General features: G+C 31.2%; 7 protein-coding genes across 10 annotated transcripts; 3 read left to right on the top strand and 4 right to left on the bottom strand.

Moving 5' to 3' along the window:
- The first annotated feature begins 32,472 nt into the window (after window positions 1-32,472).
- On the top strand, window positions 32,473-35,749 carry LOC134686151 (uncharacterized). Its single transcript, XM_063545823.1, has 4 exons — window positions 32,473-32,562; window positions 33,957-34,025; window positions 34,623-34,724; window positions 35,570-35,749. Exons 1-4 carry the CDS (start codon window positions 32,524-32,526, stop codon window positions 35,714-35,716), a joined length of 357 nt encoding a protein of 118 aa, XP_063401893.1. The 5' UTR covers window positions 32,473-32,523; the 3' UTR covers window positions 35,717-35,749.
- A 2,917-nt stretch (window positions 35,750-38,666) lies between these two features.
- On the bottom strand, window positions 38,667-43,473 carry LOC134686150 (uncharacterized). Its single transcript, XM_063545822.1, has 4 exons — window positions 43,302-43,473; window positions 41,430-41,528; window positions 40,554-40,655; window positions 38,667-38,829 (listed from the first exon to the last, which is right to left on the bottom strand). Exons 1-4 carry the CDS (start codon window positions 43,338-43,340, stop codon window positions 38,686-38,688), a joined length of 384 nt encoding a protein of 127 aa, XP_063401892.1. The 5' UTR covers window positions 43,341-43,473; the 3' UTR covers window positions 38,667-38,685.
- A 14,334-nt stretch (window positions 43,474-57,807) lies between these two features.
- LOC134687798 (uncharacterized) lies at window positions 57,808-60,676 on the top strand. Its single transcript, XM_063548254.1, has 2 exons — window positions 57,808-58,553; window positions 60,306-60,676. Exons 1-2 carry the CDS (start codon window positions 57,908-57,910, stop codon window positions 60,674-60,676), a joined length of 1,017 nt encoding a protein of 338 aa, XP_063404324.1. The 5' UTR covers window positions 57,808-57,907.
- A 5,424-nt stretch (window positions 60,677-66,100) lies between these two features.
- Window positions 66,101-72,636, bottom strand: LOC134686149 (para-nitrobenzyl esterase-like). The gene is made up of 4 exons (XM_063545821.1): window positions 71,910-72,636; window positions 70,635-70,953; window positions 67,949-68,020; window positions 66,101-66,755 (listed from the first exon to the last, which is right to left on the bottom strand). The coding sequence occupies exons 1-4, from the start codon at window positions 72,531-72,533 to the stop codon at window positions 66,157-66,159; spliced, it is 1,614 nt and encodes a 537-aa protein (XP_063401891.1). The 5' UTR covers window positions 72,534-72,636; the 3' UTR covers window positions 66,101-66,156.
- A 13,507-nt stretch (window positions 72,637-86,143) lies between these two features.
- Window positions 86,144-109,894, bottom strand: LOC134687184 (protein O-mannosyl-transferase TMTC3-like). Its single transcript, XM_063547273.1, has 21 exons — window positions 109,801-109,894; window positions 106,665-106,850; window positions 105,552-105,688; window positions 105,014-105,095; window positions 104,715-104,814; window positions 103,459-103,574; window positions 102,764-102,936; window positions 98,386-98,638; window positions 97,669-97,820; window positions 97,121-97,204; window positions 94,854-94,991; window positions 93,808-93,932; window positions 93,318-93,421; window positions 92,045-92,127; window positions 91,550-91,622; window positions 91,101-91,187; window positions 89,911-89,984; window positions 88,893-89,013; window positions 88,029-88,133; window positions 87,433-87,516; window positions 86,144-87,077 (listed from the first exon to the last, which is right to left on the bottom strand). The coding sequence occupies exons 2-21, from the start codon at window positions 106,848-106,850 to the stop codon at window positions 86,811-86,813; spliced, it is 2,544 nt and encodes an 847-aa protein (XP_063403343.1). The 5' UTR covers window positions 109,801-109,894; the 3' UTR covers window positions 86,144-86,810.
- A 33-nt stretch (window positions 109,895-109,927) lies between these two features.
- On the top strand, window positions 109,928-120,285 carry LOC134687183 (uncharacterized). 4 transcript variants are annotated; one of them, XM_063547269.1, is made up of 6 exons: window positions 109,928-110,120; window positions 111,338-111,463; window positions 111,960-112,038; window positions 113,037-113,276; window positions 114,917-115,024; window positions 116,660-120,285. In XM_063547269.1, exons 3-6 carry the CDS (start codon window positions 111,975-111,977, stop codon window positions 119,038-119,040), a joined length of 2,793 nt encoding a protein of 930 aa, XP_063403339.1. In that variant the 5' UTR covers window positions 109,928-110,120; window positions 111,338-111,463; window positions 111,960-111,974; the 3' UTR covers window positions 119,041-120,285. The 4 variants fall into 4 exon arrangements, with proteins under 4 accessions (XP_063403339.1, XP_063403342.1, XP_063403338.1 ...); XM_063547270.1 differs by lacking the exon at window positions 109,928-110,120 and adding an exon at window positions 110,159-110,210; XM_063547272.1 differs by lacking the exon at window positions 111,338-111,463.
- Window positions 120,286-132,471: 12,186 nt separating this feature from the next.
- On the bottom strand, window positions 132,472-140,657 carry LOC134686148 (uncharacterized). Its single transcript, XM_063545820.1, has 5 exons — window positions 140,586-140,657; window positions 138,410-138,470; window positions 136,423-136,656; window positions 136,044-136,157; window positions 132,472-135,628 (listed from the first exon to the last, which is right to left on the bottom strand). The coding sequence occupies exons 2-5, from the start codon at window positions 138,468-138,470 to the stop codon at window positions 133,218-133,220; spliced, it is 2,820 nt and encodes a 939-aa protein (XP_063401890.1). The 5' UTR covers window positions 140,586-140,657; the 3' UTR covers window positions 132,472-133,217.
- Between the last annotated feature and the right edge of the window lie 3,522 nt (window positions 140,658-144,179).

The raw sequence follows: 144,179 nt of genomic DNA, 5'->3' as shown, positions 1-144,179 counted from the left end.
TCCAGTGTTTAAAAGTGGCCAAAATCATTAGTAAAATGAACCTGAAATTTGAAGCCAAAATCGGTCCTTACCGGACCTACTCCTTTGGTCGCAAATGTTAGTCGCCAGATTTCTTAAACATTACATATTAGGACTATTTTACTTTCAAAACTGAAAAAAATCAAAAACAATGGCAATTTTTAGGCAGATTTTTTAAATGCATATTTCGTGAAATTATATGGTATACAACGTGTAAGCAAAGTAGAGATAGGTGTGTATTTTTTTTTATTACACTAGCTGGATAACACTAGATAACACCGAATATCTGACAAAAATAATAAACATTTTTACTTAAAAAGTAAAATGTTATTGATTTTACAAAACCTGGACTTACCAATCGTCCACGAAAAAGGATAATCTGGCTCTTTAAAAAATACACATAAATCCGTAAATGCTGTTGTTTGGTTAACTGCAGTAAATTCATCTAAAAAATACAAAGTTTTCTTATTAAGTTTTGAAAAAAAATGTCATGATTGAGGTTATTTTGTTTTCTTCGATATTAACCCAAAAATACAAAACAACAATACCAAATATACTCTTTTCAGAAATATTTTATCGTGAAAAATCGGTCAAATTACAAAAATACTGATCTCCGAGGATTTTTTTTGCGGTGTTCTGCCAATTGACATGTTTTCAAGTTCAATGACATATTATCGGCACGTTTGATAGAATCGGAAATGTTTGAGGGGATGGACCAGTTTCTGAGTAAATATTTATGCATGTAGGTGCTAGATATTCATAAAATGATTTAAACGTATTCTTGTTGATCAGACAAAAACATAATTTTGATAGTTGGCATACGTGCCACTCATAAAAGTTCAATCAGTAAAACAATTTTCACTTTTACGATGATTAATTACTTCGGGAAATGCTATTTTCCATAGTTCTAAGAACTATTAATAAAAATACAAAGGAAACAAACTATGCACGTCTATTTATTTTTAGATCATGTAGCATACATTAATGTTTGAGATGTTTCATTACTTCAAAAAATGCTTTTTTCATACTTCGAGGAACTATTAAGAGAAAAAAAATACAAAGGAAACTAATCATACTTTTTTTTATCTACTGATCATGTAGCATACATAAACTTTTGAGATGATTTATTACTTCGAGAAAGGTATTTTGTTACGTCTAGAGGAACTATTAAGTAAACATATAAAGAAATCAAATTTTACATGTTTTTTTTATCTAATGATCATGACACATACACGAAGTAAGGATATACCAACTGATGAGCTTTGAGATATATTATACAATTTTGTATGTTTAATAATGTGATATATAGCATATTAACTTACTCCAACCTTCCATTACAATCTCTAGAGGTGTTTCCGGATTATAATTGATCGACAAGCATCTAAAGTTGTCAGTGCCTTCTTCTCTGAAAAAAGATGTAGATATCTTAAGTTAATCATGTTCATAGAAGAAACTGCCTTCTTTGCCTATACATTGTTTTCCACTTTCATCTAATGATACATGTTTTATACATTTATTTCTTGTGCCTGAGAGAGATATGATGATTTTGTCACCCAAGAAAAAAAGTTACACAAGAGCTTCGCTTGCGATAAATATCACTTTTCGAGGTTGAATCAAATGCTATATCTCCCATATATAAAGTAACGTAATTACATGTTTTATTCCATACCTTGTTCTTGTTCTGGACATAAGATATTCATTTACATAAGATTGAGAATTGAAATGGGAAATGTGCCAAAGAGACAACAACCCAACCATAGAAAAGACAACCGCAGAAGATCACAAAAATGTTTTCAATGTAGCGATAAATTCCCGCACCCGAAGGCGTCCTCCAGCGAGCCCCTAAACAGAAATATACTATAGTTCAGTGATTATGAACGCCTTACTAAACTCCAAATTGTACACACGAAACTAAACAACGGCCAACGGCTCCTGGTTTAGGACAGGCGCAAAATGCGGACGGGTTAAACATGAAAATGAGATCTCAACCCCCCCCCCTATACCTTAAGCATTTAGCCAATGTAAAAAAGGAAATGCATAAAAATGTGAACATTAAAATTCATTTCAAGAGAAGTCCGAGTCTGATTTCGAAAGATATAACCAAAAACATAAACAAAATGTAAATAATGCATAAACAGACTACTAGCAAATAATTGATATGCCAGATCCTGACTTCAATTAAACTGATTGAAAGATTATGATTACATCATATGAATAGCAGGCACAATCCTTCCCGATAGGGGTTTTGTATCATACCATCATAACCGTTATGAGAAGCCAACAACTGGTTTTTGAATAAATGTGTTTTGTTCCGATGCAAAGACCCTATAACTGAATCAATATTAACGCTAAAATATGCAACTTTATTACCCGATTACAGTATTGTTACTATATCCCTTCTTAATAAGTTTATTCACAGGTTTTGTTAGTGTCTTGAAGTGAATACTGACATTTTTGTGCTTAATAAAGAATATTTTCATAAACAAAATGGATGAGAGATAACAGAACGTATAAGAAGCCTGCATGTTGAGCTATATTTACGAATGATGTCCTTATGCCGATTATAAAATTAAGTAAATGTTTTGACTAGTCTGTGATATCGAAAACCTAGGTGTAATCATTTTTTCAGTAATACATAAATTTCTCTCGTTAAAATCTGAAATATTGTTACATACACGAGCGAATCATTCAAGTTGAGATATATAAACACCGTTAGATGGTGACAAGGGAACGAAAAATCTTCTCTTTCATCATCAATTTTAATATTAAGCTTCCCGTTAAAGGTATATATATATATATATAGAGAGAGAGAGAGAGAGAGACCAGGTTGTTGTGTGGTCTAGCGGGACGGCTGCAGTGCAGGCGATTTGATATCACGATATCACAGAAGCATGGGTTCGAATCCCGGCGAGGGAAGAACTAAATTTAAACAAAACGCATTTGACTAACAGGTCAAACAACTGATGTTCTTTAACCCTGCTGTCTGCCATTGGCGAATGCCAAATAAAATTTATCACAAGATAAGATGTAATAAAATTGATCTTAATATAAATTTAATGCTAAACAGAAAAAAACAAATTTAACTTGTGGCTACGATGTTATGCCACAAACATTCTGTGTCAATATTTTTTAGTACACCAGATCCGGATTTCGACAATAAATGTCTCTTCAGTGATGTTCGGGATCAAAACGGTATTTGGAAGGCCATTTAAAAAGTACCCTCATTTTAGATAAAATCTTGAATTTGAAGAGTCAATACAGGATGAACGGATCATATTAACCCGATGGAAAATATGATACAAGCCAAAACAAAATAATATAAACGAGTCTTAATTGAAGACTACGTTCAAACCTATGATTGCGTTGGATAAAAACCGCAATTTTTATACGTGTGCATGTTAAACAAATTTCGTTGTAGAAGGGTCTCAAAACAGCAAAAACAACATTTTCAAAAAGACCGAAAAGTGAAAAAGTATATTTAAACAAAACGCATTTGACTTACAAATTGAACAACTGATGTTCTTTAACCCTGCTGACTGCCATTGGCGATTGCCAAATAAAATTGATCACAAGATGTAACAAAATGGATCTTAATATAAATTTAATACTAAACAGAAAAACAAATGTAACTTGTGGCTACGATGTTATGCAACATACAAACGGTGTCAATATTTTTAAGTACACCAGATCCAGATTTCTAAAAACAGCACAAACAACATTTTCAAAAAGACCAAAAAAGTAAAAAAGAATATTAAAACATAATATATATTTTGTTTAAATGTTGTAATTTATTCCAATGAAGAAGGCCGTAATAGCCGAAACGTATTGGAATTTGTGTTAAAATTATTTATCATACAATCATTCAGAGACTTTACGTGTATATAATAGATATTAAGATCGAGGAAAAGGCAGTGGTCATTGTTAGTATAAGCTTTATTTGAAGTAAGTTCAACAGGATAAATAATTGTTTTTTAATCCTTTGTTTTTGTTAGTACTAAACATATTGTCGAGATACATCATTAGTGATTCAAAGTTAATTAGTTAGGATTACTATCTTATTCTATTGATTTTAAATCTTAAAAATTAAAAAAAAAAGGAATTACTATGCTATCTTAATGGATTGTACGATTGTTGGTTGTAGATGATCGGTTTTTTGCTACACTTTTATAGTGCAATAGGCTTTTTTGTGACTATAATTAGGACCTCAGTTAATTCATTTATAATCACCTTAAAGTCTCATCTTGGAAAGTCAGAAGAACATTTAAGTCATTAACTAGGTATAGGAAGATGTGGTATGAGTGACAATGAGACAACTCTTCTTCCAAAAAAACAATTTATTAAAGTAAATTGCAGCGGGAATACTGATAGATGCGCATTTCGACAATACAATCTCTTCCGTGATGCTCATGGCCCAAATATTTGAATTCCAAAGCTTTTATAACAGACGAAGAGCTACCTTTAAATCTAAAAGTCCAAAAAATATAGCCAAAACCGTGAAAGGAACAAGACCTTGCATGAGGGAGATACATGTACATTCCTTAATTCAAAAGTTTCTAACTTTTTGTGACAGCGAATTTTAATAACATAACACATCTGTATTTTCATGCCAGTACAGAAGACAACAATGTTGGTTTTTTGGAAAATGTTGTTTGTGCTGTTTTTAGACCTTTCTACAACGAAATTCGTTTAACATGCACACGTATAAAAATGCGATTTTTATCCATCGCAATCATAGATTTGAACGTAGTTTTCAAGACTACGTAACTACAATCCCCTTCCCTTTCATGAATGTGACCTACCGAATAAGACTATTTACCGGATTTGTAATCACATAAGCAACACGATGGGTGCCACATGTGAAGCAGGATCTGCTTACCCTTCCAGATCACCTGAGATCACCTCTAGTTTTTGTGGGGTTCGTGTTGTTTATTCTTTAGTTTTCTATGTTATGTCGTGTGTACTTTTGTTTTTCTGTTTGTCTTTTTAATTTTAAGCCTTGGCATTGTCAGTTTGTTTAAGATTTATGATTTTGACTGTCCCTTTGGTATCTTTCGTCCCTCTTTTGAACGTTTTAATGGTACCAAACCTTCCCCTTTCTTCTGAAACAATAGTATAACATCACAACATAGTAAGACTCGCAGGGTCATTTCAACTCTTCTGGCGTATCAACGTATATGCATGATAACTATTTTCACCACTGGTTCTACACAACTAATAGTAGACTTTCATACCAGAGGGTATCACCATCCTAGTAGTCTTCTTAATTGTTGACATGTTGGCATGTGTACAAAAGTATGAGCTTTTCGAAATATTAACGATTGTTCTTATCCCAGGCATAACTGGCCTTGGTCGTATTTAACACAACTGTTATGTCTAGCTTAGTGATCAGACAGTTGAAGGTCCAGATCTAGTTTAATTATTGTTGAGAATATAATGCAAATGTTAACGTTATTGTTTCCCGTATTTCCGTCTTATGTTTATGACGTCTCTTTGTACCTTTGTATGGGCGCCTTTGATATAGATTTTGTGCATTATAGTAACACAACGTTAAGAAAGTATCGAGCTTTATTCGTTTATTAAAATACAATTATAACTACATAATAACGTGCACGTAAATAAAAAAAAAACTGTTATTAAGTTTAGATAGAATACTGATTTGGCACATGTAACATGTCCCCTTATCCGAAAATGAACGTAGCATATCTAACTAAAGAGAAATATGTAAACGAGAAATCAATATAATTTCAATTGGTTGAATATAAGAATTAGAATGGAATTAATTTCTTCTGAAATGTGTCCATAGTTGGCGTTTTTAGGTCATTTGTTTCATTCGGCACGAAAGGGTCTACTCGAGCTTTCACGTATTATGTCTAAAATAATTATGTTATCTGAGATTTTGTATCATCATTAAGAGATGGTTTGTTTTACACAAGAGTGTGTTCATTGAACTATTTACATATTTATATGAGGACATTATTTTATGGATTCCGTACATGAAATATATTATCAAATGGTAATTATACAAGCCATCTCTGTCTAATGGTATTGCACTTTACTATTTCTTGTCCTAATCATAATGAGAATAATACGAGTTTTTGAAATTTGATCATAAACGGAAGAAGAAACGATAAAAATCAATTTAGATACATAATTAAAATATATCAAAGAGTTTCATAAGAAAAATTTGCTTTTTATTCGGTCTGCTGATGTTGAGAATTAACTGTCGTAAACATTCCAGAAAAGAAATCAATGCGACTGCAAACTTCTGTCCATCTGAATACGTAGCACTTATGAATTTAACTGTTCATCAAATTTTTCCATTTAGTCCTATCCTAATCATTATATCCTAACTATGCTTAACCAAAGTCAAATAATCATGCAATTCTCTATATACATCCCGTCTCAATAATGTCTTTTTATATTCGATATACAATTGATATATTTCATCACGTCTAACTATCTTGATCTTATATTAATCAAGGTTTCACACTATTCGAATAATAAACACTTTTATTACTATATAATGGCGTGCACATATATGAAATAAAGGCTGTAAAAGAGGGACGAAAGATACCAGTCAAACTCATAATTCGAAAATAAACAGATAACGCCATTGCTAAGCTAAAAATGAAAAAGACAAACAGACAAACAAAAGCACACATGGCACAACATAGAAAACTACAGAAAAAGCGACATGAACCCAAACCAAAAACTAGGGGTGAACTGAGGTGCTCCGAGTTTAAATAGAATACAGCTCACGTGAAAACGACTTTTGGGAATTTGTGGTCCCCAATGCTTTTCATATTTGACTATCAATTCAGAAATTATTACGATGTTTTATTATAATTGCGAAAAATGCAACTTCCGTGTATTCGCAATAGTTGAAGTTAGCATTTTGCCATTATGAATGTGAATTAAACAAAATTCTCGTCAATATCGATTAAATCAAATCGTATTTTAGTCTAACACTACAAACCGCATTAATAAATGTATACACTTATTTCTAGATTTACAGTACTTGTTTGGCGTTTTACCAATTTGATTTGAGCTGCACTGATGAGTCCTATATTTACAAATTGCTGGTGTATCAAATTAAAAACTTGTTCGTTTGATAAATATTTACAAACCATATTTTATAATGAACCTGTTTAATTTATTGAGAGTTAATTGACAAACTAGATAACTGAAATAAACGTTGACATCAAGGGTTTAATGTATATTGATTTACCTCACAATAAGGAATCGTTCTGTAATTTGATGACAACTAATGTTATACATATCACCTATGTCTGAGTAAAGAGTACTCGTTCTACCATCAGCATTAAACGTCCATTCATAAAAACGAGTTTTATATTCACGAAATGTTTGATTGTGCCATGGACAAGGAAAAGAACATGGAAATTCAGTCATACCTGGAATCAAAGCAGAAACATTAATCCTTATATTGGTCAGATGAGGATTCGAAAACAAACATAGGGGAGACAATTTCTTGAATAAAAGATATATAGTATGCATTTGTTATTAATATAAATTTGTTTAACCAGTGCTTAAGAGCAGATAGAATGAGGAGATGTGCTTGTTTCGAGCGTAATACATTTAAAATTTATTTTTCGATTTCATTTCAAATGGAAATTATGTGTTATAAACAAATATTTTGAATCAGTATTATTCATAAAATCTTTAGAAACACTTTGACAGTGTCATTAACAAAAGAAATAAACATTGATGTTTGTGCGTGAAGTATGTCTTGTGTAGTGTATGTTTGATGGGTGTGAGATTTGATATTAGCATTTGATTATGGACTTTCCGTTTTAAAAATTTTCTCGGCGTCGACTACTTTTGTGGTTTAACTTTTTTTCAAGATATTTTAGATTTGACATATTATTTAAAAAAAAAACCATCTTATATATTTAAATACTCTAACTAATGTATTTAATAAGATATAATTATCTGATGTATAAAATAAGATATCTAATACAAAAAAATAAATATCTTATTTATCAAATTATATATCTAATATATTAAATAAGATATCTCATGTATTAACAGAAAAAAATCCATTTTAGAGAGAAGCTGAGAATAATTGTTTGCCAATAAAATTTAAAACTTGTTAACAAAAATGGAAAAACAAGTACTTAATGTAACTATATAATTTGATAAGATATATTTAAAGAAAATAAATGAAAAAAAACGTCTTGCGATACTTTACGAAACTCAGCAAAATACATTTCAAAATGTTGCAATACTAAAGTCAAATCATAGTATTTGTCCTGTCAATATTACAGTACAGTAAACAAAACGTATTTCATTTTACATTATAACATGCAAATAATCGATTTATATGTGAAGCCTTTAAGTCCTAACAGTTTGTGTGTAAACAAAGGAACACCTTAATAAAGAAGCATGGTTTGAAGCTGTTATCAACCCATCACATAATTTGAAGTCATTAGTGTTAAAAGTAAGAAATTATGTTTACAGCGTGGTGTTATACTAATTTGCTTGTTTGGTTTGATAATTGTTAAAAGTCATAGATTCCATAGCTGGTGTATGCAATATCCTATGAAGAAAGTCAACTAATATGACGTTTAGGGTTGTGTGACTTCTTTTCCACATGTTTAGTTATTCAAACTTGCCATCATTATTTACTTCTTGCTTATAAAATTGTTTATATTCGTGTAAGTGTCTGAACATACTATGTTGCGTTATGCCTACAACTTAATATCGTTTAAAATAAAAATCGTCATAATTAGCAATACAAAATCTTTAATTTCTGAACACAAATGACCGAATAGATATTTTTAACGGGTAAACGTGAAACTTAAATTACAAAATAACCAAACTTTGAGGATAATTAAAAAAGAATGTCCTTAATCAAATGTTAAAATCAATCCCTCAAACACAAGTCAAACAAATTGATACCAACTGTCATGTTCCTGATCCGGTACAGACATTTTCCCGTGTATCATGTTTTATAGCAACTTAAACCTCTCATTTGTATGACAGAATTTGGCCAAAACGTGTTAGTAGGACAAACAGACATAATTATCAAAAGGACTATATGCCTTTCTTTATTAAGCTGAAAAAATTGTGTCAAGCACACAGAATTTTAAATTGTTAAAAAATGTTCGTGTTTTCTGATTACAATTCATAACTGGAAAACAAAGAAGAAAAGCGATCTTCTTACCTGCAGAAAATTTAAACAGTGAACATATTAAATAAATCACAATACTCTTGAGTTTGTGCATGTTGTCAGCTAAACTTCTGTCTAATCTAATTTAGATATACGATATAAATGAAGAAGTGATGCTCTGTATTAATCATATGGTTTATATATATATATATCTCTCAATTTTCAACAGCTGTGTCAAGTTAAAACTTCTTTGATTAAAAGGTAGAAAATATATGTTGTACAGTCAGTATACAAAAGGGAGTTCTCACTCACAATATGTTCTCTCATTTCAACTAAAATAAATGTTTTTTAAAGGGGATAACTACATGACTTATTTATATCAAATAAATACAAGACGATGTAGAAACGTTTAAAGTTTTATTGTTTATTAGGCCATGTTGTTATTCATGCTCATTTTATATTTCTGATGAGGTGAACAAAAAGAGAATAATCTTGAAAAGTTTGTTATGTTGTCTTACCTAATCAAAATCGTTAAAATTTGAATAAGTGTTAGACCTATCAAATAATGAAAAAGAACATCACAAGACGTGTGGCCAAATAAACAATAAAACTTCAGAAATTTCTAAAATTTATGGTATGTATTATTAAGTAATTTTGTAAATTTTAAAAAAAAAGGTTTTATTTGAAATGATAGGATATTTTTTGAGTGGTTACTTACGTTTGTCCTATTGCTGTATATGCGTAATTATCTCATTACATTGTTTATACAATCATTCAAGTCTGTTTCATAAATACGTTGGTTCTTTGGTGTAACAGGCACTTGTCTCAAAAAAACATTTCGTATGCCTTGATAAAACACAAGGTACTTAACTTGCATTTTCGAAAAATGTCAGACGGTGACGAAATTCCGTTATATGCCGCTTTGTAGGCTGTCAACCCAACTAAAACTTGTCATATCGTATATCTAAATTGATTTTTTTCTTTACAATGGTGTATAACACGCATATATATGTTGTCGAAATCATCCGTAGCAATCCTTCCAAAGTATGTCAATCGTAATATTTTTTCCAACCGCTGAACATTTGGAAATAAATGTCTCGCAGAAATTGATTAATTATAAAAACAGTTTCGGAAAAAAAAAAAAATTTTTTGTCTAAAGAGAACACCCAGTTAGTTAAATTATATAAGATACCGTGAAAAAAAACCTAACAAGTCTTATTAGTGGTATGTCTTATAAGTTACGAGTTTCCCTTTTAGATTCAAATTTTTCCATGACGTCAATGGCATTCAGACTCTCTCTCTTGACTTTACGTATGAAAATGAAACAAAGATCAGATAACTCCGAAAATCATTTTAATAGAATTTCGCATAAAATTTACTAATCGGCAACCGATATATATATAAGTAGACGTGACGCATTTTTTAATTGTCAAATCATCAGCGGTTGGCAAAAGTATTACGATTGACATACTTGGGTAGGATTGCAACGGACGAATCCGACAACAAGTGTTATACATCATTGTAAAGATAAATTAATTTAGATTTACGCCACAACAAGTTTTAGTGGGGCTGACAGCCTGGAAAGCGGCATACAACAACCGCCTGATATTTTTTGAAAATTCAAGTTGAGTACCTTGTGTTATATTAAGGTATATAGGAAAACAAATTCTGAGACAAGTGCCTGTGCTTGTGGCCAGTAATAAAATACAATGTAACAACAGTATCTTGCCAATTTATTCTTTTGTGCAGATTTTATTTCAAATCTTATAATTTACATTGAAAACTTGACGGATCATTTTATTTTTTGCGAAAAAAAGATTGATAACGAAAATACTTCTAAGGCATTTGTGATTAAATTTTATTGGAGAAAGAAATTGATTTCATAAAGTATTACAAGATGGAAGTACAATATATACTTCACTGATCACAGTCAACCTGTTGCATATTTTATCCTCCTTGTTCTGAAAACAGCTTTCGTTTGTTCTTTCTAAAACATAAAAAGCCTGGTGCATTAAAAAAAATCTAAATTAGAATTGTAAGATGCGAATTTGAATTAGAATTGAAGAAGCGATTTGCACTTGGCAATACAACAAATAGTTAAATACAACTAGAACTTATTTTACACAAGTCTAAAGGTAAAAAAATATTTTATTTGGTAAAAATTAAAACATTTCAGCTCTTGAGGTTATATGAAATATTTAAAGAAAATTTTAGAACTTGTTTAGAAAATTTTGAAGTTAAAAAGGAAACAAACATTACTCAAAATAAAATCTTTATGAATTGTTCGTAGAAATACAGGCCGTGCAAACATATAGAAGATATATACTATGACTGGTTAAAACAAAATTGAATAATACAAATTTCGGACGCAAAATGAAACAGATATTTTGCTTTCCCTAAAAATTAAAATTTCCACATTTGTATTCGAAACGTAAAGTGAGATTTTGATTGTTTTTGCAAATCTCACAATCAATCATTTTTCGAATCCGTACCTCTGTTAGTTTCACTGATTACATTTTCTTGCTAATTTTTTGATGTTCTTTTTTAAATTTAAATTATAATTGTGAAGAATATTAGTTCAGGAACAAATAAACAAAACAAATCATTTGTAATGTGGCTTCTTTTAGATATAGTTGATATTTTTGGAAATGACGGGAAAAGGCTGACTCAGACGTTATATTTGCATTGGTATTATTTGGGTCTCATATCGAAAGTAAAAAAAAATGTTATATTTTAAGATTTTTATAAATGACCTTTGTGAGCTTTTGTAGTTATATGCATATGAAAGAGGGAAATAGGTGTTATTGGGCAAAATATTTTATACTGTATCGTAGGGAAAAAGAAGGTGTTTGAACATCTGACACCAAATTCGAAACCTGATTAAAGTACATTTTTAAATAATTTCCAGATAAAAGACAAAACCAAAAAAATAGAACATGGTTATCAAAATAATGATTTAATGCGTACATGCCTATAACTTTTATATATGTTTATACATTTTGAAAGGTTTTTTGCAAATATCCGAATCAATCAGCTGTAAAAACTTTATATTGTAATACTGATTAGTACGAATGTTTTCATTGTGTAACTTATTTTTTGAGTACTTAAATGCAATTAGAAAACAAGATTATTACGTAATATTCAAAATGAGTTTTGTAAGGCACTAGATAATTGGGAATCGATAATGGTTAATTGATTATTTATTTTTCGATTTAAAAAAAAACACACGTGCAATTTTCAAAATATTTCAGATTCAGAAGAACATTAGTTAATGAAAAAAAGCTTAAATTATGGTAGGTGATTGAGCTCTTTTACGAGATATTTGATACTTTTTTATTTGCGGGAACAGGCTGACTTTTACATTCACGTCGCAGCCCCATATGGGGGTTATAAACCAGAAATATGATTCCATTGATTAAGTTCATTTCCTGGGTTCGGGGGAAACAGGTTACGTAAGACCAATACTAAGAGTGAATCCAGGAGCCCATATCTTAGTCAATATATATTTACTCGTAATTAACAAACGTGTATACATTTGTATGTGTAGCCATAAGTCTAACATCTCTGTCAAATTATAGTGGTGCACAGGGGTTTTAGGGTAGAAAACGACAATGAAACGGCAAATGTTTGGAAAACCTGTTGATATATTTAGGCGTAAGGTTTATACGCGGAATGTAAAACCAACTAATCTAACGTGATCACAATAAGTGACATATCATATATACTAGCAGTAACCCACTTCATCAGCTGCCAGAGACAAACAATTGCTTTGTTCGAAAGCGCAAATGTTGATTTTGCTTACCCTTTCCCATCTATGATTATTTTATGGAATTGAGTAGCTTATTTTTGTGACCTATGTAGTGTTGTGTAGGCTGCTGTTAATCGTTTTTATAAATATATAAGCACAGTGTGCCCCAAATCAAATTTGACAATTAAGTATACCGATATTTAATTACGGTCATATGATTTCTTATGTTTGTACTTTACTTATTAAACTATAGTGTTGTTATGATAGCCTTTAATACCATTCCATCGATATGTTTGTTGTTGAGGAGATAACTATTTCTAATCGATTAAAAAATATTTCACTAAAAGAACGATGAAACCAAACTTACAATCAGTCAACTCACAAGTGATGTGCTTACAGATCCAATCAACGAACTTTTGTATCGATGAATAACAAAAGAATTCATATATCATAAATAGATATTCACCCATAAGTCAACAAAAAAGGGAAAATTAAGAAATGACATTAACAGTGCACAGAACATATCATAGAAAACTAATTATGGAGGGATACGAGTCCCTCATAAAACCAGAAAAAAACGTGCTTCCAAAGGGTAACCATATCCTGCTCCACATGTAGTAACCGCCCTATTGTTTATGTAAATAAAAGGCAAAGGAAATAAAAGATGACATAATTTTTGTTACAACAATTCGAATCCATGGTATGTGTATATATATATATATGAGTGTCACTGATGAGTCTTTTGTAGACGAAACGCACGTATGGCGTAACTACAAAATTTAATCCTGGTATCCAGGATGTGATTATTCACTCATTGTTGGAGACCGTTAGATGACCTTTGTTTGTTAACTATGTCAGTTGGTAAGTGATGTTGAGCGGTCACATTAGCAATCATATCATACATTCTAATTTGTTTTATATACAGCGAAAAATAAACATCATATGCAGCAGCAGTAAGGTAGCAATACACAGTTTGGAAAACATGTAAAAATTACTTCATAAATGTTACCATCCACTTTTTTCTTGCCTTCTTGCAAATTAAGTTTACTGTCTGTATCATATATATTCATATGTTTGTAATCAGTTTATTCTATAGATTTGGTATCAAGTAGTTCAAATGAAAAATAAATAATTTCGTGTGTATCCATGGCAACAATCTGCATTTATTTGTTATAGAAAATAATGCAAAAAGGGGTATAAAGATATCATATTTTTACCCAAAAATGGGTCAGAATTACAATCCATTGGAAAGATACCTTTTCTGAAACTGTTTTCATATAACCTTCAAGAACTCAAATGTTGTTTTTTTGTAAAATGGCAACAAAACCGTATTAGAAAAAGTGTCTTAAAACATTTGTGGGGCTAAGGCCAGTCTAGCTATGCAATTATGGACAATATAACTGAAAATAGTATCAAAAACATGTAACAAAAGTACTGTTAGTGGTTTTGTAAACCAACTTTGAATACTAGATTAGTTCTAAGCTGTCTAGAAATGAATGTTCTTGCAAAATAACTTTCATATTTCAAACCCATGTAAGGGCTAAAATGCAAACCACATTTGAAGAATGTATATAAAAAGAAGATGTGGTATAATTGTCAATGAGACAACTCTCCACAAGAAACAAATTAAGACACAGATATTAACAACTATAGGTCACCATACGGCCTTCAACAATGATAAAATATTATTCTGCATAGTCAGCTATAAATGGCTCCAAATGACAATGTGATTCAAACTAACGGCCTTACTTAATTACATAAAATAATACAGAAAAACAAGATGTAACACATAAACAAACGACAACCATTTAATTTCATGGCTCCTGACTTAGGACATGCACATACATACAGAATGTTGCGGGGTTAAATGTGAAATTTGGATCCAAACCCTCCCCCTAACCAAAAGGCCGTCACAGTATATATATAAAAAAAAGTAAGATTCAAGAGATAAAGAATACTTGAAGTTTTTTTTGTCCTAGTTAATTATGGATAACAGAATTATGCTTCATGAATTAATATTTATTCATTTTTAAACTGTAAGTTGAAACAGTTTTATTTAGTGTTTGTCTAAATTAATGAACGATGATCATGCTTCTTTCTACAGTGGCTCTTTTTAGTTTTTGGATCTGCTGGTGTCGTTGTTGGTTCAGTTGTTGGTGCAGTTATTGGTGCCGTTGTTGAAGCAGTTGTTGGATCAGTTGCTGTTTCACTTGTTGTTTCAATTGTTGGTGCAGTGGGTGGAGCAGTTGTTGTTTCAGTTTTGGGTGCAGTTGTTGGTTCAGTTGTTATTGGGCATGGATTTGAGATGGTATCACTCGAATTACAAACTACACCAGGCGGGGAACATGTTGATGGTCTAGTGCAGTTAAGCGACAGTGTTGGACTAGCTGAAAGTATTCGAAAGATGTTTTCTATGTTTATTTTACTACGCAAGATTTGACAACTAAATTAAGGATAATAATTATTTTAATGATGGTCAGAATATTCATAATTATTTAACTTTTTTTCCTATGATAAATTTATCATTTTGCTTTTAACAAAATTAATGTAATTTTGATAATAAAAATAATGATAGAAATAAACATTTATAAAACAGAACGATCTTTGATAGTATGTAACAGATATGAACAACTCTTTTTTTCATGATATTTATGATTTGAAACAGTCAAACAGTTATGTTTGTAACATACTTACGCGGTGATCCCGTTGCTGCAAAGACATTTTTTTAAAGTAAGTCATTAAACAGCATTTGATTTTCCCTTCGTGTGGTTCAGTACAAAATTTAAACTGAATAATTATAATTACTTTACAATTGTCGAAATTATCGAATCTAGTTCCTGTTCAGCAAATAGTTGAGTACTTTGACGCGGCATTTTGTATTTTTTCTACTTGAACCATCAGTCTTTCTGGTAGATTTTTTCTTTGAAATAATATTGGAACACGTTACGAAAATAAATCTAACAATCTTATCTTACAAACTTAACAAAAACCAGAGGCTCACCTTGCGATATGGGCATATCAAATATGGTACAGTATCTAAGAGGGGTCTGATGGGTTAATTTGGTTCTTCGTGATCGGCGCATTTTCGCAATCGTGATTCGTTTTATATTTTCGTGATCCGTGATCATGGAAGTTTATTTTCTGTGAATCGTGATTAACAAATGAATCAACTCGTGGATCGTGATAAGGAAATCCCCCATCAGGCCTCTCATATAACACTGTAGAAGAGAATAGACTTCATGAACAAAATCCATTTTTGTTGATCTTGTAGAACTGATCTTTTAGTTTGTATTGTTTTCTTTACTTATCAATACATATTGTCTTGCTCATCCTTTTTGTGATAACGAGTTGTATTTATCTATCATAATAAGAATCATTTCAGGAATAACAAAACAAAAAACTTTTCTCTAAAAATTTCATAGATTTCATAATAATAGGCAAAAATGGAGAAAAATATCATACACTATTTCACTTATTTGCTATAACTTAAATAATAATTTGTTTAACACATTTGTTTGACGTATAAATGTATAATTGGAAGAGTTAAATTATCTTGACATATTTTTCCTTTCAGATTTTCTTTTTTTTATGGTTGTTAAAAAAACTTGCTTTTCCCCCCTATATATATGTCCATTTTCAACCATGTCAGTCTTGTTGGTTAGTACATGGAGGCATCTGACTCATTTTGTTTTTAAACTATGTACCTTAATGATGAGTGTAATCGAATTTGGTAAAATTTATCAGAGAAAATTTTTTTTGTAAAAGATAACAAAAAATTTCAAAAAATTTCCCAAAAATGACTTTGAAGGACAATTACTCCTAAAGGGATTAGTTGACAATTTTGATCATGTTGTATTATTTGTAGATCTATCGTTGCTGAACAATATTGCTGTATACAGGTTTTTTTTTATGTATTGTTATATTCAGGAAAATAACCAAAAAACTGAAAAACCTCTTTAAATTACTAGTTATAAGGCATCAACCCCTCAATTGGTTGTCTGATGCGTCTGAAAAATATCTTCATCTGAATCTAATAAATATTTGTATCCCATGTCAAATTTACTGAAAATGCGTTAGTTTCATAGATTTAAGCCAAAAACAGGGGCCGGTTTTTAATCTTATGATTAGGGCGTGTCCTAAGACCAACTTAGGACATATCTTAGTTCTAAGTCGGTTTATCAAACATGTCCCAACTTTGGAAAATCTTAGGAATTGTCCTAACTTTAGGATACCAATTCAGTTGTCTTAAAAGTGGAACGAAAGATACCAAATGGACAGTCAAACACATAAATCTAAAACAAACTGACAACGCCATGGCTAAAAATGAAAAAGACAAACAGAAAAGCAATAGTACACATGACACAACATTGAAAACTAAAGAATAAAGAACACGAACCCCACCAAAAACTAGGGGTGATCTCAGGTGCTCCGGAAGAGTAAGCAGATCCTGCTCCACATTTAGATTGTCTTAGGATGTTCCTAACTTAAGAAAGATTTAGGATGATTGTTTTATTAACAAGTATGGCATTTTAGGTTCAATTTCATTTTTTGGCGTGGTGGGTGGGGTTGGTGGGAAGGGGTAGAGGCTAGGATAAAAATATATTGCCATGCTATCTTTGGCCTGTAATCTTTGGCCTTCCTTATAATTTTTCACCTTATTTGGTCTTGTCATTTTTTTATTAGTTTTTCCTGACTGTTGTTACAAAAATTGCCATTCGCCTTTTTTTTGCAAAGTTGCTCATCCTGGTTCACTTTTAATTAACTCCTGTCCCACCTTTTTTTTTAATTTCATGCTATTTTTGTTTGCTTTATATTTAGTTTTTAACTGTTACAAATAGTTTGTTCAATTCTTATATAAAACGTTATTATATTTTTTGTCATACGTTTTGTTTCATAAAGTGAAATGTATGTAATTATAATATAAAAACTATTTATTACTTTTAATTTCAAACTAATAATTATTTTATACTCATCAATCTTTTCTTTTAAATTGCAGTAATTGGTTAAATTTGATACAATATTGCATTTTTATTTATTTTTAATTTGCCATTTTCTTTAACGTCAAAAATTAAAAAAGCGGTTAGGACATCCTAGTTAATATAATCCTAAGATAGCTTCGATGTGCATGCTGAGACGTGTCGTAAACGACGGACAATGGACACTAAGTGATGATAAAAGTGCACTTGGCCCCTTTTGGGCAAGGTGAACTAAATTAGCTGAATTATAAAGTAAAATGTATAATTTAGAAATGGCACACACAATGTTTAACAGTTCAGAAACACTAAAGTATCAAATCAAAGAAAGAATATAAATTAACAATTTACAAATATAAAAAAGAAGATGTGATATGATTACCAATGAGACATCTGTCCACAAGACACCAAAATGACACAGACATTACCAACTATAGGTCACCATACGGCCTTCAACAATGAGCAAAGCCCATACCGCATAGTCAGCTACATTGTATAAAAAGCCCCGATATGACAATGTAAAACACGGCATAGCAAACATAATCCCACCAACATCCTCAAATGTAACCATCAGTAATCATCTACACGAACTACATAGACAATATACGAATGGACTTTCTGTCGTATAACTTTTGCAATATTCAAAACTAATATTAAAATCATAACCAATAGATCGATGAGATATTCATTACTAATCCATCATAAACGACAGTGTCTTGTTTGATGTGTAATTTATTCTGCTTTAAAAAAAAAAAAGCGTTTTGATTTTTTTAAATTTACATCGAAGAACAGAATCAAACATATCAAATATGCAGAAAAAGCTAGGTCCACATCCTTTTTCAGTATTTTGTAAAAATATAAGCAATAAAATCTTTGGACCAGAACTATTTTTGCTAGATTGTTTATAATGTTGATTTGTTTTTGACAATTCATGCCTTTTTGAATAATATGTAATGAAATTTGGAAAATTGCAGTTAATTGGTATTTTTTCAAGTTTAAAGTACCACATAGACCAAAATTATCTGATAAAATTTTAAAGAAAACATGTTTAAAAAAAAGAATATGAACATAAATGTACTATTTTCTTACCAGAAAATGCATATACAGTATTCGATGACGGTGTACAAAATCTACATAAATCTGTGAATTCTCCCGTCTTGTTAACAACATATATTCTATCTAAAAAAAAATGGTTTGTTATCAAGAACATGTATCCCGTTTTTAAATAACTTAAATGGTAAAAATGAGAATGGAAATGGGGAATGTGTCAAAGAGACAACAAACCAACCTAGAGAAGACATCAGCCTTATTTATTTATTGGTTTGATTATTGTGTACATGTATCGTTACTCATAGTAATGCAGCGGCCTCCGAAAATAGGATTGTTTACTGATATCTATACGTTGTATATAGATTGTGTTTGTTATGAAATTTATAATTCAGATCCATATTTTTACATCTGGTGCTTCGGTTATTTGGCAATAGTCAAATTCAGTCAGCAAGGTTAGCATGCGCTAGTAAAATGCGTTTTGTTGAAACATAATTTTACTAAAATACACGTTTTCTATCTTGGTCAATTGAAAATTGTTGTTTGTGCTGTAGACACCTCTACGTAGATACTTGTTTTGCATGCAAAATTATTAGGATTGCGGTTTTTATTCAACGCAATTATAGATCTGAATGTTGTTTTCATTTTGATTTGCATACATACAGTAAATATGTTATACATTCTACGGAATAACGCTTCTCGTTCAAAGATTTTGTTTAGAATATCTTAAATGATCTAATTTTTTTTTTAGATATTTTTGAAAGGTGCTACTCATGATAGTTTGGAAAGAATAAATTTGGATACTTAATCAATTCGATAAATGATTAAGATTAAATGCTTCATATTTAGAGAAATCTTGCCAGACAAATGTTAGTTTGGATTAGCTATTGATTCTAAAAAAGGACCATACGAAAATGGTAAAAATATGTTAAGAACTAATATTTATGTATATGAAATATGATATGATAATAAATAGATCAACACCATGTAAACTTACTCGTGTTACCAAAACCTCCAATTATAATCTCCAGTGGATTTTCAGGATTATAAGAAACCGTGAAGCATACAAAGATTTCGGGAGTACCACCTTCTCTGAAATAATGAAGATAACATTAGTTGATGCTGTTCAAATTGTGTACTACCTTATTTGCCTTTAATTCATGTAAATTATTTTATATTATATTTGATGATTTTTAACTTTTAACCGACATCACATGCTGTATACAATCTACATCAAACAAATTTGTATATGCGAAAACCAAAATTCAACTCATGATTATGAAGAACAGATAGCAGAAGGTTAAATTTTGCATAATGTGCGATCGATTTGATAAAAAAAAATGACATCAGCCTAGGTTTTCAATTTTCTGCTGAATTAATTTGATTTTTCTTCTTGTTCTAAATTTCAAAATGTTTTTGTTGTGCATTATATATATTTTTTTGTCTATCTGTTCAATCTTTGTTATTAAAGTAAATCACATTTTATGATGTTTGCTTGTCATCTTTTGGAATTTTTGTCAAATTTTAGAAATCCTCTGGTTTTATCCATTTTAATGTCTTAAAAACAATTGCCCATGAACCCCTATTTTTCTTTTCATAAATCTTTCACATGCATAATTATAATCCATGAGTGAAAGTCTTATAAAATCTTATTTATTTTTTAATAGATTTTTTGAGAATTTCAACTGGTTAATGATAAAGCTATGAAAAATAAAGAGAGATATCTTCCCCGCCAAAATTTCCAATGGCTAAAATCTCGAAAACAAGCGCATTGTCCCCTATATGTTTTTTTGTTGCTTTTTTTTTTGGTTCCTCAATTAAACCTCTATAAATCTATACTAGTTTTAAGAAAATCTATTTATTTTGAAACTGAGCAGCGAACTTCCTTTACACTTTGAAAATACGATCACCCATCGGATAAACCTGCATCAACCGGGTGATGCATGGGACCTAGAACGCTTCCAGAATTGACTCAAGTACGATTGATTTTGGTTTTCACTGCAGTGTTTTGTTCAGTTGGTATACTCTCAAAGATGATGCGTTTCCCTCGGATTTAGTGTTTTACCCATATTTGTTTTTGCCTGATCAAATTATGACTTTAAAACTGAATAATTTATTTTATTTTTTTAAGTTTTAGCTTGTCGTTTCTTCTATTATCCGTTTTTAAAGTTTTTTATGTCTACTTCAATAACATGATTTCTGTCTATTTTCAGTATTCTATTTATCCATACTTTATTAATGGTTTTTCCCTATTTGTATACCTTATCCTTACCGAACGCTATTAAGATGTTACACGAAGAATTAGCCGTGCCTATTTTTATAAATATCTAACTATCTTCTTTTATATCGGGGCATCGGCGACCGAGTGTTCTAAGTAGTCCAATGTCTGTATCACTAGCCAGTCAACATAGAGGTTGTTAGTTCGAATCCCGAACTGGGCAGATTCACTCGATTCCAATCTTAATTGATAAGGATTTTTAGATATCTTTCTAAAGGTAGATGTTTCTGTATGGGCACTCCGGCTCATTCAAACAATAAAAACAAACCACCATGAAAAAGCTCCGCAGTGCTGATAATGTTGTTAAACACCAATCAATCAATCAGATTATGTCACTGATAGGTAATCACTCTTAATATATAAAGAAATGATAATTGAAAACATATGTGAATCAACCAAATTAATTTTAATATCAAAGTACTTTGTAAATTACATTTTAACAATAACTTACCTAACAATAAGAAATTGTTCTGTTATTTGATAACATTTGAAGGCACCAAAAGAGCCCCTACTGTGTTGACCATCAGCATCAAACGTCCATGTCTCTGCAACCTGACCATTTTTGTAATTACTAAATGTTTTATTCTGCCATTGACAGGGATACTGACATGGAAATTCAGACATTCCTGGAAAGACAAGTTTATAAATTAATTCCAAATAGTTAAAGATAAGATTTTAGAAAACGAAAGGTCTGTCGTCCCATTTACTACATAAAATATCTATATATATATATATATATATATATACCGTGGTTGTAAGTTCGAATCCCCGTTATACATATAAACATTATGCCAAATATTTAACCAAGGCTAAGAAACATAAAGACTATGACGCGTTACATGCCGACCATAAACCAAGTTTAAGCCAGGAAGAAATACATAATTTTGTCCAACCAATGCGTGTTGTCCCTATAAATTCTACACCAGTAACAATGGTTCACCACACTCAAGAATTACCAGTCGGAAAAATATTATTCAAATAGAGGGGAGATATTCTAACAGAGAGACATTAATGATAAATATCAAACAGGCCTAATAAAAATGCAAAGAAACAAACCAAATCAATTATTTGGAACAGTATTGAGAAATAAATTATTGAACAAAGTTATAATATGTGGTTTTATCGTAATTTAATATTTAGCATTGTCAATGTTTTTGTATTTATCTTACCTACAGTTACCTTCCTAAACAAAACAACATTAATTTCAAAATATTGACACACTAAAACAAAATTTGTCCTATCGGTATAACAGTAGTGAAAACACAATGTATTTTCATTAACATTATAACATTCAAAAAATCGATTGATATGAGAAGCTTTAAAATTGCACCGTTTTGTGTGAAAAACAAAGAAACACGTTATTAAATACCCTTGGTTTGAAGCCGCTATCAACTCATCCAATAAATTGAAGTCATTAGTGTTAAAAACGGGAAATCATGATTACAGCGCGATGTTATACTTAATACTAGTTTGTTTTGGTAAATTTCAAAGGTCAAGACTTACAGAATTGGTATATCCGATCACCTATGACGAAATTCAACTTATATTACGTTTAGGACTGCGTGACACCTTATCAACATGTCTAGTTATTTAAACTAGCTTTCCGTTATTACTTAATGCATAAACAATTGTTAATAGCCATATCAGATATTGCAAAAAGCTAAACAGTTGAAACTGAAAATCGCCAAATTCAAATAATTCAAAGACTTTAACTCTCTGAAAAAAATTACTGATTAAATGTTTTTAAGGATAAACATGAAACTTAGATAACAAAATTACCGAATTTCGAAAAAAATTCAAAACAGAATATCCTTAATCAAATGATTAAATCAAATCCTCAAACACAGGTCAAACTAACTGATAACAGCTGTCATATTCCTGAACCGGTACAGACATTTTCTTATGACGAAAATGATGGATTAAATCTGGTCTTATATCAATCCAAACCTCTCACTTGTATGACAGTCGTGTATATTATATTGACAACAATATGGATGACGTTAGACAGACATGATAAGTAAACATGTTCAAATTAGGGGTACAGCAGTCAAAAATATTTTATAATCTTAATCACAATGAACGTTTTTAAATATATCACAGTCAAAGGATCACATGCCTTTCTATGTTGAGCTGAAGTTTCAAGCCAACACATGTGACTATCATACAGCTTTTTGAATAGTTTACTAATTTTCGTGTTTCCCGACATACAGTTCCTAAATGTTGAATAAGTGAAGAAAGCAATCTTCTTACCTGCAGAAAATTCCAAAATTGAAAACATTAAATAAATCAAAATTTTCTTCAGATTGTGCATGATGTCTGCTAAACGTCTGTCTACGCTAAATAAGATATACAATATCAATGAAGAAGTAATGTTTTTTATTACTCGTTTATTGTCTTATATACATATCTCGCATGTCTCTTCCAGCTGTGGCAAAATACAACTTCCTTGATTAAAAAATCAAGGAAATGTATCGTACATAATTATCTGATTAAAGTGTCTACTGTGGAATCATTTATTATACTGGGTACCTACATGTATTTTCGCTGTTTAGGAAAATTTGAATATTCGTGAATATTTATTTACGTGGTTTTAAGTATAGACTGCATACTTTTCTTTAGAAATTTTGTAATCCGTTGAACATCTGAATTGTAGGTTTTACTGTACCCACGAAATCCACGAAAATTAGTATCCAATTAATATTCACCAGTTTATAGTATATGATTATTCAAAGCTGCTATGTGTGCTGTTTTCTCATGTGGTCAGGAAAAAATTACCACAGTTTCTTGCCTATTTCTTCTATTGTACATCTATTTGATTACGAATGTATTAGTTTACAGTATTGCTTATTCTCTATGTTTCTATGATGTGTCATGTGTTCTATTGTTTGTCTTTTTCATTTTTAGACAGGCGTTGTCAGTTTGATTTCGATTTACAAGTTTGGCTGTCCCTCTGTTATCTTTCGTTCCTCATTTATAGAGTGTTTTGAAAGATTGACTAATTAAATCATTGAATGACAGTAGCAACATATTGAGAGTCTTTTCTCTACCTATATAACACACTTTTGTTTTGTTAGAACACAAGAAACAATGTATGTTTTGTTTTATTGTTTGTTTGTTTTTTGGAAAGATTCAATGTATTTTTAAAAGGTGTACATTGAAAACTAATCCATTCATTGCTTTCTTACAAAATATAATATAATTGATTCGGTATCAAACATAAGATAGAGTCAGAAATAAAGACAAATCAAAGTGAAGAAAAAACACTCTTGTTAATAAAAAAGACCATGTTAGAATAAAAAACTAGTAAAATGGCTGTCTAAGATTGATTCTTAGTGCCTTCATACTTGGCTTTGATATTAAACTATAAACAGGAACGATTCCATAATGATATCAGATATGTTCCTTGTGTCATAACCACGTTCCCAGATCCCTTTTCATGAATGTGAACTTTTGAATTAGACTATTTACCAGATTTGTAATAATATAAGCAACACGACTGGTGCCTTATATGGAGAAGGATCTACTTATTCTTTCTTGGAACCTGAGATCCTCGAAAGCTTTTGTAGGGTTCGTGTTGCTTATTCTTTAGTTTTCTTTGTTGTGTCTTGTGTACTATCACATGTCTACAATGTATTTGTCTTTTAATGCCCCACCTACGATAGTAAAGGGGCATTATGTTTTTTGGTCTGTGCGTCCGCTCGTCTGTTCGTTCGTTCGTCTGTTCGTTCGTTCGTCTGTCTGTCCCGTTTCAGTTCAAAGTTTTTGACCAAAGTAGTTTTTGATGAAGCTGAGATTCCAATCAACTTGAAACTTAATACACATGTTGCTTATGATATGATCTTTCTCTTTTAAATGCCAAATGAGATATTTTTTACCAAATTTCACGGTCCATTGAACATGGATATTGATAGTGCGAGTTGGACATCCGTGTACATATTCTTGTTTTGTTTTAGCAATGGCGTTGTCAGTTTATTTTCGATCCATTAGTTTTACTGTCTCTTTAGTATCATTTTTTCCTGTTTGAAAGACATTTTAAAAATGAATTTTCATCCAAAGACTTTATAATTTCATTTTAGATCTGATTTAGCATTGTATCAGTACAAATATCTAATCTTTTACGTTTGCTGTTTGTTTAACATATAATGATGTTCATACCTTTGTATTAACATTATTTTTAAACAATAGGAAATGTGTTGATTACATGTATTGGGGAAGATGTTATACATTCCTCAAACCACAAACCTCACCACAAACGGCTATGTTCAAAAGCTTGTTTAAACCAAAAAGAAAATTCAATTTCACTAAACAGGCATGTTGTGTTTGCGCTAAACTGTTGACTCCTGGAATTTAAGGCGCATTAGGGTTATAATATTGACCCAATTGAATGCAACAGTAGAACACATAGAGTAATCTTTTATTTTAATGAAGTTTCGAGTTACATATAAATGTATGCAAACTTTTGTCAAAACTACAAAATCAAATATCCACAAAAATAATAATATATGCAGGCCATGAAAATTGGTCCGCATAAAATCAAATGAATCCACAGTATTCATTTTTGAAACATTTGTTTAACATTTAAGTCCGTGTATTTGGGGTTTTTTTTGTTGTTTTTTTTTTTTTTTTAACTTTATAATTTGTAGTTTAAATTTATTTATTATTCTGTTTTTATTGAAGTAAGAGACTGAGTGAAACAAATTTTGAATACAATGTAAATAATGTATAATCCGTTTTAATGAACTTAATAATAATCATAATGTGAAATATTATATCCAAGTCACACACTTTGTAAAAGTAAACCTTATCAATCAAAGTACGGATCCTGGACTCACACCAAACAGCAAGCTACATGTATAAAGGGCTACAAAATACTATAATTGCAAATTATTGTAACAAGAAAACCAACGGCCTTATCAATAAAAAAAAGACGAAAAACACTTCAACATGAACATCAGATTTTTAACTAAATACAGGTACAAAAGCCTGCAGCTGGTTTTGGCGCTTTAATAAATGCTTACCTTTGCCATTATCTGACACACCAGTGTACTATCACACCATAGAAATAAAAGAGGGGCTAGAATTACAATACACCATTTAAAATGTCACTTGAAATGGCTTCTCTCGATCGAAAGAAATATTAATACAGGTGAATACACAAAATGTTCCAAATCTAAAACTATTTTGAATTTTTACTTTTTCTGTCTTAATTGTTGACGTATCTTGTCACTTTTAGGATGTTTGTGTGTAACAATACCATTATATTGTATAAATTATAGTTCGTATCTATTGACTTTCTCATCAACGATAAAAAAAAAAATGAAAATATATTAACATAATGTTTACGTTATTATAAACAGTTGTTACAAATGTACTACTACATTGTCTAAAGATTGACTCGTAAAATCATTAAAAGTGCAAAGTAGCAACAACCTTTTGATAAGTTATTGCACTTTTATGTATAGATTTATCCATTGTCACGTACACACTTCAGACAACGGATAAAATAGTTCTAATCTTTTCATTTTCTAATCCAGAATGAAAATAAAAAAAAATAATTTAACAAAAGTATAAAGTTCTTTTTAACAAACAACTGTAATAGTGTGTTTCGGATATTAAAAGAATAAAATCAAAGAAAGCCAGTAGTGAAAATTTGAAAAAAAAGGATTTTTTTCTACCTATATAACATATTTGTGTTCTGTTAGGACACAAGAAACAATGTATTTGTTGTCTTACTGGTTTTTATTAGAAGGATTTAGTGTATTCTGACGAAATATACATTAAAAACGTATTCATTGATTACTTCATTACAGAGGCATTAAAACAAATTATGAAAGAATGCTCAAAAATAAGACAGAGTCAGAAATAAAGACAAAGCAAAGTGTAGAAAGAAAATAACACTTTTGTGAATAAAAATACCATGTAGAAATAAAGAAATAGGACATGTTAATCAGAGAAATGTTATAGAGTGTCTGGGATGTTTTAAGATTGATGAAATAAATCATTAAATGGCTGTGTTTTTTTAAATCAGGCAATTTATTAAATATTTAAAACATGGCCAAATAAATCCCACTAAGTATACTTTCCTATTTTTATGTTATCCTCCTCCTGAAATGATAAGTTATTTATTTCTGATTGTCTGGTAATTCTAGGATTTTCTACATCACATTTGGGTACCATTATAGTATATTATGGAGTTATCTTTCCTCGATTGGCCCTTTCTAGTACGTTTCAAGCAGATTTTGAATCAGATCCCGGAAAAGGCACAAGAAACAATCGTTAAAAGACGGAGGTATGTGGTTATTTTCGTGCAACGTGTTTTGCTATTTTTATTTTACGTGCAGCCGTGATAAAAAAAAAAAAGGGTAGTTATTCACCCTGTTTAGTGGAATTAGTATAGAGATCAACGTGAAGGAATTAATTTTTCGTTCATCATGAAATGGCATTTTATTTCACAATCTTCCATTCAAATACCCCTCTCTTTTACGCGTCTCATTCAAACATTAAAATTGTTTTTGTTTGTTATATTTCCATCAAAAATATTTGAACGCTATGTCATTCATTTTTATGTCTTGAATTGATCTAAGAGTAGAATTTATCGATATTCTTACCAAACAAACTGAATAGTATTCATTATTTTTTTTATTTTATTTCAAATTTTATATGCATTTGTGTGTCAAGTACAGTCTAAAATCCATGATATAGTAGGCATGTATAAAGACCTGTGTAGTCAAAAAAAAGAAAGGTATGATGGTATGATCTTTCTTGTGTTCAGATAGTTGTATTGTAGCAAATGCTTCAATATGCAAAAGTTTTTTGTAGTTTTTCAATTTTGACTTAAACAAGAGGCCAACTTTGGTAGATTTCATTAAAAAAGGGGGAGGGGTAAACTATTGAATATGCTTTACTCAAACAGAAGGAAAACATAGAAATGATAGATAAGAATACTCTTCTGGCTTCACAGTATCGAAATAATAATAACAAATTCATAAAGATAGAGTAGAATGAGATAAACAGATCAGTTGATACACATTTGCCACATGTGGAGCAGGATCTGCTTACCCTTCCGGAGCACCTGAGATCACCCCTAGTTTATGTTGGGGTTCGTGTTGTTTATTCTTTAGTTTTATATGTTGTGTCATATGTACTATTGTTTTTCTGTTTGTCTTTTTCATTTTTAGCCATGGCGTTGTCAGTTTGTTTTAGATTTATGAGTTTGACTGTCCCTTTGGTATCTTTCGTCCCTCTTTTGATAGACATGACTGTTATCCAAATTTTGCCTGTTTTCAGAAAGGGGTACTAGTACTGCTTTAATAGTAGGTTAATTTTTATTAATACAGCTAAACAGTTCTTTTAGTAGCATTTTTTATGTTCAAATATGGCTACTTAATTAAACTAAGTAAATGATTATTTGTTTAAGACATTTCATTATTGTTATAGGTACCAGTCTTGTATTACAACTCCAGTTTCCGATGTATGTCAAAACATGGAGGGAAACAAATTGATGCATTTTTTCTGAATTTTTTTCTAAACTTATGCTGAATTGAAACATATATATAGACTTTAAAAATATCTTGCATCTTTTGGGGGAAATCAATCCAAAAAAGTGGAAGAATATCATGTTCACTGGAAGTGGTGCGGCCTAGTATATACAGCAAACAGAAAGTAGAAAAACAATGTTTTGACTTCAGGTTTATGTAACTTTTTTTTCTTCGTGGCTTCCCACTTTTTGTTCTCGGTTAAATCACATGTTCACATTAGTACATACATGATACGAACATGATTGTTTTTTATATGTAGCCTATTTTTTTTTTATTTTCAAAGACCAGCTGTTTTGCATGTAAGCCTATGGTCACTAGTATTAAAGAGATAACCGTTACTGCAATTACGATTATCCCAATATGGCGATGGCAGATATAGGTGAAATCTTCATAGTCATTTTTCTCAAATACAGAATGTTTTTGTCACTAGTTACTCAGCTGCAAGGTTTTTCTATACCATTACATCATATTTGAATCGTAACGGTGCACTGGAATTGTCTAAGCGCTTTGAAAATTGCCGTTGAAAAATTCGGGATGATAATCGTAACTCGGGAAAAAGATAATCGTAATTATGGTATTAAAAAAATGAGAGGATAATCGTAACTGGATAGTGTTTTATTGATATTGACACTAAATACGTATATCTGATAGCACATGATGAAATTATGGTGATGAATAAATCACGTTTCAACATCTTCTGACATACCTTTTTGTGCATATATCATTATTAATGGTTCTAATGAAAACAGCTACATACTATTATATCATAAAATTGAAAGGGTGAACAAGCTTCAAGAAATTTGGATATGGAAAAAAACACGAACTATGTTAAAATACAGAAACCTCCAAAGAACTAGGAATGTCACAAAATATTGGAATGAGCGAAGAGGCAATTTTAAAGGGAGTTATGATATATGGCAAATACTTGTCAGGGAAACGCATGTGTCACCTTACATCAGATTTGTGATTAATAAAATTGAGAATGGGAATGGGGAATGTATCAAAGAGACAACAACCCGACCATAGAAAAAACAACAGCAGAAGGTCACCAACAGGTCTTCAATGTCGCGAGAAATTCCCGCACCCGGAGGCGTCCTTTAGCTGGCCCTGAGACTGTTAAAGAACATTGATTTATCCTGAATAAAAACATAGTAAATATTATTTTAAATCCTTTAATACAGTTGGCTAAATGTGCTATTTCTTCCCCCGGGAGGCGACTGCTGGTTCAATTTTAGCCCATATCCGTTATGTCATAATGGAGTAGGAAAGACGTTTAGTATTCGCCAGAGACAGTTTGATGAGAAATTAAAAACAACAGTTTTGCACTTTTGGGATATGGGATATTGCTAATCCCCCTCCATTTTCTCCAAAAAAAAACACCTTAAACGCGCACATAACATTGAAACTTCGAAATTAATTAGAATAATCTACTTACCACAATACCTGAACCAACAGCTGCTTCGATCATTGTCAATATCTTGAACAGGTATATATTGAAAGGTTATGCATATTGTTGTCCGTTATAAGGTCATTTTTCAATAAAAGTGTGAATTTCAGACCTAAAAAAATCAACTTGTCGAAACTTTTATTTCTAGAGTTATTTTGAATACCTCTATTGTAGACATGTTTGTAAATAAAACTAACTACATGAAACTAACCCTTGTTATTTGTTTTGCACGAATTAAATTGAAAAATAAAAATCTCCAATACTTGTTTCGTAGGTGACCGTTAAACTTTTGTAGTAGACATATTTACATGTGTTTTTTTTCTCCACAATCTCTATAATGCAATAGTAACATGAAAGATTATATTCCTAAAATCACGTACTAAGCTGTACACTGATTTTGTTTTATAATTTTAAAACCAGATACTGAAGGAGATTTGAATCGTTTCGAAGTGGACATTAACGAAAATACGGTATCACTCTGGTCCATTTGATGTGCTCTTTTTTGTCAACAATTGAACTGCCGTTATTAAAACATCATCTTTTTTTAAGACCCGTATGTTTATATCTCTTGCAAACATTGAGCATGAATGTTGAATAGGGCTTCTAGGGAAAGGCCATTTTGGTTATTATGAATCATTCAGGAATCAATAGATTATTAGTCCCTCTAAAAATAGTATGTTTCTTTGTTTAAAAAATGTTAAATCTAATTCCATGTACTGACTGCACAAAAATTTACTTGTAAAGATCAAACACATTTTTTTTTAATAGTGGGTGGGACAAGAAATCACGCTTTTGTAGAAAAACACCAATAAATCGAGAGATTATTAGTAAATTTGTCTTAGATATTTACCTGGAAGTGTCTTCATTTATTTTTATTTTCCGTTTATGTCATCAATCAACTGTACATTTCCATTTTAATACACACAATTCCATTGAAATGCTTAAAGTAACATTTAATATTTTTCAGTTACTATTATCGGATAAAGAAATTACGATTATCAAACAAGAATAATTCCCTAGAGTTACGATTATCATCCCAAATTTTTCAACGGCAATTTTCAAAAGCGCTTAGACAATTCCAGTGAACCGTTACGATTCAAAAATGATGTAATGGTATAGAACAACCTTGCAGCTGAGTAACTAGTGACAAAAACATTCTACATTTGAGAAAAATAACTGTAAAGATTTTACCTATATCTGCCGTCGCCATATTGGGATAATCGTAATTGCAGTAACTGTTACGATTATCTCTTAAATACCAGTGATGGTGCAGTCAATTACAAGACTGCAACTTTTAATACTTTTTTTCACTTGAGCATCACTGATAGATATAGGAAGATGTGCTGCGAGTGCCAATGAGACAACTCTCCCTCCAAATAACAATTTAAAAATTAAACCATTATAGGTAAAAGTACGGTCTTCAACACGGAGCCTTGGCTCACACCGAACAACAAGCTATAAAGGGCCCCAAAATTACTAGTGTAAAACCATTCAAACGGGAAAACCAACGGTCTAATCTATATAAACAAAACGAGAAACGAGAAACACGTATATATTACATAAACAAACGACAACTACTGTACATCAGATAGGTCTTGTTTAGACGAAATTCGTGTTTCACGTATCAAATTACCTGTTACCTTTGATAACTATTAACCCGTTTCATATCAATACTTTTAAAGTTGTGAATACAGATAAAGACATTATTCTAAAGAAAATATTAAATACTCAGGTATGGATTAGTATCAAGTAAATCCATTAGTGAATCATCTTTTTTTGCTTTTTTTATGTTACATATGCATCTATTCTTATTTTCCTTTTATTTTCTATTTTGTTTTGTTCAAACATTGTTTTCAATATAAAAGACTTTTCTGCCACTATTATACATGTGTTCGATTAAGCTAGCTATAAAACCAGCCCTTATCCAAATTTTCAACGGAAATGCCCGCATAGAGATAAACAGGTAATCATTGGTCATCTCACCTCGATTGCTTTCCTCACTCTCGCCGTTGAGATGACCGACGATAATCTATATGAAAATGAAAAAAATAATCGTGATCTTCAGGTTTAAAAACAACAACAAAAAGTAAAGTATGCTTTTGTATTTTTATATGTGGCAAACAACTTATACTGATCTGCATGAAAAAATCTAAATTTACATCAAATATGCAGCTAAAATCATATTATACCACTGAACATATGAGAAACATTGCAGAAAATCTAGATAGATATGTCAGATTTCAAATTCCGTGACATATAATGAAATTTCTTATCTTTAAAATGAAAATAAATAGACCTGCAATGTGTTCATTATCTTGTCTTCTAGTTATACAAGTGCAAAGCAATGAAGGTTCAAGCTCTGATAATTCTTTTCGTAGTGCAGGTAAATCTAATTCTTTTTTTCGTGATTTTTATACTGAATAGTGTCTTATACAAAAATCGAAATGCTTTACTTTTGTCTCTGTATTCAAAATGCGATCATATTGAAGGTCGATAGTAATTTATTATTGCTCGTTTGCACTCATACCTCATCTTGGTATAGGAAATCATATCACATTATTTGTTTTCTATATAAGATCATAAATAAGGTAATGTTTACTTACTGCTATCAATCGGATATCTCGACACATTTTGAATTTCGTCAAAGAAGCATTTATTAAATGTTTGCCAAAATTTTGTTATATTACCAGAACACCACTTCTGCGACATTGTAAGTTCGTGGCTGAATTGAAATACCTACGTCCAAAAATGCTCACATTCAATCTGTACCGATAAAAAAAGTATAAAATGTAATCCTTAACCATGTTTACACCACAACCCATATTAGTGCTCATATTAAGGAGGAAGATATACGAAACACAAACACTACAACTGGAAGCTATATGCGATATATATTATTGCAAACTCCGAAAGAATGGTGACGTTGCTTAGTTAAACTATCAAAGTCAACGTAGCGTAGTAAAGAGGACGTACCCGCTGTTTCGGAGTTCGATATAATTGGTATCGGATTTGACCGGAACTTGCTAATTATTAATAATATTAATTTTATAGATAACATACGGGTTTGGAATGGTGTTATTTTTAATCTACGACTTGGCATATATATAAGTAACTAATACTAGTTTATATACAAATTTCTGTTCTTAAATTCGTTGCTTTATGTCATGCCGGTCAACAAATTGGACCTCGTTATTTTAGTAGTATAGATGTCTGCCAATAACAGTGTAATGAAATACGCATTACCACCAACGTTGTGTAGTTGAGTCAACGTTACAGTAATCATTTAAAGTTTGCATTCTGTATAATGAACGAGTATTGCATAAGAATATTAAAAACAGTATTGTTTTTGATGAATTGTCAGTGTGAACTAAGGTCCAACCCCCCCCCCCCCCCCCGAAAGTCAAATGGTTCATGAATATGATATGAGAGAATTTTGTTATGTTCATGTCATGTATCTATTTGCTGCGATTACAAAGAAATTCCAACATTAACAATGCAAGACTTATAACTTAGGTCACCAGAAGTGTTTCTCGAATAAAATTCGACTCAACAGTACAACTCGTGAAAAAAAGGCCAAATTAATCATGAAGTTGAACAGCATTGAAAAACAAACATGGCGTCAAATACTGAATAGTGTGAGCACAACACATTGATGACGAAAAGAAATGTTTAAATTTGCCTTAGAATTCGGTATCTTTGTCATAAAGCGCAAAAAAATATAAAACTGAAAATTCATAATAGTTAAAACTGTTATATGTTTCCTTTACAATGTTTCAGGTTTCTTCTATGACAACAAAAGAACCAATTGAAAATGAGAGGTTCAGATTCAGATATGATCCACAATCGGTACGTACTTTTTATTTTGTCATTAGAGATTTTTTGTGTCAATTAACGATTTTTATAGTTCTGAAAGATGGACACATTATTAAGCGTTTAGAAATCAGAAATCAGAATTTGCATTGGAAAAGAAAGTATATCTATTTGAATATGTATATAAACCAGCAGTAGATAACTTATAATCAATTTATTGTAAATTTATTTTAAAATAAGCAATCAGGATAAAACAAAACACACAAAAAAACAGGAATTTTTGGGTTGAGAGATACCTCAATTATTGATAATAATTGATAATCCCACAGTGACTTCAGATGAAGAAAAAAGTAAAGTCACAAAAAATGCTGAACTCCGAGCCTTAAAAGCGCTGTTCCTTTGCCTAATGTGAGTTTATTTGTTAGTAGTTTTTCGGTTTTGCTGTGCATGTTCTGATCTTGTATCATGGATGGATATTATTGGTGTGTTTGATTTTTTAAATCGGAAGGGGGCACTGTCAAAGAATTTGCTGCTTTAAGTAGGGCACTATTAAAGAATTTCATGCTAAAAATAGGGAACTTTTAAAAAGGATTGAATAATCATATCCAGCAAATCTTTTCTGTATTTCTATAGATGATACTGATGGCAGTTAACCATCACAAATGTTATCTTTACGCAACATCCGGTTCCGAGTCTACAGATGTTCATACCACTACTGGACTTCATCTTTTGGAGGTAAAGTCATATATTTATGTATTTATATGTGTGTGTATGTTGGAGAGACGAATTGCCATGTCTGTATAGCAATGCAGATTGTCACATTGATAAAAAGAGTTGAAAAACTTGAATGAATTGAATATTCATAAGGTTATGTCGTTTTCTTCCATTCAGTAATCGCTGAAATTCTTAAACTTCATAAAACAATTATTATTTTCTTATCTGCTCTGGTTGTTGGTGCTGTGTTTATACAAATGGGTATATGTACTAATCGAAGTTAGACATGCTGGTTTGAAATCTCGAAAGAAAGGTAAACGCTGACTGTTTCAACTAAGAAACATTTTGATAGGTAGTTGTATCTTTTTTAATTATTTGAAGGTTTTTTTTATCTCTGTAAGTTTAATACCAAATACATTTGGCTGGTGGAACTTAAATCTGATATATAGTATTGATTGTTATATAAATATTGCTTCTTATGTGCTGTTGTCTCATGAAAAGCACACAACATTTTTATTTTATCAAAGCTTGATCCATTTGTAAATTGACTTTTAGTGTTCAATACCACTTTCAACAAGAACTATCAGATATAAAGTGTCAGTTGTTATTGGTTGAGAGCTTATCGGGAATCTTCTATCTGCAGCAGGATAACTTGCAATATGATCAACCAAGATTATAATCAAAATCACCTGCCAGGTGCATTTATTATAAATTTCTTTAACTTGGAATAAACTATTTCATTTTGGAATTCGTTTATATTTTAGATGATTTTCTTTCCCTTTGTTCGGTATCTTCTTTTTATTCGTACGGACGTTTCAGTAACATTTTATTTCACATATGATAATTGTTTATGGTTTTTTTTTCAGTTGAAGATAATTACTCTAATTGACGACGATACAGCGATGTATACTTCTATTACTCACGATGCTTTAAAAGCGGAGAGCACACTACTTGGTCATGTCTGTCGTAATCCCAATAACACAATATACCAACTGAATGTATCTGGGTCATAAGCATATTTGTTTGCATTAAATTATGTCACATCTTAGGTTTTTTTGTACATGTATATATTTAAGTAGACTTAGGTTATAGGGAGGGTTTGGATACTCTAACAGGATCTAATCCCGTCCCATTATGTTTGTTAGTGTCAAAAGTAAGGAACATGTGAATCAGCCGTTGTCGTTTGTTGCTGTGTTACATATTTGTTTTTCGATAATTTTTTTAACGTAAATGTGGCCATTTCTTGTTTGAATTGTTTTACATTTGTCATGTCGGTTCATTTTATGAGTGCATATACTGTATACGCTTTGTTCATTGTTGAAGACTACACTGCTATCTATAGTTTTTAATTTCTGTGTCATTTACATGGTCTTCGGTAACACTTGTGGAGAGTTGTATCATAAAAAAACTCACCACATTTTTTTTTTATACAAGAGTTAATAATGCTTTCAATTTACGTATGTAATATGAAGTTGTGGAAGACTTGTGCCAGCCGAGCGTATTAGCATATAAGCCTATAAGCCTATCATCGTATTTTACTTTTTTAAATCACTTCGTCAATTCCTTTGATACCCTGTAAGATTTTCCCAAGGTCAAGGTAGTAGGCAAACATTGCATTTACACCCATTCAAAGCCATGTAGTCCAGGTTTTAATTCATTTACCATTAAATATCTCCAAACACCATAGTACATGAACCGATACGGTCGTTGTTTTATTTGTTGGTATCCGCCCTGTTTTTTTTTTTTGTTACCTTTCTTTTGCATCTAATACTTTTAATTCAAAATCACATAATGAAACAATGGTGTTGTCAATTTATTTTCGATTTATTAGTTTAATTGTTCCTCTGGTATATTTCGCCCCTCTTGCATTAGACCCGAAAGTTTATATTGTACTTCAAATGTCCGCAATCTGTATTCTGAATTTAGTTGAAACTATTGACCTATATTCCTATTGTTCTTATCTAATCACGAAATATAAATTCATACAATTGACACAATTGACACAGAATAGTCAATCAAATTGTGGTTCATAATGTACGATTGACTAAAATTTCAGGACTTTATACATTACACATTTTATAATATTTTTCAGTCACTACGCTTTAAACTAAATACTACGCATCTCATTTCGGTTCATTCAAATTCAAATTAGCGTGTTTATGTTAGTAAGCTTGTCTGTGTGTGCAGGAACTACTTAAAACTTAGAACATACTTTTGGTAATATCATTTATTAAATTTACAAACGAGTTTCGTTAATAGATGATTAATTTTGGAATAATTGATAATAATAAGCACGAACAATTGGCATCTCAATGAACTTAATATGCCTTTGCAATGACAAATTTGAAATAATTAGGGATTAGGATGCACAAAAGATTGATGTAAAATGAACAATCAGAATATATATGTAGCAAATAGATCTTTCTTGCTCTGACATAGTTCAAAGTGTTATTACAAACACGACGTATTTCCTAATTGTATGTACCAATTTGACTGCATCAAATAACAATTTCGACGCAATGGTGTCAACGGTGTTAGCATTTGGTGCAAAACCTTCACCTTCCTTCACACAATTGCATAGCGAAAAGTAAAATCACAAAAAATTCTAAACTCTGAGGAAAATTTTGAAAAAGAAAGTCCCTAATCAAATGGCCAAATTAAAGTTCAAATACATCAAACGAATGGATAACAACTGTAATATATGTGTGACTTGATAAAGGCAATTTCTTATGTAGAAAATGGGAATTGAACTTGTTTTTTTTTAACTAGCTAAACCTCTAACTTGTATGATAGTCGCATCAAATTCCATTATATTGACAACGATGCGTGAACAAAACACTAAAACTATTACGTAATGATAAAGATTATATTTAATAATACATATCATAAGTGTTACCTTGATGTTACTTCCAGTTCAGAGACTACCGACGTTCATAACATGCAAGAACTACATCTTTTGTAGGTAAACACAACTTTTAAAATTATGTCGTAAAGAGTAAACATTCTTGTTTTAGAAAAGCAGTACTGCATACTACATGTTCTAGTTTAAATGCAAATATTTTGTAGACTATAATGGATGTAAACTTTAAAAAAATTAAGTACCTTTAAAAATCCCTTCTCTAATTCTTAATGTACCGATCATTATACTTAGTTAAATAATAACACAGTATAGTCTTCTAAATATTTCCGCATGCACAGTGCAAAAACATCATGGCTATTGATATCGTTGAATTGTTTTTTTTTTTTTTTTTTTTATTGCTTTCTATCAGTTAAAGATAATTACACTTTTAGTCGTGTAAACATATTCTTCCGTGACTCATGATGCGTGATAGAGCAACTTGTCGGAATACTCAGGTGTCGGTTTAGTCAGATTACACTGTGCTTCCGTGACTCATGGTGCTTTGGAGGCAAATAGCAAACTCATTGACCATACCTGCCATTAACGAAAACTATTTATCAACTGATATAAATATGCAACATATGGATACTTGTTTTGTTACCACCTGTTTATATCTAACAAAATGTTTGTTTAGCTTCTCGAACTGTTGTTTGTAGTGTTCTCTACGTTTTTAATTTACTAGGCCACTTAACTGTTTATTTGAAATTATATGTGAGTTTGTTTTACTTGCATACAAAATATTGAGAAGTAAGCACAACATAAGGATTATATGTGTTTCTTCATGAGTGAATTTAACTGTTTTGATTTGATAGTTCCTTGTGATTATTATGATTAAGAAGCAAATATCTTTAACTGAATTATAAGACTTGCTGCCGCAATGCTGAGTTCAATCCGAAATTTCCCATAAAACTTTGCGACTATAGAAGAGACGTACAGAAAACAAAACCTAAAGATAAAGATAATGCAACCCGAACCAACAAAGGTAAAACAATGAACCTACTATATTATTCAATAGTGTGGTGTTGACAGGCAACATTATACATCTTCATACTAAAATACTAATCATGTTTGATGAAATTTTATTTAAAAGTTGAGTTTGAAAATTGTTGGGTGGGCGTTATGAGCTGTACACAAATGAGACTGTGTTTTGCTTAGAGTTGTCATATCATGTGTGGTCATTGTTGTATAAGTTGCTGTTTTGTCGTCAATCATCTTTATAACAGCCATCTGAAATTCAAAATTAGGTTATACATGTTACAGCATACATCTATCTGTGCCCGTGTAATATATATATCAATATCAAGAGTACAATGCTACGTAAATGACAAAGTTGTCATTTTCTCCTAAATGATATATGACGTGTGCTTACTTATTGTTTTTGGGGAAGCGGGGGGGGGGGGGATTAAAACAAAAACAGCTACTCTCCGTTTTTGATATGCAAGTATATACGTACCATATCATAAATTTTATTTTAAAATGTGTTGATTAGTGCATATCTTTATTGTTTATGTGAAATAAAGTCACTGCTACGTGCCAGTTTTGAGGTTGTAAAATTGTGTAGATATCTGTATATTATCGAAACCTTTATGTTGCTTTCTAGAATAACTGTTTGTTGTTCGGTAGTTTTGACGCAAAACTCGTATATTATATGAATATAAGTTTTTGCATTTTGTACTGCTATTTCATACGTATAGCTACGACTCTTGAAATCTACATAAGCAGTCACAATCTTATATTTTGTACCATACCTCATTTCTTTACTCTGAAATTGTACTATCATGATAATTGTAAGTTGTAAGGTCCTACAAAGAATTACCTCATCATCTTCGATTAAATATCTTTTACTGTAATAACGGGAAAGATGACTAACTTAGCTTTATTTAACAATGACTTTCTTGGTTTCACTTAATACAAAAAAGATACAACCCACCTTCATCCGAAAGATACAAAGCCTATGCTCCTTTTTAAACGGCAAATGAATTTTGGTTCGTCATGTTCAAGGGATTTGATTGTTGATAAACTGATTGTTCACAAATGGGTTGTTTATATCTTTTTATGTAATTTTTTTTTGTTTGTCATTGGCTTAAATTATTTTTTTGTTATCGATCGGAACTACATGTAGATTTCCTCATGGCAGTATTATCTTGACAACCAATACAATACTTCCATGATTTCACAATAACAAATAATTTACGACTGTGTGAAATAATTTACGAATATTTCAAAGTATTTGCTGTAATTATTCTTGTATATTTATTTATCGTTTCAATGGTTACGACATTGCAACATTTTGGGAACATTGCTAATTTGCATAGCGGCCATTTTGCCGTACCATGAAATAACAGAATACATGCCCCTTAAATATAATGCAAATATGCCAAAACTTATATCGAATCAACAATTTGTCCGCATCTATTTAAAATGTACATGTTTTTTAGTTTCTGTCCGTGGACATATGAACTTTGTCTATTTTGAACACTTTCGGCCCTTTTAGTTTAAAAATCAGAAGCATAATTGTACATGTTTTAGTATATTTTCTATATAAAATAAGGTATTGTTCATGAATTGTCTGCATTTAGGGAAACACCTTGTTGGTCAAATTCTGTAAAAAACATGATGATTTCATCCTGCTCATTTCGTAAAAGTTCGAATTTTAAGCATTCTCCTTTAATACAATTAATACACAACATTTTTGAAAAGTGCACTTTTGTAAATATCCGACAAAGGAAGTTTTCAAAGTCATATTAGTTTTAGATCCAAGACGGAAAGGAACTGGATTATCCACAAATTTTATATAAAATTTTTTTTAAATGTACAACAAAGGGAAGTAATTTTATCAAAAGGGCCTCAGTCACGTGGTGCAAATCATATGAATAAAGTACCCATGATTTTTCCATATGATGTTAATTATAAAATCATTTAATATACATTCATGGAATAGATGGAAATACCTCTATAGTATGTAATCCATGTGTAGTATGTACTTCTGTTAGCTCAGATCCAGTTGCTTTGTATAAATAACATTTATGGCCAACTTTTGCCAATACAGTACTCTGTAAGTAAAACATCGTATTGTAATAATAAATAAAGCCACTGTAAAAAAAAAGAAATCCGCTATAAAAACTCCCAGCACAAAGATACCAACAAATTTGTGGCTGTAAATCCCTTGGAACAAAAACTATTCACGTGACTATCTTGGGTAAAAGATTACTAGAATATACAACGTCTCAAATATAAGATTCATTACTAGTATGACTGTCAAAGATAATCTATCGATTAATTGGCCATTTTAGAATCTAAATGACTATGAGTAATTGGATTGTTCGTACACCAAAATGAAAATATAGTTACGTCATTGGTCGTATTTCCATTGTATTGTTTTTAAACAAATTACAGCGTGTTGATGTATGCTTTTAAAAATATCACCAATAGTGCATTAGATTCTAAAACGACTAATTGAGTAAATGTCAATCACCAGAAAATAGACTTGAAGCTGCTAAACAAAACACAAATGCAAATCCCTTTACCTTTAACCAAATGGCACTTACTGTGAGAGTACTTTAATTCGTGGTTATCAATTTTCGTGGTTTGAGCAAAAATTACATGTTCGTGGGTTTTTTTAAATTCGTGGATTTTAGTTTTCTGAAGAAAAAACAAATTGTTTGAAGAATTGTAGCCATCAGAAAGGAAGACAATTTATAGTAACAATATGATGGATAGAGTCATACACGAAAACCCCGCAAATTGGTTCCCAATGAAAAAAAGTACTTTAACAGTATTTTCCCATTGGTTAGTTACACTGTAGTATTTGTAAACATAATCATTACCGAAACCGGGTCATATCTGAAGGCAAATGTTTCGTGCACTGCAGGTGGATGCGTTGGTCCAGTATGGTGTCCATGATGTTTTGTTGTCATGGCAAAAACCTATAAATCAATAAAAATACAGCCATCAATGATTCTGCGCACAGGAGTAGTTGTAGTCTTTGTCAGTATATCACCAACCCAAGAATCTAGAGTTTTTCTGTTGTTTTTCTGTTGTTTTTCGTCTTATTTTAGTCTTATTATAGTATTTTTTTACCCTTTAGCATCTTCACCTTCTAACTGAATAGATCATTCGTTAATATTTTTTTTATAATTAAATTGTTAATGGCAGTCAATCATGTTTGTATATAGTAAATTAAAAAATAACCAAGATGGTTCTTTTAAATGTTTCAAATAACTTAAAACGGGTTAAGAAAACCGATTTTTTTTTTATGTTTTTATAAAAAAAGTAAAATTTCTACCGTACAGTTATTACTTGATTTATTTCAATTGACTGGTAGGGGTTTAACAGGTTCGCTTATTTAAGAACAGTCCATCTATAAGCCAGGGGCGTTGGGATAAACTCATCAATGAAGTTTACAGTTATTAGTAAAATTTCATACACTCAGTTCATTAGTATGTCCCTTTGGTGATACTGTTAAGGTGTATAATTATAACGGCCATCATCCTTATTACACACATCTTCATATAGAATTTCATTAGGCAAATTAAAACGTAAGCTCCGACCGATCAGTTGAAATAACATTGATAAAAACGATGGTAAGCTTAAAAGCATGTGAATGAAGATATCTGTAATCAAATGTACTTTAAGTGAATCCTTGTTAATTACCTTATGGGAAAACAAACATTAAGTTGGCTTGAATTCATGATTCCAATAATGGTCAACAGATCATTATCGGAAAACACTATTTGAAATTTATTACTTAGCATGCTTAGTTTACAATCCTAATAAGTTTGAGATTGTATTTGATCGTCTAATTGTTTTGATTCGAGCGCCAATGGCGAGTCTTATGGAAACAAAACGTGCGTTTGGCGTAATAAGTTATAAGTCTTGTAACTTTGATGAGCAGTGTTAACTTAATTCAATTAAATGTTCTAAAATCCTACTTTAAAATGTATCACAGGAGCACAATATTGAGGTGTAATAACACGAAATGATAGTACGTCACACCCGGTCAGATCCGCACAAGGGTAGAACAAACTATCCCCTTGAACTTGATGTTGTTGGAAATTAATCATGCATTTCAATGCAGTAAAACATTTCAGAGTCATGCAGTGTGTGTATTTTTTTTATTTTTTTTGTGTTTCTATAGAATATTTTGGAAACTTGAGGCTGCATGATTACTTTACTTGTACTCCGGAATAAAATGGATGAACATTTGATAGGTTAACTTCCAGTGTAGGTTATTTTCTTATATGTAATGCAATGTTATGTAAAATCTTGACATAGTACTGGACAGGATAACATTTTATTCGTCCCATGTACATGTATTTCTTCATTTAAAAAAAAAAAGATAAATTCTGCACATTTTTTTTTTTTTTTAAGTGCAAATTTAACAAAGACTTAAAGGGGGAATCAATGGTGGTACAATGCAGTATACATTATGGAGACAAAACGCGTTCTGACGTTATAAATCATACGCCTTGTATCTTTAATGAGTGTTCCGATACTTCAGAACATAAATTGTTCTCAAAGCTTACTTCGAGAATTTATTAAAAATACACCAGATTCGTGAGTTCGAGGGGCAAATAATTACTATCAGTGATTTTGACATGAAAGACATTTGTTTTTTGTCTTCTTTCACGATAAATATCAGGTTAAAATAAATCAACAATAAGAAAAAGATGAAGTTTGTTTAAAAAAATAATGCTTACCTGAACTAGGAATAATGACAAGACTACTGCTACCTTCATTCTGTAAATGATCTGCTGCTCTTATGACAAATATGACTAGGACATATGTAAAGTCTTGATCTTATGTGCAGCCAATTTATACTTTTCGAATAAGGTTAGACAAGTAACATTCTAAATATAGGCATATGCATGTAGTATTAAATTCGATTATTTATCGGTAGATCTGGTTCTAACTTGAGAGTTCTGACCCATACCAAATATTGCACTTCTTATCAAGTGAAATTTATGAAAATCAAGGACAAATAGTCTTTAAAGGTTACTATCTATTTTTATTATACTTCACGTTAAAATGCCATATTTTGATGTGCTAATACGCGGGTGTTAATTTACTCTATCACATGGCTGAGCGAGTGACATTTTTTTTAATGTCACCCTCTTGTCTTGACCAATCAAAAATCGACATTTCAAAGGAAAATGAATTGAATTTACATAGTAATTAAAGACAATGCTTAAGTTCTACGTTTTGGCTAAGTTTTTATTATTGGACTGTCAAAATAAATATGAAACATTTTGCTTCACTTCTGTTGATTTTTCTAATACGTGACGTCATAAAAAATACTTTAAAATACAGTTCATCTGTTAAAGACAATAATGATACTTCGCCGCGGTTGACACTGTTTTCTCGGGGTAACAATCTGCTCTATCACCTTCTCAGCTATGTGTTACTTATATAATAATTCATATAAGAACTGAATGGTTCTTTTTGTAAATGTATTTTGGTGTAAAATCTATGATTTGTACATTGTGTATGAAGCGCAGGAGCATTCAATTCTTCTTATAAAAAGTTTTGCTAGGATCTTGAAAACACTATTTCTATAAAGTTTTCTTTTTTTACCTTTGAACTTTATGGTGAGAGCTTGTATTATCATGAATGTTACATTTCATTGTTAACCAATCAAAAGAACAAATTATTATGAATAAAGGCAACAGTAGTATACCGCTGATCGACATTCATAAAATGATTGAGAAAAAAAACAAATCCGTGTTACAAACTAAAACTGAGGGAAAGAGAACTACGATGCAACAGAAACACAACATGAAAGTGTAACACGCAGAAACGGACTATAATATAACAATGGCAATTTTCCTGATTTGGTATAGAACATTTTAATAAATAAAAAAATAATGGTTGGTTGAACCTGGTTATGTGGCATGCAAAACCTCCCGCTTTTATGGCAATGTTAAATATAACATCAAAATGACAAAATTACATGATAGGACTACAATACAAATAAATGGGAGAAAATAAAGGACAGAAAAACACAAGAATAATAGCTTACAAAAGTTGTCAGCTTTACAATTTAATACGCCAGACGTCATACGTGTGATGCTATTATTATCAATTGTTACTTATTGCTGCAACACGTTTTGTAACGGATTTAACTAGTGAAATAAAATGGAATAAGTAACCATCCAGCAACATGTAGCTGCATCCATATTTTTCATTTTTATATCTTGAGAATTTTTTTTTTTTTTTTTATCTTTTAATTATTGGTCCTGTTGTCATTGTAACGTAAAGCCTTTTTCAAATTTTGTTTTTTTACTTTTCTATCTGTATCTTTTGTAATATTGTTTTCACTTCGACTACAAAATAAACGCGTTAAATGAAACCTGCAAATCTGTCTCTGTTTATTCCATATATAATTTAAAAACTGATAGCCATATGCATTATTATGCACATAATTTCTCAATAATATATGCTAGGTAAACTACTTAAAAAGCATGTAAATTTACTAAAATGTGTGTCCTCTATGTACGCCGTTTGAAATAGTTACGAATACATAACATATGATCGACACGAAATATTTCATCCAGGGAAAACTTTAAAATAGAGAAAGGAAATGGAGAATGTGTCAAAGAGACAAGAACCCGATCAAAGATCAGAAAACAGTCGAAGGCCATCATTGGGTCTTAAACTAAGCGAGAAAATCCCACATACGGAGGCCACCTACAGCTTTCCCCTTAACAAAAGTGTGTACAAGTTCAGTCAAAAATGCAGCGGGGTTAAACATATTTATTGAGAGCTCAACCCCCCTCTATACGTCTACCTTATGTTGAATAAATAAACACATAGCAATACGCAATATTTGCTTTTGTATAACTATCATGTTTTCTTACCGAAGTTTACATGACGTGACCTACAAAAACAAAAACACAGAACCCTTGAACACGTGTAAAAATTGTAAGATAATAGAGCGATGTTAAATTTTTTCCCCATATTTTCAATGCCCTAGCTTATGTTAGTTAAGAAAACTGTGTCGCAACGATTGTTGACAGGTTTGGTGTAATAAGTGTGTCTTTCAGAAACAATAAAAGTTATATAGAAAAAGAAAAGATATAAGGTATCAATCCATGACATAGAATGTGTATAGCTTAAAGCACAAACAGCAAAGAAACAGGGCTTTTATTGCTGTTCTTTATCTTGGTGATAATGAGGGTTTCAGCAGGGAGAAACAAATATTGTCATTTAATTTCCATATTTTTTTACAGGCAAATAGCTCATTCGTTTATTCAGTTATTCATTTATTTATTTATTCATTCATTTTGATTTGTGTCAAATTAGGCAATTGGTTTAGAAATACGAAGATGAAGAGGTATGATTGCAAATGAGACACCTGTCGAACAGAAACAATATTTCATAGATAATACAGTTAGTAAAGGTCATCGTGAGACAAAACAACTAATAGCAGGCTCCAAGTTTGTGACATATATACACAAATTTAAAGATGTCACACCCTCTCTTACCTAGTTAGTGAAACACCTTAACATATAAACAAACTGTATAAATTGTCAATTGAAATTGGCTTCGATTGTTCAAAGAACTCTAAAAAACATCAACATCACAGAGTCCCGATTTGAGAGTACTCGCGGTTACAAAAAGCAAGTCTTGTGTCAATAACAACTTCAACTAAATTATGAACCGTAATCAAGACGTATTATCAATCAGACTTAGCACACAAAGTGCAAAGACGTCATAGTGAGAGAAAACCGTGATCTTGTACATGTGCAAAGCCAAAATACAAGTATTACAGGATGGGCTACCGTTAGTGGCATTAACAGTATAACCATGCTTATTTGGTTACTGCGGATTTATTGATATTCGTTGGATACTAACTTTCGTTGATTTCGTGGATACTGGTGAACCACGAATTTAAATGTTCAAAGAATAACATTTTTTTCTAAAGCTTTGAATGTACACTTTAGCAAAACCACGAAATTAAATTTCCGCGAACTCTCCAGTTTTCTCTTATCCACGAAATTGTTTACCTACGAAAATAAATGAGTCCAAAGTATGTTCTAATTTATTGACAATTTAATTTTAATACCGATAAAAACAATATGCAAAGGTCTTATTACAGCGGTAAATTGTAAGGCTTTTATAACTGTTTTCCCGTTTAATAAGTTTATAAATCCACATTTTATGCAATCAATCACTCAACATGGAATTAATCATCAACCAGAAGGCAACAAAGGTTGTGGAAAGAGAACCATATACCATAGTCAAAAGATAGGAGTTTTTCGCTCCGACAACACGACAAATTATGAGTAAAATTATGATAATTTATCTATATTGGCACTTATTTTGGTTTTGTATACGTATATTTTGTTCGAGTAGGGCCCCGTGGTTATTTGTATTGATTTATATATAATTAGCTAATACATTATCTTGTGTATCATATGTTTTGTTGTGTAATTTATTTATTTTGTCTTGCCAAAGTGCTATATTCTATTGTTTTGGTTTTTTTTTTTTAAATTTCGTTCAAGTTTTCGGTGAGGAATTTTGTTGCTGTTGTTGAACTTTGAGAAGGGAGGCATTTGATGTTAAAAATCAAATTAAAATACTTGATACATTGTATGTCTTTATATAACCAAAGTAAATTTTAAAACAAGTAGTAAGATTTATAATTAAACATTGTAAAATGAATAGACATCACTATATTAGTTGATAAAAGGCAGACTGCCGCAGACATGTGAATATTTTCACGTTAATCTATCAGAAACCAGAGAATCACATTGAAAATCCTATTTAGTGAACAAGTAAGTGCAAAAGATAATATTTCCTTATCAAATGACGTCAATTTAGATATTTGGGTCAGCATTTTCAAAGTATCACTTGTTGTTTAAATGAATTGTTGAAAGTTTTATCATTGTTTGTTTAACGTCTAGTTGCAAATATTTCATACATGTTTAGGACGACCGGTTTGTTGTCTAAATATCAATATACCAATTACTGTACATATCAAATTGATATAACATCTAACATATACAATCACATGTACAATTAATGTATACCTAAACTTTTAAGGAGGTTACGTTTCAATAAAATAATATTATGATGCTGATTACTATAGGAATAGCTATATAATTGACGGATGTTTTTTTATAGTTCTTTACATCTTGTCAATCTGAAAGTCAATTGCAATCTTTTGTAGATGTTCGGTTAGATTAAGTAGAGTCGAGGTCTAGGAGTGCAATAAGACCGACACGATTGATCAGATAGCAAGTCATTATTTGAAGTGGGTTGTCCTAACAATGAGGGCTCGTGAATTGTTTTATATGCAGAACGGGCATGAAAAAAAAACAGATACGTACCATCTCATATAAAAATAGGGAGTCTATTATAACATGTATGTTTTTGATATTTCCTAAAAATTTCGGAAATTTTGCTTCCAGTTAAAATGTTCTTTTTTTTCCTTGATTATGATTGTTACTCTACTAGTGTTCAGACTCATCCCACCCTCGACTTAATAATGCATTACATCTCCGTTTAATATAATGAAAACGTATTGAATAGATCTGAAAAATTTCTGCTAGAAAAAGTCGGATGAGAAGCTTTTGTAGATAACATCTCTCTCGATCCAAATTAAATAATGATATATATCTCTGTTATATACAGATGTATTCCGTGCTATTTACAATGGGTTTTGGCCCATAGGCGGATCCAGGGATAACATTTAAAAAAATGGTTGATTATATAGAGAATCACTGAATCGACTGTAGCGTGTCCGCTATTAGGCCGTGAAGTGCATCCCTTTCCTCTTATAAAAGGTTCTGAATCCATCACTATTCTTATAGAGTTAAAATAAAAAAAGTGATTGTAATCTGTGAATCTTATTTTTACATATATGCCATAGTCACTGTGCTTAAACGGCCGTGGGTAACTTAAGTTACCCTCAGCCCAAGATGGCGGACTCTAAACTCGTTGAGATCATAGTTGATACGAAATCTACTTTTTGCAACGTTTTTCATGATAGTATCGTCTGTTTGTACTAGGAAACATGTAGTAAGGACGGGAGAATGTTTACAAAGTACAATATTCTACCAAGAGAACAGAGAAATTTGCCATAAAAATAAAGAAGAGAGAAGAGATAACTGCTTAAATATAAAGAGTAATAGCCTGGCAAAAGTTAAGGAAAAGAGAATCATGATCAAAATCGATAAGGAAAATAGAAAAAAAACATCCAAACTATTAACATGATCAAAGAATGCAATAAGAAAGTAGCTTGGATTATTTCTAAAAAAAAAATGGCCTTATTTGTGAAACAAAAATTGTTTCAAAGAAAACATTAGTAGTGTAGATGTAGGTAGCATAAATTTACGTCAGCCTACGTGAAATGTCTGATCCTCATATGAATAGGTGTAAATAGCATGTTGGTTAAAAGATCGTGTATGATATCAAATGCTTGTCCGTTAATAAAATTACATGTTAATCAGTTTAGCTAACATACAATGTACATACATGCATATTTTATTCACAACTTCACAAATGTACATTATTGTTAATTGGAGATAATCCAATTCAAAACTATTCCTATCGCCCAATAACAAAGACATCGTAAGTGTGTTACATACTCTTTGTATTCTTTATCAGCCTAGCTGTGGATCAGTTCAAATTTTCACATATGTCTAAATTTGTTGTCAAACCTTCGATCTCCCTTTCCCACCACGTTCGATCCCTTTTCAGACCCCTCTTATAGACATATACATAGAAAACGTGATTTTGATCCGGTATAGCATAAAACACTGTAGTTGAGCTTTTCAGCGAATATAAAACTGGATGTGCAGTAGTGATTTCATCTAAACTCCCAGTTGTTTCCAAAACAAAGTCATTCACCATTATGACTAGAATTTGCAATGTACAATTGAGCTTCCTGTTCCTTACTTACATTTTATGTTTATGCATACCTTCACACATGTGGTAAACTTTTTTGCTGATATAACAGAAGATGTGGTTTGATTGCCGATGAGACGATTCTCCACAGTTGTCCAATTTTATTTTGCATGACACAGCAATTTACAGCTTTATGTTACTGAGCCAAGCCCATGCAAAAGCAGAACAGTTTTTAAAGGCTCCAAAATGACAAATGGAAAGAGTTCATAAGAAAAAAAAATAACGGCCTAATGTATGTACAAAATAATGAAGGAAAAACACAACATTTATTAACAACCACTGAAATACAAGTTGATGGCTTGGGACTTGCACATACAGCACTTGCCAGGGTTAAACTAGTTTGGAGGCGCAAATTAAACACCTTTACAGTCACAATATGATTAGAAAAGCACGGTTACTATATAGCATAAACAAATGCAATGAATATTTTCAAAATTCTATGTTTGAAATACGTTTTCTTCCTTTAAAAGTACTAACATTCCAGGCATATTGACAGAAAGGAATTCTCCATTAACAGTAAGTACTCCCTTTATTAGAAGGTATGCAATTTAGTTTTATTCATGCATTCTTATTTTTACTATGTGAACCATTTCCCGTTATCCATGCTCTGAGATGAAACGTAGAAGATTACTTACTGACCTTATGTGATTCTAAATAAATGTTCCTTATCAAATAACTCGTTTTAGATTTTTTTATCTAGGATTCCCATGTTGAAACTATATGCACGTTAGGTCATTTTCGTACTTATCCACGTTGGTATTAAAACTTGTTTCGTGTCAACATTTAGTATAATTATTTTCATTTACAGTAATAATAGTCACAATAATAAATCAGGGCCCATTATTACGGGAACTTCTCTTTTCTTGAAAAAGCGTAACATTAGAAATTATGTCTTCCTTTGTAAACTGAAGACTATTTGCACCCATTCCGGTCATGTTACCTGAAAGACGTTTGCCTGGCCTATATAAAATAAGTCAGTAATTCGCGAATTCCAACAGTTCAAAAGCCGCATAAATTCTATATCAAAAGGCTTTTAGAAAAACAAAGAGTTCGAAAAAGTTGTATAATAAATTGGCAAAGTATGCATTATCTATTTTTTTCACATTTCAACTGCATAACTTCTGTAAATAGGTAGTGTGTTCGTACTGTACAATGTAATATATCAATGTCTTCAAACCATGATTATCTAAAGAAACAGACAATACACGTTTATTATGATGAACACTTGATTGACGAAGCTGCTGGAATACTCTCTGTTTATGAAATTTATCATCCGCCCAGTAAACAAGTGTTATGCAATTGCTTTCATTGTTTAACGTTAATAAGATATAAGGTTGAAGCTATTAAATGTTATAGTTGTAAAACCAACTTACGGTGCAACTTTTTGATAACCTTAGCTAGTTTAGGGTAATTATAATACGCTCTCACGTTTGACCCTATCATACATGAACACATTTTATAGACATTTGTTGGTAAGCAACTGTACAGTCCAGATGCTTTTTGCAAAGTACTGTTAAAGTTTCTTTATACATGATATTGTACATACAAGAAAAAATGAAATATTTTCCAAAATGATCCCACTCTGATAGTTTTATCATGATTTTGCTGCTCACAAGGAACCTATTAAACCAAGAGTTCCAAATGGTGAAGTTGATAGCATACCTTCGTAAATTTTACTGACGCCATCACGAGTTGGTTGACAGTTATGGAATAACCGTTTTACAATTGATATCGGATATGTTTCTTAGGTCGTAACTACAATCCACTTCCCTTTCATGAATGTGACATACTATTGTTTAATATGTGAACCATTTCCCATTATCTAAAGAAACAGACAATACACGTTTATTATGATGAACACTTGATTGACGAAGCTGCTGGAATACTCTCTGTTTATAAAACACCCGCCCAGTAAACAAAACAGATGAAAATTGGAACTGCACTTGCTGACCTTAGATGATTCTTAATAATTTTCCCTTACCATGATCAAATAACCTCGTTTCGGATATGTATACCAGCACCTTTATCAAGTATTACCACGTTGAAACAATATGCATAGCATATCAGTATCGTACTTATTCACTTAGCTATTTAAATATCTAGTTTAATCATTTTCATTTATCATTATAAGAGTAATAATTATAATACAGGACTCATAATTAAAGAAATTTCTCTTTTCTTGTAAATTGCATTTTTCTCATCAGCTTCATATAAGCCAAAAACTAAAAAATATGTCTTCCTTTGAAAAAATGACGATTATTTACCATCATTCCCGGTATTTTGTCTGAAAGACTGATGCCTAACCTCCATAAATAACATTAGTTGTCGTTTGTTTATGCAATATATACCTGTTTCTCGTTTCTCGTTTTGTTTATAAAGATTAGACCGTTGTTTTTCCCGTTTGAATGGTTTTACACAGTCTAGTAATTTTGGGGTCCTTTATAGCTTGTTGTTCGGTGTGAGCCAAGGCTCCGTGTTGAAGGCCGTACTTTAACCTTTAATGGTTTACTTTTTAAATTGTTATTTGGATGGAGAGTTGTCTCATTGGCACTCACACCACATCTTCCTATATCTACTCAATGATTCATAACAGTTCGAAAGTCTCATTACAAACTAAGCTGGAATGCATTTAAAAAAAAGACAGAATAAAAGTTTTTCATCTTTTCACAATTCAACTACATAACCTCTGTAAAAAGGTAGTTTGTTCGTACTTTAAGATGTAATAAATCAATGTCACTAAACCCTGCTTGTCTATTTAAAAAAAGTCAATTGATTAACTAACGCTTTATTGACGAAGCTACTGGAATACTGTCAGTTATGAAATCTATCACCCGCTCGGTAAATAATTGTTATGCAATTGTTTTGATTCTTTCACGTAAAATAGAGAAAAGTCTAAGCTTTTAGATTTTATAATTTTACAAAAATTATCGTTGCAACTTAAACTATTAGATGTTGTTTTGGAAAACAATTAATGTATTCTGTGTAATCTATCATATATTTGACTGTTTAAGATGAAGACTAATATATTATGTAGTAAAATTGAAAATGGAAATGGGGAATGTATCAAAGAGACAACAACCCGACCATATAAAAAAACAACAGGTCTTCAATGTAACGAGAAATTCCGGGAGGCGTCCTTCAGCTGTATCCTAAACAAATATATACTTCAGTGAATGAATTTGTATTGCAAGTAAAAAACATATACGTTTTCCAGGCATATATGGTTTAACCAGATTTGTTTGATTAAGGTATAAGAGGCAACATAAAAAAAAAAAAAAATTTGTCAGTGTGTTTTCGATTTATTGATTTTCGTCACATGTTCAGTCATCAGATTTATAGACAATAATTGTTAGGTGTCTTTAAATATCAGCTGTATTTGTACGAGGCTACGAACCAGATGTTAATTCTTTATATTGTTTGTGATTTGATAGATAGTAAAACTCACATTTTTGCATTTATTTTCAATTTAAAATCCATTTAGGCCCGCGTATAATATCACGCATCCAGCGAGAGACGAATTCGTAAGAAAAGAATTGCGAATGGTCACTGATAAATAAACTATTCATAGAAAAAAAACTAAATCACAAAAATACTAAACTCAGAGGAATATCCAATCGGAAAGTCCATAATCTCATGGCAAAAACAAATGACAAAACACAACAAAAACGAATGGACTAGAACTGTCTTATTCCTGACTTGGTACAGACATTTCAAACGTAGTAAACGGTGGATTAAACCTGGTTTTAAAGCGCTAAACCTCTAGCATTGATGACAGTTTCATCAAATTCCGTTACATTTACAATGATGTTTTAATTAAACAGACATAACAAATGAAATAGTCAAAATTTGGGTACAGCAGTCATCATCGTGTAACAATTTAAAAAGGAACAATTTAACAGAACACAAAACACATCATTTTACAAACACATTCATTGATTTGCCAGTCTTACGTCAGAAAATTGTATACATCACATACGTTTTTCGTTCAATGTATATACAAACAATTCAAAAATTTCACATGGGCAATGTTAGCATACAGGGTTAAAAAATCAAAGTATGTAAGAATTAATTTCAGGAATAGACCGAGATTTAAATCATTCCAAAAAATTATATAGAATTTATATGAATCCACAAATAGTTCATTTCACTACACAATTGAATGATTGTGACGTTTGTGGTTTAACGTATTTTTAAATTCATAATAGAAATATATCATATTGACGGGATCTTCTAAAGTACAGAGTCACGTTATAAGAACCAACGAAACACAAAAAATCGCATATATAAAACACACCAGGATTAAAAGTTAATATTTACGCCAGATGCGCGTTTTGTCTACAAAAGACTCATCAGTGACGCCAGAATAAAAAAAATGTCAAAAAGTCAAGTAAAGAACGAAATTGAAGAGCATTTAGGACCAAAAATTCCTAATAGTTATACCAATTGCAGCTAAGGTAATCTATTTCTGTGGTAGGAAAAGCCTTAGTATTTCAAAATTTCTAATTTTGTGAACAATAGATTTATTTATATAAATTTACTGTTTACAAATTTTGGAATTTTTTAAAGTACTAAGGCTTTTCTACCTCAGGCATGGTTTATCTTAGCTGTATTTGGGAAACTTTTAGGAATTTTGGTCCTCAGCTCTTCGTACTTTATTTGGCCGTTTTAACTTTTTTGAATTCGATTGTCACTGATGCGTCTTTTGTAAACAAAACGCGCGTCTGGCGTATACTAAATTTAGTCCTGGTATCTATGATGAGTTTATTTATATATTATTATGAACATATCAATAATACTTCGCTCAAAGTGAATAATGATCTGTTCTTACATACAAACTGATTTCAATAGTAAAAACAAATAACAAAATATAGTTTGATTTAAAACAAAAGTGTACGAGTTCAGAACTTTGAACTGAACTTGACATTTACTTAATATGCATGCTGAAATTGACATTGTGGTTGATTTTGTTACACATGTACACTTTCAAGTTTTTATATCGATAATTGTCGTCGTAGAAAATATTGCTGTTCATGTTTTCCTGTTATCAGAAAATGGGTTTAATTCTTCTTGCTCTTAAAATATACTTGAAAACAAACAAAACGTATAAGGTCAAGCAATATTTCATTGGAATAATGCGACTGCAATACACATTGTGAGGTCTTGCAGGTTAATACAACACTCGTCAACAGCAATACACAATGGTAGTCCGGCAGTGGGCAAAGCATTAAAGCGATACTTGGATAGTATACAGATACAGCATAGCGATATCTGTTGGGCTGTATATGTAATATAAAACACTTAAATGTAGGATAAAAAAGAAGTCATTAATATGTTTTTTCTCAGTAACACCTTTAAAAATTGATAGATCTTTTATTTCATCTTGAAACTTACGGTACCGCTCCTTAAAAGTGAACTCTTATTTAGGTTTGAATATTACAATGGGAAATGATAATTGAATAAGGTCACTCCAAAGTGTGCATTTGTTCTAAATTGGTCAGATTTGGGATAAAATCTTCACAAAACATGACCAAGTATCGTCTAACTTGTAAATATTGATATTTTTATACTTTTGTTATAGAATTTATGACAAGTGTGAGATTAAAATATATTGATAACTACAATTTATTCAGTAGATAATGAGCTATAAATCGTGCAACTTTAAATTGAGAGAAAATAATAATAAGAAAAAAGTGTATATAATATATTATTCGTCAATTCGTTCTTATCCATATTTATCGAAAATACGTATAGAATTTAATTAGAGTAGATCATTGTAATTATCAAACATTGAATCTACGATATATGTGTTTAATACTTTTAGTGGCAGTCACAGCTTGTACATCATTAAGCCACCCATTTTCCAGCAACGTAGTCAGACTCTGTTGTACAATTTGAAGTAGGAATAAATAACATTGATACATTTAAATCCAGTGGGAAATTTATTTGTGAAATTCCTGGTATGTAATACATTTCAGCTTACATATATACAAATTGTTATTTGGATGAAAAGTTGTCTCATTTTCACTCACACCACATCTTCCTATATCTAAATACACAAGGTCCTGCTTATTACATCAGGAAGAACAGGGATATAGTCGCATATTTTATATCTTATTCAGGCGGTACTAACTCAATTAATCCAATATCTGCTGGTGTAGAACCTCAACTCAAGGATGTACTGTACGTGAATGCTGGTCATTCTATTCATAGAATGTATTCCTGTCTATCAATAATAAAAGTTGGATAAAATGTACTATTGCAAAGTAATTGAGGGTAATGAAATGTGTTTTTTCTTAAAACATTAAATAGGAAATTGTTGTGTTAAACTGTTGATTCGTTTTGTTTTAATTGGTATTTTTTCGTATGGTGTAAATGATTGATGGAATATTATTGAATTGATTTTAAAATGGTGTATCTAATGGAATGAAATAAGTAATTATAAATAACTATCGTTTCGTTTGAAAGTATTTGAGTTGTTTCTATTTACTTCATGTACCTAGTGTATTCCTGCTATTTATAGATAAATAAGAATGAATGTGAAAGATTACGAGTTATGTGGTTCGCTTTTGACACCCGACAGATACACAGATAGTTAGTAAAATCCATAGAAAGTACGACCGAAGACCGAATCTGCTATGGATTGTATTCACCCTGTGCTAAGAATCGTTTTCATGCATGTACATTTAGATAACGTATGGACATAGCAGATGTGAAAATATAATGATTTTTTTTCAGCAGTTGTGTACTAACGTGATCATATATTGGTTGAAATAACTCGTTCCTATGCTACCTAAATGTGTGTACGCTATCCTTACATGACACTCACCCTTGTACTATATTCTCGTAAACAAATATGTCGTAATATCTATTCGTTAAAGAAATGAAGACAATGATAAAAAAATAGAATGATTGGAATGAAACAACGCTTTTGCAATATAGTTTCATTTTCCCGATTATCATTAAATTTGACTATATATAAAAACAGAGATTTTGACCTATTGTTAAGAGTACCCTTCAACGCAACTAGTAAGGACATAGTTTTGAATACTTCTAATATTTTTTTGTCTAAGATAGTGATTATTCATAAGTTCGTCAACTGAAGAAAACAAATGAATTAACACTTTTTCGTAACAGTGTTTTGTCTATAAGTTTTGTTATATTTCTTAGATATATATATATATATTACGTTGTTCTGTTCCCATTATTGTGTGTTTATACTATTGTAAATTTGCGTATTCTTGTTTTTAATTTTGGCTAATAACCTAGGTCTATATGCCAGTTTGTGCTTTTCTAACATATTTGTTTGTTTTTTGTGATTAGAATCAAAACACAATGTTGACCCTTATTTTTGACATTTTTACTTATTATGTCTGTTTGGTTTTTTTCACACGTCGTTGTCAATATATAATGGAAGTTGTTGCGATTCATATACAAGTAAGAGGTTTATCTAGATTAAAAGCCATGTAAATCCACACTTTTCTACAGATAGAATGCCTGTACCAAGTAAGGAATATGAAAGTTGTTTTCTATTCGTTTAAAGTATTATTTTTTTTCATTTTATCAATTACTTTCCTTATTGAATTTTCCTCGGTGTTCAGTATTTTTGTGTTTTTATTTATAGCTGTAACAGCCACACATATGACACACTTGAAAGAAGAGCCCAACAGTGTTGGAACTGTTGACAAAAAAGGATACTCATTTCGCTAACAGTTTTATTATGGGGTTGGGGTTATTCCTTTCTTTAGTTTTAAGAAGTAGTGTTTTATTTTTATTAATTTTATTTTTACCTCGTTTTGTCTTTTCTTTATGTTCATTTGATTTGTGAGGGTTCCCCAACTTAGGATTCCTACCTGTTAAGGATAGTGAAGTTTATTTCAGTGGGAAATCTAGAAGCATTAAATATTATTTCCTTGTAAATACTAAAAACGAGATCTTTTCAATATTCTCTCGTATTAGAAAGGGTTCTATCAATTATTAACTCACAGGAAACGTGTTGAAATGAAAGAATAGATTCTGAAAATATACAGCTGTTATTAACCAAATAATGAAATTGTTATATTTTGCTGTTAAACGAAATATACATTTACTTTAAAATTAAGAGTCGTCAATCATTTTTGCAAGATCACCTCCAGATTAACCAATCAATTACAACTTATTGCTTATGTCAAACCTCGACCGACTTCTGATTTTTCATACGAAGAAGAGTAGCAGATTTTTTTCGAGGATTGTCGGTTGCTTCCGATTGGTTAACTTTCCCACATGACATCAATCAAATTCCATGTTGGTAATGAGATTGTGATATTTTGATTTCATGCCTTTACAGTAAAGAGGGATCAATTACTAGGACAAACTAAATTATCTGGGTTTCAACTAGAATTATAAACTTTACACCTGAATGATCAGAAAACTGGGTAAAATGTTGATTTGTCGTGTTCTTGCAATATGCTTAACGATTGTGGTGTCTGGATCTATTTCAGTTGGATCCGATTCTGAATCTTTGTTGACCTGCTCCAAATTTCATTTTGAAGAAAAGGTGTTAGAGAAGCTTGTGCGCTTAGAACATAAAATGGAAATAACTGAAGAAAAGATGAATGAATGGGAAATTAAGTTAGAGTCACTGTCTTCGAAAATAGACGAACAGATGAAGAGATGGGAGGATACATTTTCATCTAAATTGGCTAAAATGGACGAAACCGTGAACGAGACAAAGATATTTGTAAAATCAGTGCGAGATATACAATTGCAGGAACAATCAAGAATTTACGATTTGTATCACGAAAGTGTTGAACATTTTAAAAATCGAACGCAAAATGAATCCGAAATGTATGGACAACAGATTAATTCAATATTAGAATCTATGTCTTCAAAAATTGAAGAAGTCGGTGTCGCTGAAAAGAGAAGAGGCAACGCTATGGAAATAATGCAGTATACCTTTCAGCAAGATCAGCGACGGTTCAACCAATCAGTTGACATCTTCTTGGAAAACACCAAACTTCAGTCTAATAAAACAATTATTGAATTGCTTTCAAAGCAACGGAAAGGTAAGATTCATTTCCCCAACAATTAATATTCACACTTTTCATATGTAAATGAAACATATGGGTCTGGTGTACTAATTCCTGACATATGCGCTGGTGCACTAATTCCATTGAAATTCATCAACCTAATATACCTTGCATAAATATTTTGTTCAATCTAATACCTATTCCCATGATTATCTCCTACGATAAATCTTGTGAGAGCCTTTTCCCAACAAGACATTTATTTTATTAAACATGTTAAATGCTCCATTGAAAAAGTCTAGCCCAGAGGTTTATTTTATTCTTCAATTTGTTTAATATACCGTTTATTTCCGATCTAGAAATAATTAATGAATCTTTAATTTCAGTAACAATCCTCTTTAAAAAGGTTGTAAATAACATTATACCCATTGATTTTTCCCCTTATAATAATCAATTACTTTTGGCCTATATTTGCTTCGAGTATTAATCAGTCTCTCTGTCAGTCCGTCTTTACATCAGTCCGTTCAGACCAAATGTATCATAGAATGGTTTAGTCATCACATGCCTTGTCTTTGCCTAAAGCAGGTGGGCAGTGCCATGTCTTATATTCTGATGTATTGCTTTGTTCGTATGTCTGATTTTTTTTATCTGAGGAGACGCATGTCGTTGGAAGATTTGGTCTCTATTACTTTCAGGAATGTATGGCGATTTCTTTTAATCCATGTTTTGTGTATAAAACACCATAATTATGAAAAAAGTAAAATCACACAAATACTGAACTCCGAGAGAAATTCAAAATGGAAAGTTACTTACCCAATGGCATAATCAAATAATAAAACACATCTAACGAATGAACACCAACTGTCATAATCCTGGCTTGGTGCAGGCATTTTCAAATGTAGAAAATGGTGGGTAGAACCTGGTTTTATAGCGCTAAACCTCTAACTAGTATAATAGTCGAATGGTATCTATTTATTTCGAATTCTCTGCAGAATTGTATTTGAGAATATATTACTAGTATAACATCTTTAGTAATCTATGTCATGATTTTTTAGTAATTATTTATTGTCGTTAACATGGTTAAGCAAAATATACCATGTCACAAAAGATACATATAACATAAAACGTGTAGCACATTTTAAAATTTCTTCGTCGAAACAAATTGCTTGACTTTCACTCAACCTCAGTTGTATAATACACATGTTAGGTATATAACTAATGTCAATGAGACAAAAACCCACGAACCCAATTATACAAAAAGCATCTAGAGCGTTCATTATACGGACAGCAATACATATGTTTGTAAACATCATATCAAGCTCTTAATCGCGCTGGTCTTTTTTTTAATTTGTCAATAAAGTTTTATCAGTAGAATAAGGAGAAAATTTATGATCTTAACGTCAACAAATAGTTTATATACAAAATAGTCTCTATTAAAACGGTATACTATATGCCTCAAAAACTCCAGGGAGGGGGGGGGGGACACAACGTAAATTATCATATGATGAACAATACCGTTTCATCAAGGGATCCACGCAGTTATTGGAAATACACTTGATTTACAAGGCTTTTAGTTCTGCTAAATTTTTTATACAGTGCAATTACAATAAAAGAGAAAAGGTTTACCACGTTATAAGTTAGGCGTTTAAAAAGTGATTGCATATATACTATCCAAATTGAAAGAAATAGTGAATCGCCTATTTTTCAATGATACGTACAATTAGTATTCAAAATAGACATCAGTTATATGTTGAAATTTACGTTTATAATAAATATGTTTATTACTTTCAGTGGCAGTCACGGCTTGTGTATATCCAGGTCGAAGTTTTTCCGACGGCGTTGTCAGATTCTCTACCGTGAATTTTTATATAGGAATTAATTCCATTGATACGTTCAAATCCAGTGGGAAATTTGTTTGTGAGAGTCCTGGTTTGTATTATATTTCAGCTCATATATATACAAATACAAAACTTGGTGTTTTCTACGTCAAGAAAAACAGTATGACCATTGCTAGTTCAGCATCTCATTCAACTAGTACACACTCTACTAATCCAATATCTGCTGTAGTAGAACTTCAACTTAAAGATACATTGTACGTGAGTAATGCAGGTCTCACGATTATTGCAACGTATTCATGTCTGTCAATATTGAAAGTTGGATAACGTTTAGTGTTGTAAACAATTGAGAAGAATTTAGTTTGTGTTTTTATGGACATTTAAGGTTTCTGTCCTCTTTAGATGATGCATGGTTCAGATAAGTTAATTCAATTTTAAATGGTGAAACAAGTGCCTAACTATAATTGCATTGATTTTAGATATATATATTTTTATAAAATATGATGGAATAAATGCTTATACATAACTGATACTACGTATATCAAACATTTGTCAAATTACGTTGGTTGTTGCCGTTTACTTTATTTACCTAGTGTTTTCTTGATATTTATAGATTTAAAAAAAAAGGAATCTGAAAGAAAAATTGTTTACATGCATGCACATTTAGATAATATATGAACATCTCAGATTTGTAAGCTATAATAAATCTTTTCAGCAGTTTTTGAGCTGACGTGATCAATATAATTGGTTTATATTATTTGTTCTTTTGCAATCTGAATGTATGTTCGGTATAATTTCCTTATACTAATGTATATAAGTTATGGTATGATATTAATGTTAGGTTTAAGTCGTATATAGATATAGGAAGATGTGGTGTGAGCGTATGTATGTATTCATTTAGAAATTCTAAATGCAATAAGAATGGATTAAATGTTTGATATGCTTTTCCTTGATTATTTCATTTTCCTAATTTTATGTTTACTGTTACTATAAGTTAAAATAAAGATATAGACTTCAAGTTTTTATGAACCCTATGAACATGATAATATCATAACAAGATAGGATACCCTTTTCAGTGGTTACTTACATGTTCAACATTAATAGTTACAAAAAAATATCCGATAAAAAAACGCAGTTCAAAACATGATAGTAAAAATAAAATATCCGATAAAAAAACGTTGAATGTAAATAATATGAACCTGCAGCGTCTTATATTATAGAACTACAGCCTTTGTTTTCTAATGCGTAATCGAGAAATCATCAGTATCTTTAAACTACGGCAAATCATCAAAATGACTTTCAGAAAGGAGCAATCACTAAACTTCAAAGAGGAGAGGGGGGAGGGGGTATGTGTTTTTTTCTGATTTGTTTCCCCATTATTTTTTTCGATGATGGCAATCATTTTTTTATAACATATAACACTATAATGAGGGGTCATAATCCTGTAACTTGTTCTTCTGAAAACTATCATGCGATTGAAATGTATACAAAATGCATTTTTAGAATGAAGAAATTTAATGAGTACTGTGGATACATTATTAATTTCGTTGGAGACCAATTTTAGTATCTTTGGTTGGTACAGATGAACAGCGAATTTAAATGCTCAAGGAATAACATATTTTCAATTGGTTTTGTAAGCAGAGATTGTCAAAACCGCGAAATCAAATATCCATGAATATTAAAGTTTTCAGCAATCCACGAAAATTGACAGCCATGAAAATAAATGAATCTATATTTAACACTTTAAAAACACAAAACTTGCACATGTTGCATTTAAATAACCAAAATTATAGATTATTTCTACCTTACATTGTCTTTGTAGCTGTATGACTGAAGTGTTTACAAATCGAATACAAGTAATACTGTTATACAGTATATATGGTGAATCCGTTATCTATTTAGGCGTAGCTAAAGATATTGTTGTCATTCCAAGACTTGCACTTTCATCCGAATAATACAATGGCACTACCATCAAATCGGTATTCAGTAGTCAAATACTGGTTAGGTAAGTCTCCCAGCTTTGTGTATATGATTTTCCTGTTGTTTCAAAATAGATCCTTTGCTTCTGAATCGAATTCTCAAAACTATGATCACAACTCGTAGGTTTGTAGTAGCTGCATATAGAGCTAAAATTACAATATTTATGGTGTCCCACATGTGACATGTGTAATGAACCTTGCACGGCACACCAACTACATTTACCGGATAGACTGGCCACATTGTTAAAACATATTGATAAACTGGAAGTCTGAAGTTTTCGCTGAGTACGTCTTAAATCTGACGTCCTAATTCTGTATTGGTAAGCTCCGCTTTCAACACCATCTGGATACAAGTCTAATGCGCTTGCAGAAATATTTCCGAGAAATGTGTCCAGATACGTACCGACGTATTCAAGATAGGTATCCCATGTCCAACTACTTAGATCTAATGTGATGGATTAAAGTCTACTTAATGACAGTTGTACCTAAACAACATATAGTTTATGCATACTATAATGAAGGCACAGTTAAATGAATAAATAAAATACCCATCCTGTTTATGATTCAGTCACAGAGTAAATTTAAGGAAGTATTTGATCAACATAGTTTTCAACATTGAATATTGGATAATTAAAAATAAATGAAATTGCAAAAAAAAAGAGATAAGAAATGAATAAATAAATCCAAGATATTTATAAAAGTTTGAATATTTCTCGGCACAAGTTTGTTTAAAATATTGTTCCTATCTATTTATTTAATTAAATCCACATTGGATATTTTTTCGCATTTGTTTCCGTTCATTATAACATATTTTTAATTTCATGTTTTTAAGTTGGGATACTGTCAAACTCAGTAGATACAAATAAGACAATGTGGTAAGATTTCAAATGACACAAATGTCCAACAAAGGTTAAAAATGCAAAGAATGCTAACACATTTAGGTCAAAGTATAGTTTACGCCCTCGGGTGTTGACATGAATAGTAATTACATGTAATATATGGTATTTTTTAGGAATACTTGTTTAAAAAAGTGTGAACTTTTCGAAATACTAAGGAACTTTTTATTCCAGGCATAGATTACTGTAGACATACATGGCACATTTTTGCGGAATTTTTGGTCCTCGATTCTCTTCGCACTTGTTCTTGTTTGGCTTTATAACTCTTTAGATCTGAGCGTTCCTGATGATAAAATTAAGAATGGAAATGGAGAATGTGTCAAAGAGACAACAACTCGACCGTAGAGCAAACAACAGTCTTATGTAGACGAAACGCGCGTCTGGCGTTTAAAATTATAAACATGGTACCTTTGATAACTATTGGAGTAGGTTATACGTAAATTCAAGAGAACGCATCTTGATTGGATTAGAGGATTGCTCACCACAGCAATAGATGATTATCCTCTCAAATCCACTTAGTGTAGCTCCTTTTAGTGTTCATTCGGTTACTCCTATTTATTAAGTGATTTGTAAAAATACGAAATTGCTATATTATAATTATATTCAACAGCAAAGTCAGTAACCTTCAACAATACAATTGTTATGTGAGAACACAAGATATCAAACACAAGCACATTATGTGTATTTATAGATTATCGTTGAGATGACCAATGATGATCTATTTATCGCTATTTTACCTATGACGGCGTTGTCATTTTCATGTCAATTTCGTTAGCAACGCCACGTGGCCTCCTTAGTTTCTAGTGATAATTTTTCCATCTCAAGCGAGAAGCATGATATGAAAATTATCACAAAAAAAAATGCACACAATAGCGATATTAGATTATATTTTAGATATGAGAAATAACTCATGAAGCTTTATTTCTGACTTTAAAATGTGCAAAAAAAAAACGCTCACGAAATCAAAAAATAACAAAAACCAAATAAAATAAAATAAAGATGCATGTTTACAAAACACTAAACAGAAAACTTAAATATAGAGCAACAACACTTTAATTAAACCCCGAGGATCATGGCAGGTGCTTGAAAAGTGTAAGCAGATCCTGTGTTAAATTTGACAACCGCCTTGTTCATTTTGGCAAGTAGATATCGGTGTTAGATTGCATTAAGTGATGTCATGCAAATGTTCATAATATTTAGGCTTTGATAATATACCCGAATGTGTAGTCCTGCTGTCGGTCTTTCATTTGAAAAATCCTGACCCCACCTCACACCCCCCCCCCCCTCACCCGGTGTGTTTCTACGACTAAAAATAGTTATCAAGGGTATCAGGATTATAATTTAGTATGACAGACGCGCGTTTCGTCTACATAAGACTCCTCAGTGACGCTTATATCAAAATATTTATATAGCCAAACAATTACAAAGTTGAAGAGCATTGAGGATCCAAAATTCCCCAAAAATAGGTCCCTCATACGGCTAAGGTAATCTATGCCTGGGATAAGAAAATCGTTAACTTTCAGAAAAATTCAAAGTTTTGTAACAGGAAATTTATCAAAATGACCACATTATTGATATTCATGTCAACACCGAAGTGTTAACTACTACGCTGGTGATACCCTCGGGGACGAAACGTCCACCAATAAAAAACCTTGAAATAAGAATGATCTATAACCATATATGTATAACTATATAATATAATAAAGTTGAAAAGTCCATTATGATTTTTTAACGTAGGGAGATAATTTTTAATAACAGAGTTTAATCAAATTTGATGAAGATGTGTCATCATTTAGATAAATTCATGTATATAAAACATACTTTAATTTTCCTGATCTTCCTGTTTTAAAACAGGAAAAGAATGTTGTATTTCCATTTCTAAATTTCTTTATATGTAATGTGGATGTTTCTGGCAGTTCCAGAATTGCAGGCCTTGTCTTGGTCAAACGCAATATCCTTCCTATGGTCTGACAGCTCGATTGGTACCTGGTCGTTTAAGGAACTTCTTTTTATCTATAAACGTATAGTTTCGTGTGTTTTAAATGTTTTTATCGCCTTGATAGATACACATATTTACGTTTATCTAGTATGCTAAAATAAAATCTTTTGCATTTCATGAAATGCTTTCTGATTAGACATGTAATGCAAAGTATACGTAACAGGGCGGTATTTTGGATTCTTATTAATTTTCTCGCATTTGCAACACGTTGAGCGGAATCTGTTTATTAAAAAAATTATCAGTATAGCCGTTGAACTTCCAGAGAGGCATTTTTTATATAAAGGAGTTGAATGTACAAAACTTTGGAAAAATATGCACTTTTCACTTAAAATTGTCATTTATTGAAATAATGTCTACAGATCAAAATAAAGACATAAATTATGTTATTTTTGCAAAAAAAAATTTTAAACTCTACTATTATCAGGTCGCCAGGTTCGTTTTTATTGTGTAAATAACTAAGTTGTGCATGTAAAAAAAAAAAAAAAAAAACCGACAATTTGCAGAGTAATGCCGTTTTAACATTTTATTCTTTCTACAAAACAAGCCTTGATGATTTATACAGAAAAACTGAATGCGGAGCCACAATGTAAATTTCATATCATCAAGGCGAAAAGTCGAATGCTATCAAAGGTCAGTTTCTGTTTTTCGTAGAGTTCTTTTTTTATTTATTCTGTAGTGTTTTGTTGAATTTTTATTGTTTTGGGAATAGCTGATTTATCAAATTCATTCGAAAACATCACTACGCGCAAGTGAAAAACAATATCATTGTCTTCCTCAAATTTCAGCCGATGAGTTTTTTTTTTCTCAAATAGTTTTTTGTTATTGTCCTTTAATATCTCATTAATTTCTTTAACTTTAAAATAAAAGTAACTGCTCATATATTTGATCATTTTATTTAATAATAGAAAGTAGATACTGAAATAAGATTTTTTTTTAGTTTATCCAGGCGTAGCGGAAAAAATCGTTGTCCTTCCAAAAAGTACACATTTTAGCATGATAAGACGACACAACTGTCACGTTCGTAGTCAGAAGACCAGTGCTTGTTGGATAAGTTTTCCAGCTTTGTGTATATAATTTTCCTGTAGTGGCAAAATGGACCATTTCTTTCTGAATCGATTTTTCAAAGCTTTGATCACCTTCCGTAGGTTTATAGTAGCTGCTGATGGAGCCAAAAAATCCAATGGCGTCCCACATGTGACATGCGTACTTAGCCTTGTATGGTATACCCATTACATTGACGGGCTGGGATGGCCAAATAGTAAGAACGTATCTATAAACTGGAGATTTGAAGTATTTACTGAGTATATCTGACATGATATTATTGGGACAGGTTACTCTTAAATCTGACGTCATCGATGTGTATTGGTATTCTTCGCTTTCTACACCATCTGGATACAGGGCTAAAGCTTCGGTAGAAATGTTTCCAGGAAAAGTGTCGAGATACGTGTGGACGTATTTGTGATAGGTATCCCATGTCCAACTGTTTATATCTGAATGTGATGGATGAAGGTCTGTTTCCTGACTGGTTGTACCTTCAAAACATAAATTTATGAGACGGTTAAAAACACTTTTTTTTCTATTCCTTTCGCGATCGGATTGATTAAATGATGTAAAGATAATTAAAGGATTTTCAAGGAAGAACCCATTTGGTATCCGCTTTATTATCGAAATGCGCATTTTGTACATTAAAATAATTACCGTTAATGTAATTTCACAATCGCAACAATATAATGCTATTGTGCATTAGTTTTACTATGATAACTGTTGTGTTATCACTTACTTAATATGCAATTAATGAACTTTGTCACTGCATAACTTGAAATCAACGCATTGTGTGTCCAGAACTCCTTTGAAACAGCGCTGATTATGATTTATTTAAGGTGTCCAACAATCTTAATAATAATGTACTACAAGAGCTGGGAAGGGGGATATCATTGTTTGCTAAGCTCATAGTTCCTCTTGTTAATTTTTGCTTCAAATTAGTGTTAAAATATTTGAGCACTTTTTATTTGATATGATGTATCTAGCAACAACAGACCATTAAAGAGTGTCGGGCTTTTTTTTTCGTTGATGGTTACCATGATGAAAGGAAATCATTGTTAGTGTCTGATCGGAAGAAAGAAGTTAATAATGACTGCAACTTTCAAACAAGCCATATATATTCCGGGCCACTTGAGAACCTAATAAAAAGATGATACTAAGTACTTGCTTCCAATACCCAATACCAAATACCAAATACGAAGCACAGCAACCCCATGGCTTCAAACAAAATAGGTATATTCATAAATGAAGATGAAAGAAAAGGACAGGTGGAAAATAAACTCAACATGTAAGCAAATTTCATAAAGCCGTACAATGACTACAGTTGTAAACGTCTATGTCTATGTCATTTGGTCTTATTAAAGTGGAGTGTTGGCTCATTGGCGATCATACAACACAGTTTTATATATATATATCAAAGGTAAAATAACTACCTGATTTACATGAGTCGAACAGGAGCAATACCTGAGCGTCTACGATGTGAGCTACGCATGAATCATATGCAATTCGATTCCACATTCAGATAAAATGTCACTAAAAGTGAAAGGTCACAATCGAAAACTGACAGATCGGACGACTAACTCTTATATCTATTTATACAGATCTAAGACCGCCAAAAATGTCTTATTATCTTCCATAACAAAGTTACATCTACGATAATACTTTAACATATGAAGTTACGTACCAACAATAACGGGGACGTCTATCCCTTTTCCCTGCTTCCACATTTCAAACGGTGGTTCGGGTACAACATATCCTGGAATAAATTAACTTGATTTTTTTTGCAACAAAAATAATAAAAGTATATTTAATTTAACGCAATATATCACACCATCTTTAATCAGTTGGTTACAAACATAATTGAAGAGCATGTGATACCATTTAAATAAAGGCAGTGAAATTTTTTTATGTGTGTGTGTGCTTGTCTGTGTATTTTCATCTGTCAATTCTTCTAATGTTTTTATCGCGTTATGTGTATAAACCTTATCGCTACTTCGTCCATTTCGACCAAAAAAAACATTCATATACATGTAGACAACTTCCTGTTTTGGTCAGGTGTTGCAAAACGAAGGTCATCAGAAATGAGCTTAGGGTGAGACAAGTTTAGAAAGCTAACATTTTGATACTTTGATGTATTTTGATCAACTATCTTAAGGATGTTCGCTTGTCATGGTTTGGATTTTTTGTCAGATTTTCGGAACCCTCTGGTTTTATCTATTTGACATGCTTTAATGCTTTAAAAAATTTGCTCATTGACCATTTTTTTTTTATAAGTCATCTGTCAAATAAATCCTTCTTATTTCTAAATAGTTTTTGAGCTCTTAAACTTATCATTTATAAAGCTATGAAAAATCAAGAGAGAACATTTTACCGCGATAATTTCAATGGCTACTATCTCGAAAACAAGCACATTTACCTATAACTTGTTTCTCCTATTTTGTTTCCTTGAATAAGTTCCTATCAATATATACTAGTGTTATGAAAAGCTTGTTATTTTAGCACTGAGTAGCGAACCTCCTTAATGTTAATGATGGTCTAAACGTGACTTTTTGAACAGTTTTATGCATACTTCATTGTTTGCAAAGGGTCCCAGATACCTTCAACTGAATGAATGGATGTGTAATTTCAGAATTTATCCTGGTTGGAATAAATAGCGATAAGATGTAATAGAAAGGCAAAGTAAAAGTTCGCCTTTTTTACCAAATCTAAAGGACTATGTGTAATCTCATTGCCCGTACACCAAAATGAAAACAACGTTATGTCATTGGTTTAAATTCTATTGTTTATCACGTGTTCAACCAATTATAACGTTTTGGTGTACGCTTTTGGAAATGTAACCTAGAATTCTTAGATTTTTAAACGGCGAATTGCTACTGTAGATAGTGATATTTCACATGAATCACATTTTCAATTGTATGGTTGTTCTATTACAGGTATTACAGATTTACTTGATCAACTAAATTTAACATATTTGTTGAATTTTAATTCCATTTTATATTTCGCCTTTTAAACATGTTTTGATTTGAGCTTCACTGATGAATCTTTTTTAGACGAAACGCGCGTCTGGCGTAAATATATAATTTTGATCCTGGTATCTATGATGTGTTTATTTATATGATTGTCTATTTAAAAAGTTATGGATTTCATATTGAATGAGAGCAGAATAAGGCTGGGTATACTTCCATGATAAGAATCTTTTCTATAATGATTAACAAATAAATTTTCATTTTTGAGACAAAAATTTCCCTTTGAGTGCCTTCAACATTCCTGATTTCTATATCAAACATTTACAAAACTGATTCGCACAAACTGTATGTATTCATCTCCGAATAAATGGAGGCCAACTCTATAGATCACTTTTTATCAAAAACAGGTATTTGATGCAATAAATATCCATATGTTATAGTACACAATTTGAACTACAACTTCTTAAGGTTGAACTATTTTTGCGTAGTAAAAATCAATATAAGTTGTTCAATTCTCTTTCGCCTGTGAGTACATTTTTATAAATCCAGAGAAATGATAAAAGTTATGACCTTCAACTAAACCAAGAGCTCTGAAATTAGACAATTACCTACTGAGATCATCGGCAACCATAGATATAGATAATGGGTCCAGAAAGAGTAACTTGAGAAAACCAGAAGTAAAAACCTATTGTGCGCAAAAAAAGTTAGTCATCAATAAATCAACAAAAGCCAATAGGAAATAATAGAATGTTGTATTATATTACTATAAAAAAAAAACAACCACGTTAAATCATTTGTAATATGAATTATTCATTATATGCCCCTTTAAACAAGTTTGTGCTCATCATACAAGATACAAATAACAGGCCACATCGAAAAATAAAAAAACGTATATCTTACACATGAAATAAACCATGTATTATCACTCATCGGGCGCCATTCAACAATAGGTGTCATGAAGAAGTTAAAGGAGTTTTATCAAAATGGAATGATAACGCCTAGACAACAATAAAATGTCTATGATTTGATTTTGAATTTATTTACATTAAAAGTTAATGTAATAAAAATAATAAAAAGTCAAATATCTGAAATATTTAATTTGTGACAAAACAACACTGATCACTCACATATGCGCTACGTATGCGTGCATTCGTGGATTGTTTCTGTTGGATACTCGTTGAATATGTTCTTAAATTCAAGTTATTCGATCAGCTTATATTTTTTTAATTACTGGCGCTGATTACAAAACCGCATGACATTTTTGCTGGACGTTGAGCCAACAGAAAGAATTAAACAATTAATAATCAATCAAATATCTACTATTATATACTGTATCATGTACGTTTGACTACATTATTATAAAAAAGATGTTTAGATTTGGCTTACAGTAAAATTTTGACTCACCATCCACAATACAAATAGCCCCATCAAAGTAGTTACGTAATGGCAAGTCCATTTGATCCGACATAGCCCAAAAAGGATAGACGTTCCATGGAACTGCATGAATAATTTCATTTGCTGGTACATTCACCAGACACTTTGTATCTGAACAGCCTGTGTTTTTTAGAAACACTAAATTATCTTTAGATGCATCCTCTAGGGTTTTATTATAAACAGGTGACGCACTCATCATCCATGCGCGATGAAATAGTCCCTTTGACAATGGAGATGCTAGAAGACCTATAATGCTAGTTCCGCCTGAACTCTGACCAAATACGGTAACCTAAAACAAAAAAAAAGAGATAATAAATTTGCTTTTTAGTACAGTATTTGAGGAGTGTAAAGAAGTGTAATCCTGTACCGTTATAAAAGGTAACCTTTGATAAAACGAAAATAAGGAATTTAAGTAACTAAGTTATTATAAAGAATAAAAAAAGATATGATAAACATGATAAATGTAGCCTCTGGCCTGTGTTAGTCTTGTTTGATTTTTAATTTAAGTTTCCTGTTTTTACAAATGTAATTCGGAGTTTAGTATGACGTCCATCATCACTAAACTAGTATACATATTTGTTTAGAGGTCAGCTGAAGGACGTCTATAGGTGCAGGAGTTCTCGCTGTATTGAAGACCCTTTGGTGGCCTTCGGTTGTTGTCTGCTCTATGGTAGGGTTGTTGTCTCTTCGACACATTCCCCATTTCCATTCTCAGTAACGTTGTATGCCTATTTTCTGTTTCAAAAATAAACAAAGTTTCAGTAAGTAACATGTTTCAGTAAACCAGTCCTTATTTTGTTAATTGTATACTAACATTGATAATGTAGTTTAATGTTTCATCTGAGGTGTAACAGTGACAATTCAGAAAGATCAGTTTGATATTCTCTTTCAGACTTTAGACTAATGCCACAATCCAAAAAAGCAAGTACAGTAAAACCTTAACTTAATAAAGCATCGTTACCTGTCTTGTCTTAGCCCTTTGTTATAAAATCTATGTAACTTAAACTTCATTTCAAATATCTTCCCTTCAATAAGACAAACGTTCTTTATTTTAACGTGAAGTAGAACAAACCTCATTTACTATACATTCATTAGTTTACCTTATTATAAAACAAGCTTTTGCTGTGTTTTCTCTTTTGAATATGGTTGTAACATTGGCAACTGGACATTACACAACCTTCAACTTTCCGCATACCGACTTTCGTCATTTTTTTCTTTTACACTGATTAAACTGCTTTAACTTACCAAATTAGGGTTCCCGCCAAAGTTTTTGATGTTCCGTTGCACCCATTGAAGTGCAAGTTGCTGATCCATGAATCCATAATTTCCAGAGGTTTTATGTGCCGATCGCGCTGTCAAAATATCCAAAGCCATAAAACCGAAGGCATGAAGACGATAGTTCATGCTAACATAAACGACGTTTGTTGAGTTTGCAAGCTTTGCAGTTGGGCTAAAAGTCGGCCTGTTTCCATTTGATAACTGCAAACTTCCACCGTGTATCCACACCATGACTGGTAAATTAGCGCTGGTGTTTAGCGTCGGCGTCCATACATTGAGATAGAGACAGTCCTCACTACCTATAATTTCACTTTGATTGTATTCATTTCGTTGTATGCACGTGTTTCCAAATGTTGATGCATTGAATGTTCCTGCCCAACATGTTCCACCAGTTTTTCTCAGGGCCTGTGGAGGAGTCCATCGTAGATCACGTACTGGTGGAACGGCATATGCTATTCCCTTGAATACGAAGGCTGTGGAATTAATTCCTAACACAGGACCACAATCTGTTGATACCACAGGTTGTCGTTGAGAAACCCCACTATTCACAAATATAATATATATGAGATATATTAATGTTAAAAATTCCATTATATGTTGTTACACATCAATAATTGTAAATTTTGATGACACGTGTACTTTATCAGAAAAATTATATCACACTTATATAATCTGTCCACGCTATTGACTGACAGTCTTTACCAAGTTAAAACCTTGACAGTGTTCTAAATATAAATATACAATCAGGTGATGTGGTATGGTTGCCAGTGAGACAATTTTGATCAGTCCTTTAAATTTTTAAAGTCAATTTCATATTTTCAAACCGAAACATCGTTTTGTATTGTAGTGGTTTTATTTGTGTCGTAGTTTTCCTCTTATATTTGATGAGTTTTCCTCGGTGTTGTTTGTAACCAAAATATTGGGGTTTTTTTCTCAATTGATTTATGAATTTGGAAAAGCGGTATACTTCTGTTGCCTTTATATATTATGACTTCTTTTGTACACTATAACAAGAAATGTGATATATCAACCATTTATTTTTCATATATATTTGATGTTAACAAAGTGACGTTACCTTTTTGTTTATTTTCTAAAATGAATTCATCTTTCATTTAAAATATAAGTGAGTACTTTTTTATACTTCAGAATGAAAAGTAAGTCATTCAAGTAAATAAAATGAGTTTTAAAATTGCAAAATATGTTGTCGCACAAACAAGGTGCCAATATTTTCCATTTTATTAAAATACTATACTCTAAATAATATTATTACATTAACCTTGCAGTACTTAAAGAATTGTGATACATTAGAAATCACTATATTTCCCATACAAGTAAGAGGTGAATTAGTCAAAATTCAAGGTCGTAATTAAAAATAAAATAGCTTTGAAATTGTTTGTCGATGGTAACATGTGCTTGCCTGGTAGGATTTTAATGAAATCCTTCTGTGAGTATTGCATGGCAAAACATAGTCCCCTACCGGTTCAATATTCCATGTTATTGAACGAAATTCTAACTTGATATTTAGCATGTCATGGCGATAACTACATAAAACAACTAACAAACCTACCACTACCTGGTGCCTTTGATAACTAATAACTACTACTAAATTTTTCAAATAATTTACAAAAGAAAACGGAAAAAATCCAAATTGTCATATTGATACAATGCCTTTTACAAATCTTTTTAAAAATGAGTTATTCCCCATTTAACAGAAATCTAGTTATTCTAAATAATAATTTAAGTTAATAATAATTAACTGAACAAGGAGAAAAAGCTTAAATCTCAAAATTCGAGACCTGTAACTTGCCATGATAATTCAATATACCAAACATCAAATCAATATCTTCAAGTATGAAAAACCAAGAATGTGTCCCCAGTACACAGATGCCCCATTCGAAGTAGAAAATGCTAATTAATTTATTGGACAATATGTCAAAACACGGATGAAAGTGCGAAAAAGACAAACACAGAAAGAAATAATAATGTCCTCCCATCACTACAACACTAAAAACCTGACTTTTATAGTTCGAATTGATATTTTACGAAAAACAATATAATTTTGTACGCCAGACGCGCGTTTCATTTATATAAGACTCACCAGTGACGCTCATATCAAAATAGTTAAAAAGCCAAACAAATACAAAGTTGAAGAGCATTGAGTACCAAAAATTCCAAAAAGTTGGGCAAAATACGGCTAAGGTAATCTACTCCTGGGGTAAAAAATGCTTAGGTTTTCGAAAAATCAAAGTTTTGTGAACAGAAAATTTATAAAAATGACCGTATAATTGATATTCACTGGGCTGGTGATACCCTCGGGGACGAAACGTCCAAACAAGTACAAAGTTGAAGAGCACCGAGGATCCAAAATTCCAAAAAGTTGTGAGAAAGACGACCAAAGCAATCTATGCTTGGAATAAGAAAACCCTTAGTTTTTTTAATTATTCATTGGTAATAAGCAACAAAAACATACATATTCAAATGTAATACTTTGTTAATCAAAGTTAAACCTTTTCATTGGAATGATAACTTTCTGTTCTGTAAAAATAAACAAACATATTATCATAACTTTTCTTTACTTACGTAACTTTTAGGATATTTCAGACATCACAGAGTCTTTAATAAAACGATCTTCAGAATAAGCAGGGGTATTCATAATATTTTTAATCTCATGTCATACTACCTTTGATATGGCACTCAATACTAGTTTATATATATGAGTTGTAAACAACGTTGAAACGCTGATAACGTCGGATAAAAACCGCAATTTTTAAAAGTGTGCATGCAAAACAAATTATTGGTACAGGGATCTAAATACAGCCATTACAACATTTTCATAAAGACAAAAAAGTGAAAAGAAAATTTTAACCAGATGCTCCGCAGGGCGTAGCTTTATACGACCGCAGAGGTTGAACCCTGAACGGTTGGGGCAAGTATGGTCACAACATTCAAGCTGGATTCAGCTCTAAATTTGGATTGTGATTAAATAGTTGACACAGCATAGGTTTCTGACACAGAATGAATGTGTTCTAATGAACTTAAAAAAAAAAATTTCTCTTAGAGCAATTCACTATGCTGTTGAATATTAATCCTCTCAAAAAAAAATTATGTCAAAATTTTTCATTTCAAATGAGAAAATTTAACCCAATTTTTTTAATCACATCCCCCTTTCCCTTATTCCAAATTAATCTCAATTAAATTTCTAATGGAGTTTGCAACAATAACTACTCATTTAAATACATCATAAAATATTAAGATGTAAAAAAAACTGCTTGTTATCACTGAATGGTAAAGATTATTTTAATTTATCAGTTGGTAGTAAAAAGTGAATATACATTGTATATAACAAAGATTTGAGTTGATTCTGGACAAAGAAAGATAACTCCAATTAAAAAATAATATTGCTATTTCACAATATTGGGCAATTAGATATTTCTTGCTTACTATTCTGGACAAAGAAAGATAACTCTAATTAAAAAAAAATATTGCTATTTCACAATATTGTGCAATTAGATATTTCTTGCCATTGTGCAATACTGTGCAATTGAAAAGACTTGCTATTGCACAATACTTAATATAATATTTTAGATCCTGATTTGGACCAACTTGAAAACTGGGCCCATAATCAAAAATCTAAGTACATGTTTGGATTCAGCATATCAAAGAACCCCAAGATTTCAATTTTTGTTAAAATCAAACTAAGTTTAATTTTGGACCCTTTGGACTTTAATGCAGACCAATTTGAAAACAGGACCAAAAATGAAGAATCTACATACACAGTTAGATTTGGCATATCAAAGAACCCCATTTATTCAATTTTTAATGAAATCAAACAATGTTTAATTTTGGACCCCGATTTGGACCAACTTGAAAACTGGGCCAATAATCAAGAATCTAAATACATTTTTAGATTCAGCATATCAAAGAACCCAACCCATTAATTTTTTGTCAAAATCAAACTAAGTTTAATTTTGGACCCTTTGGACCTTAATGTAGACCAATTTGAAAATGGGACCAAAAATTAAGAATCTACATACACAGTTAGATTCCGCATATCAAAGAACCCCAATTATTCAATTCTTGATGAAATCAAACAAAGTTTAATTTTGGACCCTTTGGGCCCCTTTTTCCTAAACTGTTAGGACCAAAACTCCCAAAATCAATACCAATCTTCCTTTTATGGTCATAAACCTTGTGTTTAAATTTCATAGATTTCTATTTACTTATACTAAAGTTATGGTGCGAAAACCAAGAAAAATGCTTATTTGGGTCCCTTTTTGGCCCCTAATTCCTAAACTGTTGGGACATTAACTCCAAAAATCAATACCAACCTTCCTTTTGTGGTCATAAACATTGTTTTTAAATTTCATTGATTTCTATTAACTTAAACTAAAGTTATTGTGCGAAACCAAGAATAATGCTTATTTGGGCCCTTTTTTGGCCCCTAATTCCTAAACTGTTGAAACCAAAACTCCCAAAATCAATCCCAACCTTTCTTTTGTGGTCATAAACCTTGTGTCAAAATTTCATAGATTTCTATTAACTTAAACTAAAGTTATAGCGCGAAAACCAAGAAAATGCTTATTTGGGCCCTTTTTGGCCCCTAATTCCTAAAATGTTGGGACCAAAACTCCCAAAATCAATACCAACCTTCCTTTTGTGGTCATAAACCTTGTGTTAAAATTTCATAGATTTCTATTCACTTTTACTAAAGTTAGAGTGCGAAAACTAAAAGTATTCGGACGACGACGACGACGACGACGACGCAGACGAAGACGCCAACGTGATAGCAATATACGACGAAATTTTTTTCAAAACTTGCGGTCGTATAACAAAACTCATTATTAACAGGTCGAACAACTAATGTTCTTAATCCCTGCTGACTGCCATTGACGATGGCCAAATAAATTGATCACCAGATGTAACTTGGATCTTAATCATAGATTTTATGCTAAACAGAAAAACAATAAAATTGTGGAAAAGGTGTTATATCGGTATCATTAGGTGCAGAAATGTGTAGACCCTATCCGGATTTCGACATTTAATATAATTTCTTCGGTGATGTTAAGAATCGAAACCGTATTTGGATTTATACATCTATATATATAGCCCATGTGGTCGTGTGGTCTAGCGGGACGGCTGCAGTGCAGGCGATTTGGTGTCACGATATCACAGTAGCATGGGTTCGAATCCCGGCGAGGGAAGAACCAAAAATTTGCGGAAGCAAATTTACAGATCTAACATTGTTGGGTTGATGTTTAGACGAGTTGTATATATATATATTCATATCTTCATATACAGATGAATAGTACAGTGACGAAAAACAATACGAGCAAGAAAACTAAGGAAAAACATTAAAATATAAGCATATTTGAAAACCAAGGATGTATAAGAACCGAAACTTTTGAAGACCAAAAGGGCCTGACTGCTAGAATTAGCGCTTTACATCCAGTGGCTAATATTTCATGCATGTTTTAGTAGAGAAAAATTCAAATATTACAAATTCTCTAACAGAGAACGTTCGAGGAATTAAGGCTGCCACTGAAAATAAGGGTATATTAAATAAGGACAGATAGTTTGCCTTGCAACTAGCAACTAATGCTAAAGAGCTGTCGCGGGCGTTTACAATGTGTATCGAATGTGGCACTCTATACATTCCATTCTGAACAGACGTTTCAAATGGAAGCCCACTTTGGCAAGGGTTTAACTGCTGGTTTGAAAAGGACATTAATGAACATATTACTATTCCCTGGTTCCCCTTAGGGGTTCACACTGTTCAAAAGGTCTATTTTAAAGCATGCAAGTGTCAAAGAACTAGCTACTAGGCTGATGAATAACCAGTGGACGTATCCAATATATTTAACAAACAATGAAAAAAATAATCTTAAACATTTTTTGGGCAAAATCATGAAAGATTTTTAAAAATAAATACCCGAAAAATTATTTTGTTATATTAGAAAAGGATGCAAAACTTTAAAAAAAAAGTTAGAAAAAATTGATAAAACTGGTCTTCCAAAAATGAAAAAAAAATGTTTTTTCCAAGTTCTTCGGTAACTAAATTTAAGGTAGTATATGACATAGGCGAGTGACTTATTTCAAAAAGACGCTTAGTTAACGACTTTAATGCACCCACCTAACACACGGCTGTATTATATATCATTCGAAAGCTGATAATCTGTACTTTCTGTTTTGCCCGGTCGTAAAAAAATCGTACGGTGCATTTTTTTGTTAAATCAAGGTCAAAGGTCATGAAAAAAAATCCAATTTTTGCGATTATTAAATAAAACGCTATTTTCCAATTCTTGTACCCTAAAATTTTTCAAAAGATCATATGAACTTCATGGAACATGATACATAATTTCCAAATCAAACAAAAAATAAGAAATTCGAAGCGCAAAAAATCCCAAAAAATGAAATTTATCACAAATCCTAAAAAAATGTGTTTTTTTTCAAAAAGCAAAATATAGCTTGGGGAATCGATATTTGTATGCTAAAAAATAGATAAATGTATATGATGTAGGTCAAGGAATATTTGTTTTGTAATTTTAAGATGTTATTATTTATTTTTGTTCATGGAACAGCCTTCTATTGAAGTGTTTGCAGTTGCCCAAAAATCTACCATCTTCAAATAGCGATCATTTTGTTAATTTATGTTAGAATAGCACATCGCTTATTGTGAATATCAGGGAGGAGAATGAGATTTCATCATAAAAGAAGGGACATTTAAAGTTAGAACATAAATATGCGAGGTAATTGAGGTTAAACTGTTTTCTACTAAGTCAAACTTTTTTACTTTTTGTAATTATGTTTAAATGCAAACATGACTTCGTTACTAAATCGTAGGCAACATTGAAATAAGTAACCTTTGTTAGAAACACTTGGTTGTCTAGAGCAGGATGTAAACGAACTAAATAAAATGCGGTTGTTTCTTATTTAGTTTAAAATCGTGTTATTTTAAATCATATTAAATGTGTTTAGAAGTTTAATCGCTTTAATTATTTGAATAAAAGATGCTTTGAGAAATTTCTACATAAGCTTTTAATATACAAAAGCATGTCATTGTGAATGTAAAACACTATAAGCAGTGTATAATAACAAAATGACAAAGTTAAATACCCTTCCTGACCTTATAAGATCATTCTCTGTTTTAGGAGTGATCGTTTTCATGGTATGCTGTGTTTTGTGGACTGTTGTTCGTCTCTAGCACTTTAATTTTAATTTGTTCATGGTTTTAATTAACTTTATTTGATTCATGGTTTTAGATGTTGATTGTCCCTTTGGTATTTTTTTTACTTTAAAGACATTAAGTTGCAGTAATGAAAATCGGCCAAAAATCACCTAAAAGTAAAGTGAAGAAGATAAACTCAATACGACAAATATCCGCGAAAATACTAAGTAACTTAATTTGCTCACGGTGATATATATATAGAACCAAATCTTTATCATGATACATTTAGCTACACTGATCTATCATTTGTAGACCTTTTACTACTTGAATAGTGACGAAATATACTATAGGGACATCAAACTCATAATTAAAACGAACTGAGTAAGCCGGGCAACAAACGAACAATACAAGCAACAGTATACAAAACACAACATATAAAGCTACAGATTGAGTAAAACAATCTCCCCAAAAAAATTTGAGTGAACTCAGGGGCTCCCAAAGGGAAGGCAGATTATGTTCCACATGTGACAACCGTTTTAGTTTAAACATATTTATTTATAGTGGATTGGGAAACAAGTTTTGCAACTTGGATTAATCTCTTTCATCTTTGCGTGAGCAAGTGCTGCCTTGTAGCGGCATAAGTCTGCTCTTTTTTGAAAAAAATCTACAAATGTGTGTTTAACGTGCAAGAGATATGGCTCTCTCTTTACACGGGTCAGCCATTTATCGTCCCCTTCCGATGGACTTGCATTGTTTCCTTAAGACCATACTCACAAATGGTGTCTAGTAGAGCCGAAAATTCAGTTCCTGAAATATTCATCACGGAACGGGAATCGAACCAGGAACCTTTGTGTTAGTAGTTCGATGCACTTACCACTACATCACTGCTCTCTTTTACCCGTCTTGTGGCTCATGTATTTCCTAACTCGGTGCCAAGCCTTATTCAGTTGGTGTCATTCACGGCAGAGATGACGGCAATTTGGTTACGTCGATAGAAATTATCAGTCGTCATCTGGCGAAACAGATATCTCATAATTGTCAACCAACTCGTAGTGGCGTCCATGAAATTTTCAAAGGGCTGATTTCAACTTTGCATTTGAAATCTGGTTTAGAACCATGTTTAAACAACTATTTTTATTCAAATGTCCTGTATCAAGTCAGGCATATGACAGTTGGTATCGAATAATCTGTTTCTTTGTATGTTGGCGTGTGTTTTTTTGTAGCAGTTCAGTGTTTCTGTTATATCGCTGTGTTCCTCTTATAGTTGATGCGTTTCCCTAGTTTTTGCGGCTCAATAAAATCGGTCTCCTCCTTTAGTAGTATAGATATGCAGGCGTTGCTATAATGTTGTTAGATGGAAATGAGAAGTTTATAATTTTGTAGTAAGGGGTGGTTTTATGGGTTGTTTTATTCACATTTCTCTTGTCGTAAAACTTTTTCTCAACCAACCCTCATCATCGATTTCAAGATACGTGATGGAGTAAACTATGTCTGCTGAGTCTTTTATTTCCGATTTCAATGGATTATATGAGCCCAACATTGTCACAAATTTTGCACTCTTGAGTGAGATGACATCATCTATATTGTGAAGTTTCAGTCGTTATCAGAAACTCTTGCATGAAGTCATCCTTGTATGAAAAATTAACTAGTCATTCAAGCTATTCAGGAAGTCTAGTTGTCTCATAAGCCAAATGATATGGCTGGGTATTGATTGTTTTATGTATGTTTTAATATTGTTGTATGATATGTATGTCAATCAATATGTGACACAATAATAAAATAGATTATTATTTATTATTATTATTATTTGTAACTAGAACCTTTGCGTATAAATGGATATTCAAAATTATTCTTATTTTATGAATTAATACATGTAAACAATGAACAAAGCAATTCAAGCAATCAAGAAATCAAGTTTTATAATGTGTTTACTAGTTTTTTGAAATTTTTTGAAATTTCAATTTTCATCTATTTATTTTTATTTATTTTGGTCTAAAATTTCAATTCACATAAAATGAATAAAAAGGTCTTTTCGGTACATCAATATTGATATAAATGAAGCTACAAATCAAACAATTAGAAAAGTCAAAATATCTTTATTTCAGACTGGTAGTTACAATGCAGATTGCAATCTCTTAGTTTCACCCCCTTTATTTCAAGCAATAAGATGATTCGCGCACATCTTTTTTACTCTAAATTTTTTAGATTCTTAAGAATTTGTTCATTACATCTTATATTGACCACATACAATGTTTAAATAGGAAGACATTCTTAAAAGCAGTGTTTTCGCAGATGGCGGTATTTTGGGCAACTGTATGAGTTGTTATGATTTGCTGTTTGATTAGAAGTAAGCATACTTTTAGGAAATGTTATGATGTCAAAAACTTCTTTGATAGTCATTACATGGTATTACTTAGTTTAAAGTGATTAGCAGTTGCACCAGAAAGAAAAATTTGAGTTTTCACACATTTTGTTAACTTTTCCTCGATTTTCAGGAAACATGTGCTCTCTGTCAAAAACACGCTTTAAATTTTAAAAAATGCATTTGAATAATGACTGTTAATCGCTCTGCTAAAAGTTTAAATTGTTTGCATATGTGAATTAAGTATATAAAAGTCATATAATGCAATCAGGCTGAAATCTTCAAAAATATGCACTTATTCGTCCTTGGCCTTTGATCTCGATTTGACGGAAATTGCACCGTACGATTTTTTTACGACCGGGCAAAACAGATAGTACATATGTGTAGCTTTAAAATGATATATAATTTAGCCGTGTGTTAGGTAGGTGCATTAAAAATTTAATTTTATGGTTAAAGTCACTCGCCTAACAATGCAAGCCACCAACATGGATTATGAGTAATGGGAAAATTCTTTATATAGAGCATTTTAAGTTTTACCACCCATATTTGACGTAAATATTACTTTTGTTATTTCCCTCGTCCAACGTCATGCAACAATAGGTTGTGTCAAATCGTTGTCAATGAGATCATATCAAAGCAAATTATGAATGTGTAGAAAAAGGACACCATAGCTATATAATACCTGTTTATAAAAAGATTCCAGGCATGACGGTAATTATGGAATAATGATATCTATATTTTTGTCATAATTCATGAATAAATTGTACAATAAGAAAATTCCAGTAAAGTTTTACTTCAGCATTAGACAATAAAGAGAAGGTGTACTTACATAACAGGTCTCTTATTTTTATTTTTACTCAATATATGTTCAGTTCTGGAGGAATTTCGAATAGGCCTATCTTGATTTAAAATAATACGAGCAGACCTGTTCAAAGGACATAATTGACCTCTCACATTATCACATTCCTATTTTTAGGGTTGTGGGAAATCTGTGTTAAAACCCTTTGACATATATATCTGAAAGGGTCACATCATAATGATCATGAGCTTAATGTGCTTCCTTTGGACTCTGTTCGATATGTGTCCAAGTGGGAATTGTGCCATATCTTTTTACATGTATGCGAAGTAAAAGTTTCATGTTGATTAAACCACAATATCATTGTTGGTACATGCACTTCCTTTGTTCCTAATTTTAACCTGATACAGGAGAAAAAAAGAGATAAATGGACTAACACAAAAGGGAAATAATAATGTTTTCACAATCAGGGCATAATTACTACAACATTTTACAAAAATAATCTCATTTATTTTCAATCAAAATAAAATCTAACTAGCACACAAATTTCATAAAAAATATAATTAAAAAACAGTAACAAAGATAACAATGCTGTGTGTTTTGTGGAAGCACTAGTACTATTATAATTCATAGTAACACAATTTTAAGTGTATATAACGTGAAACTTATGTGTAATGTAAAACTAAATATGAAAAAGAATGTTCCAGAACATCAATAAATCTAGATTTTGAAATATTTGCAAACAAGAATGTGCATGTCCATAGTACACAGAGGCCCCACTCCCAGTATCATTGTTAAAGTTCTGAACTTCATTGCACCATGAAATTGGAGAACAAACTCTAATTTGACATTAAAGTTAGAAAGATCATATCAAAAGGAACAAATATTCTAATTAAAATAAAACTGCTTCTATTTCCTATACCAAATTTTCTGTAAACATCTAGAAATGATATGGAGATAAAATATTACAACTACAAATAAATTGCTGTTACTTTGGTTTCATGATTATTTCTAGGGTATAGCATCACACTAGAAATGTTGATATTTCGTGTTTGAAATTATGCAATATCATGTCATACACTTTTGGCACAGGTTTGAAATTCATGCATTTAATGACACATGTGTTCTTTACACTATCATCGTACATAAACTTTGTACAATTTGGACAAAAAGTATCATAAATCAAACAGACTGTAATACAAAACTAAAGGAATAATGACTGATGCATTCCAAACTATTTGATTCATATAAAAAATAGGATTTAAAACCTTAACTGCAAAAATATACACTTGATGTATCATTGTTCATGGAGCTAAGGATTTCCTCAAAAGATATCTTAAACACACTTACTAACTAAGAAATCTTTCTCAAATAAATCTTATAAAATAAAATCTTTTGAATTAAGTGATGTATCATATCTAACTATAAATGACAAGTTCCCAACATAAGACTATTCGCGTAGGATTTGGACAAAATGCCCTACATTCAATATGTTGAAAAAAACTCAAAATTCAAAATAACAATATCTCCCCAACAAATTTCTATAAACTTTTATAGGAAATGCTTTGGTAGATTTTTGAAATTTTGAAGTCAAGGCACCAAAAATTGTGACCATATCATACCTTCAACTTTATAAAATTTGTTATGAAGTAAATAATTATTTTTCAAAATTAAACCTTAATAGCTTCTTTAATGATTAAATCACAAATTTGAAAGATCAAGAATATAATAATTTACAATTCTATAGAACATTGAGCAATATAGTGAATAAAAAAATAATCAAATTAGGTATATAATATAATAAATAGTATTAGTGTCATAAAAAGGACCACACAAACCAGTGTAATAGTATATAAACTTTCTACATAGTAAACACAAATTGAAAAAAAAATTATATTCATAATTTTATTGTTTATCTAATGAATAATTTGTCAAATAGAATAAAATTGAAACAGTGTCCTAATTAGACATAAATATATATCAAATGTGATTCTACATTTTTATGCTTGAGACATTTAATATATATTTTTAATTTACTGTTAAGGATCCTTTTTTCTTAACGACATCATCTAAACTGGAAAAACTATATAAATAAAAGAGAAAAATGGACACAAAAAAATGAATAGAGAATAATGAGATGCTAAAATATAAAGAATAGGGAATAGTGGGAAAAGAGTATAAAGAATAAAGAAAATGGCTGAAAATTGAACAATACAGAAATGAAGGCCACCCTCCCCCTCCCCCTTTCCTCCCTCTCCCTTATCCAGACCCTCTTCTATCAATCACAACCTTTCTTTGATATAATTTTTGAAATACATTTGTTCTTTAAGTGTAAAGTGGGGCAGTAAAAAATACACAAACTACATATAAAACAGCACCAATATACATAACCCACACCTTATTTTAGATCACATGAATACATGTGTCAACCATACAACAACATTTGCTGTAGATATTTTTGGCATTGTTTATTTTAATAAACGTCAATTTAGAAATTATGTTTAGGTTTAATTAAAGCAAATAATCTAGGTGAGTATTGCAATAATAGGAACTGGCTTTCAAATATCTAATACATATATCTGTAAAGAGGAGAACAATGACACAACACTAAAATGTAACACACACAGAAATGGACCAAGCATCAGACAAAATCCCACAAGAATTGTATATAGTTTTCCTGAAATCCTAATCATCAATCTATAAAAAAGAAGATCATCTAGCGTTTTTGTCCATTTTTAGAAAATCACAATAATAATGGTAATAAATTTCAGAACTTACAGTACCTATATTTGTTAATTTTGAAACTATATTACTTTCAACAATAAAATGACACTTACATGCATGTAAGAATTAATCAAATACTTGACAACAGTTTATGCACAAAAAGTCTTTTTTTAAATATTTACCTGGTATCATCTACATGTGCTCCTATTTCCCAATCCCAAATATGTGCCAAAAATTTGCAGTGATTAATTTTTCAAATAAAGGTCTATATTTTTCTTTTAGTCATATTTCAAAACTTAACACTTCTGTTGCCTGAATATTTACAATATTTGAAATTTTACATGTACACTATCACTTATTTTGCCTTCAAAAAGGGGGAAAATTTGAAAGAAATCTATAGTATAACTGTCAACGTATATTTGCTTCGCCTTAAACAGAAGTTCCACTGGAAACTTTGTTATAAACAATGTCATAATACCTATTCATGTTTGAACAAATATTCTATACCATTTATTCCATTAGGAACTTATACTGTAATATTTATTCCTGTGGAAATAATATTCCAGAATATTTCTTTCTTTAAGAACTTTTATCATGAAGGAACTTCAATTCCGTGACATAACAAACACATAATATGTCTTTTTCAACAAATGCTAGTTTTGAATACTGTAATATAAATAATTTTACATTTTTTGCATATTAACTTTTGTACAGCTATTATCATCAGAAACATTAAACAATAACTTCATACATTTAATAAATATTTATGATACTTTTCATATATAACGTCCATCATAATTATAAATTATTAAAGATCTAAAAAAATGCTTAACTTGAAAAAAACATACTTTTCTTTAAAAGCTGAGATCGATTTTTGAGGAAAAAAAATCTGGTTTCCTAACAACAATGCTGTGCCTTCCCATTTCTGGTTCGTTTCTTTAAATGCCCAGTGAAAATGCATACTAACTTCATTAATAATTAAAAATAAATGTATATATCCTAGACAAAATGAAAACTGAAAATTCAAAATATTCTAATACAAGTAGTTCTTATCAAACTAATCTAACTTCAGCAGAAAACTTAACAATTATTAATGAGGATAACAACAAAGTCTTAGCCAGAGAAAAAAAAAAAAAAAAAAAATATGTCTCGCTTTCTGTGACTTTTGTCATAAAAATTAATATTCAGAATCACAATGATTATAACAAAATCTGAAATGCATAATAGATATTAATTACCACACTTGTTAATACTATACATTATCTTTTGGCAAGTACAAAAACTGCAGCAGTTTAAAATAACAACTATGACAATACAAAAATTCTAATATCATTCTTGCTTTTATATAATTAGCATTTTTTTTCTTCAGAAAAATAATGTTTGAACTCAACGACAAATGTCAAAATTATTTAACAATCTTGTAAACTCAAGTAAATCTATGCATCTGGTATTTTTAAATTATGCAGACTATAAACTTCTTAAGTTTGATAAAAGACTGTATCAAAATTTTAATATTCAGACCAGAATACCATATTTATCAAAAGATTTTCCAACATTCACACTTAGACACAAGCCCAAGCTTGTAAATTATCTATCAGGCCAATAAGAATTTTTACAAAAAAGGCCTCTAGAATCTAAACAAAATTTTCCAAATAATTGAGCCTGTGGCTGCGGAAGTTTATTGTGAAGACTGTATGTCTATGATGTCCAAGGTCTTTTTACCTATACCTTCCTTAATAGAATTTCTTTCTATCCAGATACCAGATCAGCCATCTTTCTCTATCTACCTTTTGAAATTTGATTTCTTTCATCTGCTTCTCCCTAATTTTTTGTTTGAGACTGTTTGCTATGTTGATGTTGATCTTGTTGTTTAAGTTTCTGTTCTCTTCTAGCTTTAATTGTTTGATTCAATTTCGTCCGTACAATATTCAAATGATTGATAATGTACTTTTCATTGGGTGCCATATTATATACTTTAGTCAAACATTTTTCTGCACCAAATAAATCGCCTTTCTCCACCATGACAACACACAGATTGTGATTGGCTTGTATATTGTCTGGCTCCAATTCAACAACTCTCTTAAAATGCTGGAAAATAGTTAAAAAGAGTTATAGACATTTAAACATTATATGAATGATATCTGGCTTTTCTTGTTAGTCTGGGTTTGGTTTTTTTTTTTTTTTTTGGGGGGGGGGGGGATTTGGGGAGGGTTTAATAATTTAATATGTATGCCTTCCATTGCAATTGAAGGGAAAGTAGACAGAAACTCATGAATAGTTTACATATCTTTGCATATCTTTGCATCTGTATCCTGACAAAAAGATTGTATAACTTTAAGCATGTACAATACACAAAAAAAACTAAACAAATTTTGAGCTCTAACATTTACATTTTCTTTATAAATACAGTAATCTCTCCCTCATTTTAATAACTTTGACTTACTTTATCAGCTGAAATTAAATCTTTCTGTACATTAACATTGATATCTCCCAATAACATCATGCCTTTGGTATGATCGGGATAGTTCTGAAATGTAAAGTACATTTTATTTTTATAACTCTAACACGGTAAATGTTAGGCCACTAAAATTCAAACTTTTGTGGTAATAAGCATTGTATAAAATTTATATAACTTTTGGTTGAGGTACTCTTAAGTTAGAGAACTGAAACTAACTTTGGGATATACGGACTGACAAGTAAACTTACCCTACTTAGCCACGCCTAGGGAATAAAAAGATGCATACAACTCTTGTAATTACAGTTTATGCTAAGACTGTGAAATTATAAGTTAAATTAAATCAAGCATTTATCTACCCAGTACCCCTTTTAAACTTGAAATGCATGGATCAACAATAAAGCTTGTCTTATAGTTCAGTATTAAGATAAAATTTGAATTCAACAAAATTTGAATTTCAACAAAATTTGAAAAGTTAAGATTTATCTCCCCCTTTTTAGATGTAAATGCAAGGATCAAACAATAAATCTCAAATACTCTTGTTTCCCTTTACTCTAGAAGGAATATAAAAAAGTATAACTTACCTGTAATAAAGTATTAAGGTAGGGCAATGCTTCTAGGGGTTTGTTGAGATTGTTCACTAACATCAAAGCTAAATTAAATAAAGCACTTCTAAATGTAGGCTCATACTGAAAATAGAAATTTTTACTTAAGTTTGATTATTAATACATCATATGTAGAATATATATTTTACAGTACAACAATGTGATAGTAAAAAAAATACAAAGTCCTTTTTTGAATTTTGGAAACTTTCACGACATTTTGTATTCCTTGATGTGTTTATCCTATATCCAAGAAATACATAAAAAATTGGTACCCCACAAACAATAATGAATACACAGTAAACGAAGAAGAAATATTCAAATCATTGACAAATAACAGGATGAGTAACTTTTAAGATGTAATGGGTAACTTTTAATTAATAAGAACTTAAAAATGCATCCTAAACCTATATGTATGTAAACAGATTTAGATGATTTTAGTTCGTTCTTATGTTGTACTGTTATACCACTGTCCAAGGTTAGAGGAGGGTTGGGACCCCCCTAGCATGTTTAACCCCCCAACATTATTTATGTAAGTACCTGTCGTAAGTCAGGAGCCTGTAATTCAGTGGTTGTCATTTGTTAATGTGTTACATATTTGTTTTTCATTCAATTTTTTATACAAATAAGGCCGTTAGTTTTCTTGTTTGAATTGTTTTACATTTGTCATATCAGGGCCTTTTATAACTGACTATGCAGTATGGGCTTTGCTCATTTTTGAAGGCCGTACTGTGACCTATAGTTGTTAATGTCTGTGTCATTCTGGTCTTTTGTGGATATTTGTCTCATTGGCAATCATACCACATCTTCTTTTTTATATTAGGAATTATGGTTTCATTATAATACCTGTAGACATTTCTTTATATGTATCTCAGCAGATTTGTAATCTTTTCTGTCCATATCTAACATTCCCATTGTAAAGTAAATCTTTGGGTCAGTTGGGTTTTTCTTCTCTAGATGTTGTAACCTGTAAATGAAAGAAATACTTTGAAATAAATGCTTGGATTTGAAAGTTTCTATCATTGTATCAGGTTGGCAATGTATGTGTGTATGATTTTTAAAATAAAAATAACAAGAATGTGTCCATAGTACACAGATGCCCTATTCATCAGTTTATTAGATATTGGACAATGAAATTGGGGTCAAAACTCTAATTTCAGCATTAAAATTAGAAAGATCATATCATAGGGAACATGCGTACTAAGATTTATGTTCAACTTCATCATAAACGGACGGAGGATTGGATGAAATAAAAGACGCACAGACCAGAAAACATAAGGCCCTCTTCTATAGAAGGTGGGGCATAAAAATTCCTGGTGCATAAATGATGAATAAAATAAGGAAAGGAAATGGGGAATGTGTCAAAGCGAAAACAACCCGACCATATATATAGCAGACAGCAGCTGAAGGCCACCAATGGGTCTTCAATGTAGCGAGAAACTCCCGCACCCGTAAGTGTCCTTCAGATGAACTCTACTTGTTGTCTTTCCTCTGAACACAAAAGTTATATGACAAGCATGGTTTAGGAAAATGTTTCATATTTGGTATATGCTTTATATGTATTAAAGTCAGTGATTATCTTCCCTAATTCAGGAAGAAACATCAATTGGCTCAGTATCATGACATATGCCTCTGCTGACTTGATAAAAGATATTTTAACCAAAAAAAAATATTGTGTTGTTGGGTTGCTGTCTCCTTTGAAATATTCACTGCATCACCATTTATCATTTTAAGTGTGGCAAATAAACAAAAACAGAGGTATATTTATATCAGTATGTTCTCTATGTTCCCTTATCTTTTTACCACTTTTTACCTGTTTACAGGTGAATTTAACAACATATATACAATCTATGTTTAATCATACCTCTTTTCAAGTTCTGGCCAATCATTAGCATTTCCATGTTCCTGTATCATGATGGCTGAATTATACAAAGATTGCTGAAAAAATCATTAAAAGGTGGATTATTTAGTTGATACAGACAAAGACTCAATAAATCTCAAACAGCAATTTTAAAAGAAAATAAATTCCCTAAATTGATACATGTTTGACATATTTCTATTTGTCATTTTTGTCTTTTGCTTGACACTTTCATTAACTAGAAAAGTATTACTTAATATATATAGATAATTTAATTTGGGATGTAACATGCCTTCTGATTGGCTGACTTTATTTTGTTTATCATATCATAGACATAATTTTGTCATGTGACCATAGCATCATCAACGTTTTTTCATGATTTACGCCGATTTCAAATGAAATTTTTAATTAAATTATTAGAAATAACTGTAAAATTTCGTCAGTCTATTCGAAATAACATAAAAATTGTGGTGCACACTGTTAAATAACCTGCTACGCATGTTTTTTCGGTGTGCACCACATTTTTAATGTTATTTCTTCAGAGACAGAAAAAATATTACAGTCATTCCTTAATTAAATTACACATAGTAAATCTTCAATTCTACATAATCCTTGAAGTGGATACATGGGGTTTGCAGGGTTGTTATGATAAAACACATATAAGGAAGAGACACAAAGATCTCTATTCTATTCTTAGTTTGTCAAACCAACAATACCCAATTCAGAAATTTCTAGGTGCTCCAAACTCTTCAAATTTGTACTTTATTTTGTCTTTTTTTTATTAAAGCATTATTAATGAGTCTTTTGTATACAAAAACATATATAATTATTGTATAAATAGTCCATGTTCATCCATTTTTTCTCTCTGTTACTAGAAAGCTTTAGGGACGACATCAAAAGTTCAATGTAGGATAAAAAACTTAATTCACATAGTTTTTTCAGTAACCCCCCCTCTTAACTTAATTTGGAAAAAAATTGATTTACCTATATGGATATATGTAAAATCGATTTTGGATTAACAAAACTTGAATTTAAAACTTTGTTGAATATAAATATTACTTTGATACTAGACAATTGAAAGGGTTGATCCAAGCATTTAAAAGAACTTAAAAGGGGAGACCAATCTAGACATTTCAATATATTGTTGATTTTCAAATAAACTACCTATCTTAAAGTGAAATATAACAAATACTCACCCAATGATCTGGGTCATGTTGCAAAGCAGTCTCAAAATATATTCTTGCTGCATTTGGATCTTTCAATTCCAAACTGACAACGCCAAGCTGTAAAAATAACCATAAATAAAAGATATGTTAATGCTGTAAGCAATCCATTCTGACATGACATACAAAAGCAAGTTATCTACTATGTAAATGATACGTTTAGACATTTCTTTTAAATTGATTTATTTTAAGCAGTGTTTGTGCTGAAAATGTATGTATGTGATTTATTTAAAAAGTTATTACATTTTCTTATTTAAGAGCAAATCACGTGTGGAAAGCTGCTAATAAGTTATAAATAATAATTGATATAAAATCAGAATGGAGCTAAGAGCTGACTCTCAATAAAAAAAAATCTGGATTATAATATAAAATAATTTACATTGATATCAAAAACATAACTTCTTTTCTATTGTAAAACCTACATTGTAATAGACATCAGCATTATCTGGTTCATATTTCAGAGCTGTTTTGTAGATCTCTATTGCTTCTTTCATTCTGAAATATAACATATACTGTAAATTCTGAAATAAAAGATAAACTGTCAATTTTGAAATATATCATTAACAGTAGACCCTGACAATTTTGCTACATGTGTATTTAAAAGTTTTATGAAGCTCTGATATGTAGTTCCTTGAAAAAAAAGTGACTAGGAATTTGAAAAGACAGACTGATGGACAGATTGACAGAGATGAACCAGTTTACCAAACCCCCTTTGAATCTGTTTCACAAAAAAATCAGAAGACCAAAGTTAATCATAAGTCATGAACAATTCATTGTTAAACCCTTAAGACAATTTCTACTTTGTTGAACATTTAATTTCGGGGTTCACTTGTTTAGACAAAATCCAAAAAAAATTGGTATTCTACACAAATAATAATATCACAGTATAGCTCTTTAATTAAGACAATTTTGCATACCTGCCTAGTTTGACCATGATATCACCTCTATTGATATATCCCTGAACATAATCAGGTCTCATACTGACTGCTGTCTGTAACATCTACAAGACACAAAATATAGAGAAAACCCCTTAAATAAAAAAAAAATGTTATAACAGTTTCTTCAAGGACAACTTTTCTGATGTGTATGCATGGTATATTTTAAGGATCTTATGAATTGAGAATATTATCTTTTTAAGGATCTTATGAATTGAGAATATTATCTTTTTAAGGATCTTATATGAATTGAGAATAATATCTTTTTAAGGATCTTATGAATTGAGAATATTATCTTTTTAAGGATCTTATGAATTGAGAATATTATCTTTTTAAGGATCTTATGAATTGAGAATATTATCTTTTTAAGGATCTTATGAATTGAGAATATTATCTATGTACAATTCCTCTACAAACTCAAAAAAAATATTTTTGAAAATTATCCTGGACAATATCTGATATTCATAGGGGAATTAAAGATCCTACCATAATAATTATACTACAGGGAGATAACTCTGTAAAGATCAGCTGTGTTTTAATAACATTGTATTGTTGAGGAAATATTTATCCTCTTAATGATCAAAATAAGTGATTGTCAAGCAGCTATAAGGCTAATGAAATTTTTATGATAAAGTGTTTGGTTCAAGTTTTTTGAAATTTAGAAATTTTTGCCCAACGGTCAAATTAAATATTTTGTTAAAGTTTTATGAAAATTTAAGAGCCAAACTATTTTTAGTCTAGGTGTTTGGTGTGATAAATTAGTTAACCAGTCACAATATTTAAACTTGAAAATAATAATGAGGTAAAGTGGTAGAATCTGTTTCACCAACCATTTACTGCTAAATTAATCTCTGTGTATAGTATTTGGAACAAGTTTGGTTTGAAATCACACACAACAATTTAACTGGTTAGAAGTGGTTGAATGTACAACAGTAGTATTTTAAATCTTTGTATGAAGAGATAGTTAAAGCAACTAAAAGATATGATGCCTAAAAAGTTCTTTCATAAAACGCTTTTATAATTAGAGCAAACTTAAAGCAAGCAATAATAAATCCTTTCAATTTGTTTTAAATGTCTAAGCTTCTGATTTTGCCACTTTCTGTTTTTCTAATTTTCCTTCAAGTACAGTACTTTTTGTTATTTTCATTTTTTCAGACTTTTTTTATACTAGGTTCTTTGTTATTTCCGAAAATCATTCTACCTGACAAAATATTTTCATTGTTGAAAACAACAAAAATTATCAATATATGTTTACCTTATCAGCTTCATGAAGTCTTGAATCATTTTTCACCATCAATGTAGCTAAGTTAAGGTAAACATTCAGATGGTTAGGTGCAATTCTGGCTGTATAACTTCTTCCTGAAAAAAAATGTGGAAAAAAAATTTAAATAAATGATCAGGAGAGAAAACTGGAAAAAATCAAATTGTAAATTTGAAGATATGTGAAAAAATGTATAATCAATTGTCATCTTATTTCAGATCCACCATTAACATATATTGGCATCTGTTTTAAGAAAGAAAAAGTAAAGTTCACAAATAGATTAGTTTTTGTGATTTCAGTAAAGGCTAGATACAAATAATTTGATTTCTGTCCCCAACCTCAAAGTAGTAGGGATGGAACATTTTTCTGTAGTTCACCAATAGAGTTGAATATCATAAACTAAGAACAATAACTCTTTACAAAACCATACAAGGGACATAACTCATGAAGAGTAATTGAGTTTTTGATACATTTGTAAAGTTACCTGGTATAATAGGAGGGAATAAATGTAAGGCTTTCATATAAGCTTCCTCTGCTTCGATACTCATGTTCATATTGTTGTATGTTCTTCCTACATTTATATGTGCTCCTATATCATCTGGTTGTACACTGAAAAAGCAGGGGAAAAAATATAAGGTTAATAGTATGCTGCAAGATCTTCATCAGTGTCAGTTATTGTGTATTCATTTATTTTCATGGGTATCAATTTACCTGGATTGCTAAAAACTTGTATTTTCATGTGTATATTTGATTTCGTGGTTTTGCCCATCTCTGTATACAAAGTCTATTGAAAATATGTTGAATATTTGAAATCGTGGTTTACCTGTACCCTCGAAAATTGGTATCCAAGAATAATAATGAATCCAAAGTACATGTATTTTCAACTTCTCAATATATAGGTGCCTTTGTTGGCCATGTGGTCTAAGTAGTCTATACTACTGTATGATATCACTAGCATGTCAGCACTGAGGTTGTGAGTTCCAACCACACACAGGGCAGGTGCACTTGACCCCTATCTCAATTGACTAGGGTTGCTAGTTTTTATGCTGTAGGTTGGTAGTTTTCTATGGGAACTCTGCCTTCTTCCACCAACAAAAATTGACAGCCAAAATATAGCCAATATATAAATATAACTAGAATGTGTTCCTAGTACCGGGTACATGGATTCCCCATATGCACTATCATTTTCTATGTTCAATGGACAATGAAAATGGGGAGAAATCTCTAAATTGGCATTAAAATGTGAAAGATCATATCGCAAGGAACATGTGTACTAAGTTTCAAGTTGATTGGACTTCAACTTACTTCATCAAAAACTACCTCGACCAAAAACTTTAACCTGAAGCGGGAGGGACGATTATTTCACCAAAAAATTTACCATGAAAAATACTATCAGGTCATGAACTTTTCAATTTGACAAACAACCAATTTTAGTTGAAATTATTTTTAGTTCAAAGAACCCAGGCTTTACTACAAAGGGATTACATATCTTAAAATATGTACTTTGTTAATTTTTGTCTAACTTCATACCTAACTGCTTTCTGGAAATATTCTAAAGCTTCTGACCAATTCTGATCCTTTTCTAGAGCATGTCCTACATTGTTAAATAATTTGGCATTCTGTTGATTCACCTTAAGTGCTGATCTGAATAGAGAATATTCTGATTTCCTGTAAAAGATGAAATACTTCAATGTTGTATGTAAGCTTGATATAATATAATATGAAGGGATATAATTACGATACTGTTGTCAAGTCATTAAAGATTGCATATTTTGGCGTTAATATTGAGTCACTGATAAGGTCTTTGCGTCGGAACTAAACACATTTATTCTAAAAACAGTTGTTGGCATGACACGGGTTATGTTCTTCTCATATATGTTATGATGGTATAATACTAAACCCCTTACGGGAAGGATTGTGCCTGATGTTCATATGATGAAATCATAATCTTTCAGTCAGTTTAATTGAAGTCTGGAGCTGGCATGTCAGTTAACTGCTACTAGTCTGTTGTTATTTATGTATTATTGTCATTTTGTTTATTTTCTTTGGTTACATCTTCTGACATCAGACTCGGACTTCTCTTGAACTGAATTTTAATGTGCGTATTGTTATGCTTTTACTTTTCTACACTGGTTAGAGGTATAGGGGGAGGGTTGAGATCTCACAAACATGTTTAACCCCGCCACATTTTTGCGCCTGTCCCAAGTCAGGAGCCTCTGGCCTTTGTTAGTCTTGTATTATTTAAATTTTAGTTTCTTGTGTACAATTTGGAAATTAGTATGGCGTTCATTATCACTGAACTAGTATATATTTGTTTAGGGGCCAGCTGAAGGACGCCTCCGGGTGCGGGAATTTCTCGCTACATTGAAGACCTGTTGGTGACCTTCTGCTGTTGTGTTTTTTTATTTTGGTCGGGTTGTTGTCTCTTTGACACATTCCCCATTTCCATTCTCAATTTTATTGAATATCATTATAGGTCAATGCCCATGATGCCATGAACACAAAAAAATATGTACACATCAAGAAATTCTAGTGACCTTTACTGCAAATGAATCAGCTTTTTCTGCTCTTTGGTCCAGTTGTTGTTTCTTTGACACATTCTCCATTTCAATTATTATATACTATATAAAACATTTTTGTAAATACTCAGTTCTATTGATACATTTTTTAGTTTAAATAAGGTAATATATTGTTTTATACAGACTGTGTAAGCTGGGTCAATCCTTCATTTTCATAGATCTAATTATTATATCTTTTATCGTTTTTGTTTAAATGAAATAGAATACAATAGTTTAAATTTAGGCTTTAAATTACAGATAGGATTGACTTTTGAAGAAAAAAAAATATAATGTTTAATAAGGCATGCAGTCCCATTTCAACAGGTCTATCTTTTACACATAAATGCTTGTATTTTCCTGTAAAACAATGTATCAATTAACTGTTGTATTACTGGGCTTAACAAGTGTAAAATTGTGATACAAATGTTTATAAGTAAAAATCATCTTTAATCTTCTATAGATTTAAATGCCATTAACATTGATGTAGGGGTGTTAGGAAGGTACTTCCAAAATTCATGACAAACAACATTATACTGCAATCAGCTAGTTTACTGTACAGATAAAGCTATACGTATAAACGTTAGCTTTATACATCAATGACCCCAACTGACCTATAAGCCCCGCCTCCTTATTGTATTTCATCAACAACATCACGTCACGACCATGACAACGTAAAGTAACAATGGTCAAACTTTTTTTCAATTTAAACTTTTATGTCTTCAAATTGGTTATTTATATATCATGTTTATCAAATGTTATTAATTTAGTTCATTTTCCCTTTCTAATTCCTTAATACGCCAATGTCTTACCACCTGGACTACGCTCATAGGGAAAGACCCCAACATGGTACCTCAAGAGGGAAATTCCAAACACTTTTTTTTAACAATTTTTGTTACATGTTTTTTTCATTTTTCATTTTTTTTTTTCGATTTCAGTATAAAAACAAAATACTTATAGTGTCTTGAAATATGAAATTTATTTGTATTCGGCACGAAACGGGAAAATACTCGGTAGAACCTCGCATTTTCCCGTTTCTAAGCCTCATACAAATAAATTTCATATTTCAAGACACTATACGTATATTGTCTAAATCTTACTTTAAGTATTTTGGATTTAGCAAAGCAACATACAACAATAAACAGCACATGACCATGGTCTAAACCATTTTTTCATCCTACACTCCGATATTCATTGTAATGGAATAAACTTGATAGGAAAAATCTTATAGTTAATTCTCACCAATCAAAATTTCTCATATAAGTCTTTGTTCCATGAGTCAATAACAATATTCCCATGCATCCCCACAGAACAGCTTTTAATTCTCTGGAAAAAAATACATAAAATGTTTAAAATCACTTAACACTTTTTTGCTGCAACATATATATTTAATTTTTGTTCAAAGTATTAATTGTACACCTTAACTAGGTATAGGTTATACAAATATATAAGTTTGCAAATCTGTTATGCAATGAACCATGCATTTATTAATTACTAATAGCTTTTCAAAATCAGTGTAATAAACCAGACAAAGAGGTTCTTCTGTCACCTTTGATTACCTGTTCTATCATTTGAAATTCTATTTCAAATCTAAGGAGCAGTGAGATTACAACAAAAAATACTTATTTGTTGGTGATTCATGTACATACTTATTCTTTGGACTAGGACTGGTGAACAAACTAAAATATATATTGTCTATGGATTACAACTCTTATGTGAATTTTAAATTGGTTTCGTTTTTATTTGCTAAAAATAAAATAAAATCAAATATTGAAAAAATTCTTTCTTACCTTTTATAATTCATTAAAATTTCAAATCCTAGTGCCACCAGTGCACAGAATCCCATGCTTGGTGTGTATAATACTCTCTCAGCTACCACAAATCCTACTGGGAAAAATAGGTTAGATGCTGGTATAAATGGTAGGATAATCATCGCCAGGCACTGCAAGTACAGAATATGATACTCTAAAATATAAGCTGAGAGTGCATGTGCATAAGACAATTTATATACTTTTAAATAATTAAGGAATTTTTTACCCAGAGGTATATATTTTCTCACCGGTTTCACACACTAATTTTTGTAAGGAAAATGCCTGTGGAAAGTCATGAATATGACAGCTGTTTTCTGTTCCTTCAATTAATTGATAAAGTTTAGTTGTGTTAGTTGTATAAACTTCCCCATTTTGAATTGGCCTTGGAGTTCAGTATCATTGTCATACATTCTTCACATGTGTGGCCTTATAACAAAGCTTAAAGACATAGTTCTTAGAATATTGCTATACTAATTTATACTTACTCATTTAATAATGAAAGTTCAAAAATTTGGCTATACTGATGGAATATCTTTATAATATCAGAAGAAATATCGTTTGATGGTTCTTTGATTAACTATGCAAAGCATGTCAAATTTCATTAATTGATTTCAGGATAAATTTATGTTTCATGATAATAAAAAAACCTTCAATTTCAAAATAGGTTATTTTTCCATATTTAAAATATATATTTACCATTATAACAGCTCTGTTCCTATCATTCTGATGACTCATCATAAACACAACAAATCTGGCCAATATTGCATAGAATAACAGTGTAATTAGGTTACGATGATCTAATAAAGAAGTAATGACAGGTATGGTTCCCATTGTCCAATCACAGCATAGGTGGGAGGGGTTTATCAATATCCAACTGTTGACAGGTAATAAGTAATTATAAGTCATGTGTTTGGTAGGGAAGGGCTCCATGGATGCTGGATTATCAAATCTGTAAAGTATTCATAATAAAACAATTACCCAATAAATCCAGTTTCAATATCTGAGACAAAAATTACCATGGATCTGATATGTTCCTCTAGTTATATAAATAATCTTGTTGTCCTCTCCTTGCTTATAACTCCACTAGATTTTTACTTCCCATGAGCATGATGAGCAACAAAATGTATGTCAAGAGTTGGAAAGTTTTTACTCTTCCAGTGCACAATACTTCACAACCAGGTTATTGTTAAGATTCCACTATCTTAAAGGGAAACTTCGCAAAAAAATCAAAAATTGATATTATGTTCATTCTGTATAAAAATGCTCAAATTCATAGATATTAAAGTTTTATTCCACTAGATAAGCGATCACCATCGATTTTAAATTTAGAGTATCAATTCTTTGCGATCCGCCATCTTGTCTTCTTTCCCGATAAATAAAAACGATATGTCTATAAACCACAAAGAAACAAAACTACAGTAACCGATGTAGTCGTAATTGCGTGTCGATATCTTGTCAATCGTACGGTTGTTTTATCCGACTAACTAACTTGATACGGAAAATATTCTTACTTTTTTTAAATAACCATGGTTTAAACTGTTGATATTGGAATTAGGTGAAAAGTCAAAGTTGAAATCATAAATAAGTGTTCCGTGAAAATTGTTTTCGAAAATCTAATTTGTTCATAATTCTTTAAAGTAATAAACTTTTTTCAAATATATTTTGATCTTCCCTCATCTGATCACAAGCATGGCTAAAGGTATTACTTCCAAAGGTATTGTGAGGGGTGTGAGGTGACACTTCCAGGTATTCAAGCGATTTCCTGTCGGACTTGCAAGTTCATGCATCGTTTCACTTCTGCAGGTATTGATCAGTGTACACGGCTGATAACTTATAACTTTCCATTTTGAACTATCAGATGTATAATATACAACTCTGCCTTACTTGTCATTACTAAACTCATACGCTTGTTTATAAATAATATTTCTGGTGTAAAGAATATAATTCATAAAAATATAAATAATACCCAAAAAATAAGATTTGATGAAATTAAAATCTATTTAAATATTTTTTCCAAGGGTGAATTTGGGAAAATGTAATATATAGTCATTGTCAATAGTGAAGAACAGATTGGAACAGACCAGAAATATTGATTTAAAAAAATGTACGCACTTGCCGACGATTCGTTTATACGACTGGATAGAAAGTTACGGAACTATAGCGCAATTTAAAATATATACATGTATACATTGAACATAAGAAAAAAACATATATTTTGAATAAATAGGGGTAAAAGTGTTGTAAATAGACTAGTCCACGTATGCCAACAGTATGTAATCATCGAATGTCGATGATAGACTATTGTATACCAAAAGAAGAAGAGAACCAATTTGATTTAAATACAGGTCGATATATAACTTTTGCTTTGGTTCATTGAAGCTGTGGACCTAGGAAAATCACAGATTTATATTTCAATAAGATTGTTCTCGAACAAAGGAAGGAATTTGTCATCACAATTGTTATATATGCCACTGGACGAACACTAATTATCCCCAGGGGATGTGAATATTTTGCTGGGAAACTTTTGAGTATCAAAGTTTCAAATTAATTTCGGTATTAATTTTAAACATCGTTAAAACGATGTGTGTCTAAGGTGAACGCCACAAGAACCCTGTAATACTAGTACGAGAGTATAGCATGTTAACATTCCTTTTCAATAATATGGTTGTATTGGAAATCTTTTCATACAGATTGACAACTCATTGTCCGATATGCATGTAATATTTGCCACATGACGCCCATAGTTCTTTCTAACATCATCACCTTATTCTTTGATATTGCTGTAAACATCGATGGTTCACACCCAAACAAAATGTGAGTAATGGACCTTCAGAGCTTCTCCGTGTTATACACTTGTGAAATATATAGACGAAATTTCTGTATTGAAATGAATCTACATCTCACAAACAGGATTTTCAAATAACGATTTTGAGTTATCACCTTACAAACCAATATAAACGTATGGCAAGATATAACCATGAAGGAATTTAGTTTTTGTCAGACGCAAGAACTCATCACTTTATCATAATTTCAAATATCAAGAACAAGCGGTCGATGTCGATAGTCTGTTTTCTAACTGTTCAGAGTTAGACATGTCACTTGTTCATTCTTGGAAGCCTTCATATTCCCCTTCTAACGATGGGAACTCTTTCTGATTGTGTTGACTATAAATGCTTGTATGGTAAATCTGTACAAGCGGTTGCATTTCCTCTCCTTTCCCAACAAACAAACGAACGAAACGCCACTAGTCTGATTTCTCTGGAGCTCATCCTCAATGGCTCTTATATGTCAGGAAACTTACATGTATATACTAATAATGATTGTTTCATGAACAACGATGTATGGACGAACTATTATAAATTCGTCAATATCAGTTATGCATGACTAAAATATAACTTTTATTACAACTACTGTATTACTTATTTGGATTAATGACGGCTATCATGTTCAACATTGCACAAATATTATCATAGAATTTTTAAAAAAATCCTCAAAAATCCTCAAAAGAAATAATGCCTTAGCTTAGATAATTGGTATTCTTTTCACAAAAAAATCGTGTAAATGATTCAAGTTGTCAAATGAATTTAATTATGTAAGAATAAAATTTTAAAAAGAAACTAAAAAAAATCATGCATGTTGTATGTTGTATTTTTTTGTCAATTAAAAACTTTAAAATTGCAATAGTTTTATTAGCATTTAAACACAGCCAGATTTGAATACAAATTAAGAAATTCCGGTAAAGTCAATGATATCAAACAGATGTACAATGGTATATCAAATTGGGTAATATTGCATTTAGTTTTCATTAAATATTAAAACTACAATTTTTGGTTCATATTTGAATCTTTACGCCAATTGCCGCTAAGAAAGTCATCAAAAATTGTTTCCTTTTATTTTTATACACTTTCGGAATTACGAATCTGAATTTTATTTTCAATTAATTTACACAATTTAATTATTGTATCTTTATTCTCATCGTGTATTAAATCTTTGTGTATTTACATCGTGACAGCATATACTCTTTCTAATCCTTTCTGTTTATCCTTTCCAAATAACAACATTTATACCTGTGTACGCTTGAACTCACACCTGCGGCTAAATAGCTATAAGGTAAACGAATTGACCTCAAGCCGAGAAATATACAGTGACCTTTACAAAATAATATACACACTCTGCTCACACATTAGTTGCATTGAAATGATTATCAAAACAATAACGGTAAATAGAACTGAAATATTTTCAGTTCAATATCAGTAAAAATGTTCGATAAATATTTTATGAAAAAAATCTCAACAATAATTAATTAAAATTTCAAAAACAATTACTAGAGATAATTTTATAGGAATTTAATTCAATCAATACAAAACGGTACATATATGCATATTCATTTTCGTTTATTCTTATATTGTGGTTAATAACTTCGACCATTCGTCAGCTGTGCGCTTTTAATTACATATATTGTCGATAAGCTATAAGAGTTGAACAGATTTTATTTTTTCCCAGAATTCAATAAAACGGGCTAATACGTCACGACCCACTCGAGAATTCGACCAAAAAAGTTACAAATACTTGATTTTCTACGTTATTAGAAGGAATATTAATTTAAAACTTTGCAAATGTGTTTTTTATGTTAAGATGAACATAATTAGATGATAAGTAAAAAATCGCGGAATTTCCCTTTAAGCTTTCTAGTTCATGTTTTGTGGTCAGTTATTTGTCTATACTTGCATGTATTTCATAACTTCTGGCAATGATGTGGTTTGCATTTTTTTTAATTTTTTTTATGTTTTTGTATTGCTCTTTTGGTATCTAATGTAAACAACAAAAACACTAAATATACTTATCAGCAAAATATATACCAATGAAAAAAAGTCTGACTTTTGCTCATGATACTATCTTATGATCCAAAATAAATTGTCTAAGTTTCTTAAAGTTCCATTGATTTTACAAGTTATTGATGTCTTTTAGACTAGAAATTTTAGAAACTTGATGCTTTCAAAATTCTTAGCTGTCTAATCAAGGTTTAAAAGCATTGAAGCAGTACTTTTTTAATATTTAGGAGACTTATGTTTACCTAGTAAATATTGGAAGTTGAGCTCCCATGACTTTGATTCTGGCCACCATTAAAAACATTGTCGTACCAACAAGGAAAACACATCTTATTACAGAGTCCTTAAACCAAGATGGTAAAACTGGCTTTCCTTTGAATGTGCTTATAATTATCTGCAGGCATTCTGTAAACGTTGCCTAAAAGTAATGAAAAACATGTGATAAAATGAGCATTGTGCCAAAGCTTTGATTACACAGTGAATGAAACTGTCAACCTACATTTGTGTTAAATGTATAATTTTTAAACACAAAAAGCTAAAGTTTTAAACAAATTTAATAAGATATGGATAAACAACTTCCACTGATACTTAGTTAAACATGTTAAAGGTGGCATTGTAAATTTTCCTTTCACTGCTCTGATTTGGTCTTTTCCTTGCACTGATTGTGTCCCAATCAAGTTCCAGAACAATATGAACAAAAAATAAACTTAAACATTAGTGAACAGTTTATATTCAGGTTTAAAATACCTTCAAGGTAAAGTACATGTACATGTATTTACTAACCTGTGTTAAAATCGAAATGCAAATATAAAATTGGTACTAGGAACAAAAATATAACTAGGTGCTAATGAAAGAATAAAATTGGTGCAAATGATAGAACTGTTTTTAAATCAGCACATACTTCCATTAAATATTAGTTGCTAAGTTACCAATAACTTACCCTTTGTACAATAAAAACTTCATATACACAACACACTCCAATCACTGTAATACCTATTTCTTTACACAACATTGCTATGGTGACCAAAATAACTGTGTATATCAATGGTGGCCACACTGAAAATACAAATTGAATACATGCAATAGTTCATTTATATGTGTTTGGTTGTTATCTGTTCTTCGGTCTGGTTGTTTGTTGCACCTTTGACAAATTCCCAATTTCTATTTTCAATTTTAAAATTTGATTGATTATACAAATTTCATAAAGGGAGGTAACAAATGAAAAACCCTAAAATATATATATAGTTTCATGGACATTAAGTCTCCTTTCTCATTTATCTACTTTTATTCTCTACTAGTTTATGTTTAACGGCCATATTTTCAACTCAATTCTTGTATGACAGTTATGCCACTTATGTGATGGTTAAAAGTATTTTCTATACAATTACGCTTTTTAATTAAAAAAAAAAATGAATATTGAAAAGATTTATTTAGAACATTAATGAATTTTGGATCATATCATGAATAAAATTTAATGCAATTTGGAATCAAATTAAAAAAATGGTGTTTTTTCCTATGTATATATCAAATCATTTTTCACAAAAATGTAGTTGCAGTTTATTTCATAAGTGTTTTCCTGTTCTCTTTTTTTACATAGATTAGACCATTAGTTTTCCTATATTGGTGTGAGTCAAGGCTCTGTATTGAATATAAAAAAGAAGATGTGGTATGATTGCCAATGAGACAACTATCCACAAAAGACCAAAATGACACAAACATTAACAACTATAGGTCAACGTACAGCCTTCAACAATGAGCAAAGCCCATACTGCATAGTCAGCTATAAAAGGCCCCAATAAGACAATGTAAAACAATTCCATTCTACAACCTTTTATGGTTTAATTTTATAAATTGTGACCTGGATTGAGAATTGTCTCACTGGAACTCATACCACAGCTTCTTATATCTAATTAAAAGATTTTCATGGCTTGTAAACAATAAGGTATCTAAATACATACTATTCATAAAGGAAGTCATTTTTATGTTGAAAAAATAGGTACCAATTCTTACATGTCTTTTGCAGACAGAAAAAATGCTAATTACAGTGAAGATTTTCTGAACAAAAATAAATACATATATATATATATATATATATATACAACTCTTCTAAACATCAACCAAACAATGTTAGATCTGTAAATTTGCTTTCGCAAATTTTTGGTTCTTCCCTCGCCGGGATTATATATATATATATACCTGTTTTTGATTTGTGTCCCGTACATCTTGAGTACGACCATAAAGCAGCAAGAAAAAATATAGAAGACATACATTCAGCTCTGCCTACAACACCAGTCACCTGAAAATAATAGACAAAATTCATCAACCCATAATCACATCATTTAAGCATTCATCTCAGTAAACATGGTAAATTTAAACTTGTTAGCTTCAAAATATTTATTTATCACTCGATCATTTAATTTTTGCTAATAGGAAAAATCTTTAAGACATATTCTTATCTTCCTTTTGTCAGAGAGAGCAATGAATAATTGACTTACAGCTTCTGTGTGAACTGGATGCACAGCAAACAGTAAGGCAGCTAGGAAACTTGTAAATTCTTTCATAAAAAGTGTGCATATTCTGTAATAGAAGAAATTTAAACATAATAAACAGCTGTGTTAGTTATGGAAAAATTTAGATGAAGGTACATGTATGCACATGTTCATCAAAAAAAGAAGCCATCAAGTTCATTGATTAATTTAAATAACTAAATTTCTTTTTAAAAATACTAAATTTAATTTGTTTTGAAGGAATATGCATCTACATAAAAATTACAGAACTGATTAACCTTAAAAATGTTGAGGTGTTGAATGACTTTAAAATAGTTCTTTAATATCCATCAAGCTTTAATTAAAGAAGGAAGCTCATGATTAGCTATAGACAGACAGGGGTATATGTTTAGCTCATCATGCTCATTGTTAAGGGCTGGAACAACCCTCCCCCTTAACTCTGGGTTGGGACCCCCCCCCCCCTTTTTTTTTAAATTGCTTGATCCGCCCATGTAATGGAATAAGAAAGTGCAAAACAGATACTCACTTCATTAATACAATGCAAACAACAGCATGTAAGATGACATTAATTAAATGATATGACATTGGTTCAATTTCACTGATCATATAATTCATACGGAAGGTCAGCACACATAATGGTCGATAGGATTTGTGACTTTTCTCCTGAAAAAAAAATCAATTAAAAACTTGTCATGCTACTAACTTGCAACACAATATATATAGTCTTGACTCAAAACACACATGGAGCAGGACTTGCTTACACTTCTGGATCAACTGAGTTTTATCCACAGTTTAAAAGGTGGAATCTTTTGCTCAAAATTTAGTGTTTTCTTGCATTGGCTACTGTAGGTTGGTTTTTTGCATCATTTTCTTTTGATGTGCTCATGGTGCTGTTTATATTTATTCATTTATTTGATTCAAGGATTTTGATGACGGCCTTATTATTTTCTATTCCTTTTTGTTCATGACACTGACTTAATCAGGAAACTGAAAACATACATGAAGTGTGAACATACTGTAATACTCATGTGAATGCTGTGATGAATTCATAAAATGACATGTCTTAGTATTGTGAAAAATATGACCATATTAAAATTATATCTACTGTGTAACCTTGCTATCAAATTGTTTTGAGTTTTTTTCAAACATTGCTATCAAATTGTGTACGGTAATCATAATATTTGTATATATATATTATATATTTAATGTGTTTTCAATTCAAAACACTTTTATGATATATTATTCAAAAATTCTGTTGGTATTTTTACAGTAATATTCATCTTAAGTGTACACAGCATTCAAACGAAACATGTATTCAACTATTTTCTGCATCAGTTTAGACATGTAAGACTATATAACCTTAAAGTCAGAATAGACATATGCTCATTGTAGATTTTGTGTATACATCTGTTATCTTTATTGAAAGAGTTTGGTATTGCTGGTATCGTGTAGTTAGTTCATTTCATTCATGTAGTACTTTTGAATATTTATGGTTAATTATTCTTAGTAATATGAATTATTGTAAACATTCTTTTGAAATACCACATTTTTAATCTAAACAAATCCAAAGTACTGGGGTAATTCTAACTTTAGATATATGTTTCATTAAATAAATATAAGCAGTTTTTTAAGTTCATACCATGTGCATAGGTGTACCCCAGAAATCATTCCAAAACAGGTTGATAAAAGGAACTCTAGGTTTCAGATCTTTGTTTTCTACAATAGCTGACATGTCATCAAAAACAAAACCACAATCCAAGGCATTGTGATAACAAAATGCTACAACTGCACAAAGTATTGCTGAATACACATTGAATTTTTCCATCTGTAAAAAAAATATGAAAATTGTTCAGATTGTTCAACATATTCAACTTCATTACATATACATATCAGGAACATATATTTTTTATTAAAAAATTGGTGAATACATATTTTCATGATTTTGATGATCATTCGTACATTGATAAAGGTTTGTTGTTAGAGACTTGTTAATTTGATGCATGCCAAAAGGAGCTTTTTCTTGGAATTGGGAGCCTACTTTTCAACTCCTCCACTTGGCTAATAACAACTTTTGGAACCTGAAATACTTTTCATGACTATTAATCATTCATTGCAAAATTGACCATGCTATGACTTACTGTACCAATAAACATGACAGAAAAAGGCAAGTAGCTTTGATTAGTATTAACTCTTGTTGCCAACAAACTTTATATGGTTATATTTCATTTGCCAGAAAATATATGACAGCTGGAAGTCTATAACTTACTACATCACTTGCCCAACAATGACATCATTCATTATCATGATCATATGAAAATGGATGATATAAAGCTCAATGACAGTTTCATCAGGGACCTAGTTTGAAGAAATCAGTCAAGATAATCATGCCTTCTGCAGTGGGTATTTTTTTTAATTTTGACATTTTTTATCCCACATTGATACAGGAAGGTGTCAAAGCAAAAATATTTAAAAATAGCTTCCAAGATATATCATAATAATTTGGACATTGAAAAAGTATGTTATTTGCTTTATCTTAAATATTTTATTTGAATAAACTGTTAAAAAAGATTCAGCAAGGTTTAGAAGTTTGCATAAATCAAACATATGGACATGTGTGTCCCTCTAGCACAGATGGTATGGAAACAAGTGACTCTTCAGCAGCCAGAGGATTAGTCCCAATGTAGATTTGCTACTGTACAGTGATCTCCTGAAGGCCTTTTAGCATCATGATAATGTTATACTATCATGAGTTATCTTAAATGTGATGCTATCTGAAGTGGTTTTCTTATATAAAGATTATGTTATCAACGTAAAGCTACAATTTTTAGAAACAAGACAGTATTTCAATTTCTTCTGTTTACCAGTATGCTAAATGAAATATCTGGAGAGAAAAGTGCAACAATCCCTGTCAGTGTCAGTTTAGGGGATTCACAACTGCAGCATCAAATTTAAACCATAAGGAAGTACTTCTTTAGCTCAGTCTGTAAACATGCTGCCATGTAAACACAGAGGTCCCAGGTTTGTCAGTCTGGGTGGAGGAGACAAGGGGAGTGTGATGGGATTCCATCTCTAATTAGTAAATCAGCAGTAAGTGGTGGAGCTAAGGAAGTACTTCTTAAGCTCCATATGTATACATGCTGCCTTGTAACACAATTAAATCTAGGTCACGTTTTAGACTTAAGAGTCCCCATGGAGACAAGCAATTGTAATGAAATTCCATGCTCTCCAGTTACACATACAATGCAGGTGATGACCCAGTGACCTTACTCAAAAATACAAACTGGGTACCTTGTGTTATATGAGGGTAGGAAGCAGGACAAGTCGCCCCACTGGCAAGTCGCCCCCACACCTAATCGCCCCACTTTTTCACCAACTCGCTCCACTTAAAAAAAATACCGCCCCAACCTGGATTACCAAATCGCCCCCTTTTTTTTAAATCGCCCCACATGTGAAATGTGTTAAATCATGTTTAATATTACTCCTGCCAACTCGCCCCACTTAATGGAAAACGGTAACATTTAGATTAATATGAAATTAAAAATTAAAACTCGCCCCACTTAAATGAAAAATAATCTACACAGAATACAAACAAACCGAAAATTTATTTTATTACTATTATTTATATACCATGTATACTGAGATTATAACTCTAAAAATAATTTTCGTATTGTTGAAGAATAACTGTATTTTTTTAAGATTAGTTATTTGCATAACAATTGAAAAGAAACCTGTTAATTGTATCATTATGCAATATATCATAATAATTAAGGGATTTCAATTAACAGCAATTTGTTATCATAGCAATTACCAGATTGATTAATAATATAATATAAATCTAGATAGTATCGTTTCCTTTTAAGTGGGGCGAGTTGGCAGGAGTAATATTCACGGAATAACATCTTTTTCCATAAGTGGGGCGAGTTGGCATTACTACATTCATCCTGGTTAATAATTATATTAATCTAGATACTGTATTATCGTTTTCCATAAGTGGGGCGAGTTGGCAGGAGTAATATTCACGGAATTTAACTTATATACAACAGGATAACATCTTTTTCCACAAGTGGGGCGAGTTGGCTTTACTAAATTCATTCTGGTTAATAATATAATAATCTAGATTTTATCGTTTTCCATTCAGTGGGGCGAGTTTTCAGGAGTAATATTTACGGGATTTAACACATTTCACAACTGGGGCAATTTTTTAAAAAGTGGGGCGATTTGGTAATCCAGGTTGGGGTGATTTTTGGAAGTGGGGCGAGTTGGTGAACAAGTGGGGCGATTAGGTGTGGGGCGACTTGCCAGTGGGGCGACTTGTCATGGATTCTGAGGGTATATATATAATGGGGGTACTTTCATGACGTATGATAATGGTAAAATTCTTGCCAAATGATGTTAATGGTGTACAGACGTATGACGATAAAATGTACTTTCTTTTGGACGATAAAAAAATCAGCTGAATTTGACTGATCACGATATTTTTTTTCAAAGAAAATTATCAGGCTAACTATAATTTTTTGGAGACATTTGAAGAATGGACCATTTGACGCACCTGACATTAAATGGCATTACCGTCCTCTTTTAATAACAATATGGCATTGCAATATGGTGGGTTTTTTTCAGAGACATTGCCTGTATCACAGTGTGTGTGAGAGACACCTTTGGCTTTGGCTGTGGGACACCTGTGAAAATGAATGGATGATTAATTGTTGAATTTGAAAAATTAAAATACAATGCATTCGTGAATCTTATCTTTAAGAAGTTATCTTCTTTAGTACCTCCAGATTCTAGAGAAAAATGTGTGAAAGGACCGTGAAAAGAAAAAAATCTTAGCGTCTACAGATTTTTGGTGATTGTTCAGACCGGTTCTTTTCTATTCTTTATTTCTAAATAGAAGAGTTACTTGGGAGACTTTATTGAGGCCTTTATTGAAAGTTTTCTCACAATAGAAATGAGATCATATTGTCGGTATTCGACGGTAAACTGTATCACAATTTGAAAAAAATGGAACCAGAATACTGTATTAAGTTCAAATAAACAGAGAAAATATTTGATGATCCCAACATTCACAAAAGATGTTGTATGACCTAATTAAAAAGTAAGTACTTCTCCATTGGTTCCTTCAAGAGTACACAGTGTCTATTTATAGTACAGAAGAGCAACATGTTCACCGAATTTTTAGAAATTTGTAAGTTTTGGTAGCAAAAACTGAAAGGCTATTTGATTTATTTTGCATGTGCAAATGTGATGAATGGAGTGTTTCAACAAGAAGAAACATTCATATGTATAACTTTGAACAGCTGTATTTCTACTTTCGTTTTCACTTTTCCAAAATTAATTTATTCAAAATTATTTTTTCATTAATCATCAACATTAACCGTTATGAGTTATATTCAAATCAATGATAAAACTACAAGGAAAAGGGAAAGTTGCAATTAAGAAGGTAAAACTTATGAGTGTTAGACAGCAAGTTGGCCATGCATGCATTCCATGCCACAAAATATATATTTAATAAATTTGTTCGGCTTTGTGTAAAGTTTCATTCTTCTTCTTCTGATATACAGTTACAGCTTTATCTTTATTAAAGATTACAAACTGTTGCATGTGAAAAGTATATGATTAAAATTATATATAAACAAAAATTTATCTTTTGATTCTTGAGGGGTATAGGACCTTTATCTGGTGTTTTTAAGCTCGGGATTTCTGGATTGACCCTTTTGGGATCTGGGAATTCTTTTTTATGGATTTGGGACCTCAGGATTTTGTATTTTTTAGCCAGGGATTTCGGGATTTCATGTTTTTAAGCCTGGGGTTTTGGGATTAGGACCCCCCTATACCCCCTCATTCTTGGCAGGCAAATTGCTGAATAAAGGATTTGTCACACATTATTACTTGTTGGCTGTCTGTAGCAAAGTCTGTTTCAAATCTGTTTGTGCAATAATGAAATCTGAAGTTTGGACTATGAGTTGCCCATTAGTTGACAAGCAGGTAACAGTATTTGGGAAATAAATTTTCGGCCAGGTTAAATGCTTATATATTTCTGTTGCAAAACATTTCTTGTTTAAAAACAGATTTGGGAAGTTTAATACGTTTTGTATTTCACATTTTTATCTTATAATTTAAGTGGTATGATTGCCAATGTGTATACATTATAACTGTACATTGTATCTACCAGAGTAAAAATGACATACTAGTTTAGACAAGTTGAATACCTCAGACTCTATCATGTTGTCTATTGCTTTATTTTCTGCATATATCGATTTAACATATTATGTTATGAATGTATATAATTTATATGTTTTCCATTATTTTCAGATAAAAATCATATGGCATAAAGATCCATTGATTTGAGGCATTTTTTCTGCAAATTTCTCCATTGTATTCAAGAATGAACTAGAGCATACAAATTATGTTAAATTATTCTTCTAATTAGAAAGAATTGTAAGTGTAAATTGGCTCTCAAAGAAAGTTTTTCACTTCTTAGAAGTTGTAGTGAATTTCTCAGAAATGACTGTTTTCTGACTTATAATTATATTTCATGTGGTATTATATCTCCTTAATTATTTTGTTTGAGTTTGAATTTGGTACTATTTCTGAATTTTCAAATGTATATATGTTTATATACATGAAAAGGATTTATTAACTATATAAATATACGTTCTAGACCATATCAGTATTTGAACCGTACGCCTACATGATTTTTTAACTGTTCCTTTGTTAGTTTGATATTTTCTGTCTCTTTTTTAACCTACATAATTTTTTTTATCACCCACTTAGAAAGGTGAAAACAAATAATAAACAGTTGTTTTGATATTGTGACATATTTTTATCTACATGTAGTGAAAGATTTGGGCCTCAAAGAAATGAAGAACCTCTGGTTCCTTACTTCATTACTTGGTAGATGTATAATTGTTTTCATTTATTTTCTCACTTTCAGAGATTAAGATTCACCATGACAAAACTTGATACAGAATTCCAGCTTCTTCTTTCAAAAATCAGTGACCAATTGGACATAGGTTTGTAAACAGTTCAATATTTTTCCTTAATTGGGGCTGTTCAAGAGAGTGTTCCCAGTGTGTCTGAAAAATTGGAAACTGGGACTTTACATGTATCTTAACAAATAAGGAATCTATGATTTTAAAAGATGGGGGATCTAATTAAAGGCATGTGGGCACTATCATGGATAAAATCGCTAGGGGAAATCATTGTTGTTTTTCTGAAAGAATAATAACCTTTGATGCAAATAAAAGGAAATATCAGGCATCTGTCAATGAGACAGCAACCATTAGACCCAAATAATCTTTAGAAATTTTGTAACTAACATGCAATCTTCAATAATACACTAGACTGGTGTCTATATACTGTGGATTCATATTAATTCGTGGCTATAACAGTTTCCGTGTGTTTCATGGGCAACAGTAAACTATGAATCTACCAGTGAGAATTCAACAAAGAACATGAAGAATAAATCCCCAAAAATATGAAATGAGACAGATGTTTATTTTAGTCTAATGAATTTTTTTTGCTGTATATTATTTTGACTGACACAATGACTGCTGCAAATGATCCGCAGTATTATATAAGATTGACAAAATTTAATTGTTTGGTAGGAGCCTAGGAGTTATCCCCCTTTTGCTTCAATGTTAAAGGGGCACTAGCTGTCAAATTCATCTTCACCGATTTGACTGAAATTCTCATATTAGATTTATAACAATGTTAAACATTTACCCAAATTATAAAAAGGTTTAAAATAAGTGATTTATAACAGGGAATGGGCTCAATAATATGTAGCTTTGTTTGTGTGTATTTGAGTCTAGATGCCATCTAATTAACAATTGAAATGACCCTAAAAACAGAAAACAACCGACAGTCACATAACACAATATACATAAACATAAATATACATAAACATAAATATAAATAGATATATGGCCCAAAATGTTGATTGGTGCATTAGAATTAAAGACTTAAAAGTCATATATTTAGTTATGATATATTTGCTTTCATTTTTCAGATGATGTCAAAAGTTTTAGATTTATATTAAAAGCAGAAGAAAAAATTCCAGTTCAAAATTTAGATGCAGCAACGACAGGGGAAGACATTTTCCATTTAATGACAAAACATGGCCTTTTGTCAAAAACAAAGGCAGACTTATTGATAAGTTTATTGAAAGAAAAGAACTTGCAGCCACTTGTAAATCAACTGGAGAAATTCAAAACAGAAAATAAAGAAGAACTGTCAAAATCAGTGGAAGGTATTTACAGTTTTTATTAAAGATATTTCACAACAGATTTGGAATGTTTTCTTGTCAAGTTTGTTCATTCAAGCATTACACATCAATATTAATAAAAGTGATTGGGAGTGTCTGTCTGGTTAAAAAAAATAGCCTCTATATGACCCATCTCAAAAGTTTCATTACTGGTTAAATCTTGTACAAAATTGTGTTCGATTGAACAAATTATGCAGCCAATTTTGATTTTTATGCAAGAAAAATTTCATATAAAGCTTGACAGACAAACCATCCAAAGTAGCATAAGTTGAACATGCTATTGTAGAATTTCAGTTTGAATTTCAGTGGACATTTTAAAGAATTAATTATAGGGAAGCAATCCCATTTGATTGGTCATAATTTGAATTAAATTTAACAATTAATAACCAAGAAGCTATTGTATGCAGATCCTATTACACATGTGGCATCCATCATGTTGTTCATGTTAGTACAAACAAGGTTTAAGGTCTAATTTGATAAAAAGAAAAAGAAAAAAAGAGGAAAGGGATTGAAGCTATGACATTTGGAACTGTCAGCTTTTATCTGTGAAACATATATTTGATAACGGCCAACCAACTAAGGATTTCGTCCGTAAGATTTACGAAGGGATGTACTGTACCTTTCACCAACAGCTAGCATTAGAAAATCACATAGGGCTATACACATAATAAATATACTGTAACATAAATGATCCTGCTGAGATTGTTTTTTTAAAGAACAGAATAGGAATTGTATGCATACAACATTTATGTGACATTAAGACATAGTGAATATTTTTTATATTTGCACTGGAAGTTTATCACATATTCATCCATCATTCTCAGTCATATAGCTTTAATTCAGAAATGATTGCATTGTTTTTATTAATGCTAATAATAAGAACTGTCTTTCTTATTTATAACTGATGCATTGTATATATCTGTACAATGCTGTATGCAGGATTATTTGAAATCAGTATAATTAATCTCATTTATTGTCTGTTTTTGTAAAATCACTAATTAATGCATGTAATAATATCTGAATTTAAAGTATTTGAATGAATTTATATTGAATATTAAGGTGGTACCCAACACTTTAACTAAAATTAATTTGGCTCGTTTAATTTTCTTGAAATTTTTACTAAGTATTTACTTTGACCCTTTGACCATTATATAAAAAAATTAAAAAATTTGAACCAACCGTTTTATCAGAAAAAATACACTGGTTATAGAGCAGTTTGACAAACACCTATTTTGATCACTGAGAAGCTTAATAATACCTTAACAACACAAGGTAATTAAAACGTTTAGCTGATTTTACAGAGTTATCTCCCTGTAGTGTTAGGTACCACCTTAAGGCAAAATAAATTGGTATTTTCTTTCTTTTCATTATTGAACAAACATTTGAACAAAGATATTTTTAATATAAAAAAAACTGTTGTTTTTGCTCCTTTAGGAATAATTAAAGGATATAATTAAAGGATATAGAATAATAAAAAAAGTTGTTCCAAAAGGAACAGTCTTACCATGCCATTGTTTAAAAAAATGTTACCAGCGGAAAGTTTGTTAGGCTGAACAAATATATGTATAGGATGAATTATTAAATATACTTCATTGTGCAGAATCTTCTTTTAAATTTTTGTTTAGGTCCTTGTAATATACAAGATGATATGGTTGTGGAGCATTTCATGGAAACCACCAAGTTAGTAGAGCTTACTTCTAAAATGGACATTGAAAACTTTGCTGTTCTATCAGGTTTGCTATAATTCTTTTATTAGCTATATATAGGTAATTGAGTCAGGGTTTAACAGGTCTGGAGGTATTTTCCCCTTTTTATGCCCAACCTAGGTAAGAACTTTTGGGAAGGGAGTTTTTTTCCTATTCAGTGTGTCTGAAGTAAGCTTTCTTTTATATCTGAAAAGTATTAAAATATACAATGAAATAATACAGTTGAGTTAGAATTAAAAACTATTGTAAAATACAACTGAAAACTGTATTTAGGTATTATGGCCTGCTATTTGCTTAACCAAGTAATACCGATAATGTCCTGCATTTTCACTTTCAGAGATTGACACTAATAATACATATGTTCGAAAATATAGAATGTATGTTAAAAAAAATAAAAGTATTGGCTGCTATGTCAGCTGCTTTACACATACCACTTTATTCCAGTATTTTATATCTTTTTTAAGCTTTTTATATTGTTTTATTTCATTCAGTTGTTTTTGGTTGCAAGCTAATTAACTTTTGAATTTGTTCCTGAAGTTTACTGGATTGGGACTATGAGGCAAAACAAATTAGGTGACTTGATAGACCAATGATTTTTTTTTGCAATGCATTCTGATTTGTTGATTTAACTTCTTCTGAACAGTTGTTAATTATCTTTTGTATGTTATTTGTCTTTCAGTATTAGTCAATACTATTTACCTTTGTGTTTGTTTGTTGACATTCCTTTATCACATGTTTCACCTCTCACTTGTGTTGTGGCATGGTGTTTCTCCTCTCACTTGTGTATTGGTTTGGTGTTTCTTCTCTCACATGTGTTGCAGCATGGTGTTTCTCCTCTCACATGTGTTGTGGCATGGTGTTTCTCCTCTCAATTGTGTCGTAGCATGATGTTTCTCCTCTCACTTGTGTATTGGTTTGGTGTTTCTTCTCTCACTTGTGTTGTAGCATGGTGTTTCTCCTCCAACTTGTGTTGCAACATGGTGTTTCTCCTCCAACTTGTGTTGCAACATGGTGTTTCTCCTCTCACTTCTGTTGCAATATGGTGTTTCTCCTCTCACTTGTGTATTGGCTTTCCTCTCACATGTGTTGCAGCATGGTGTTTCTCCTCTCACTTGTGTTGTAGCATGGTGTTTCTCCTCTCACGTGTGTTGTGGCTTGGTGTTTCTTCTCCAACTTGTGTTGTGGCTTGGTGTTTCTTCTATCACTTGTGTTGTAGCATAATGTTTCTCCTCTCACTTGTGTATTGGATTTGTGTTTTCTCCTCTCACATGTGTTGCAGTGTGGTTTTTCTACTCTCACATGTGTTGCAGTGTGGTGTTTCTCCTCTCACATGTGTTGCAGCATGGTGTTTCTCCTCTCACTTGTGTTGTGGCTTGATGTTTCTCCTCTCAATTTTGTTGCAACATGGTGTTTCTCTTCTCACTTGTGTTGTGGCATGGTGGCCAAAGTTTTCACTAGAGGTTTTGTTGTTAAGGTCAATGCATACAGGAACACACCACTTACTCAGGGTATGGGAAGTCAATAATTGAATAGCAATACATTTATGAAGATTTGATAATAAAAGAAATTTTACTGTACAAGAAATTTCTTATACACTTTTTTTTAATTTGAAGATTTCTATTACTTTTAGAGAATAAGGATACATATTTTTTTTATTTATAGGATTAACTGGATGTGGGAAAACCCAGTTGGCCTTGACCTTTGCTTGTAATTTTCGTAAAGATCATGTAGAAAGCATTTGTTGGAAGATATATTGTAAGGATGAGATAACACTAATGAATTCCTTGAAGAAATTAGCAGATAAATTGGGTCTTGAAAAAGAAAGCACACAGACAGAAAATATTGATAACGAGGATTCCCTAGATGAACTACGAAAGTTAATTCAAAAAGAATTACGTAAAAATACAAATGGTCCAAATCTGATAATTTTGGACTATGTCACAGATGAAACCAAAATTCAATGTCAGAAATTGAAAGACACTCTTTTGAAATTGAACTTGAAAGTAATTGTAACAACTTGGGATTCAACATTTTGTGATACAGAAAACATCATCATAGTCAATGGCTTCTCAGAAGACGAAGCAGTTATGTTTTTACGAAACAAGAAGACAGAACTGAATTCAAAAGAGGAAAAAAGTTACAGAGAGTTGGCACAAATGCTTGGTAACCATCCATTGTTACTGTATGGAGCAAGGAGTTGTATGGCTTCATCAAATCAAACACCAAAGAAATTCATCAAATATTTGCGAGGAAGCAAATCCTCTGAAATGGATAAATTTGTAAGATCTGTATCAGACCCATCCAGAAACAGAGCAGTCTTTAAAATATTGCAGGAATATTTAGAAATCTTAAAGAATGATTATGGAGAAGATGTTTTTGATATGGTGCAAGCCTTACAATTTTTTGCTCTAGAAGATATCCCTGTCCTTCTGTTTGATTTTTTTCCTAGAAGAAAACAGAATCATCAAGGATTCAACACTACGAACTTCATTCAAGCCATCAAAAAGTTTTCATTTGGTATCGTTCGGGGAGTTGATGATGATCGATTTATTACAACACACTTAGCTGTTGTGAAAACCATAGAAGAATCAATGTCGGATGACAAAAAAGCCATACTTATCAAAAACATCTTGACAGCTTTGATGTGGCTTATGGACAAAGATAATTACAATCCAAATGATTACGACAGAAATTATCGTCTACTACCCCATGCTATATCAGTATTACAACACGTTAAAAAATTGAAGGCAGAAAATCTGAATGTCTTGTGTGAATTTGAATCGAATGTGCTCTTGGCTTATGTGTACGACATAGTTGGGTACACATATAATTTTTTCGGAATTTTGAAAAATGCCGGGGAACATTCAACGGCTGCCAAAGAAGCATGTTTTGCCATAATAGGTATATCAGAAGAAGATATTGAAAAACAGGTCATGCAAAGATGCTGTCGTGACGACCATCATAGAACATGGGAAACATTTGCAGAAGAGGAGGCAGATATCATTTTTAAACAAATTAAAGCTCAGATTGGCGATCATGAAAAAAATGCACTTTTGTGTAAGATGGCAAAACAGTTTGCATTGAATAAGTACAGGGGTCATGATCACTTAAAAAAACTTGAAGAATATTTGGATGATGAACTTGAAGAAGAGTATCGTTTGACGGAAAAAGAATATAACACCCTTTGTAAACAGCATCTTGCCTTGCCAGAAGATCAACTTGGGGGCATATTTTTATTTGAAATTGTATTACAAGTTTTTTATACTTATGGAAGGAGAATTTTCTATTTGGGTGATGCTTTTGACAAAGATTTGGCAAGGTCCTTTACTCATTCTTTGTTTTTGGCAAAGGCATTAGGTCAAAGAATTGCCAGTGAATATCCAGAATGGAAGATTCTCTATGTCATGCTTACAGAACTTAGTGGAACCTTGCAGCTCAGATTTGAAGACAAAGCAGATCTCCAACTCAAAACATTGGAAAGTCTTGAAGACGCAGCTGAACAGTTTAAGAGATTATTAGAATACAATTCTGAAAACTTTAATTATGGGGTAATAAAATCTGGACCAGAAAATGCACAGCATGTCCATATTTGTTGCAAGCGCTTGGTGAAGTGTTATACAAGCATGACTGAGATTACATCAGATGAAAAAAAACTAAAAAAAATACACGAAATGGGCGACAAATACAATGCCATGCTTAATGACACTCAGTTGTCATGTAGATCTATGACTGCTGGGAAACTTAGAAATGCAGAATTTTCCTTACGTCGGGGAAACTATAAAGATGCTGAAATGGGATTTCAATTTGTTGCGCCAGAGGATATGATAGGAGATCAGGAGATCATATCAGCAAAATTCACCCACCATGAACTACAAGCTTTAAAGGGACTGACTAAATGTTATTCATTAAGCGGTCAAACTGAATCAGCTAAAACACTAGCCAATAGAATAAAGATTAGACTAGGAGAGGCTGGAGAATATGAAGAATTACGACATTTTAATAATTTGTTGCAGGAGTTGGGCTTGTCTTCTATAGTAGAGTAAAAATTAGGAAAATAGCTAGGAATTGTAAATACTCTGTGTCGTATTTCTGAAAGGAGTAGGTCTAGTTAGACCCCTGTTTGGCCCAAAATTAAACAGTTTTACAAAATTATTAAAATGTTAACTTTTAGTTATTTATTGGAAAGTAGAATACTTGTTCTACATACTTATGGGCTGTTTTTGACAATAAAATGCACATATATTGTGTACTAGCATCATTAAGTCTTGCTAAATTAATGAAATCTTTCACTATTTTAGTATAATTTTAGACGGTTTCTGTCTTAAAATGGAGATGGCTGCATTTGTGGTCATTCTTAATTTCTTAATGTAAGTTGTATTTGATGATGTTCATATAATATATAAAGTTTGAGAGTTATCAAGGATGCGGCCATTTTCATTTTGACAAAAAAACATCTGAAAAGTGACATATTATGGCATATTTGATAGATTTTTAAGATTAAAGCTTGGATTTGGGTATTTCTATTGACTAAATCAGTTCAAATTTTTCACATAAACTAATTGAACTGACTGAAGTAGACACTAAAGTGTTTAATAAGTTTTCAGAATCTTTCATTAGATGAACCTGAAATTTGAGGCCAAACGGGCCCTTACAAACCCTTATTAACTCCTTTACCACAAAATAGAATTTCACAGTTTTTATGTTTAATTTTCTCATTTTGTTTTTGTTTCTTGTTGGAATTAATAAAAAAAAATCTGACTTTAATCAGAGAGCAATTTTTTTTCTTTCGTAAAGGTTACTGTAAACCAACTTATTTTCGCGAGGGATTTATTTTCGCGACTTTCGCGAGTAGAAAAATAACATGAATTTAAATCGTCGCGAATATGTATCATTTGGATCTTTTCTTATTTAAACACCTCATCACGAAATTAAATAGCCGGGAGAGGCCTAGATAGGACCTAACGGGAAATTAAGTATCCGCAAAAATAAGTTGGTTTACAGTATGTTGTTTTCTGCCAAAATTATTCCTTTAGTAAATTAATGCTTTTATATGGAAAAATACTAGGGTTGTACTTCTTTAACTAGGTTTTTTAGGGTAAAAATTACATGAAAGGCAATAAAAAATTTATGTTAATGCTTTTATATATTTTAATGCTTTTATATATTTTAAGACTTTGATATCTTTGAATTTTGATGATCGTATTTTGTTTACGTTGTAATAAATAAAAAAAATCTGATTGTAATGGCATTTTTTTTTTAATGGCTTGTTTTATACCAAAATTATACATTTATTAAAAGCTTATATAAAAAAATGTTTTTTAGGGTAAAAATTTCATTAAAGGCAATAAAATGTTTATTTAAATGCTTTCATATCTTTTGATACTTTGATATCCTTGAATGCTGATGTTTGTATTATGTTTATGTTTTATTGTTTGTATGCACATTGAACGACAAATTTATGTGACGTATATAATTTTTCTGACGTCGGACACTCAAGTAGATCCATGTGTTCGTGGATAGGTTTTTGTGTCCTGTTAAATTGTTCCTTTTAAAAGTTTTGGATTCTCATATATTCTATGTATAACTTTTGGACTAGTTTGATTTCTGTAATTTATTCTTACATACTTTTGAATTTTTAACCCTGTCTGCGCTCATTGCCTATGTAAAATTTAAAATTGTTTATAATCCAGGTACTTTGGATAACTATTGTATGCACATTGAACGACAAATTTATGTGACGTATATAATTTTTCTGACGTCAGACACTCAAATCAATCCATGTGTTCGTAGATAGTAGATGTTGTTGTGTCCTGTTAAATTGTTATACGATGATGACTGATGTTCCCATATTTTGACTATTTTATTGATTGTGACTGTTTATTTAACGCATCATGTAAATGTAACGGAATTTGATGAGACTGTTATTAAAGTGAGAGGGTTAGCGCTATAGAACCAGGTTTAATCCACCATTTTCTACATTTGAAAATGCCTGTACCAAGTCAGGAATATGACAGTTCTTGTCCATTCGTTTTTGATGCGTTTTGTTTTTTGATTTTGCCATGTGATTATGGACTTTCCAAATTGATTTTCCTCTGAGTTCAGTATTTTTGTGATTTTACTTTTTAGTTAAAAAAAAAAATTCTCATTATAATGGCATTTTTTTTAATGGTATGTTTTATACCAAAATTATACATTTATTAAATGCTTACATAAAAAAGTAGTTTTTTTAGGTTAAAAATTGCATAAAATGCAATAAAGTATGTACATGTATGTTAATGCCTTGATATTTTTTGATACTCTGATATTTTGTTATTTTGGACTCAAAGTTGTTTTTTTATCGCATCATAAATGAGAATATATATTAAGAAATTATTATTATCCTGTGTTGTATATGTGACATTTGTGATGTGAAAAAGTTTTTAATACCAATAATATGCATTTATTAAACAATGTTAGATAATTGTTAACTTTTTATACATTGTGATCTGGACAGAGAGTTGTCTCATAAGCACTAATACCACATCTTCCCTATAAAAATGCTTTTATATCATGTATATAGAGAAAACTAGATTTGAGGGTATAAAGATTGCATAAAATGCAAAAAAAATCCTTTAGTAATATATATATATATAACTGCCTTGATGACTTTGAAAAAAAATTTCGTATTGTTGCAAAGTTTTTTTCCAACCAAATAGATAGAAAAGGTTAGATATTCTGTCTCATATTTTTATATTTTTCCAATTAATAATTTTTTTATGCCCCACCTACAATAGTAAAGGGGCATTATGTTTTCTGGTCTATGCATCTGTTCGTTCGTTCGTCTGTCCTGCTTCAGGTTAAAGTTTTTGGTCGAGGTAGTTTTTGATGAAGTTTAAGTCCAATCAATCTATAACTTAGTATTCATGTTCATTATGATATGATCTTTCTAATCTTTAATAATATCAAATTACAGTTTTGACCCCAATTTCTTGGTCCACTGAACATAAAAAATGATAGTGTGAGTGGGGCATCCGTGTACTTGGGACACATTCTTGTTTATCATGTTTATTTTAAACGTTAATTTTATACCCATGAACATGCTCTGAAAAAAGGGAATGCTATTTTATACTCTAAGATCCTAGAACTCTGATTGTGTGGGTATACCAAATTAAGTTCTGATACAAATCCCATAAATTAGGTCACATTTTTCTCAGATCACAAATTCAGAGCTTACAGAAATGTGGTAAAAAGCATGTGAGTAGGCATTACTGAATCATGCATTTTATATATACATCTCTTATCTACATATCATTTACTGACTTTATAAAATACACCTATTAGTATGGCAATATTTGAAATGTGTATTCTAAATTTTGTAAAAAACTATAATATAAAGGTTTCTGTAATTAGTTGCAAGCAGTAATCTTTTGAGCATGGTGTACTTCAGAGGGGTGGATCTATGAATTTCAAAAGGGGTATAATTTCTGAAATGAAAGAATGAATGGTATAAACTGACAACTAAAGCAAGGCCAAAATATTTTTGGAAGCTTTTATGTAAAAACAAGAATATTTTTCCTATCACAGGAGTGGGATGACCTTTTTGTATGAATCCACCACTGCTGTATGCTGCCTATTTCCATATCCTTATAATCTGCTTTCTTTTAAAGGTATACTTATTCATATTATAGTGTGCATTAGATTTTCATAATTAATAAGTTTAAAAACTAATAGCAGAGTAAATGTATGATATTGAAATAGCTATACATGATTTATTTAAGCAGATAATACATGTATTATAAGGGTTAAAATGACAATAACAAGAATGTATACAATAAATTTGTGGGCATGCGCCAAACATATTTGGTGCTAATTAGAACACAGCTTTGTCAACAAAGGGTAATAAGGATGTCATATTGATGATTATACTGGCCAATCAAAGTGACAAATATTTTTGCAATAAAAAAATGAGCATCACAATGTTTATAATTATAATGTGCAATCATGAAGTCTTTTTAGACAGGAAATCTATAAAACAATCTCCCTTAATTAAGTAAAGCATATGAATTAATTCAATTAATCAAGATGACTACTTCTACTCAAACAGAAAAAAAACAGTTTCTGCCTTAAGAAATTCTGATTGGTAGAACGTTAGTTTTATTTTTTATTTGATAAACTGCAGTTATCTTTCATACTTGATATTTACAGTAGAAAATATTGCATCCCAAAATAGAAAATAGTTATATATGTATATATAACAGGCTATTATTTGAACTTGGAATTATTTTTAATTATGGAACAGTTTCTGCCTTAAGAAATGATGATTGGTAGAATGTTAGTTTTATTTTTTATTTGATTATTCTTTTCATTGCATTTTTCATAGTGTTCAACATTATTCAATATGAGTACAGATATTTTTTTCTTCATAAAACTGTTGTATTCTATTGTGTTTATATAGTCAATGATAATTATACATCAATATTTTCATAAACTTGTAGGTTTAGATGTGCCATATGTTAGATATTGTGTTTTATAAACGTATAGGTTTAAATGTGCCATACATTATTTTTTGTGTTTTACAAACTTAAAGGTTTACATTTGCCATATACAATGTATTAGATTTTTTTCTTGTTTTAAAAGTTTTAGGTTTATATTTGCCATAATATGATATTTTTATCTTATGAATTTAATAAACTGCAGTTATCTTTTCATACTTGATATTCACTATAGAAAAGATTGCATCTCACATAGAAAATAGTTATATATGTATACATATATATTCTCAATAAATAAACAAAAACCTACCTTTTCTCTATTAATGTTTTAGTCACTAAGCTGGATATTATATATTATTGAGTCCAAACATTTTTTGCCTGTGTGGTTTAGACACAGTGATATTGTAGACCATGATTCATTAGCATTAAAATTTTGTTTTATTATCTTATTGTTGTTGCCTGTTAAGGGATGCCATTAAAAGTAAAATGTGGGATTAAAAAAAATGAATTCGCATAGTTTTTGTCAAACCTGCATCTTTTGTTGCAGAAAGCTCGACACAGAGATAGTGATCCAGCAGCGGCCATGGCGTTAGCTTACTTCTTAAAAGCTTTATATTTTAGAAGGTGGAAGACCTGGATGCTTTATACTTTGTATATAGATGCCTTATGTTACGAACTTTCCATCATTCACATGTCCAATGTCCTTGACCTCATTTTCATGGTTCAGTGACTACTTGAAAAAAAGTTGAGATTTTTGTAATGTTAAATTCTCTCTTATTATGAGTTATAGGATAACTATATTTGGTATGTGGGTACTTTGGAAGGTCCTCATTCCGGTCCGACAGTTTTCACTTGACCTCGACCTCATTTCATGGATTAATGAACAAGGTTAAGTTTTGGTGGTCAAGTCAATATCTCAGGTACTATAGGCAAAAGGTCTAGTACATTTGGCGTATGGGAGGACTGTATGGTGTACATGTCCAACTGGCAGGTGTAATCTGACCTTGACCTCATTTTCATTATTCAGTGGTTATAGTTAAGTTCTTGTGTTCTGATCTGTTTTTCTTATACTATATGCAGTAGGTCTACTTTTTTTGGTGTATGGGATGATTGTAAGGTGTACATCTCTAGCTGACATGTGTCATCTGATCTAGACCTCATTTTCATGGTTCAGTGGTGAAAGCTAAGTTTTTGAGTTTTGGTCTCTTTTTCTAATACTATATGCAATAGGTCAACTCATGTCAGTTGCTCAGATTTTATTTGACCTTGACCGTATTTTCATGGTTCATTGCTAAGTGTTAAGTATTTGTGTTTTGGTCTGTTTTTCTTAATTTATAAGCAATAGGTCAACTATATTTGTTGTATGCAGGAATTGTTAGCTGTAATAACATTGAGAATGGAAATGGGGAATGTGTCAAAGAGACAACAACCCGACCAAATAAAAAACAACAGCAGAAGGTCACCAACAGGTCTTCAATGTAGCGAGAAATTCCCGCACCCGGAGGCGTCCTTCAGCTGGCCCCTAAACAAATATATACTAGTTCAGTGATAATGAACGCCATACTAATTTCCAAATTGTACACAAGAAACTAAAATTAAAATAATACAAGACTAACAAAGGCCAGAGGCTCCTGACTTGGGACAGGCGCAAAAATGCGGCGGGGTTAAACATGTTTGTGAGATCTCAACCCTCCCCCTATACCTCTAACCAATGTAGAAAAGTAAACGCATAACAATACGCACATTGAAATTCAGTTCAAGAGAAGTCCGAGTCTGATGTCAAAAGATGTAACCAAAGAAAATAAACAAAATGACAATAATACATAAATAACAACAGACTACTAGCAGTTAACTGACATGCCAGCTCCAGACTTCAATTAAACTGACTGAAAGATTATGATTTCATCATATGAACATCAGGCACAATCCTTCCCGTCTACATGACATGGTTCATTGATCAATGTTTAGTTTTCTTGGTTAATGTTGAGCTTATGTGACAGTTGTAATAAAGCTTTGTATTTAGAACTAGCAACATATATCAATGATTAGTAAAGAAGGCGAGACATATCAGCGTGTTTCACTGACCAACCACCCCTCATCTTAACTTAATTTTAGAAAAAATGATTGACCGATATAGATATATGTATAATCGATTTTGGATTAACAAAACTTGCAGCAATTTTTACCCCCACCTCAAAACTTTTTTTGTTATCGTATATTGATCATTTGATGTTGTCCCTTAATCAAACGACATTTTTTTTATTAAAAGAGGATACGATTTTATGTATTTCCTTTTTTGTTGTTGCAAACTTTGCAATGCATCATGTTTTAGTTCATAATACGGTCAATGATATCCTGAAACAGTCATTACACACTACTTTTTTTCTGTATGACATTAAGTTTCTGAAAATGTTAATTGATAATCATTATTTTTTACTTCTATTAGATCCTGATAAATAGAAGAGTCATACACATTATTATATATCCTTTTTAATTTTAATGTTATTTGACCAATCCAATAATGCAACTTCTGTTTAAGTTCTTATAATATTTTTTTTTCTGCCAAGTTCTCTCAAATAAATCCACATCTCTGGTGATGAGCTAGCCAATCTGATCTGAAACCAGGTTCAACCCATAATTTTTATCTTAAAATGTCCTGTACCAAATCAGGACAATGATAATTGCTATCTTACAGTTCGTTTCTGTTTGTGAAGCATTGTTTTAGATTTATTGTCCAACTTCAGTATTTCTGTTGTTTCGTTGTTTTTCCTCATATATATGATGTTTTCCCGTCAGGTTTAGTTTGTTACCCGCATGTGTTTTCTCTCAATCGATTTATGACTTTCGAAAAACGGTATACTACCGTTGCCTTTATTGATAACAAAAAGCTGCATATACAAACATGCAAATTCATTACATTAAAGGAATTTATTTAAGGAATGACAAATATTTGTTTCTGTCTATGAATAAATAACAAGAAATAACATAAAAAAATGTGCTGCACACTCAAAAACCTGCGTATGAATTTCCATTCATTGCGATATGTTTGACAACTTATTGTAGTATAAGACTATGTCAGCATTCATATTGCTGTTCATATGTATATTGGAGTATTATGATATTAAGGATTGTTTGAGAGAGAAAATAATAATTCCAAGCACTCAAATCTCTAAATATATATATATTATCTTTTTGGTAAAGAAATGTTTTAAAATTTGATGATCATGAGGTATATTTATTAATTGTAACAGTGCTTTGAACTACCCTTCATTAAATAACACGAAGTAGCTCTTAAATTATTAGTTCTTTGCGTCTTTTGTATTTTTTTCTCTGAAAAGTGAATTAATTTCACAAAGTTTAAATTTTGGAATATCTAGTACCAACTTTATAAGCAATGATTTAATTTGATTTTTAACTCATCTGACCCTAAAGGTCATTTAAGCTATATAACCTGGTATTTATTTTCGTTTGTAGTAAACAATTTCAAGATCTTTTACTATGAAACCGCTGCACCAATTTCAATCAAACTGCTAGCGATACGTTTTTTTTTGTTCAATCAAGTTACCTGGGTGCTGTGGTTAAACATACAACATAAGAATATAAACTGTCTTATATCATGAAAACCGTTAGAGATAGAGGAAATCTGCCCGCTAAGTTTAACGTGTTCAAATGGCTAGTTTCACCTGTTTGCATTTTTACCAAAACCGTCTTCTGACTCCCAAAGGAGTTATTGCCTTAAAAAGTATGATATTGCTCTTATTTCACTAATTAAAACTCATACGTAGAAACATCAAATAGCAACAATTATCATCATTACAAGATCTACCAAAATGCCACTACGTCGGAAACCTTGCATGACCCCTTACAGAGTTATGTGCTTGGAAGACGAATGTTGAAAAAACAAATTATCGAGCCTGCGACGTTTGTCGCAGGAAGCTTGCCATAGGCGACTTGATCCGGCTGCGGCGTTAACTAACTCCTTTATTAATAGGAAGGGGGAAGATTTATACTGTTTATATAGATATAATGAAGTTTCTGTCTGTCTATTGCCTTTGACCACATTTTCGTGGTTCAGTACAAAATGTTAGGATTTTGTTATGTTAATTTCTCAATTATAATGAGTAATAGGAAACTATTTTTGGTATATGCACGATCCTAATGCCCATCACAGTTTTCACTTCACCTCGACCTCATTTCATGGATCAGTAAACAAGGTTAAGTTTTGGTGGTCAATTCCGTATCTCAGATACTATGAGCTATAGCCTTAGTTCCAGTATATTTGGTGTTAGGAAGTATTGTAAGGTGTACATGTCTAACTGACAGATGTCCTCTGATCTTCACCTCATTTTCATAGGTCATTGGTTATGGTTAAGTTTTTTTTTGTTTTGGTCTTTTTCTAATGCTATTTGTAATATGTCAACTGTATTACGTGTATGGAAACATTTTTCGATGTACATGTCAGGCTCACAGATTGTCTTTGACCTTACCCTTATTTTTACGGTTCAGTGTTACGTTTTATGTTTTGGTCTATTTTTCCTTAACTATAAGCAATATGACATCTATAAAAAGTAAAAACACAAAAATACTGAACTCAGAGGAAAAACAATCGGAAATTCCCTATAATCACCTGGCAAAATCAAATTGCAAAACACATCAAACAAGAATGGACAAAAACTGTCACTTTCCTGACTTGGTACAGGCATTTTCAAATGTAGAAAATGGTTGATTAACCCTGGTTTCATAACTAAACCTCTCACTTTGTTGACAGTCTCGTATAATTCCATTATATTTACAATGATGCGTGAACTAAACAGACACAATAAATCAAATAGTCAAAATATGGGTTCAGCAGTCATCATCGTGTAACAATTTTATTTATTTCATGGACGTATTGTAATCTGTATGTCGCTGTTAACTGTTTACAACATCTTCTCTGAAACTGCTGGGCAAAATTCTACCAAAATGTTGTACACTGAGATTTGATCTATCAACAACATGACCGCTGTTCTTAAAAATTAAGTATATATGATTGTACTTGCAGTATTGAGCAGCGTATATACATCAAAAACTAAAGCATGTTTAAATGCTCATACATACCCGTTTTGCACTTTTATGTAGGACACTATAGTTGCTATGGAGCATCATTATTATAAATACTAATAATGTTCAACTGAACCTTATCTTCACATAAGTCAACATGGACGATGATAGATGGAACCCTGATTAAATTTAAAGAAAACGACAAATAAACTGTAACAATGCTAAGGTGTCAGTATTCACCTCAGAAACTTACAAAACCTTTGAATAGACTATTAAGAAGGGATATAATTACGATACTGTTGTCAAGTCATTAAAGATTGCATATTTTGGCGTTAATATTGAGTCACTGATAAGGTCTTTGCGTCGGAACTAAACACATTTATTCTAAAAACAGTTTTTGGCATGACACGGGTTATGTTCTTCTCATATATGTTATGATGATATGATACTAAACCCCTAACGGGAAGGATTGTGCCTGATGTTCATATGATGAAATCATAATCTTTCAGTCAGTTTAATTGAAGTCTGGAGCTGGCATGTCAGTTAACTGCTAGTAGTCTGTTGTTATTTATGTATTATTGTCATTTTGTTTATTTTCTTTGTTTACATCTTCTGACATTAGACTCGGACTTCTCTTGAACTGATTTTAATGTGCGTATCGTTATGCGTTTACTTTTCTACATTGGTTAGAAGTGCAGGGGGAGGGTTGATATCTCACAAACATGTTTAACCCCGCCGCATTTTTGCGCCTGTCCCATGTCAGGAGCCTCTGGCCTTTGTTAGTCTTGTATTATTTTAATTTTAGTTTCTTGTGTACAATTTGGAAATTAGTATGGCGTTCATTATCACTGAACTAGTATATATTTGTTTAGGGGCCAGCTGAAGGACGCCTCCGGGTGCGGGAATTTCTCGCTACATTAAAGACCTGTTGGTGACCTTCTGCTGTTGTTTTTTTATTTGGTCGGGTTGTTGTCTCTTTGACACATTCCCCATTTCCATTCTCAATTTTATTAGAAGATACATTGTAGCTTGTATATATACATCTGTTCGTTAACTAATAAGAAATACTCCCTTCAGAACATCACATTATCATTATACACTATCCTACGAACAATTACTTTTCCTCTATTATTTATTACGTTTGTTTCTAACCAAAATCACAAATCGCTCCACATTCCATATTTGCCTGTTCTAAATTGGTATTTTTTTTTTAAATCCTTAGCGGTTTTACCATTGTTTCTTTGAAATTGTTTTGTCCCATTCATGATATCGCGCCTTTAGTTTTATTTCATCTTGCATTTGAAGGAGTCAAAAAGGTGACAGGCGTATCCAGAGAAGGCGGCGTCAACAATGTATATGATTAGTTCAGTTTGCAAGGAACCACTCGTCGTGATGAGTGAATGATATTTGATATGCAGTTGTAATAGCATTTGTACACCTCATTTCCATTGAGACTGTTGCTTGTGTCTCAGTTCTGGTTCTTTTTTTTTATATTTTGTATAATGTAAATGTGTAATTGTTTTAAATTTTAATTTCAATATTTTCATTTTAGGTCACATACATTTATTTAATTTCTTTTTCTATGGATTTCTCCACTCCAGAAATTGGGACGAGGGTGCGATTTGAAAATTGTAATAAAAAACATCCTTAAACCTTTCCCAAATCCAACTCAGGGCATCTTTTCCTGAGATAGAAAAGCCTTAGTATATAAACCATTCAAAGTTTTGTAAAAAGTTTATAATTATGAATAGATCAATGACATTTCATGTCAACACAGACGTGCTGACTACTGGGCTATTGATACACTCGGAGAAAAATAACTCCAACAGCAATGGCATCGATCTAGTGGTTGTATTTAAACTCATTATAGATACCACGATTGGAATCTTATATTTGCGCGATACGCGCTTTTCGTCAACAAAAGACTCATCAGTGACGCTCAAATCAAAAATATCAAAAAGGCCAAATAAAGTACACCGAACAGCAAGCTATCAAGGGCCCCAAAATGGCAAGTACTTATTAATTAAAACAGGAAAACCAACGGTCTAATCTATATATAAAAAGAAAAACACTTATGTGTGTGAGCATCACCAACAAACGACAACTACTAAACAACAGACTTCTGACTTAGAACAGATGCATATACATGCAGCGGGTATGGACAGTTTTTATAGAGCCTGCGACTTAAGTTGCAGAAAGATCATCATGGTTTAGTGATAACGGCGGCATTAAATAACTTCTTAAAAGCTTTATATTTTAGAAAGTAGAAGACCTAGGTGCCTTATGTTACAAAGTTCCCGTCTGTCACGTGTCTTTTGTCTTTGACCTTATTTTCATGGTTCAGTGACAACTTAAAAAAAATTCAGACTATTGTTATGTTACTTTCTCTCTAATGATGAGTAATAGGATAACTATATTTGGTATGTGCGTACCTTGCAAGGTCTTCATGCCCGTCAGACAGTTTTCACTTGACCTCAAACTCATTTCATGGATCAGTGAAGAAGGTTAATTTTTGATGGTCAAGTCCATATCTCAGACACTTTAAGCAAAATGTCTATGTTATTTGGTGTATGGAAGGTGTACATGTACAACTGTCAGGTCATCTGACCTTGACTTCATTTTCATGGTTCAGTGGTTATAGTTAAAGGTTTTTTTTTGTTCTAATTTGTTTTCTTATACTTTATGAAAAAGATGTGCTGACCGGTTTGTCGAACAAACCATTTAATTGATGTAGCCGTACTACCGAAATAACAAAAAAGGTCAGACACATCTCTGCGTTAACATTTTATTTCGTTTTAATTGTTACACATTTGTTCATATCTGTATCTATTGTAGCTACCTTAACTGTATTGGTTTTGCTCATTGCTAAAGGCCGTATTGATACATATACGCATTATCTTATTGGGAATCTGATGGATAGTTGTCACAAAGGAAATAATTCCACATCTTATTTTTATAGTTATGTCATAAAAAAACGACCTATCATTTCCTGTTGGGTTTTTTTTTGGGGGGGGGGGGAGGATTTGTTGTTTTTTTGTTGTTTTTATCTCAGATGGTTTTTAAGAATATACTGATGCTAAATTACAAACTATTGATTTTACTACATGTAAATAGTCTCATCTTCCCCTAACGTAAGAGAAATATAACTTAATATACTAGCATGAGCTACACGACGGTTGCCACATGTGGAGCAGGATTTGTACCAAGTTAGAAATATATCAGCTATTATCACATAGTTCGTTTCTGCGTATGCTGCATTGTGATTTGTTTTTATTGCACTTAAGTTTTTCAGTTATTCCGTTGTTTTCCTCTTATGGTTGATGTGCTTCACTCTGTTTTAGATTGTAACACAGATTTGTTTTCTCTCAATCGATTAATGACTTTTGTCCAGCAGTTTTTCACTGTTGCATTTATTAACCATCTCCGAGTACCTGAGATCACCTTCAGTTTTTTGTTTCGTATGTGTTGCTCAGTTTTCAGTTTTTTGTGGTGTATATTAGTACCGCCAGTTGTTTTATCATTGTTTAGTCCTACAACAGTTTTTTTTTACGTCTTGTGTGTGAAGGTCCTCTCTGCACCTTTCATCTCTCTTTTAAAACACTGAATGAATGCTAGAACTATTTCTTTTACAAAAAGCTATTGTAATCGACAAGTATATTACAAAATTTGACGCAACAGCATTACCGTAATTTTTTTCACATTCGTTTGATAACTAGATTTTCAGCATTTTTTATGACCACATGAAAACTCGTTGTACTATTCATGCATTGATGACTGAATGCCGACACTTAAAGATATACTTTACTGTACAGTTTGCGTTTGGTTGGTAATATAATACATTAAATTAAATCTATACATTATATTGTAACGCATTTATTCACACTAAACTTGCGATTCAATAACTAAATCATTTATTGATTATAAAATATAACAATTGAGACAATTTTAAGCAGTACTATGTCATGCAGTCAAATGATAACCTTTTGAAGAATTCAAAATCCCATTTATAACATTAACAATTACTTTTGAGATAATTCTCCAATCACACAGAGGCTCAAGGGTTTATTTCAGTTATATATACTTAATAAACAATAGATAAAAAGCTCAATAATGTATTTCTTGATATATTTTAATCTCTTAGCTGCTGCATCAAAGCCAATTAGATCTAGACAGTCACAGTGTATTCGAAATTTCATCAAAGGGAGAAAAACTCACTACCCCCTTTTAATGCCCCGGTAGCACATTATGCACACACTTTTGTCTAGTGTTTAAACAAGCTATATCTCATTGAATCAACGGAAAGGAGACGATCAGAAGTACGATAAAGTTTGTATTGCAATGAAAGACTTAAAATGAACAAAAGTATAAAATTAGAAAAATCTGACACAAGGTCGAGGTTATAAGCTGTATCTGACAAATTTGGGAATCTGTCTTCGGATTTCGAAACTTGCACTCTCTTAACATGGATGAACTCTTTTGATATATACTAGGATGATCTGTGAGTGACCTGTTGTTACGCAAAATGTCTCTCCCTATATTGCTTTATTTTTTTATAGTGTCAGACTATATATCAAACATTCATTCCGATAGACCTACTTGCATATACATGAATCATTAACATGTACACACAGTCAATTATCCTATAATCTTTTCATATGAAGACATTTTTTTCTAAATTTTGAACATACTCTAAAATTCCAAAGATTTGATTAATTTAAATTATATTTTTGATTAATTTCCTCCAATGTTTGAAGTTCAAGCGTATCTTTCGTGTTCTGCAAATTCAGTGTAAGTCTATGATACAGTTTTTTGGCTAGATCGATTTCATTATTCTTGCATTTGCATTTGATAAGCATTATGGATGCTTTCTTTTCGTATTTGTTAAGCTTTTCATTGATAAGCTCTTGATTTGCAAAACGGATGCATTTTGGGCACAACTTCTCGAAAACTTTTGCGGCTTCGGCATAATCTTCTATACACTCATAAAATTCACCAACGCTGAACTGTAAGCTTGGGAAGAATGTTCTATCTTCCATAGAAGGAAGCGACTGTTTCAGTCGACTTACGCATTCCTTTCCTTTGATCATCACTTCGTTCTGTTCTGTCTCGTTTTGCGCAAACTGTAGCATGTGCTTATAACACCGGATTAGCTGCTTCAAACAAATTGCTTGGAAATGATCATCTTTCCTGGTGTCAGTCTTAAAAATGCCAAACATAAAATATCTACATTCCTCTTGTAGCATTTTAACACATCGGCTGGCAACTTTTTGAAAGGCTACCATATTGTGTTGATTTAAATCGGAATGATTATCAAAGCACTGCTGTAATGTTCCACTGCGACTTGTAAGCATAGCATATAGGGATTTCCATTTTGGGAATTGACTCGTTAACATCTGACCAAGATGATATGAAATGAATAAATAGCTGCAAAAAATTCTAGCTTTAATGGAATCAACAGGTTTTGTCAAGTAAAATATTCTTCTTCCATGTGTGTAGAATGTAGACAATAAGAGTTCATAAAGAAATAAATGTGGCATGTCCTTTAGTGGTACAGCATAGCCTCTATGACACAATGTTTCGAGCTCGCTTTCATTTAGTCTTGTTTCCCTTTCAAGATCGTTTTCTAATATTTTAGAAAGTGCTAATATATCATCTTCTGCTCGGTGTTTTTCAAGAATATAGCTTTTCGCAAAATTTTCAAGTTTAGCGGCATTGTCTGAAGCCATACATTTCATTCCATCAAATAAATGTTGAGTTTTTTCTTTACAAAACCTGTCTAGCTGGTCAATACTTTCCACTCGCCCACAGTTGTCCTTTAAATCATTTTCAAAAGCTGCATGGTCCACATTCAATAGAACAAAGCAATATGATTTTGCCATGTCCGAATGATGTGCAGCAACATTCAAAATACCAGCGAAATTGTAGGTATATCCAACCAAGTCATGCACGTATATTACAGACATAAGAAATTCCAGGTCGTGCCGTAATGTCTGGTCTTTCTTAAATAATTCGTCAGCATGTATTAGGGCTGATCTTGCATGTTGAACCATCATTTTATTCCTTTTGAAATCCATTTTACTCCTATTATCTTTGTCCATGACATACATGAATGCTCGCAATAATTGCTTCAATAAATTCTTTTCCCTTGTTTGAAATTTCGTATGGCAATGATTTGATTTCTGTTGCTCCGAAAATATTTTTAGCGCGCTTACTACTGCGTAATGGGTACTAAGAACTCTCTCATCGTCCACTCCTTCAATTTTGCCAAAGGAAAACTTTTGTAATGCTTGAATGAAATTGTTAGTTTCTACCGCATGACCTGTGTCAGGACTTTCAGACACAAAGAAATCATAAAGCAGTACAGGAATTTCTTCAATTTCAAGGAACTGAAGACTAAGTATCATGTCAAAAACTTTTAAATTTTCCGTATTTTCGAGAATATCTATGAACTGAATAAGTGCTTTAAAAAGGGTTTTATTGTTTAACACTGAAGGATCGTCTGCTATACAGTGACTGTCTTCTATTTGTCGTAGTGCCTTAGTTTCGCAAAGTTTGTTTAATGTTTTTGGCGAAATATGTGAGTGATTCATGTATGTTCTGGCACAATAAAGACCCAAAGGGAGGAAACTGTACTTAGAACCAAGTTTGATGTATTCCTCAATAACTTTCTCTGACAGCTTCTTTTCTTCGGAAAGGAAATCAACGGCTTCATTCTCAGTAAACCCATTTATTTCGATAATTTTACAATCATTGAATAAAGGTTGGAATGTAGTAACTATAATTTTTATATGCTGGCAGGATCTACATTCTTGTATAAACGACTGAAGACACCTGCACGACACTTCAACCACATCGTCTAAAATGAGTAAATGAATTGCATTGTTTTTCGATATAAGTATGCGAAGAATGTTTTGTCCTAGATCTTCAATGGACGCTTCAGTTTGTTTGCTTTCATCCATTTTTATTTGTATGTCAAGTCCGGTACAAAAATCTTTTAGGGAGGTCTGCAACGATGTCACATCTTTGCAATTAAGTTTCCACACAATACTAGACTTGTTTTGTTTCTTGAATTCGCAGCCATATTTTAATGCCATTTGTGATTTCCCCGAACCGAGCAATCCTAAAACAAATATACTTAAAATGCAATTTTAAGCAATGAATAATAATCTACTAATTAAAAGATCGAACGAGAAACACCATACTTTTTACCCGTGTTGAAGGTAAATTTATTGAAACGCTTCTAACTCCAGAATTTTATCCAAGTTTTATTCTCAATCGTTAGACGTTGTTGCATGATAATTTATTGCAAAGGGAAAAAAACTTTACAAAATTCAGACAAGGAAAAAACTCATGATATAATTTGAAAATAGCGGAAATTATCGTCACATATATCTGACAGTTTAAGGGGATTTCCAAATATCAAACTGATTATGATAAACTTTTCTGACTATAATGTGTGTCTACGTTTTAAAATAAAATTTGTTTGTATTGTTTACAAATTAAATTGAAATTCGTAATCCTTCACAGTATAATACCTTTAAGAGTGACAAAATTTGTACTTGTTCTATCAATGGCGTCTTTCAACTCTTCCAATTTTTTTGTAGACTTAAAATGCGTGACTATCTTCGAAGAGCTGATATTGGAGGGACCTACAACATATATAATCTCTTGAATGTTAGAAATATCAATCATATGTTTAAAAACATTTAATATTAAAATTCTAAGATAAATGAGATGTGTTCCTGTCGAAATCAATTATACTTTATGTATATAACTATATATTTATTTTTCATGATTTTGATTTTATCACTGTTTATAAGTTTAAGATCTAACTGACAGTGAGCGAACATAATATTCTGTTTTGATGACAATAAATACTATTTCATTTTAATATTGATATTGAAAGTTAAGTACCTTGATTTTTACTAGATGAACGTTCTTCCTTTGGATGAAAGTTCTGTAATATTTGTAAAGCCTTTGCATTTTGTAGTGTGTTTAACCAATCCTTTAGTTGTTCAGTATTGTTTTGGTCAATTATACCATTCTTTTCCAGTAGTTCAAAAAATTGACATCCGGATTTTGCTCTATCAAGTTCAACTCTATTTACATCTTTCTCGCTTACTAGAAACTTCAGTTTTTCTAAATCTTCTGTAATTTAATTTGTATTTCTTTTTATTAGAATATTATGAAAAAAATCATTAAATACTATAATAGTATGCGTTTACTTTTCTACATTGGTTAGAGGTATAGGGGGAGGGTTGAGATCTCACAAACATGTTTAACCCCGCCGCATTTTCGCGCCTGTCCCAAGTCAGGAGCCTCTGGCCTTTGTTAGTCTTGTATTATTTTAATTTAGTTTCTTGTGTACAATTTGGAAATTAGTATTGCGTTCAATATCACTGAACAAGTATATATTTGTTTAGGGGCCAGCTGAAGGACGCCTCCGGGTGCGGGAATTTCTCGCTACATTGAAGACCTGTTGGTGACCTTCTGCTGTTGTTTTTTATTTGGTCGGGTTGTTGTCTCTTTGACACATTCCACATTTCCATTCTCAATTTTACATCATGATGATATTTTTTTGGCAAATTAAGAAGATAAACAATAATGATTTTTTATAACAAATTATTTGCACAAAGCGATGATGCGGTGATATACAACAAAATACAACTATAGATGGCATCATCTAATCTAATAAAATTACAGAGGTTAATACAACAACAATGCCGTCCACTCATTTTTAACACTGGATGACTTCAATATCATTTATAGTTTTGCACATTCACTTGTTCATTTTGTTCAACTGCAAAGTCATCACCGCTCCTTTTTCATTCCGATATCGACCGATCTTAACATCAGTTACATTAACTGCATATGCATTTTTAGATCTAACATGTTACTTCAAACAGCTGTAAACTACTGTTGCCTTTATCGCAAGATGTAGTAATACTTAAAGTTTTATTGTTCATTTTGTCATAATGTTCGTGAAGTTTGTTTTCATTATATGATTGATTAAACACAAATGCAAATTTTTACGATTTTAATTTGGTTAGAATATATAGCAAACTTTTCAAGAAAAATTATCTTGCTGTTCACCTCGACAGAAGATTTAAAATGATCATGACAAACATCATCGCCAAATAAACAATAAGACTTCAACGATTTCTACATCTCATGATATTTATTCGATAAATATCAATTTTAGTTTAGATAATAAGACAGTATATATCGCTATTGGATGCATAATACATGGTCTTTAACGTATATCTAGAATGTAATAAGGTTATAGGGGACATTATGATGAGGATATTAAGCAAATAAGGAAGTCAGCTGGAAAACATATAGGAAAAAAAGCTTAAAATTATGGACAATTATAAAAACAATGGATATCCCTCGCCGGGATTCGAACCCATGCTACTGTGATATCGTGACACCAAATCGCCTGCACTGCAGCCGTCTCGCTAGACCACACGACCACCTGGGCTCTCAAAAAAAGAGCTTTCGCTGGCCATGTGTTACCTTTCCACGTCAGTTTTAATCTAGCGGCGTACTACAGTACATGAGATATATAGACGGAATAATAAAAAAAAAAACTTATAAGTAATATTGGTTTTTTTTTTATATCTTCCCAACACAAGATCATTTTTATTACAACTGTATGATTCTACATTGACACACTGCAAAGTACGTGTGTCATTTGATAGTCTTAATACCAAATATTTGTGGATGACGAAGACGTGACTATCCAATATTACGACTAATGCATAAACAAGAATCAATGGGTTAACTTTTGTGCTTTCAAGACGCTTTATAATTATGGCATGATAATTGGATTACTAAAGAATAAAATTTTCATTTTTGTTTATGTGACTGACTTTCAAAAGTTAATATAAAAATCACAAACCTTCATCAAGTTGGTTTCCAACCTTGACTAATGTAGTATGGAAATCTTCTTGTAAATTCATCTACAAATGTATATACACAAAAAAAAAACATCATTTTATACATGTATACGCATTATTTTTATCAAAACAACTATGCAAACCAATAATTGGTTTACTGTGAAAATGAAATATTTTTCAAGTTTTGAATAATTTTACAATAACGATAAAACATCGAAAATGTAGTAAGTAAGTACTATGTATTAAAAATAAATTTCAAGTACTACAAATTTTTAGTACAGAAATACTACCTTTGCAAAAGTAGCAGTGTACGTCAGATTAAAAGTATAATTTTCAACAAATCGTAAGATAAATATAAAAACAAAGATATATGATAGACATTAATGTATAGTGCAGCATAATAAAAGAGAAAAGTAAAAGTTTTAAAAGATACATTAAAGTTTTCGCCGTTTTGTATAATCTGTCTTTGTTGTTCGGATATTTCATTTTATATTTAGAATAAAAGATGTGAATCGAAGCTGCTATTTATTTATAGATTTAAACGATTACAATCATCAGGTCAGATTTATATGTAAAGGTATTTTTTTTCAAAAGGTTGCGTATGGAATGTAATTCTGGTTCTGCATGATAAATGGGATCATCGAATTTGATATCATCATTATCATTTAAATATATCGTCAAATCTCGTGCAATCCTTCTTAAATAGTTTGACATATTTCATTTAGTTGAAGAAAAGATTCTTAGGATGCTCATGTACATGAATGTAGCTTTGTTCTCATTAATAGTAAAACATGAACGTTACCTATTTAACTGCACCAGGTAGACATTTCGATAATACATATCTTTTCGTTATGTATGATTCCAACAGATGTGAAAGCCAGTATTGTTTTTGCAGACGTCATACAAATGAGGGGTTCAGCTAGTTCTAAATCCAGATTTAATCAACTATTTTCTACTTAACAAAATGCGTGTACCAAGGAATATGATACGTGTTATCCATTCGTCTGATGTGTTTAAGCTATTTTTTTTGGCATTTGATAAAGGACTTTCCTTTCTGAGTTTTCCTTGAAGTTCGGTATATTTGCTTATTTTAGTTTGTTATAAATTATTTAAGGACCGAACATTTGGATACTGAGTTGGTGGCATCCTTGGAAACTGATAGTCCACCGGCAGCGTATCGACATATCTAGTTATTATATACTTTTATATATCTGTGCCAATTTTCTATTAGACGTTCAAAACACAACGAGGAACATTTTACCCCAGGGTTATTTGTCCAAAAGGTATTTTCAGAGGTCAAAGTACTATCAAATGTATATGAAAACGTTTTATATCAGTTAATAACTTACTAACACTCCATTCGTCTATTCTCAATGCAAATTTTGATAATAACAAACTAGTCCGCTATTCCATTTAAAGATTCGCACCGAAGGAACGGGTTGGTGCCATTGTCACGTCAGTGTTACGATGAGTGAACACAACAGGGGTCAAGTTGAGTTACATTTTGAATATTGATCGATATAAAAAAAAAAGTAAAATCACAAAAAAACTGAACTTAGAGGAAAATCTTATCAGAAAGTCCATAATCACATGGCAAAATCAAATAAAAAAACACATCAAAAACGAATGGACAAGAACTGTCATATTCCTGACTTGGTACGGGCATTTTCAACTGTAGAAAATGGTGGAATAAACCTGGTTTTATAGACGTGATAAACCTCTCACTTTGATGACAGTTTCATCAAATTCTGTTATATTTACAATGATGAGTGAACAAACAGACATTATAACTAAAATAGTCAAAATATGGGTACAGCAGTCATCATCGTGTAACAGTTTTGAAAGGAACAATTTAACAAAGGAGGACTCCCATGTCAAGTATGCAGACGACAAACAGTTTCCTTCGACCCTAAAGATTGTTTTCGATTGGATATTGTTTGCCTGCTCATTTAATTCTAGTAACATGAGTAACGTGTAAGCTACACATGCATAATAAATTATGTTCATCAAATTAATTTCCAACATTTCTCTCATTCTTCATATTCATGATATTCTAAATGTGAAATAGAAAGTAGAAATTTAGGATATTACTAGTATTACTTGTTTTAACGTAAAAAAAACAAGGCATAAATCAACATAATGTGTGTTATTTAAAATTGAAATTGTACATTTACATACATTCTGTTGATTCTCAAATCATCCAGGTACTAATATGGCATGTATGAACAGGATTAGCGATTTGTATCAAAACCAAAAATCAGCGACAAAAACACATAGTAAACGTATATTATCAAAAAAATTCAAATGAATAAATAAAAAGGAGATGTGGCTTGCTAATGAGACAATGTTTCATTATACTTGCAAATATTTTGCACGTATTTGATATCTTAGTAGGTCAATATATATGTATCTTGGTTTTAGATATTCAAGATCTGAACATCGTAAACGGTGACGTCTATATAAACAAAATTATAGGTAGTTAGTTATATCATAACCCAGATTTTTAGAAATCAATGGATAAAAATAGACTGAACTCAAAACCTATCAAGTTCAAGTGATTTAAAGTCCTGACATTTTTCAAAACAAACCGAGCATTATATTAGTCAATTGTAAACATTAATGAATTAAAACGTATTCGACATGTTCGTTTGTTTTTTTTTTTTGGTTTAAAAATAAAGACCAAACTAAAAAATAATACATTAGTCTAATCTTTTGAATGAAACTGTTGTTAAAATAGTACGTTTTAGTACTCAATTGTATGCACTAAAATACATTATGTCGAACCAAACGGGAAAAACAATATAATTCTAATCAGTTTCATAAGTATATATCTTGTGAGCATCCTGTTAAGTCTGCGTTCTCGGTACATAACATGAATTGGTTCAAATGTAAAACACAACATGACATCACAAGTTACATGGCATCAGATACCAACTAAGCAATAACATTCACACAGGATAACATATCAAAATGTATTATAACTAATACATTGCACTTTGGCTAAGTCGTTTTACTATATTCAAGATATCACATCATTTAATATATGTAAACTGTATAAGATAGATTTTACTAGAGCTTATTTACCTTATAAGACATCTTATAAACTTTATAAGATATTACATATACCTTATAAGATAGCTTATATTAGAGCTTACATACCTAATAAGATATCTTATAAATTTTATAAGACATCGCATATACCTTATAATATATCTTATATATTACATAAGAAGTTTTCTACAGTATAAAATATATCTTATAAAGTATACAAGATATCTTAAAATATATTTTTATATTTCTGATATACTTGATCGGATATCGTATATACTTCATAAGATATCTTATTTACTTTCTAAGATATATCATAATGTTTGAAATATATATTTCATAATTGATAAAAAAAAAAATATCTTATAAAGAAATTATATGAGATACCTTCTCTAAACTATATAAGATATCCAATAAACTTTATAAGATAGTCATAAGATAAATAAACTCATCATAGATACAAGGATTGAATTTTTGTATATGCGTGTTTCGTCTATTATAGGAAATAAATCATCATTTTTTCATTCGGTTTTCTTCATGTTAACTGGCCATTATATTTGTATTGTGTACTCGTATAAGTCAGTGGCTATTGTCAATTTCGTACAACAATAACATAAACATGATAAATAGCATATATACTAATTTTTATTTCACAATATGAGGAGTACAGATCAATAAACCAGGATCAATTAAAGAAATATCAAAATCTATTCATAAAATTGAGACCGGAAACGTAGAATGCGTCACAGAGGCGACATCCCTATCAAAGATCAGAAAACAGCCAATGCAAACAATAGGTCTTCAACACAGATAAGGAAAGGCTTAAAAATGCGCATTGTTAAACATGTTTCGTGAGATATCAACCCCCTGTTATACCTCTTGTCATTGTAAAATAAAAACAAAACACACAGTAATTCGCACATTAAAACCCAGTTTACAAGTAGTCCGAATCTGATGTGAGATAAGGAACATACACTGGTATTGAAAAGATTGTAAAATATGTTTTTACAATGTTGTATGATTATATCATAATCATTATGGACTTAAACAATTACAGTTCTTCTTGTGAATTTGTGAACAGTATTGGTTCTGTCGTGTTTGCCTGACTTCCTCGTTGGTCTGGTAGTGCCGATTGTCTTTAGTGTGGAATGTTGTGTGTTCGAACTTTGGCCGTGTCAAACCAAAGATTTTGAATTGATATTGACTGCTTCTTCGAGAGGCCATATTATATACAACACAATTAAGTTCTCTGACTAGATATATTTTTATTTTATCACTGGACGTTAACCAGCCATCCTTCGTTGTTAATCTCATTCTATTTCTCTTTAGAATACAATGAAAATATAGACATTGCTATAAAAGTAAGGCTCAAAATCATATACGCTAATTGACAATAGATTATTTATGCTATTCATTTCAAGACCCTTTTGGTCGTATAGCACCTCACAATATACATCCTTGGCCTGAACGTTTTTAAAGAAGGTAAAGTCAGGAAAATGCGTTTAAATCGCACTTAACAAAATACCAAGATGTTAATTCACTAACGATTTCTGCAAAACCTGCAAACAAACAAAACAAAAACAAAACAGATATAAAACAGAAATAAAAACTCAAATAAGCAACCCTAAAAATAAACACTTTCAACGAATGTCATATGTGGAGCAGGATCTGCTTATCATTTAGTATTACATGAAATCATTTCTAGTTTTTGGTGGGATTCATGTTGATGTCTATGTTTTGTTTTGTGTACTATCGCATTGCTAATATGTTGTTATTTTAACCATAGCATTGCCAGTTTGTTTTAGTTTTATGAATGTGAATGTCCTTTTGGTATCCGTCCCCTCTTATTCAAGGTGACGGACATATTGAAGTAGGGGTTTGATTAATAATGTTGATTCTTGGGAACAATGTGAATTAATCAGTTATGTTTGCAAAGCCTGCATGACAGACATTTCCGCATGATTGAGTTAAAAGTCATGTTTACGGAAACAGAATATAATATACGATGACTTAGGGCAGGTGTACAATGAATGTAATAGGGTTCATCAGGTTTGTTTACGTTAGCACTGAATCATCACCCATTCTTAGACAGACTAAGAACTAAAAAGTCAGTTAGGAAGGACTTGACTAATCAAAATGGTTAGGATAAAGGGTATTATACAATTGGGGTTTAGAATTCTCTGACTTTATCAGATACAGATTACGTTCATTGTTATCTAAATCATCTATTTAGACACGGACATAGCGATCTAATTATGAATATAAGCACCATAAGGAGGGACCAAATGAAATTGATCGTGATTTTCCTAAAAATAGAAATAGAAATAGGTTAAATTTCCAATTTACCTCTTTTTCTAATATCGCCTTAATTTGAAGTGATATAAAACATCCTAGAATTTGTTTATTAAAAAGTTTACATGATACTTTCATACAGTTGATAAAATAATTATTTTTTTTACTTTAAATTGCTGGTGAAGGCAAGATTTCCATCGAATGTTATCTTATAACAAAATTAATCAATTTCATTTTAAAGCACAGTTTTAATCCTAAATTATCTACATAACGTATATTTTGCAAATGTCATTGAATGTCTGTCTCATATTTTTTACTGTTTGCTAAACGTTCGCCAATCAATCAAAAATGTTAAGTACACACTATAAGCAAATATCCTTTAAAATATTGAAAAAAATATGCACTTATAAACAATAGTCCGTATATGAAATA

Source organism: Mytilus trossulus, chromosome 10 (assembly GCF_036588685.1).
Source record: "Mytilus trossulus isolate FHL-02 chromosome 10, PNRI_Mtr1.1.1.hap1, whole genome shotgun sequence".
Lineage (NCBI taxonomy): Eukaryota > Metazoa > Mollusca > Bivalvia > Mytilida > Mytilidae > Mytilus > Mytilus trossulus.
The sequence above is the reverse complement of the archived record's forward strand: the minus strand, read 5'-3'. Positions and strand labels throughout refer to the sequence as shown.

What these genes read in the sequence shown, in the direction of transcription:
- LOC134687184 (XM_063547273.1), bottom strand. Translation starts at nt 106,850, where the DNA reads ATGGAAAAATTCAATGTGTATTCAGCAATACTTTGTGCAGTTGTAGCA. An exon ending in GGGACACAAATCAAAAACAG is followed by an intron (nt 103,575 to 104,714) that starts GTATATATATAT and finishes TTGTATTTTCAG; the next exon opens with TGTGGCCACCATTGATATAC. An exon ending in GACTTCATGAAGCTGATAAG is followed by an intron (nt 92,128 to 93,317) that starts GTAAACATATAT and finishes TGTGTCTTGTAG; the next exon opens with ATGTTACAGACAGCAGTCAG.
- LOC134686148 (XM_063545820.1), bottom strand. Translation starts at nt 138,470, where the DNA reads ATGAATTTACAAGAAGATTTCCATACTACATTAGTCAAGGTTGGAAAC. An exon ending in TTCATCTAGTAAAAATCAAG is followed by an intron (nt 136,158 to 136,422) that starts GTACTTAACTTT and finishes TATATGTTGTAG; the next exon opens with GTCCCTCCAATATCAGCTCT. An exon ending in AAATTTTGTCACTCTTAAAG is followed by an intron (nt 135,629 to 136,043) that starts GTATTATACTGT and finishes TATTTGTTTTAG; the next exon opens with GATTGCTCGGTTCGGGGAAA.
- LOC134686149 (XM_063545821.1), bottom strand. Translation starts at nt 72,533, where the DNA reads ATGGAATTTTTAACATTAATATATCTCATATATATTATATTTGTGAAT. An exon ending in TTGGCGGGAACCCTAATTTG is followed by an intron (nt 70,954 to 71,909) that starts GTAAGTTAAAGC and finishes TTTTTGTTTTAG; the next exon opens with GTTACCGTATTTGGTCAGAG. An exon ending in GGCTATTTGTATTGTGGATG is followed by an intron (nt 68,021 to 70,634) that starts GTGAGTCAAAAT and finishes AATTTATTCCAG; the next exon opens with GATATGTTGTACCCGAACCA.
- LOC134686151 (XM_063545823.1), top strand. Translation starts at nt 32,524, where the DNA reads ATGAAGGTTCAAGCTCTGATAATTCTTTTCGTAGTGCAG. An exon ending in TAATTCTTTTCGTAGTGCAG is followed by an intron (nt 32,563 to 33,956) that starts GTAAATCTAATT and finishes ACAATGTTTCAG; the next exon opens with GTTTCTTCTATGACAACAAA. An exon ending in CTGGACTTCATCTTTTGGAG is followed by an intron (nt 34,725 to 35,569) that starts GTAAAGTCATAT and finishes TTTTTTTTTCAG; the next exon opens with TTGAAGATAATTACTCTAAT.
- LOC134687798 (XM_063548254.1), top strand. Translation starts at nt 57,908, where the DNA reads ATGATCAGAAAACTGGGTAAAATGTTGATTTGTCGTGTTCTTGCAATA. An exon ending in GCTTTCAAAGCAACGGAAAG is followed by an intron (nt 58,554 to 60,305) that starts GTAAGATTCATT and finishes TATTACTTTCAG; the next exon opens with TGGCAGTCACGGCTTGTGTA.
- LOC134687183 (XM_063547272.1), top strand. Translation starts at nt 111,975, where the DNA reads ATGACAAAACTTGATACAGAATTCCAGCTTCTTCTTTCAAAAATCAGT. An exon ending in ACTGTCAAAATCAGTGGAAG is followed by an intron (nt 113,277 to 114,916) that starts GTATTTACAGTT and finishes ATTTTTGTTTAG; the next exon opens with GTCCTTGTAATATACAAGAT. An exon ending in AAACTTTGCTGTTCTATCAG is followed by an intron (nt 115,025 to 116,659) that starts GTTTGCTATAAT and finishes TTTTATTTATAG; the next exon opens with GATTAACTGGATGTGGGAAA.
- LOC134686150 (XM_063545822.1), bottom strand. Translation starts at nt 43,340, where the DNA reads ATGAAGGTAGCAGTAGTCTTGTCATTATTCCTAGTTCAG. An exon ending in TGTCATTATTCCTAGTTCAG is followed by an intron (nt 41,529 to 43,301) that starts GTAAGCATTATT and finishes ATTGATTTATAG; the next exon opens with GTTTTTGCCATGACAACAAA. An exon ending in ATGGATTACATACTATAGAG is followed by an intron (nt 38,830 to 40,553) that starts GTATTTCCATCT and finishes TTTGAATTTCAG; the next exon opens with ATGGCTGTTATAAAGATGAT.